General features: G+C 39.0%; 4 protein-coding genes across 4 annotated transcripts in view; 3 read left to right on the top strand and 1 right to left on the bottom strand.

Moving 5' to 3' along the window:
* The first annotated feature begins 10,752 nt into the window (after nucleotides 1-10,752).
* On the top strand, nucleotides 10,753-67,392 carry rbpjb (recombination signal binding protein for immunoglobulin kappa J region b). Its single transcript, XM_053495656.1, has 11 exons — nucleotides 10,753-10,950; nucleotides 37,259-37,297; nucleotides 49,432-49,527; nucleotides 51,968-52,133; nucleotides 54,258-54,432; nucleotides 55,508-55,645; nucleotides 56,509-56,621; nucleotides 59,838-59,978; nucleotides 61,313-61,468; nucleotides 62,170-62,273; nucleotides 63,174-67,392. The coding sequence occupies exons 1-11, from the start codon at nucleotides 10,931-10,933 to the stop codon at nucleotides 63,454-63,456; spliced, it is 1,431 nt and encodes a 476-aa protein (XP_053351631.1). The 5' UTR covers nucleotides 10,753-10,930; the 3' UTR covers nucleotides 63,457-67,392.
* A 3,899-nt stretch (nucleotides 67,393-71,291) lies between these two features.
* Nucleotides 71,292-79,719, bottom strand: cckar (cholecystokinin A receptor). Its single transcript, XM_053498475.1, has 5 exons — nucleotides 79,361-79,719; nucleotides 78,018-78,269; nucleotides 76,292-76,553; nucleotides 75,973-76,100; nucleotides 71,292-73,186 (listed from the first exon to the last, which is right to left on the bottom strand). The coding sequence occupies exons 1-5, from the start codon at nucleotides 79,560-79,562 to the stop codon at nucleotides 72,588-72,590; spliced, it is 1,443 nt and encodes a 480-aa protein (XP_053354450.1). The 5' UTR covers nucleotides 79,563-79,719; the 3' UTR covers nucleotides 71,292-72,587.
* Nucleotides 79,720-88,620: 8,901 nt separating this feature from the next.
* Nucleotides 88,621-117,246, top strand: tbc1d19 (TBC1 domain family, member 19). Its single transcript, XM_053500647.1, has 21 exons — nucleotides 88,621-88,792; nucleotides 88,913-88,985; nucleotides 89,118-89,163; nucleotides 97,567-97,642; nucleotides 97,746-97,820; nucleotides 99,004-99,067; nucleotides 101,357-101,403; nucleotides 101,801-101,911; nucleotides 102,055-102,127; nucleotides 103,029-103,067; nucleotides 103,471-103,583; nucleotides 106,749-106,823; nucleotides 107,635-107,697; nucleotides 109,148-109,232; nucleotides 110,492-110,536; nucleotides 110,712-110,744; nucleotides 112,678-112,787; nucleotides 112,909-113,000; nucleotides 114,427-114,542; nucleotides 114,719-114,789; nucleotides 117,089-117,246. Exons 1-21 carry the CDS (start codon nucleotides 88,697-88,699, stop codon nucleotides 117,161-117,163), a joined length of 1,578 nt encoding a protein of 525 aa, XP_053356622.1. The 5' UTR covers nucleotides 88,621-88,696; the 3' UTR covers nucleotides 117,164-117,246.
* Nucleotides 117,247-126,162: 8,916 nt separating this feature from the next.
* stim2b (stromal interaction molecule 2b) overlaps nucleotides 126,163-129,744 on the top strand; it is a 59,687-nt gene continuing 56,105 nt past the window's right edge. Inside the window, exon 1 of the mRNA XM_053498461.1 lies at nucleotides 126,163-127,435. Coding sequence (XP_053354436.1) covers nucleotides 127,309-127,435 — 127 coding nt within the window. The 5' untranslated portion in view covers nucleotides 126,163-127,308. The remainder of the gene's footprint in view (nucleotides 127,436-129,744) is intronic.

Raw genomic sequence — 129,744 nt, 5'->3', positions numbered from 1 at the left:
CCGAAGAATGCTGTGGTTTTGTGTGTGTGTGTGTGTGTGTGTGTGTGTGTGTGTGTGTGTGTGTGTGTATAATGACTCCATTTGTCATTAATGTGTATGCACTGAACTGACCGCTGACCACGTTCAGATGTACTTTGGAACTGTTACAGTACAAGAGAAGTAAAAAAAAAAAAAGAAAGAAAGTACAAAATGTCTCGTTAGAGAGGAAAGCGTAGTAGTAGGTTGCCTCTGATTTCTAATTTAGATCCCCATGTTGAGCCCCAAATCTGAAGAGGTGTTTTTTTTCTTCTTTTTCTAGACAATTAACATTACTGTGACATGAGCTCAGAGCGAGCGGACGTGCTGAATCGTGCGAGGATTCTTCTTTAGAAGAATAAGTTACCTCTTGTACTTTGGGATTTATTAAGCAACAAATGACACTTGACACAGTGTTCTTTAAAACAGGAACTAGAGAGTGTGTTTGTAACAGTCGAACTCCAGTTCGCAGTTTGTTATTAGGTTGTTGAGGTCTCAGAACTTTAAAAAGGTTAAAAAATGAACATCTATCATACGGTTTTTGGTTGTGTTCATTTACTTTCGTGATGTCATACTTTATGATGTGTTGATATTATTCCATAATCTATTAAATATAATAAATTTATCATTAACTTGAACAAAAAACTTTTGTCTATCTATCTATCTATCTATCTATCTATCTATCTATCTATCTATCTATCTATCTATCTATGGCTTTAATGGTCTGAAGTAGCATCTTGTTTAATATGTGTAAAAAGACACAAATCACCCCACCCCACCCCATCCCCCCCTCCTTAAAAAAAAACCCAAGCCCATAGCAATACTAAGCCTTCACACGTCAAGCTGCCGGGATGTTGACTCACGCTTTTGTGGTGTGCCTAAGGCTACTATAATCCACTTTTTTTTTTTTTTTTTTTTTAATCTAGAAAGATAATCAATCACTTTACAGCGGCTGGTGGAAAATACTGCAACCACAAATAGAAACCGTTTGCTATCAGTATCAGTTTTGGCATCGCTGCACACCCTGTAATTTCACACTGATTTAAAACTGAGTTAAAATTCAACCGTATAAACCTGCCAGTAGAGCGGAGAACAGATAGCAGGATGTAAATCATCAAATCATGACCTAATGAGGTTTCAGGTGTTAAAACCCTTCCAGCTGGTTCTATCTGGTCAGATGTTCTCTGTGTCTACATGTTACTATCTAGTGTGTGTGTTTGAGTATTTTTTTTTTTTTTTATGTGAACACGTCCAGGCGTGATTATCTGTTATGTGATCTGTTACCAGTCTGAAATTGCTACACATTCTGAATTGCCTTCTTCCTCTTCTAATAGCAGAAATTTCCTAATGAATACCTTTTTATTCTTATTTATTAAAGGACAACACGTCATACATTTGAATTAATTTTACAGTAGGTACATTTGGTGACATTTGGTGTAGTGGTTAACACTTTCACTTTCCACCTCCAGGGTCCGGGTCGGACTTCCTCCTTGAGGTCTGTTGGCGTGGAGTTTGTACTGTATGTTCTCCATGTGCTTGGTGGGTTTACTCCAACTGCTCTAGTTTCCTCCTACAGTCCAAATACATGTGGATTACACTCATTGGTGTTCCCAAATTGCTGGTAGTGTGTAAATGTTACCACGTTATTGCTACCACGATCGCGAAAATGGCAATTCAATTCAATTCAATTTTAGCGCTTTTAACAGTTGTCATTGGCGCAAAGCAGCTTTATACAATCAAAAGAATTATTTAAGTCTGTATGGAATGTGAGTGTGTATGAATTAAAATGAGCAGATTGTCCCTGGAATGAATACAGTGGGCCCTATTGACCTTCATGCTCCCTAGTAGTAATGGAAAGTTTGGATCATTTTAGTGACTCGGTTCTTTGAATCTCGTTTATCAAAATAAACAAATCTTTTTTGAGTCATTTAGTTCATTTTGTTCTTTTGATCAAAAATAAAATGTTACATTTACTATAAACAGACTGTCTATAGTTCCAGTAATAAAAAGATTACAATGCAGCTAAAGGCATATTATAATGAACAGAATGAATAGCTCACCTCTCATATCTTCTGGTCTGAGTCATTCCTTCTTTTGAATCTATTGCACTGCATAGCGTCTATGGGAGTCACGTGACAAAAGAACGAACGACTCGGACCGAAAAGATTCGAAGGTAACTACTTATTCCTGTTCCCTGTACAAAACCTACAGAGGTTTGCGATGCAAAAAGTGGAAAATGAACAAATGACTCCTTGAGACTACTCGTTCTTCTGAGTCATGTTAAAGACTCGTTCAGAAAGAACGAATCGTTCATGAGCGACCCATCACGAGTCCCTAGTTGGACTACAGAGGCTCCTAAATGGATGGATGGATGGAGTTACCATTAATGTTGTAAAATATCCATAAAACAAGACAGCCCCAGTAAGTGCTTACATTATAGAAGGTGTAAACTGTCTTTGGTATTTTACGGGGCCTTTTTTCTGGAACAAAAAAAAAAGACAGAATCATTAAAACAACAAAACTCAATACCGTCTGTCCTGATGACTCTCTCTTCTTCTTTTTTCTTTGTTTCTTGGCTGTTCCTATTCAGGCGTGGCCACAGCGAATCATCTGCATCCAGCCCAGCCTATCCTCCGCATCCTCTTCTCTCACACCAACCAACTTCATGTCCTCTCTTACTGCATCCACAAATCTCCTCCTTGGTCTTCCTCTAGACCTCCTGCCTGGCAGTTCCAACCTCAGCATTCTTCACCATCTCTCCTCTGAACATGTCCAAGCCACCTCAATCTGGCCTCTTTGACTTTATCTCCAAAACATCTCACATGGGTTGTCCCTCTGAAGGATTCTTTACTCTATCCATCCTTGTCTCTACCAAAGAGAACCTTAACATCTTCCTGTCTGGATGATTCAGTCTCTCATGGTAGAAACTTTAAAGCAACAGAATTACCTCTGACTCCATGCATAACATTTAAATAAATATATTCTTGCAAACAGTGTCACTTAATCATATAGTAGCATTCATTCTGCTATTTTCTATACTGTTTTACCCTGTACAGGGCTGTGGGGACCTGCAGCCTATCCCAGGGTATTTTGGTTCACCCTAGACAAGATGCCAATCCATTGCAGGACATACACATAAACAATAAACGGGCAATTTGGGATCACCAGTTAGCCTAATCTGCATGTCTTTAAACTGTGGGAGGAAACTGGAGTACCCAGAGAAAAAACCTACAGACCACAAGGTGAGAATTAAACCCTCCAGCCTGGGGGTGCACGGCCACAGTACTAACCTCTACACCACGGTGTTGCCCGCACATCCTGGTGAACATGCTGTTATAGAATAAGGTCTATGCAGAAATCAGCTTCACAGACACTAATTCGCTCACGAGCTGATTAATCACTGTGCACCCACACGCACACTCACACTCACACAGGAACAATATTGAACTCTCAGTACTACATTCATGCTGCAAAGTATATGCTGTCCATAGTCTACATCTAGGCTTATTATTAATATCATCAGTGATATGCTGGTTTATGATCTTTGATTTCTCCTGGCTTTGATTCTCGCCTCGCCCCGTTCGGTTCGCCTCGCTGGCCGATCACCTGACCATAGTCTGTTTAACGATTCTCATTTCTGCCTCATGTGTTTTATTTGATTGCTGGACAAAATAAAGTTGATTGCATTTGCATCCTCCACTCCTTATTGCTCCCGACAAGGAGAAATAATAATGTGTTAGAGCATCATTCTAACCCTGTGAGTGGAATTCCAACCAGCACTATTGTCAGAGCTGCATTTATACAAAATTAATGTCTTCTGGCCTACCCGAATCAAGATTTACATATCAGTGTTTTTTTTTTCTTAAACAACGAAAACAGGGCTTATGAATGATCCTGCCTTGTTTAAACAATAACCGTTTTGGACCCTCACTTCTTATTAAATCTATTTTTTGGCATTAGTGTCATGATCATACTGTGTATAAGAATAAAATTATAGCTTTATAATTCTGAAATGTTCTGATACCATTTTCGCTAACTGTTAAAAGCATATCACTATATTTCACTAAAAAACCATCAACCACTGCTGCCTTCTCTTCCTAACCAAGCACTGAATATCAGACTGCGGATCTTTTATGTATCTCTGCTTTGCCACATTATTTCGGGGCATTTCATGTTGAAGTGCTGCTTTTTGCATCAGCTGCCCAGGGTTTGGGTTGAACTGTCGGATGTGTTGCAGTAGAGAGAGAGTGAGAGAGAGAGAGAGAGAGAGAGAGAGAGACGCCCAGACCACACTCATATTTTTATTCAGCTGTTTTCCTCATAGAAAGCTGCAGACCACTGTCTCCAAAAGGAACTATGATTAAAACCTCTGTGCATGAATTTGGTTTCATCCTCTTTAAGCAGCAGCAGCAGCAGGAGGAGGAGGAGGAGGAGGAGAAACCCACCACTTTGGATTGAAAACGAGGAAAGTTATTTTCACATGACTGATTCACTGGGTTATTTGTACATGTTTATATTTCATTCCGAGGCAATTTGAGCATATTTTCAACAAGCACTGTTTTTATATGCCGTGTTAACGATGAAAATGGGATCCCACAGTAAGAACAGGACGGAATCCAGAAGTCGACACAGTTCCACTTTTACATATAGCTACTAAAGACTCACAGATGCTGATGGATCAGGATAGGCTTTGATGTCTGGGAACACAGACTTATTATTATTTAAAAACAAACAAACAAACAAACAAATAAAAATCACTAATTAACTGAATTATCACTCCGCAGTAACATTATTTTAAATCAGACATTAAACCATTACAGTTACAGAACACCTGTGTGCACGGGCACACACAAGCACACACACTTACCCACTGAAAAGTCCACTAACTTCATGCTGACAAAATGTCATTGGTTCTTGTGTTGCCAGGCCTGACTGATCGTAGATTAAAAGTATGATATTAGGGTCCGTGTTTGTACCAGGGTTGTCTTAAAAAAATGATTGACAGACAGACAAAAAGACCGACCGTGTCTTACAGACTTATATTTTTAAGAATTGCAGCTTTGTTGTGTTTATTGTTAGTTCAGCTTGTGTGATAGTTATGCAATATAGATAGTTATAAAATATAACTTCATTTATAATCATCCAAATAAAAACCAGGACTTTATTTGTTCTAGCAAATATCATTAAGAAAGGTTGGGCGGTTTGAGCCCTAGCTCTGCCAGGTTAGCACTGTTGGGCCCCTGGGCAAGGCCCCTAACCCTGTCTGCTCCAGGGCCGCTGTAGAAGGGCTGACCCTAGAAGCTTTAATATGCAAAGAATGAAGACTTTCCTTGTGCAGTAATGTATATGTGACGAATAAAGGCTGAACTTTACTTAAACTTAAACTATAACTGATAGTTTACACACCTTTTAATGTCCTGTATTTTCAGACAGGAACAGGTGGCAACTCTACCGTATACACATTCTAGATTAGTGTATTACATTATAAAACTTCATTCAAATACCGTCGACATTAACGAGTGGTTTTTAATGTTTTTGCAGCCAGGGACCGTAAAAATAAATCCCACAGACTTTAACAGAACAGTTTAATTTTATGAACATAATCTGACTATATAAATATTAGGTTTGTACTCATCATTTGGATGTGTATAATAAAAGGATGACGATTTGGTGTATCCAGCCTCAATTTGTGTTTAGTTCCTGAACTTTTCACCAAAAGAACCCATTAAATCCAAGTAAAGTTTTTGAGTCATTAAGGTTTCAGTTAAAACTTGATTAATTCAGGGAACTTGTCAAATAGGCCAATAGCTATAAGAAATATAAATACAAGAGGCCAGGCTTCTTTAAAATCCGATCCCGGCCGAGGTGGCTCGGAGCCCACTGCAGTCGCTCCCATGAACATTTAGCAAGTAGAAAGCTTGATTCGTGAGAATCAACAGATAACTTGTCACCAACTTGTAGAAGAGACTCATCTGTCTGTATGACCTGTACACAGAATTATTCACAAACACAACTTGCACATACAGAAATTCTACTGGGAGTTATTGCAACATCCCCATACAGTCCTGAGCTCACTCCAACATATTTCCACATTTGGGGCATTAATGGAGTTCCTGGGAGGCCAGAGTTTTAGACATGACTCTGGCATACTGAGAAAACTTTTTACCTTAGTGGTATGCAAGCACTAGTGAAAGTGCACTAGTATAACAGGGGACTATCATTCATTCGCTCACTTATCTTCTATACTGCTTTATCCTGTATCCAGTGTCGCGGGGGGCCTGAAGCCTATCCCAGGAGGCTTAGGGCATGAGGCGGGGTACACCCAGGACAGTGTGCCAACCCATCGCAGGGCACACACACACACACTTACTTATGCACACACTCATTCACACATCATGGGCAATTTGGGAACGCCAATTAGCCTAATCTGCATATCTTTGGACTGTGGGAGGAAACCGGAGTACCCGGAGGAAACCCAACAAGCACGGGGAGAACATGCAAACTCCATGCACACAGAGTGTTCTGTTATTCTGTGTAATCACGAGTCCTAGTTTGACTTGAACGCCCTCCGTATGTGTAATACTGTTGACAATGTCAGGATGTGATTTACACCATTGTGGAAAAAGAAAATTTTAAAGTTTTTAAAGCCTTTGGTGTCCCTCGCTTCACTTTGAGAAACACTGACATAAACCATACACTTTGAGCAGGATGTAATCATATTTTCCATGATCTTTTTTTTTTTTTTTTTGCACTTGAGAGAGAGAATGTCTGCAGATTAAAAAAAAAAAATGACTTGGAACATTTCCAGTGCACAGCCCCCACTATAATACTACAGTATATCTCTCATCCTTCTCTCTGCAGTAAAGAGAAAGTTCCTAAATGACTATATTATTCTCTTGGGAAGTGCTTGTTTTTCCTCACTCCTCCTGACTATCCAGGGGCCTGTTTACATTCTGTTTAATATGCAATAAATGAAGTGAACATGGTTATTAAAGGTTATGATTGGCAGCTAGAATACGATAAGTGATATAACTCATAGCGCAGTGCCCATATTAAAGAGGGTCAGAGAGACAAAAATCACATCTGGTTGGACTGCCGTATCATAACTTTTGAAAATCAAACCCAGTCTTTTCTTTGGCTGGGACACATAAGGAGTAGTCGGCAGTGGATTTACAGGCGGCACACTCAAGGGTTAGGCGTGATTGCTTGAATTGGCTGTGCATGTTGCGTTTATGGAGCTCCTGAGATGGGTCCCTTCCATGAAAAACAGTTTTATGCCAGAGCGATGGACAAGTGTATATGGGAAAGAGGGAGAGAGACAGAGGATAAATATATGTTTGCCAAATATGATATACTCAGAGAGTGACTTTAAAAAAAAAAAAAAAAAAGAGGTCACTTTAAGTAAAATACGTCAAAATTACTTTCATTATGGCATTACCAGTAACTGTTGTTCTTCAGATGGGTGTCTGGCTAAACCAGCAAATACACATTTTTCAATATGGCTTAAAATCTAGATGTCCTTTAGAGGTAATGTTAAATTGTGTCTTGTAAATAAATATATGAAGTAATATTTAATACTTCAAAAAGTTTTTCAAAGACTAAAGTCTAAACTGCACATATGCAAATGCTGCAGTATTTAAGATTCCTTTCGGGGGTGGCTGTATAGTAAATGCACTCCAATTCTCTTTTACTGGTTTCATCTGTGAAAATTTTATGTTTCCTATAAAACTGCAAGAGACTGGAGGTCTTCCTCGGATTGTAATAAAACGGAGAGAAAACGAGTGGAAAAAAATGTCTCAGTGGGTTGAGGTTCTCTTCTTCCAGACTTTGGGGTCTCAGAACCTCCATCCAGTTCCAGTTTCTCTTCACTTCTCTATCATTCATTATCTTTTCCTCTAGCACTCACTTTCACTCTCTATCACTCCAACCTATATCCCTGTCAACTTCTCCTCCCCTCTCCCTCCATTCCTAGCTGTGCCAGACTTTCAGAGAAGTAATAAAAAATGAATAATGCAGCTCCAGATCAGAGACGTGAGGATTTATGTCTGATGCGCCTGGTCGTGTCCCATCTGTATTGGAGTCCTGTGGATATCTATCAGGAACGGCGTTTTGAAATCAGCAGTCAGGCTGCCAGTAAATTTTCCAAAACTGGATCATAGCACCAAACAAACACAGCAGAGCTTAGTCGCAGTGACAGCTGCACAATCAAGCATGTTTGGAGAAGATTATGACATTTTTTACATGGGAGTTTTTTTGAATTAATAGATCGTTTCGAATCTGTAGCTTAGTTCGTCATTTTTATATCTGAGTGCAAAAAACGCGCATACTTCTTATACTTTTTTATTATACTTATTATACTATTATACATTATACTTCTAATAATGTATTTGTGTTTACTCATTTCTAAACACAGTTTAGAAATGAACATTTGTTTATGCGATTTTTCACATATTATATCAAGTAATTTATTATTAATTCATTATTAAGTCATTCAAGGGTGGGACTGTGGCTCAGTTGTTAGCAAACTTGTCTCGCATCTCCAGAGCTGGGGTTCAGGTCTCACCTCCAGCTTGTGTATGTGCAATTTGCATGTTCACCCCATGCTTTGTGAGCTTTCTCCTATAGTCCAAAACATATGTTGTAAACTGATTGATGTGTACGAATAAATGCGAGATCGTACCTTGTGATGGGATGGTACCCCAACCTTGGTGTCCTCTGCTTCGTGCCCTGTTTCCCTGGTTTAGGTACCATACACCTCACAATCTTACACATGATAAGGATAATAGACAATTTAAAAAATCTAATATATTTATATGTTTTTACAGCCCTACAGGGTCCCCGGTTTAATCCTAAGCGAGAGGTGCTGTCTGCGTGTTCTTTTTTCATGTCCGTGTTGGCTTCCTTTATATTTTCTGGGTGAGTATGCTAAATTTTAAACACTTTCAAACAGAACTTGTGCTAGAAAGACAATAAGAAGACCCCCATTCCACCCGTTTCTGGTAATTCCCACAGAACCCACAAATTCAGTCACACTGTGTGCTGAGGTGCTTTTGCTAGCATTTACATCACTCACCAAATGCAGTGCTCTGTTTAGACTTTCCATTAATATAATGCTTAATTACTCCAAATGCTTGGTGCCTTTAACTGGTCCAGTTTTTCATGCACTGGGACTGTGTCCTGTGTCATGCTTTAACCATGATAAACAAAACCAATTTTTTAACCAATCATGTTGGATAAGGGAGAAATAGTTTAAAAAAATGTATCTCTACCTTCTACTGCTAGAATGAGCTCAGTGCTGTTGCATCCCTTAAATACATTAAATTTAATTATAAAAATGACTGGCATTGCTAATCAGTTTCAATCTTGGCTCGTTCTTAACTTCATGTTTTTTTATGCACTACAGCTTTAGCACTATTTCAGTGCTATGGGTGTGTCTAATCTACTCTGTATCAAGCTGATAACGGTTTACTGTTGTTTAAACATATCGGTGGCAGGCCGCACACATTACAAATCTTAAAACGTCAGGTCCCTGGTCCGCAATGACGGGGCTCTCCCTTACACACAGATTTTGTCTCTTGCCCCATCACTACCTCTCTCTGCTCACGGCTTAAAAGTGATTTAATAATGACCCTCAGTTTCGCCTGTGTGCCTCTCACACAAAACAACTCCTTGCAATGGCTGTGTAAAAGTGGCTCCTTAATCTGCACAAATGTGAAGACACATTGAGACCAGAAATCCATAGAAACCATAGAAAACAAGAAATTAAACCATAAAACATTGACCTTTCACAAATCCAAAGCAAAGAATGAAGAAGCCTTTACAGACAATTTTAATAGAGTAAAAATATATAGAATTGTTTCCATGGTATTCAACACAATATTGATTTACACTAACAAACCTGCAATGACATTGTATCCTAATACATATACTTCAATATGGAGTTGGTCCCCCTTTTTGCTGAAGGAGTGTTCCTGTGGGAATTCGTACCTAGTCATTCTGTAGAGCATTTTTGAGCTCAGGCACTGATTTTGGACAAGAAAGCCTGGCTCGCCATCTCTATTCCAGTTCATCCCAAAGGTGCTTGATGGGGTTAAGGTCAAGGCTTTTATGTGGGCCAGTCAAGTTCTTCCATGCTGAACTCATCAAACCATGTCTTTATAGTCATGTTATAGTCATGTTATAGTCACGTTATAGTCTATTAGTAGCTTTGTGCAGTGGGACACAGTCATGTTGGAATAGAAAAGGGCCTTCCCCAAACTGTTACCACAAAGTTGGAAACTTAGCATTGTCCAAGATGTCGTAGTATGCTGAATCATTAGGATTGCCTTTCACTGGGGATAAGGGGCCTGATTTCAACACCTGAATTCAAGAAGTAACAGGTTTGTCCAAATAGTGTATGTAAGCAACTTGTATTAAAATGTTGTAGTTAATGACACTGTGTGAATGAGTTGATCATGATTATAAAACTGTCTTTTTATCATTATTATTATTATAACTTCTCACGAGTGATCACACTGAAGTGATTGTGGTGCCTCATTGTGCTAGCTTCACTTCCACAGCCTGGTGTAACCCAAACCACCCAGACAAGGCGCGCGGTGTGGCGGCTCTCGCGATAACTCGAGCTCGGGTCCACGCTGCTCTATTGTGAGAGTTTTCTAACTCTCGCGAGAAGTGAGAAGTTTCCCACGCCTGTTGTTGTGTTGCGTCTGCCCTTTTCTCTCTCTCTCTTTCTGTTCCTCCCCCTCTCCTCTCCTCCACCTCCTTCTCCTTCCTCCGTCCCACCTCGCCGCCCGCCCCTTTCTCTCTGTCTCCCTCGTCCCTTCATCTCCAGTCCGCTTGTGTTTGTCTCGGCGGCTGGTCGGTGTGGGAGAGCGGATCTCGCGAGTGTTGGAGTTTTGGTGAGAGTTTGTGGAAGATGGCGCCTGTTGTGACAGGGTAAGTCCGAGATTCAGTGCAGCCTGGTGCTCAGACCGGAGCCAAACTGTCTCATTAAGTAGCTTCATTTGAGACCGAACCACACGGCACACCTGAGCTGAGTCGTGTTTCGCACGGTTATTCCGTTTCATACTTTAAAACCGTTGGCTTTATAAAGCGCGTGCTTGTCTCCCTGTGTGGTGTGCGTGTTTTTTCTCCTCTGTCCCGTGTCTGTAGTGACTGTTGCTACCCTGTGCTCTATTATTATGGGCTGTATATTTGTATTGGACCAGCGCTGTAACCAGCTAACAGTTAGCCGTTAAAAAAAAGAAAGATGGTTTATAGTGGAAAACATAATTGTGTGGAACAGAAATATAGTGAATGAGTGTGAGGAGCTTTGTATTTTTTTTTAGGTAAAAAGGATTTCACCATCCTCTGTCTGTGTGTGTGTGTGTGTGCAGCTCGGGGGCTTTGTTTGTCTCGGCTCCGGTTGCGCCCTCGCCTCGGACTGGCGGTATTTTTTATATTTTTTTAGCTTTGTATGTGATGGTGGAAGTTACTTCTTCAATAGATATGCGTGTGTGAGGGAAACCTGGTGTGTGTGTGTGTGTGTGTGTGTGCGCGCACTCTCTCTCGGCTTGAGCGTTGTTTACCAAACAGCCCGCTGCTGCTGCTCCTCTCAGTGTGTGTGTGTGTGTGTGTGTGTGAGAGACTCGAGGTCGAGTGCAGCTGAGGACATTAAACAGCAACAAACCCCGAACCTAAAGCCTTCAATGTCTGTGTAATAACAGCCAATTATTATATCCAACACCGTTAAAGTCGCACAGTGTGTTGTGTACGAGGTTTGGAGATGAGATGCATCAGTTTCTTCTCCCAACTCTCACCACACATACACACACACACTTCATCATCATCCTCATATCATAACCTCTTTCCATTTATAGTCCTAGGACACAATTTGCACATTTCTTCCCTTATTACATTAAAGTCACATTAAGAAACCAGAATGAATTCCGTTTTGTGTTTACAGAAACATTCTCCACACTTCGTCTGCCTTTTCACCCCAGTATAACTTCTGCAGTGAACACTTTATACATCTATAATGCTCACGTTATTAAATAACATGCGCGCAGGTTTGGTTCCTGAATAACGTTTGAAACATCTGGAGCTGCAGATACGACCTACGATAAAATCTGTTCATCTGAAATAGTCAAATTTATCACTTAGTTTGAGGTTAAAAATAATATCACCCTGCTTAATTTGATTCAGATTTTGTAATAATAATAATAAAAAAATTTTATATTTGATGTGATGCTTGATGAAATGTTAATGTAATTTTTTTTATCTTTCTAGCTGTAGATCATCTGCTCTCACTTTTTTTGAGCCAGCCAACGTTATACAGCATATAAAGTGTTATCCCTTGTTTACTACCGATATATAGACAGATGAGTCATATTTCATATTATTTTATATCATATGTATAAAGAAGATGAATTAAAGCACATACTGTACTTTACATCTATAATCATCATCTTATGCATTTTTTTAAGTACAGATACGTTATAGCACTATTTGGTATTTTAGTGCATCCCATAAGACTGTAAGTTATTTGGGGATGGAAGAAGCCGAGATCACGTCACATTTAATGCATCAGACGTAAAGTCTCTCTTTATTTTCTGCACAGCATTCGTTTAAATAAGCTCTTTGCTTCCCTTTATAATCCTTTAGGCAGCTCAGTAGGTGACCGACTCTCTCTCTCTCTCTCTCTCTCTCTCTCTCTCTGTGTAAAGCAGTATAGAGGGGGCCAGCACTACGGGGGCTTTCCAGCACAGCAGACCTGAACTGCCTCTGTTTGCTCAGAGAAGCCAGCAACTGGCTAAACGGCCACCTGTCTGTCTGATTTTATCCACCGAGGCCTGTCTCTGAACACGAGTAAAAGGCGAAGGGTCATATAAGGATTTTTTTTTCCTTTTTGAAAGCCGGTGGGGTGAAGACATAAGTGTAATTAAAGGCCCATAAGGAGGTTTATTAGCATGAGACAGGATATTGATGTGTAAACGGTTGGAGATGTGGGTGTTCGGCTGCCCATTGAGGCGATTTTTTTTTTCCACTCTTTTTTTGTGTTGGGGTTTTTTTGTGTTTGTGTTAATATAACCGAGGGGTCGGTTCTTCCACCTGTTCCCCTGGTTGCGAAAGCTCAGGGGAGACGAAGTGTGCCACAATAGTGACTCTTTTGTTGTTGTTGTTTTGTTTTAGGAGGGGGAGGGGTTAGTTTGAGGAAGGGGTGGGGGGGCAATGTTGTGGGGATGGTTTTGTGTAATATTGTATGAACAGTTTCTGTCTACATCGCCGTGCTGGTTTGTGGTTTTGTTCAGCTGTTTTATAACACACATGTTTGTTATAATGATATCCAACGTGGGTTTATTCTTTGAGCTGTGTTAAGCATTAGTGCAAGTGTTCCTGTTCTGTGGAAAGAGTTCTTGGTGATCTTTTGTCATAGCCCTAGACACCTATTGTGTAATTCGATATTTACACAATAGTGAAAGTTGATCCGTTTTGGAGAGTAATCTCCGCATCATGCACAATCCTGAAAGTGTTAATTACCTGTTCCAGCACGACGTGGCCCGAGGGAATGGGATTTGACTTAACGATTTGATTTGATTTAACATGCTCGTCTTTGTAGTTATTTTTGTTTCCAGGGTGTGCTGTTCGCTGCAAGTTTATCCCTTCTGTAGCGTGTTTATGTGCATGCGTTGTGTAGATAAGGTGAGGTGTGTTTAAAAGAGAATTGCTCCCAAGGGACCTCTATCTTTCCTTTTTAAGGGTGAAAGTTTGACTCAGAGAGACCCAGAAAGAAACTGAAACTGGCAAAAAGAGAGACAGAAAAGGACACGGGGTGAGACAGACGGATAGACAGACAGACAGACAGAGAGAGAGAGAGAGAGAGATGCAGAAAAGAAGGTAATTAAGTAATTCAATTTTTTTTTTGCTGTCTTTGTAACAGTTAAACAGTTTGTATGTGAGTGACAGAGTGAAGGCAGGCCTAAGTGTGACCTTTACCCTCCCCCATCTACCTTGTTACCTGAGAATAGGTAAGTGATGTAAGGTTAGAGGATCAGAGACAAATTTGTTTTTCACTTTGTTTGACATGTCACTTTGTTTGGCCACTTTGTTTGTCAGCAGTGACAAAGTTGTTGATGTTAGAGGGGGGGGAAAGGAAACCGTGTAATAAAGCTGTTAGTTGCATCAGCTACGTCTCGTTTCAGTTCAACGGAAGCCACGCTGCGTGTACAGGCAGAGTTCATAAGAGGCTTTGAAAACTTCTTAGTTAGTCTTAATATGAGAATTTGAAAAGGAAAGTCTTCAGTCATCAGGTCAGGGACGATTTGAAATACAGGATGTAAGGAGCATGCCTTGCGGTCGTATAGCTTGGCCTCTTGCTGTACGACCGTCATGCTTTTTTTCTTCTTCTCTCCTCTTGTGTATTCACGCAGGACCTCTAGCGCTCACAGCTGTGATGATGGACGTTTGCGCGTCCAATTCAACTGTGAGAAACGTGTCCAGCTACTGCTGCCGGTGTCTGATTGATTCGCTTCTCGGCGTATTGATGTTCGACTGACGTCTGCGTGAAGTAGCCAATGTCCGTGCCAAATCCGAGGCCTCGGTTCGCCACGCCAAGCAAGACGAGGCGCTGTGTTTACTTGGGCGAGCTTGGTATGTTTGGAATAGCGTTAGCTTTATCGTAGAGGATCAAAATGTATTTATCGAAGGCAGCCAAAAGCAGACTCAAGACCAGGAAAGTGCAGTTTTATGAAACACCGGGGCGACTGGACAGAAATCCCAGTTCCTCCAATGTGTTTGCTTTGGCTCCGATTGCGGATAAGAAGAAGAAAAAAAAATACACACACACACACACACTTTGGAGAAGAGCGCTGTTTACAGTGCCTTTTTACTTTTTGAGTTTCCTGATGCTCTCTTCAGCCTGTTGGTTAGGTTTACAGCCCGGCGAAGGGAACAACTTTACTTTCTTCGTCGTCAGCAGTTCTAGGCTTTTAACCATCCAGGATGTTTCATTCAAAAAACATGAAGTGATTTCCCTCAATCTGATTTACTTTTTAAAAAAAATTTTCTGCCTTACTTTCATCTGTCAATGATTTTTAGACATTAGGAACATTAGGCTTTTTACACTGTTTTATATAAACATCGTAATCAAATCCCTTCTCATCAGATCAGAAATTGGTGTTTTGGATTACTGACAGTTCGCTCATTAGACGAGCGCGGGCGTACGCGAGGGCCTCCCAAGCGGAGCGCGCTATGACTGAGACAGAGTGCAGAGCGGAGACATGCTCATTGTGTGATTGTGTGGGACAGCAAACATCTCTCACTGATGAGTTGTTTGTGTTGGCTGGAGACGAAGGCCTCGGCGCCGCGGCGTGACTGAGCGACGGCGGACGCTCCCTGGCGCTGGAGGACGCAACGGGGTTTTCTTCTGCAGATCTGTTTATACGAGTTTGCCTAGTAACTGGAAACAGTGACATTTACTTAAGCGCCGTGACAGACGGGCGCAGGGAGAAGCTAAGCTCTAGTGGCACATCGCGTAGGACGCTAGTTACACTAGCGGACATAACAACCGCCACATGTTCCAGCTTTCGTTTCGATCCGTGCGGCCGATGAACCGTCACTGAAGTGCGTTCATATTCACCATAAATACGTAACTTATTGAACTTGATGTGAAGTTTGGAATGTTTTTGTGAATACTGTATTTCGTTCTCGCGAACAAATCTCCATCCAGACCTCGCATTGCTCTCCCGCAGGTATTAGAGAAATAAATATTCAAGTAGCAGCGCGGTGTCAGGAAGAGTTTAACATGGTTGATCATCTCCTCAGAGGCTTTATACACCGAGGTCTGGGTGACCTGCTTTCTTTCTGGCTTTCACGGTTCATGGTCATAATAAAAAAGGACATCTCTCTCTCTCTCTCTCTCTCTCCCTGTTTACAAACCTTCACGACGATCTCTTTTTTTTCTTATCAGTTTTTAAACATTTTTTTTAGTTTATTGTTCCAGTTTCTTAAAAGGTCACCACAACTTTAAAATCAGGTGACGTCTTAAAAAAAAGTTTTTTTTTAAACCTGAGTCTGTTGAAGAGGCCCGAAAACCCTTTTACAGTCAGGAACCTAATCAATTGTTCCTGGGCGTTGTACAAATCAATCATGCATAATAGGGGCTGGGAATCGCTGGTCACCACCCGTTACGATATCATCACTATTAACAAAATGAGTGAGGCCTCCGAGTGGTGTAGTGGTAAAGTGCTCGCCCTGTCATCTGGAGATCGTGAGTTCAAATGATGCTGTAACCCCTCACAGCCGGAGGTCTAGGGAGAGCTGATTGGCCGAGCTCTCTCAGAGGGGAGGGATGAGAGGTACTCAGTCCTCCCACACTAATCACGGCTCTACAGCCAATCGGAGGCGTCTGTGAGGTCACACAAGCGGAAGGCTGCGGATAGTGCTGTCCTCCGAGTGTGTTATGCCGCCACCAACGGTGCTTGAATGAGCAGTTCGAAAAGATGCGGTCGGCTGGCGTCATGTGGTTCAGAGGAAAACACGTGATGGTCTTCGATAGTAGTAGAAACTCTGATGATTCATCGAGTTAAATGCTCAAAAAGACTGGCGTTAGTGTGTGTAATGAGTCGGTTTTGAGAAGGCAGATCGAAGGCTTTTAACACGTGCGATTTCTGATAACGTGATGCAATAAGATGCGTTTCTGTTGCGCCATGCAAAAGCTTCAGATTAAAGATTTAATATCTTGGTTGGTTCAGTTCTATATGTCATTAAAAGTGCAAGGCAAAGTGGTTCATCTTACAGTAAAGCATTTCGTCTCCTGAAATATAACAGAAGACAAACATATTTTCTTTAGCACCTATGAGGTCACGCCAGACTTTCTGTCTTTTCTGATAAATCCCGCCTTCTGCTGTACAAAAGTCAGTCTTGTCTGTGAGTGGTTCGTTGCTTTACTGTGTATGAAATGACAAATAATGTCCTGAGTCAGAGACTCAGCGGATAAGAGTAAAGAAAGGTGTAAAGACAGACGGGAGAGTTTTGTTGGTATGGAATTTACAGATCACGACTGCAAGCAAAATTTCCCACACGTTATGTTACATTAGGTGGTGTGAACACGTGCAGAAAGAGCGACTGTTTACTTTTTTTTTTTTAGCTATAAAACTGATTATAAAAGATTCACGCTAATTTATTTCCGATCAGGCCGGATCTGGTCAGATTGAGGTGTTTACGCAATGGTTTTATTCCGATTATTTCAGGATATTCGTCTCAGTCTAAATTCACCTAATGTGTCTATAATCTTATTGTTTCCTGACAACACTTCTGATTTTCACTTGTATTATAAGTATTTTTTTTTCCCCCTTCCCAGTAGAGCTGTGAATTAAAACGAAGAAATGAGCGTGGTTTGGGTCTGATATTGGGGAAGAGATCTGGGTTATGTTGCGTCATGTGTTCAGGCAGTAGGCTGAGCTAGCCATGAAGTAGGAAAGGGAGTTTCTGTAAGAAGCATCAAAGAGAGCTGGGACTCTCCCCTCGCGGCGTCCCTCGTCATCTTAGAACTCTGAACCGAGAGCGAGGCACAGATAAAGACGATGAAGGAACTGCAGAGAGAGAGCGCGCATGTTTTTGTTGTCGCCTCGTTTACCGCAGCATGTAGTAAAGCAGATGGCGAATGAGGATGCGACACAGACAGTGTATCACTAACACCTCCTGTCTCTCACTTCTACCCTCCCCTCCGCTTCGTCTCTACTGGCCTAAAGGTCAGGGGAGACTTATTTTAAAATTCTTCTTCTTCGCCACTAAGAAACTGATTTATGGGATTTAAATTTCATGGTATTCTACATAGAGGCTGTGGAATAGTAATTTAAGCGTGTGTGTAAGGGAGAGGAAGAAGTGTTGTTATTAGTCGTGATTTGATGCTGTAGCAAATCTGAGCAGGTGCACCCGGTCACGGACCTCGCCGCACCCTTTTTTTTTATCTCTAGTTTGCATAACTCAACTTTTTGCCGTCCACACGAGTGTATAATTCTCCTCCACACTGAATACTGCAGTGTGTCAAGATTCAGAACGAACATGCTAAGTGAAAAGCGCTGTCTCAGCTGTTATACGATAAGGCCAAATAAGTGGGAGAGGAATAAACATGAAAGCAGTACACCATAAAAAGCCAAATAATAAAAGAAACCACAATAAAATGTGACTAATAAAACTGTACGATAACTCGGAAATTTTGGCCGCCGAAAAAGGTTTTTTGGGAAGGAAATGAACTGCTGAAAGCGATGACTAGAAAGTGGCCCAGTTCTCCTTTTTTTGTGATTTAATACAAAACATTACACTTCAGAATAACAAATCAGCCTGCGGATTAGACATGGCGGCCAAAGCGCTGCTTCTTTTGCTGTCTTGCATTGATTCCAGATATTCGGCAGGAACGCCCGAGACTGAGATTGTGCCGCACGATCGGCCTGCTTTTAATAACCATGGAAAAATAATATAAAACGCTGATACGGCATCACGTGTCAGGGCTTCTTGGAAACACAGCATCCAATCTGGCAACCCAGAACTGGGACACAAGTCACCACTGATCTGTGGGTCACGTTTTCACACAATTGATAGTAATAACCAAAATCAACTAAGAGTGCGAGAGTGCGCGTGCGAGAGTGTGTATGTGTGTGTGAGAGAGTGTGTATGTGTGTATGTGTGTGTGAGAGAGAGAGTGAGTGTGTGTAAGAGAGTATGTTTTTTTTTTTTTTCTTCTGTTAATCCTTTTGTATTTTTTTGTTTCTCGAATGTTAACTAGAGAAAAAAATCAGTAATTATGCTTAAATAATGTGATGTTGTAAACATTGGTGTTTTTTCTTCTTTTTCTTTTTTCTTCAAACTATTGCCTGAGTCACAGTGTTTTGCACGTGTCGGTCAGCTCCACTGAACCCAGGAAAAGCTTAATGTGTACAGGACGTCCTAAAAGTCGACCGGAAATGATTTAAAAGTAGAAATTAGAGCCAATGCTGAAACCCACGGGTCTCTGACTTCATGGCACTTGAGTGTAAACTCTTAATACAGGTACGTCGGGCATTCTTTTGTGTATCAGCACAGATTACTGTTGATGTAAGGAGATATCGTTCGCCTTTGGTGCAGTGGATTGACTTTAAATTACCCCAAAGAAAAAGTCGAGAGGTGCTGGATCTGGTTTGTGATTTTCTGCTGTTGTTCGATTTGAAGCCTTCTTGGGTCTAAAAAGAAAAATAAGTTCATATAAGGGAAAGTGCGAATGCGTCCAGGAGATTGGGTCAGACTGTATACACTGTGTAGCTCTACAGAAAGCTTCACATCCTGTAGGAGAAAAAGTAGTGTGTTATGTGTGTGTGTGTTATTTTTTTTTTTTTTATTGTAGCACAAGGCAAACTAGTGAAAAGGCTGCCAGACACCGAAAGGAATGTTTCCTTTTTCGTCTAGAACAGCCTGAGCGTGAACACATTTAGGTGTGTGCGTGCGTGCGTGTGTGCGCGTGCGTGCCCGTGTGTGTGCGCGTGTGTGTGTCTACGCGTGTGTGTGCCCGTGTATGTTCGCGTGTGTGTGTGTGCGCGCATGTACATGTGTGTGCATGCATGATTGTTTCAGGCGAGCAGCCAACAGCAAAACGGCTCTCCAGAAAGACCCATATGGAACATTGTGCGCGCTGCTTGATGTTGGAAGTGGTGCGAGTGTGTGAGAGCGAGAGTTTTCTTTGCCTCTTCCCTGTCATTAAAATGTCCTCTTGACAACGAGGAGCCGGTGCTGTGGGCTCGACCATATGCGCCTAGCCCGAGGCGACCCGGCGTGACCGAGCCAGAGCAGAACCAGGCATGCCGAGCCTCGCTTCTCCCGATGCGCTCCACCCTCGTGTCATTAGTCAGGGTTTTTAAAGGCAGAAATTAGTGCCTGATCTCAGTAATCCCGTTGCTCCTCAAAACAGGGCACTTTATGCCTCCTGCTCGCTTGAGGGTGTGGTACGGTATGGAAATGGAGGCAGCTAGAGAAATCAGCCCGAAAGTTCAGTACGCTTGCTTGATAAAATGGTTTGATTGCCGTGATATGATGATTCTGTGCTGTTGAGTCTTCTTTAGAGACAGGAAGACAGTGAGGACACACTGAAGTGCTTGACTGGTTGAAACAACTGCTAGCATCTAAGTTACACCACACACCCCTGACAAACAAACCTAAACAAACTTTTCAAACAGTATCTTAACAAACTGTAGAAATATGGAGAACGGCAACTTTTTTTTTTTTTTTTTTTAATCTGTTACTCATTTCTGCTTTCTCAGGCACATACTGACTAACCAAGCTTTTATAAAGTATAAATAAACAATATCACACAGGAGCGAGTGCTCTGCTGCTGGATTTAGCGCGGCTGCAATGCGGTTGTAGGTGTCACAGCCGCGCTATATCCAGCACATCTACACGACATCGAGTGTGATATTGCTTTGGTACAACAGTTCCACAAACAGCATTTATTATTAACAAATTAGGATTTGTTTTATTTATTTATTTATAAGTATATAAGTATAGTATACTTTATATAAGTAGTGCCCTTGTTTAGAGCTTGCACAGTGATTTAGAATACAGCTTTTACAGAATTTACAGGAGATAAAGTGGTGTTTGAGATGCCGTAAAGTTATCAAATGTGTTTTCTGGCCCAAAGTGTTTTTGGCAGGCAGCTGCTCTCTCCTCAGTACTGCCGGCCGTACAAACCTACACTCATCCATGACACTGACTGATTAACACACAGATAAACACCTGGGATTCAAAATGAAGCATATAGTTAAATATCCCAGTGCTGTTACTGTCTATTATTGTCAGTACTACTAGTGGAATGCATGTTGTGCGGTAGTGGAGCGGTAGGCAGCTAAGCTAAACCTGGCTCAGTTAGGATGCCAAAATCTTGACGTTCTAAACATGTGACTGTAATTTACAACAAGGAATTACGATTCCGCAACAAATGTCTTTTTGCACCTGCGTGTAAAGGGGAAAACCCGTCCAACCTAATGAAACATTTGGGGACCAATGTTGGGGGACGTTAAAGTAACTAATTACATTACAAAATTACTGTCATTATAAAGTATTCATGTAACATTACAGCATTACTTTCTGATAAAAAACAAAACAAAACTACAAGGCCTGTGGGCGGGGCTTATAGGGTGACTTTTATACGCACACACACACACTAACGGAATTACTGCTGTCTGGCTCACAGATTACATAAATTGTCTAAAAAACGGTTTACATTTTTAAAAGTATAACTAAATAACTAAGTACTTAAATGGCGGACCTAACGCGTTAAATCACTCGTTACATCAAAAAAGTAACTCAAGTAATCTTGGTTACACCCAACACTGCTGAGGACACATGGGAAATTGAAAGCAGAGGGATGCACTGTGTTTGCAGACATTATCTAACTGTGTGTGTGTGTGTCTGGCCCCGGTCGGACCTAGCAAGTCAGGAATGGTGTGGTATTTTGCTCGATCAGGCAAATGTCAGGTGGTCATGTTTCTGCTAAAGAATTGCTGAAATTTGAAGCTGGTTTTAATTAAGCAGCATCGGTTTTAATTCAGAATCACTCTAGTTATGACGGCGGTTTTGGATGATCTGATTTGTTCTTCCGTGACGTTCAGCCGCAAAGACGAGCCGTAGTCGAGCCGTGTTCCTAGAGTGGCTGATGGCACAAAGTGACCCGGGCTTTAAAATCATCAAAAAACAAACGAGGCGAGTCTGTCCTTAAAAGCCCTTTCCACATGAGCGTGTCCTGAGCCCGGGAAAAAAGAATACGCCGCATTTTGGCTTAGACACCCGGTGCGGGGAAGAAGTAGTTCACCCTAATTGTGCCTCGAGTTCCTTTACTCGCTCGTACATCTTCCACATCCTCGCTCTCGGAGATCGTCTCTCTCTTGTGCTCTACGGATTCCTCCGGAGGAAGTCGAACAGGGGCACGCTGGAAAGCACGGCTCACCCTTTAGCACTGACGCGTTGGCTCCGTCAGCGCGTTGGCACGGTGTCGTGGTGCTTGCACGCACCAACGAGTCTCTTTCCTGCAGGGATTCACCACATGAGATATGTGGAGTTGGTCCAGTGTACTGTTTGGATTATTGAATAATAAGAGAACTTAATAGGACACAGTTTTGTTAGAATAATTCAGTGACTTCATGAGTGTCTTGGCTTTTGCTTTGCCAGCTGTCATGTAGTGTCCAAGTGTTGGTTTTGCTGGATCATCAGACCGTCTTTAAATTTCAAAAGCAGGATTTAAAAATTATTAGGACCTTGAACAAATAAAAAAAATACAGATAAAAAGTAATATTTTGAGCTGAACACCCTTTACAGCAACGTTCTACTTGAACCGAGTCTCCAATGTTGGAGAGACACGTGTATCGCAGGATCCTGGTCTGCTCCTCCATGCAGAATCTCATTCATATTCCAGAAGACCTGAGAGCTGATCATTATGACACGCCGTGACCGACCTGAGCCTACTCCCAAGTTTGAAGCAGAAACTTTCCCGGTAACGCAGTTGATCTTCAAAGAGTCCCATAACCACCACAAAGCATTGCTAAGCCATCTCGAGATTTGTTTAGTGGCTCTAAGGTGCTTTTTCCTACGTGCGGTCTCCTTTTATGTGACGGAAAGCTGTCGATGCTGTTCACGACCTAAAACGTTTGATTGTAGACCCATCTCGCCCTGACGCACAACGTCAATTAGAGTCCTGATCACGCTCAGTGAAGTTCAGATGTCATGTTTCTCCATGGAAGAGCTTCTTAAGTTAGTGGTATTTAAAGGATGAAACTGAAAAACTATAGTTGTAGTTCTGAGAGAAACCTTCACTGTGTCGGGAACATGTGTGTTCATGTGTCCAATTTTTAACTTGTGAAACATTTCTTGTCTGAAAGTTTCTCAACGTAAGTGGAGTGGTCAACCTATCGCTGGCATACGTAAGGTTTGATATCAGACTTTTATGTTCAAAATCAGGGCCTTAAGTTTTTATGGCTTTCCTTTTTTTCCCTCCAGACGGAATTAGGCCGAAGTGCAGCAACTTTTCACCGGCATGCGTTTGTCTTGGTCAGTTTCTGAGTAAACCACTCGTCACTGACAAACAGCTGAAAAATATCTGGGTAGGTTGTTGGGCAGATTCTGATCAGACAGCTGCAGTCCAGCTTTTGTTACAGTAAACGGGAAGTGTTCAAATTCTGCCTTTGACTGAGACTTTTAAAAATTTTTTTTTTATCTGGCTCTGACTTCAGCCTGGCCGCCATCGACATCATCCTCACTGCATGTTAAATTATCTGTCTCCGATATCGTCATATTCACAGTAGAGATGGTGAAAAACTGTTTATGTATCGTGATTCTTTAGATTTTTTTTTTTATTGAATCGGGATGTTTATAAAATCATAATAAATACACAAATGGGATCAGCACCCAGGTATGATGATGGTATCGTATCCCTGGTGATTCTCATCTGCAATTCACTATCACTGATATCACTGGTGTCACAAGAATTACTGACACATTTTTCCATCTTTAAAACCTCCTCAGCTTCAAAACATTTTCAACTCTAAATCATCAACAAAAATATCAAATAACAAGCACTTTACAGTAATTATTAGGTGTAGCATTAACATGGCAGTTTACGGTAATTTTGCTTAACTGCAGTATTCAGTCTTGTGAGAATTAACACAGGACTAACAGAATCTGCCTCAGAGGTCATTGTCCTGTGGACTTGGACAAAGGATGGAATTTCAAAATGTGTTGCAATACTGGACAAATAACCACACAGGATTCATATTTTTATTTCTTTAAGCAATTTACATGATTTGTGCAAGACAACAAGGTTTTTTTTTTTTTCTTTTTTACTCCCATGGAATAAATATATACACCATATTGTTAATGATGTTGGCTCTGCCCACTTTGCAGCTATAACAGCTCCAACTCTTCTCTGAAGAAGATTTAGAAGAGTGTGTTTGTGGGAATTTTTGCCACGTAGCTTTCACTCCAGTTCATCCCAAAGGTGGACTATCAGGCCGAGGTCAGGATTCTGCGCAGGCCAGTCAGGTTCTTCCACACCAAACTCGCTCACCCGTGTCTTTATGGACCCTGCTTTATGCACTGGTGTGCAGTCATGTTGGAACAGGAAGGGGCCATCGCCAAGCTGTTTTTGCAAAGCATGGAATTGTCTAAAATGTCTTGGTATGCTAAAGCATTAAAAGTTCCTTTCACTGGAGGTAAGGGGCCAACCCCGGATAAACTAAAAAACAACCCTGCGCCAGTTCCAACATGACAGCGCACAAGTGCACAAAGCAAAGTCTATACTGATGGGCCAACATCATATTTAACCCTGTGGCTTAGGAATCAGGTGCTACTCAAGTTCATGTGCATGTGATGCTGCAGGCGGGCAAATACTTTTGGCAAAATAGTGTGTGTTTGTGTGTGTGTATATATATATATATATATATATATATATATATATATATATATGCACGCCCTCCCCTCGTACTTGTGCTCTACGCAGTTCTGGAGTTGTTGCACGGTGAGAACAAGTTTCACAAGGTGTCAGATTTGGCGAATCTAAATATATAATATGTTTGAGGGAGAACACTATCGTTCAAAACTTTTTTTTTTTTTTTTTTTTTTAAATCAGATTACTTTTCTATAACAAAGGCACATTGTTTTTTCTCTTGTTTAAGTAGATAATGTTTTGTTTCGTTTTGACTGTTTCGTCTTTTTATGCAATTTATAATTTCATAAATGCTGCTTATAATCCCAGAGGTAACTGTAACTTTCTGCTGTTTTTTTTTTATTAAATTTTTTTATTATGCACTAAAGATTATGCCACAATTAACTGGTTATACTAACTCCCTGTGAATAAACGTTGTGTCCTACGCAAAGCACACAATGTCCTAGACATCATCGTACAATATTATCTATAATTGTGTGGTGGTCTGGAATCCTTTTTTAACAAAAATATGTAATATTGTAATCGAGTCACAAAGTTTTGTGGAGGTTTTCAGTTCAAGCTCTAGGTGCGGCGTGTGTGTATGGCTGACGTGCTGAACGGCTTCTGGCGGCAGGTTGAGCTCGTATCGCTGAGTGACATCAGGAAGATGGTATTTCTCAATGAGCCACTGCTGAAAATGTAGTCACAGCGGTTAGCTCTTAGAAATTTATCTTTCTGCCTGCAGGCACCTGACAGGCAGGATATGCTTCTAATTTACTGCCCACCACCACAGTGTAATTCACACTTTGACACCAAAGACACACACACACACATACATGCAGAATCAGCTACATTTTCTTTGCCCATGCTGACTTTTCTCTCTCTCTTTCTCTCTCTCTTTTCTTTTAACCCTCACACTACATACTCCCATCATGCAGCAGTGGTAATGACAGTTGTGTAAGTAGTGAGGAGAAAATACCCGAGGCCCTGAAACGCTATCCCTACTTTAACTCCACTCTGTCTGTGTTTGATAATGCTGCTGATTTAATTCCCAGGGCAAGCTGAACAGACTGGTGCGCAAATAGCCATGTTGAAAGACGAGTAAATGTGCACGTGAGAGGGTGCAGATGTTTTCCTTCATATCCACTGTACATTATTATTATTTTTTATTTTTTTAATGGTAGCGGGTGTGGGTGAAAGCAGGACACGGGGAGCGAGACATGTGCTAGCTTTTAAAGCTGATGTTAAAATGTACTTTTTGAAATATTTTCCGTCTACTTTACATGCATTCTCAGTGTAGAGTTCAAATTTAAGAGAGGGTTTTGTGTGCGTGTGTATATATATATATATATATATATTAATTAAGGAAGAAGTTGTATCTTTTCTCTCACGCCAACTTCCGAAAGGCTGCAGTGAGTATATCTGAAATGTAATCGTATACTTCCACAGGCTGTTATGTGATGAAGCGATGGAGCAGACGAATCGAGAGAGAATGCCAGGTTAGATCGGTTTACGTGATAACACGGTCAACATTCTTTACTCGATCCTTCGGCTTTAGCGTTTCTCAGAAATGTGTCTCAAGCTGTGTCTGAGTATCGCTGTTAAAACACAAGCCTAGAGTTTTAATGGGCTGTTTTATGTATCATGCATGTGTGTGTGTGTGTGTGTGTGTGTGTGTATATATGCTTGTCTCACTGAGTTTTCAACACCCCTCCGCTTGCAGATTTCAGTTGGTCAAGTTTTTTCAGTTCCCCTTTTTTTGCCAGTGTTTAGTTTGACAAGCAATAATAATAACAATAATAAAAAAAGAAAAGGTCAGTGTTGTCTGGGTGAAAAAGTTTGTTTTTTTTAAAACATTTGATTGTGCAAACCTTCGTTAGTGAGTGAATCAGCTTTAAAAAAGATTAGCAATGATGTATGGATTTGGTACAGATTTAATACAGAATTATAAAGGCAGTAAGTCTCATCGCCTTTCATTTTCTAAGACACATTTAAAAGCACAGTTATTGGCCCTTTGCCTGGAATTGACGTTTTACAGTCAGTCAGTCAATAGATTAATAAATATATATTTAAAAATCAGCGTTAAACATTATGGTCACATTAGGCCTCAGTTTTCCGTCAGTGGCCTCTGTGTCCTTTACCATCGAAACCTCGTGTAATCTTCCTGTTTTGAATCAGGTCTAGTGCATTTCTGAGTCGCTTAGATGACAGATTTAATTTACCATTCTAAGCTGTAGTTGAGGCTGACATGAGTCATAGATAAGTATTGGAATATATAGAGCGCATTAAATCATTATTTAGTGTTTATTCATTATAGCTGGGTTAGTTTTTTAATCGTCGGGTTGGTCTTTTCGAAAATCAGAATGAGTTCATACTATTTTTTAATTCATGACAGTTAACTTACAGATGCTAAATGGTCTAATGGAGATTACAAATGATCCATAGCTTCTGCAGAAAATACACCCTGCTTCCGTCTCAGTTTAATTTCAGTTCGGTTTTATTTATAAAGCGTAACGGAATCAAAAGAAAAATGCAAGCAACGATGAGCGGGCCCAAGCACCCTGCGACAGTGGGCGCAGTGGGACATACTAATACCATTATGACCAGATTTTGGAATAGAGAAAATTTTAAGTCTAGACCTCCAAAAAGCCCCAGATGCTAGAAAAAAAAGCATCACTGACATCACAGTGTGATGTTACGTGATATGATGATGCTCAAAATTATCTCACACAATGATGATTATGTCAGACTGGAAGTTATTAGCCGCTTTTTGGCACAAGTTTAAGGCCCATTTGAGATATCAAAGATCTCTCCAATTTTACATCCTCAATTTCTTGATCACATAGGCCCATTTTAGTGGCAATGATATAAATCCCCCTTGGTGCGTTTTGCAAACAACCCCAAAAATAACCGTCTTCCAGTTGAGTAGAGCCCGTGACGTGCACCGTGAAAGTTATTCAGCTCAGTGAGCTCTTAATGTGTATTGAGTTTTGCGTACATTTGTGGAATTTGAAATGTGTGAGGGACATGCGTGTATACATCCCCATTATAAGATCGTCCCCGATGTGAGCAAGCCGACAGAGATAGTGGCCAGGAAAAACTCCTTGAGATGACAATATGAAGAAACCTTGAGAGGAACCAGACTCGACAGGGAACCCATCCTCATTTGGGTGAGAACAGATAGCTGGGACTAGTATCTCGTGTTTTGAAAGAGTATCACTGCTTCTTCTTTTGACTTTATGCACGGTTGGTGCGATACCACTCGGCTGCTTGAGACAAATCATACAGTAAACCTCACAATGCCTTAGCTGTCATTCTTAGCTGCAGTGTTTACATACTGTTCTATTGAACAGTAGATATAGTGTTAGAGCTAATGTCGCCATCTTTTTCCATCTATATTGATGTGTAATAATTAGTCGATTATATGCTGTTTGCGACTCTTAATTTGTCTGCAGTTTCACACTTTATATCAGAGCTCTCCTAAGTTCTTGAATCTGATTGGTGGATTAGTTTGATATAGTAGTAGCTGGGCAACTGTATACAAACGCTAGTTTTATATTCTTGGTTGTAGTGTTTTAGTAACAGCGAATGCACAGAGTTACATGGCTCGTATAATACACACCTAATAATAAACAAAAAGGTGTAGGTGTTAAACAGTTCTGCAAACTGCACTCACACACCTGGTGCTTCCTGTGAGGAGAAGTTTTTAACCATTTTTTTTTTATATTTAATAATAGAAGAGGCGGAAATGTGAGGTTGGTGAAACCAACTTGTCTTATAGATACCTTGTAGGGTTGTGTGTTGCTCAATTTAATTACAATTTTTAAATAGAAAAAATTGCAAATTACTGTCTTGTGATAGGAATTAACAGGACATGTTTTATTTGGTGCTTGTTCAATGCATTGTGTTTTATAAAGTTTCTCTAGATGTCTGTACATCAGAGACTTTGACTATCTTTAAACGACGACTCAAGACTCATCTGTTTCTCCAGTACTTGGACTAACCTCCCCCCCCCCCCCCCCCCGGGGGGGGGGGGGGGGGGGGGAACCTCTTCTTAGTTGGACTAATGGCACTTAGTTATTAACCTAGTTAAACCAGTGTAAGTATGTATCCAATTATGTAAACATTAAAGCACTTTTTCTAAGTCGCTCTGGATAAGAGCGTCTGCCAAATGCCTAAATGTAAATGTAAATAAAGTAAAGATGTAAGACGTCCATTGCAACTGGCGTTACTGTGTTGGAAGTGTGTTGGAAATTCTGCACTCACACACATGGGCATGAAGTGTGTTTAAACTAAGTTTCTACACTGATGTTGAAGCCTGTAGATTGCAATCCTGTAGTTGTCGTCCTGCAAAATACACTTAAAAAAATTTTATTTATTAAAAAATATTATTTTTGGGCAAAATGGTTTTTGAAGTGAGATTTAAAGCAGTATTCTGTATAACTTCAGCAGACCTGTAATCTCAGTAGGCACCCAATGTTCAGTAGAGCTGTGTGTGTGTAATGTGAATCTCAAACGGTCGATTCGTTTCGATCGTGACTTTCAGTTCTGTAGCAGTAAGGTTTATGGTCTTATTTGTCTCGAGCAGCTTTATTGTATTAGTAAACACTACTAACAGTGATTATTAAACATATAGAATGCTGTGTTTACATGACATGTTTTGTCGTGCACAAAACAGTAAACTTTAAGCTTCTGCTCCGGTCCAGTAGGGTGTGGTATTGCACCAACCGTTGCTCATTAAACTCAAAAGAAGACGAGCTAAGAGCTCTTAAATTTAGGGGATTTGCAGAAGATGTTCCAACGGTTTGTACTTTCTGGAAAAGTTGTAAATACTTTTTTTTTTTTTTTTTTTTTTCCCTAACTTAGTCGTGGCCAATTCCTCCTCGTCACTAGGGGGCTCCCACATTAAGGCTACTACAACCACTCAGCCAGGAAGGCCAAAGACTATCTCGTGTTCCTCCGAACCGCGTGACGCCAGCCGAGCGCATCTTTTCTAACTGCTTGCTCACGCACCGTTAGGGGCAGAGTAACACACTCGGAGGACAGCGCTAATTGCTCCTTCCGCGTGTGCGAGCTCACAGACGCCCCTAATTGGCTGTAGAGCCGTGATTAATGTGAGAGCACAAAGTACCTCTCATCCCTCCCCCCTGAGACAGCTCGGCCAATCTCCTCTCTCTAGACCTCCGGCTGTGAACAGCATCACTTTTCAAAGTGTACCTAAACAATTGAAGTGTAAATTGACAAAAAAAAAAAAAAAAATGCAGCCTATCAATTTAATGATTTTAATTGCCCAACAGAAGGCTGAATAAATCTTGCAATGAATTAAATAGCATGGCTCTAGTGTTCAGCCAAAAAATGGACAGAACACGTACTGTACACTACCAGTCAAAAGTTTAGACACGCCTGCTAATTCCATGGTCTTTGCTGATTCGTATTTATTTCTACAAAACAATGCTGAAGGCGTCCAGAATTTTGCAAATGCACTTGACAGTACTGTTCTTGCAAGAACATCTCTCCAGAACAGCTGACTTTCTTATCCTAAAATAACACTTGTCTGTTGGTGGTGGTGATGATGGTGGTGGTGTTGTTGTGATTGTTACTAAGCTACCTAATTGCATAAGTGTTATTTCGTAGTTAAAAAAAAAATCCAGTATTCTCCAAGAATGTAGAAAAATAAATCCAAACGTGTGTGCAAACTTTTTACTGGTACTATAACACATCATCTCAAACAGCGCTGTTATAAATTAGTCATGACAAGGTTGCAGTTGTTCGAAAATCTGTCCAAAAGATTACAACATGGAGCTAACTGGACACTCACTGTGAAGTGTTGCGATCACATCACACATGAATTCCAATAAAATCTTTTTGAGGACTCTCTTGGAAATTGATGTAATTATTTCCGCTTGTAATTATTCAGCTCTGTAATTTTCCAGTCACGAGATTCAGCCGAGAATCGATTTCCGATGTCATGTGCTCTCAGTGCCGATATAGGAAATGCTCATCCTGTCAGAGTTTTGGCTTGTGATGGCATTACATCACTCTGGCTTCCTTCTGGAAAAGATGGAGGGAAACCCCTATTAACACATAACGCCATGACGGCTCTAAAGTTCAGGTTGGCGTAATGACCTCGGCTCGTATGTTCTCTTACCTCCAGGAAGTGGATACGGGTTACATCAAATAGAGTCGGACACGGTTATTCTCCTGTTGCGGATGTGATTATTTTCTAAGATGGAAACATCGCAAAATGTGTACATGTCCAAAACCTAAGCAGGGACATCTTGAACAATGTCCACTTAAAACAGCAGTTCTCAACTTTCAAATAAAGGAACATTTAATGGATGTTGAAAATCACAGTAGAGGTTTATTTCATGGATGTAGAATTTTTAATAAGTCAGGTTTAAAATAATATTTTGTAGGTATGGGAATCGCCATAGACGACCCGAAACTATTACGATACCAAGATTTGGTTCACGTTGCGATTTTGTAAGTAGAGTAACTTTCCGACTTACAAACGAGTTTCATTCTGGGAGCCTGTTCATAAGTCGGATTCATTTATAAGAGAGTCCTACCCTCCTTTTGATTTCGCATTATACTCTTGCGAATCGCGAGGAGAAATTCCGGTGACAGAAATTCCGGGGTCAGGTGACCTTGCTTAAAGAGAAAGACGTCCGCGGGAGGATAACGCTACATGGTGAACGGACGCCATTTTAAACTGTTTCAGACTGTGAACGTTGAGGATTTTCCGAAATTAGAATTACTCATCATCGGGAGTTTTTTAAGATTTGGTTTCAATCTTAAACAAAATTTGTTTAAATAATTTGCTCCGAACTTACAGGATGCTGTGCTGTGTGAATACTCTAGAGAACGCCACTTTTATTATTATAGTCGAACAGCAACATTTTACCACCTCATCTGCAAATATCTGAATTTTGATTAAAAAAAAAAATTCAAAAATCACCCTGAATCGGTTTAACTCTAATACTTTTGTTATTTATGGTTTGTCCATTGTCGAGGCATTCACTAATTATCGTTTATTGCCTTGTAATTCATTAAATTTGTCCTTAGTTAAAATGTCTTATAGGCTTACTTGAAGGAGTTTCTAAGGTTCGGATTCGTGAGATTAAACCGATTTAATTTCAGTGATCAATCAAGTCTGTTCATATCTGCATGAAATCAATAATAAATATAGCAGCTTTAACTTAAAGTTTTTTTTAACCAGTCACACAGGGTAAAAACAAGTCACTACATCCTTATTAAGTTGTCTCGGCTCTAGCAGAGACCGACTGTGTGACTGGGATTTTTACCTCTCAGCGCTGTGGGATAAAGTAGGACCGGAGGGAAGGAAGCAAAAAAATTGATAATGTGCAGAAAAACAGATTAAAACACAATTCCGACAGAACTTCCTTTTCCTCTATTGAGCTCGTCTCATAAGTGTTCACCGGGGGAAATGTCGCCAGCTGCCATTCATCTTGCCTTATGTTTTGTTTTCCCTTTTCTCCCCCTTTCCCTCTCAACTTTCCTTGCAGTTACATTCATTACCGCCGTGGCCTTTGTGCCGAGAGAGTGTGTGACTGAATTCTCCCTGGTGTTCCCTCCTGAGATGTGAGATCTTTAGGAACGCCATGTGCTGGCTGCTTTCTCCTTGATATCTGCGCTAAGAATTAACTTTCCTGCAGGATAATTGTGAGGGCTTATTTATACATTTTTTCCTCATAGAAAATATGTGCGAGGAGGACACAGACAGGACCGCTCCACCATATGATCTCGCTCAACTAACAGGAAATGGCCCCGGCTGCCATCGTTTCACTTTTTTTTTTTTTTTGTGACACTTTCTAATCTGTATGTGTGTGTGTGTGGACTGGAGAGGAAAAGACCGTTTGGCACTGTGAGCGCAAATGTACCAGTAAACAATTTCTCTAAATACAAGTGAAAATCTCACTAGAAGAAGAAAAGGAAACATATTTTTCTTTCCCTCTCTGACATTTTCCTGTTTTTAAGATCTTTCATGGTGGTCATTGTGGTAACAGGAGCGCACACCTAACATGCAGTAGTCCTACAGCAGTAATTACAATTTAGCTCAGCTCAGTCGCTCTGCTTTTCTTGTGTGTGTGTGTGTGTGTGTGTGTGTGTGTGTGTCTTTTTGGTTTAAGCACAGCTCCTAATGTAAAATCTCAGAAGACTATTTTTTTTCTTTTCTTTAACCAGTCTGTTAAGATTCCTCATTACTGTAGCAGATCATGGTAGCTGCATTTTTCCAAATGAGTGTTCGATAATGATTGTGTGTGCAAAAATATGGGTCCCCCTCATTTCTTTATATTCTGCTTCTAAAGAGCAAGACCTTTTTTTCCATTTTTTTATGTAGTCTTGAGGAAATGTTTTCTAGAACAACTTTTTTGCTCTCATTTTTTGACAAGCTTTCCTGTCCTGTCCCTGACCAGTTTCAGAGGAATATTTTTGCTTGTTAAATCACACAGTTACCTATGTATACATATATATGTATGTATGTGTGTGTGTGTGTGTGTGTGTGTGTATGTATGTGTGTGTATATATATATATATATATATATATATATATATATATATATATATATATATACACATACATACATACATACTGTGTGTTTATATACAGTTTGTATATACAGTGTATACACACATACATATGTTTGTATGTGTATTTATATACTGTATATATTTCTATTTCTAAAACTTGCTAAACTGGGATCTGTATTTTTCATTAACCCCCTTGCCAGAAGAAAGAGCAACAACAACAACATCATCGTAGTTAATGTATTACTGTCACTGGACCCAAACCCCGTATTTGTCGCTCAGATTAACTTCCCTGTGATATCCTGAGGAATCTGATTTATCGATGTTGGGTTCAATGTTGTGAACAGGAATCTTTTTCTTAACATATTTATGCAAAAAATAAATTGTGCTCTTCTTTTCCATCTGCAGTAACTCAGTTTAAACACGAACACAATGGAGCTTAATATAATCGAGTATAAATTTTTACTATTTGTATACATGTGACTGTTGTTATTTTTTCAGATGTTGGACACACTTGTGTGTTGCGCACGTCTCACTTTGGGCCGTTTTTGGTTTTGTTTCGTCTCTGTGTTACAATTCAGAGGGCTGAATGCGGGCATCAGCGTTTGTCTGGAACAGGCTGGAATCCATTATCCACTCAAACATCAGTGTTTCACTGTGGGAACCGTATCGATCTCTGGCTCTATAATTATTCTACTTACACACCATCTAACACACATTGTCCTTCCTCCGTCTCCCTCTTACTCCCTCGTCCTACCCTCTCTCACAATCTCCTTCTGTGTAGCTCTTTGCTCTCAGTCTGGCCTCGTTCTCTTCTGCTTTTTTTCCCTTTAATTGCCTCTTTTTTTCCCCTCCTCTCTTATCTCCCTCTTCTTCTCCTCCACGCATGCCCGATCCTCCCTCCTACTCCAGTGCCTTTGTCCCTCTCTTTTACAGCTTCTCATCATGACCCTCAGACTGTCTGTCTGAGTCCCTGCAGCCCGGGAAGATTCAGCCATTGATTTCTTTCCCCCTCTCTTTTCTATTTTAAATCCTCCAGAGTCTCCTTCTGTCTTACAGACACACCACCTCTCACTAGTCACGGTTGCTCTTGGTACGTCCTCACAGGTCCAGGTTACAGCGTCACCACTGGACCTGATTGTGCGTGTTGGGTGATGTAACCAGCACCACATACCGTCATACAGATGTTCAGTAGTTATACCATTAATAAAGTATGAATAGCATGACATTATAATAATTACTCAGGATATTAGTTATAACTCTTCAGTACACATGAGTTTCACAAAAAAATGAACCGCTCGTGCAGACGGAAGTGTGACGGATAGCACGGCTCTCAGCGCGGGTTTTTGTAAAATGCTATACGGCGCGAGCACGTATGTGTAAGAGGTTTTACAAGAAATTTTAAATTCAGCTAAGAGACAAACCTCACAAATCTACTTTTTTTTTTTTTCTTCAAACAGGTGATGTCATACGTGGGCTGATTGCAATATGACTACGGTTATGACAGTGTTTCCTATAAATTACTTTACTTTGATAATCTGTACCTTCAGGATTTAGTCATGTCAAGGTACTGTATATCTGGGCCAAGGTTTTGCCATTATGAAATATTACAGTCGTGCTGAGGTAAAGGGGTTTCGCTGTCTGGGGATTTCCGCTGCTGCTTTTCACACATCCACATGTTGGACTGTTGTAGTGTGCAAATCCAGCGCGGTTAGACTGTGCAGCTTACACTTGTAGCAGTGTAACTGTCTCGGGCGTTTTCAGTACAGTGGATTTATATAGTGGTGCAAATCTGTTTTAATGGGGGTTAATAAAATATGATAATATTTTTAAGCATATGCTGTGGTGATGGCGCTGTTTCTTTTTAAAATTTTTTCAATTTGTTGTACAACTCGGCGAACGATTCGTAAATGAGTAGCGTGACGATCATGACCTAAAGTACCACTGCAACAGAAGGCAACCCCAATCAGAATTTTTTCTCCTCATCAGATCAATAAACAAATCATCAGAAATAAACAAAGTGAAACCCCCCCCCCCTTCCCTTTTTTTTGTGATTATATATTCTATATTTCAGATTTACTCTAAAAACACTGACTATACAGTTTGCTGTTTGGAGAAGAAAATGTACACCACATGATCAGTTGGCTAAATAGCATGGACACATGGACGTCTGGTCTCCCATAAGACATGTTGAAGTCAGGAATGACATAATTTGGCTGAAATCATAATGGAACTAGAGCTGAAACGATTCCTCGAGTAACTTGATTACAAAAAATGATCGAGGCAAAATCTTCTGCCTCGAAGCTTCTTTTAATTAATTTTAAAAGCTTGCGTCATGTTTTTGCGAAGAAGAAGGTCTTGCGTCACCCACAAAGCGAAAGGAGACGCAAACAGTTGGCTGTGTATTGATTTGAGGGAGCAGTCTGTTGCGGGCTGCAAAATGAAAGGGAGCGATAAAATTATATTATATAAAAATCGCTTATATATTTTACATTGCTGTTTAATTTAGCAAAAGTACATTTTATACGATTAAATTTTTTGTATAATACTTGACTACTAAAATATTCGATAGCTACAGGCCTAAATGGAACGCTAAAGTGTATTTGAACTAGAATAGAATAATTGACTTTGCTAACCTGAAAAAATTCCATATCTCCGAAGTGATTTAAATATTTTTTTAGATATCGGAAGACTACTAGCTATCCGCTCCTTCCGCTTGCGTGAGCTCACAGACACCCCTGATTGGGTGTAGAGCTGTGATTTATGTGGGAGCACTAAGTACCTCTCATACCTCCCTTCTGAGAGAGCTCGGCCAATCAGCTCTTTCTAGACCTCCGGCTGTGAGAGGTAACAGCATCACCAGGGAATTGAACCAGCGATCTCCGGATGATAGGGCAAGCACTTTTAATCTGAATAAAGTGGATTAATAGAGAGAATCAGCCAGGACTCGTTAAAGCTGGACCGAATTCACTTGGATCATAACACGCACTGAACCAAATGAATTCCGTTACACACTTGAGTATTATTAGTGGAAATCTTGCTGGTTGAAGAAATAAATGCTTTGTTCAAACAATGCAACCATTTTATTTTTTTTTTTTCAGATTTTCATTACCTCTTTATTATAATAATTTTTTTCTCCTCCTCTCCCAACTGTCCAGATTCAGGCACTGACCGTAACCTCAGATTCCTGTTCTTGGCTGATCGGAGCTCGGTGCGGTTTTGAGCCTTTTCAGTGCTTCTGCTTCGAGACGTCCCTGATTGCGCTCGGCGAGTCTTTCCTTTTTAACATACAGTAGTTGTAAAGATGGGTATTACCATTACCATACCCTTCCTCTCGGTTTACACACTGTTGTGTGTGTGTGTGTGTGTGTGTGTGTGTGTGATTAATCCAAGGATTTGGGAATTGCTCAGAGTCACAGAGATCACGTTTCCCACCATACGTCCTTTTTGATGTTTGATATGAATAGAAGTGCTCGAGCTGCATCTCTATGATTGCACGCTTGGTGCTGCCGCCACCTGATTGGCTGATTTTATACACTAGGTGTACAGGTGTTCATGGCCTGCGTGTGTGTGTTGCGTTTTTCGAATTGGCAGATTGTTCAGATGTCCGAAATAAGCAATACGGTTGAGGAGGAAAGAAAAGATGACTTTATGAATTAACTGGAGTCAGATTTGTTTCTTTATTCAGGAAAAAAACGTTTCCTGTTCCCAGGTCAGACTTGTCCAAACTTGGATCCTTCTCCAGCATTTGAGATTCTCCACGTAGGAGCTGCTTATCGTCACAAATTGTCATAAATCTCCCTCGCGTGTCCGAACCCCACACCATGTTTTATGATGTCACTTCCTAATGCGAGAAGAAGCTCAAAGCGAAGCAGCAGCAGCCATATTGAGATGCGAGATTTGGCACGACCCGCTTGGCGAGCGGACGATTGCTTGGCAGCGCCGCCGTCTGTGCGACAGCAATGAGAGGATTGAGCAGTCAGAGCCACCTGTTAGTGTTTATACACAGTCACGTGACCAGATGGTCCTAAGGTCATTAAAACAGCTGTAGCCTGTGTGTGTGTACGCCAGTCACGATCAGGATTGTTTAAGATTATGCGTCCGTCGGTTATATTTGTTTGTAATGCGTGCGAATGTTCTCCAGGACTCGAGCGGTTTCTCAGGTGTTTTCCTCACAACGGAATATTGTTGTTTGTTTGTGTTTTGTTTATTCTGCGGTTTAGGTATCACTTTTGGGTGTCTCTCACGCTTTCTATCTCTTGTCCTCTCGTTACAGGAAGTTCGGGGAGCGCCCTCAACCACAGCGCCTGACGAGGTAAAGCAAACCAGCACCACCTGATACACACACACACACACACACACACACACACACACACAAACAGAATGCAGTCTGTCTGACACGTGCACTCGGGTTGCACAGTAAGCGTGCTCACGCTCAGAGGGGACTAATGACCCCAGAAAGGTCACAGGTCTGTGTGACACGTGATGCTCCGAGGCAAATTGTGTGTATTTCCTCCGGGGGACGGCGACGAGCACGTCTCACAGTCACGTCTCTGCAGTTTAGGCTAGTCCGAAAATAAATGCGCTCGTAATTTAGCCAGTGCGGTGCTGTCTTTTTTCGCGCATTTCTTTCTCTCTTATGAGAAGAAATGAAAGATTTAGCAAAGAACCAGTTTTTAGACACATCATTATAAATTCAGTCTAGAATCGAGTTTGGGATCTGGAACGTACATGTGTACAAATGTGTATTTTCGGGAATGAGGCGGAAATACACCCCGGATCGGATCTCAGTGCATCTCAGGATTACTCTAGGATTGGTCCAGATATCGACATGTTTTTGGGAGAAATGAGAAAACCAGAGATCCTTAAAGAGAAACCTGGACAGATACAGAGAGAGAGTGAGAGAGAGTGAGAGAGAGTGAGAGAGAGTGAGAGAGAGTGAGAGAGAGTGAGAGAGAGTGAGAGAACATTCTCCACACAGACAGTAAGTGGAGTTTACGATCAGATTAGAAACTCTGGAGCTGTGATGTGCCAGCTGTACCCGCTGCACTGCTGTGCCACCCTGAGATGTACAGTGATGGTGTGTATATAAAAAAAAAAGAAGAAGAGAAGAGGAATCAAGAGCAGGCTGAAGATCTTAAGCAGCTGATTCAAAGCTCAGAACGCACGGCTGAAAAGGCAGAAGCAGAGCGCACACACACCGTTTCTTCCTGTTTAATTACTTCTCAAGGAGCTCACTTTGTGCCTTAAGGCCACCAGCCGCAGAGCACGCACACACACGCCCGCACACACACGCCCACACACACGCGCACTTCGTCCTAATTACTGTCCTGTAGGGATTCCGTGTGATTCGAGCACTATTGCGGATAGAAGTCGATTATTTTTTTCTGTGTTTATTTTCGACCTGAAATAACTGTTGAGTTTGCATAACAAGATGCACAGAGCAGATGGTTTACTGTATTTTGGCAAACAGATAAAACTTTAAAAAACAAAAAAAAGGAGTCGTCATTCACGTCACGTTCACGTCATCTTCACGTCGTCATGCGGCTTTGAACTGAAGGGGAGGACTTGGAGCAGATGACGGGTGTCAGCAACATGACTAGCAGTGATGAGAGGAGAAGTGAAAAGCGCTACGTTAAAATTAAGAGGTGTTGGCTGATTTAGCAGGTTGACGCGTACCAACCGCTTACGTGACTCCATGGCCAAATTCTTAAATCCTACGTGCGTCATATAGGCTTCAGAAATTTAAAATGAAGCCAGAAAGCTGTTGCATACATGTGCTCATGCAGTGAGGTTTTTTACTCTCTGTAAGCAGAAAACGTGGGTGATTTTGATTATTCAGAACTTGTTAGAGACTATTGCTGTATTTTACCTGAATGATTAAATGACTATTTAATTCAGGTAAAGTGGATTTCACAAGGAATGGAAAACTCTGAACCGACCTGTTTAATTATATATGTGTATCGGTATTTCTTCTGAAATGAAAAGTAGTGTTTAAAATCTTAGTGTTTAAAATTTCTGTTGTAGTAGGTGATTAGATATATTGACGATCAATCAATAATTAGTTAATTGGCATTAAAACGTTAATCGACTAAAAAGGTTTTAATCGTAGAGGTTTGTTTTTCGTGTAGCGGTAACCTCCAAAACCCAGCTGTACTCTGACGTAATTTTAAAGGGTCACAGGTTCGATTCCCACCTCAGATCCGTCTACATGGAATTGGCATGTTCTGCTCCGTACGTGGTGGGGTTCCTCCAGGTGCTCCGGTTTCCTCCCACAGTGATAAAACGCTGTTCTTTTATAACACTGCTGTCACTACCTCAACTGGTCACCTCATTACCACAGAGTATTGTAATGTCATGTTCGTCGCTCTAGTTTGCACATTTGCACCTGCACTTTATTTAAAAACATAGATATTTCCCTATTAACTTAAAATGTCAATCTGTCTTGTCCCAGCTAGCCCGCTATTCGTATAAGTTAGCTAGTTAGTTTTCTGTTAATTGCAAAATCTTCTGCCTCGAAGCTTCTTTTAATTAATTTTAAAAGCTTGTGTTATGTTTTTGCGCAATTGTTTGTTTGGCGTGACACAGCGCACTTCTGGATGCAAGCCGCCAGTAAACACAGACGAAGAAGAAGCGCTTACGATAGAAATATCAATGAGCCAAGAGAAGAGAACTTTTAGTTCTAAAAGATAAGTTGCACAACTTGGTGTTTTTGTTTAATTATTTATTTTAATGTGTGCCTTAGTTTTTTTTGATACTTAGTCATTTGAAATACCTTTTTTTTTTTTTTTGCATCTGAGAAAAGGCTTTAAAATAAGAATGTATATGATAAATAATGCACTTAATGCATCTCCGTCAACTTTAAGCTATTCCTTGTATTGTGGATAATGACGATGTTTATTTTTGATAAAATGTTGTATGCATTTAAAAAATAAAAGTAGATTTTTCTAAAAAGAAAAGCAATTAATCTTTGTTTCTCTTAAATATTTTGCATTGCTGTTTAATAAAGCAAAAGTACATTTTATCCGATTAATCGATTAAATTTTTGGTAGAATACTCGATTACTAAAATATTTAATAGCTACAGCCCTAGTTGTATGTAGCACCTTTGGTCCTGGAGGATTGTTGTTTCGTTTTACTGTGTACCAACTGTATATGGTTAAAGTGACAATAAAAGCTTGACTTGACTTACAGGTGGCGTCTTCTAAACTGCTCACAAGGCAAGTTATTGGCTACGTTCGCTTAGAATTGTAACAAAATCTTAAAATATCGGATATATTTTAATAAGATTGTGAGTGATAACTTGTGCAATCGCAATACAAGTTGAATAGTCACCCAGGTATCGTGATATTGTATCGGATGGTCCCTGGTGATTCCCACCCCTAATGACTAACCTGAATTTAAAAAGTTGGCTTTACGCAGTCCCCCTCGTCAACAACAGGTTGAGTCGGCCCGCTTACGATCCACCTCCTCTGGTTTGTCCTGCTAGAGTTGCGTAAATAAAACTTGACCCGTGGTGCAAATGTGCATCTGCTGTGACGTTCAGTTTAACCAGTTGTTGATGATTAGTAATGAGTTTGAGTATTGTTTAGGAAAACAATGCCTGGCGCGAATAATTTTCATTCGCTGCCTAAAATAACACCAAAACCTTTTATGTTTTTTTTATATTGCTCAGGTTTGTTTCACCATATGAGGGTAAACTGCACATTTTTTTATTTATTTATTTATTTATTTATTTTATTATGCTTGTATATACGTGTTGTAAACCGTTATACGTATATTACATAGAACAAGAAACAGGATGATGAGGTCACCCTCAGTACTGTACACCTTAGACCATTATAACACCAGTTAGGATTTTCCCTCTGATTTCACTTTGTGGCTGGTTCCCTTGAGTTTCAGCCAGTGTTGCTTTATGTAGATATATATCTTTATTTTTTGCTTTATTTTACTCAGAGCTTTAAATATTAGTCATGCTTGAAGCAAAAAAGGGAAACATGTATTAGTAATGAACTAGCGGGGAGTCTGTATGTTGTGAATAGGGAACCTGTGTTATCTCGTACCACAGCCGCACTAATTGCTCAATTTTAACCGGACAGAAAGGGTTGATGCGTTATCGAAAGCTGCGCCTCTGACTGAATCACAGGAGAATGTCGATGCCTATTGTTCCCGCGTGTTATTTCTTTTATAACTTGCGTGGCTGACACTAGACATAATAGACTGGCTGTTATGCAGAGAGGGCGCGCCATCGTGATGATTATCAGCAAGGCATCAACATCCCCAGATTATGGTTTGTTTCTTTATTGAACCAGTTAGCGATCGACTGTTAATGTAGTTAACAGGTGGTGAAAATTGCTTTAAATCATTACCTGTACTATGTATACAAAAAGTGAGAAGAATAAAACATGGAGGTGGTGGACAGTCCTGTAAGTTTCTCTGTACATTCCCACTTCAGTTAAATTCAATAATTTTTATTTATATAGCACTTTTAACAATGAACTGCCTGCCACCTCACAGAGTATGAATGCAGATCAATTCCTGCTTTCTGTTTCACTCAAATGAGGATGGGTTCCCTGTTGAGTCTGGTTCCTCTCAAGGTTTCTTCCTATTGCCATCTCGGGGAGTTTTTCCTTGCCACTGTCGCTCTCGACTTGCTCTTTAGGGACTATCTGACCATTTTAATTCATACACATTCACATTCCATACAAACTTAAATAATTCTTTTGTTTGTGTAAAGCTGCTTTGCGACAATGACAATTGTTAAAAGCGCTATACAAATAAAATTGAATTAAACAATCTTCATTGTATCAAAGCAGCTTCACAAAATTGAAACTGTAATCGAACTATAAAAAAAATAAGAACTGGAAACACACGTTTCTATAGATCTAAAAATATTCACGTTCTCCTTAACCAGTCACATCAGATCTTCAATTGTCCATCCAGAACACGAGCCATAGAGAATGTTTTAATAACGTAAGATAAGGTTAAAATCATTTTAATGTACATACCCTCATCTTTTTCCTGTTCTGGAAGAAGGATCTCAATTTATGAAAGTGTTAAATTCTTGCCCGTTTCCACACTAGCATCGTAGTTTAGAGGACGAAACCTCTTAGCTTCACCCGTATCTGCTATTAATCCAGACATGTTTTGGACTTCAGAATATCAGCTCCGTTAACTTCCGGATTCTTAACTTCCGGGTAAATCCCAAGTAGGGTTAAATGGAAAGCTAGTGCACTTTTATGTACTGTAGACTGTACAGTGTCTGGTCCCACACACCAAGATTCAACCTATAGATTTATAGATAGTCGTAAAATAGTTGAAATTATCACGAATCACAAATAGTTGATTTAAATCTGAAAGACTTGGAAGCAGTTATTAAGGAGATTTGATGTTGTTTAAGGTGACAAGATTATCAGAAGTAACATTATTATCAGCACTTGTTTTAGGGGAATGTGTTCACACTGTTTTTAATAAATACAAGATGTAAATATTTGACACAAAAAAAACACTGTTGTGTGTCAGAAATCAAAAATGGCATATGCGATCCATGACTGGATCTCACCGGATCATTTGTTTCAAGACGCCTACATCATAAATAATAAAGGTTATAAGCAAAGAAACAGGAACATGTGAAGCAGTTAGTAACTGAAACAGATCTGTACTTTTAATTAATAAATATAGAAAGATGTGCTTGAGCTGTGTGAGTGCTGAGTGTTTCCATGCATGTATGACATTTTAGTTATGAGTCAGTAGCCATGTGTTGTTTGTTGGGGATTAGACATACTGTACATACGGTTTTCCCCTGGTTAAATGCATGCATGTGCTGTTGCATGTTTAGGGGATGTATGTCACACAGTCTTCCTGGGGAACTGCCCATGTCTGTCATATCCTTTCTGAAAACTTATGACTCACTAAGGACCCTTATAACACTTTCTTTTCCTTTTTTTCTTTGGTGTGCATATGCACTTCTGTCTTCTCTGAGTTTTTTTTTATTGTATTTATCTGTTGCTTTTACTTGTTGTTCTTCTATTTATCTCTGCATTTGGTGAAATCAAAACAGACGGTTTCTTGTATGTGGGTGCAGGTTTGCCCTCGTCCTTATTCCGTTAGGGAGGCCTTAGCCGAGCCCAATGTGTGTGGGTTTTTGTCTGCAGTCACGTGCAGCCGCCGCCGCGGCTTTCCCTTTGCGTGCAAGCAGCACTCGCATATGTACAGGGCACAAGCCGCAAGAACCGAACCGAACCGAAGAAGTCGTGACGCATCATTTTTAATAGTCCATGTGGCATTTTGCTCTAGCTTTAATTAATGGCGAGATTTATGAGAGGATACAGCAATGGTAATGACCACATCAGCTCCAGCAGTCTTTAGTGATCTGCTGCGTCCATCCGACTGCCCCGGCGCTTCCTTCTGAGTCTCGCGTGCAGCAGCGTGGTTTGGCCATGATCTCTGACCATATGGAGCAACAATTATGCAGCTGGGCAATACGAGTGCTCTATAAACAGCAACGTAAGTGACTGATCCAGTGATTAATTTAATCCAAGCTTTGGCTCGTGCAGCTTGTGTAGTTCACATTTCACTGGTAGGCCGTTTTTTTTTTTTTTTTTTTGAGTCAAACGTATAGCAGCGTGTGAAAAAACAAAGCCTCGGGTTACAGAGAGGGAAACTAAACTAAAATGACTATTTTCTGATGGATTGCACCTGTACATACAGTACACACATTATTATATAGAGTGCAATCTGAATACGAATGTGTTACACTTGCTTGTGTGTGTGTGTGATAGCTTTGACTTTGATCTTCTCTACTGACCTAAAATAATAAAGCTAAGTTTATGCAGCAGTGTTTAACTTGTTTTTTATGTTGCAGACAAAAATCAAACATTTGTCCAATAATTCTTTAATCATGAGCTTACATCTGGGGTCAATCAAATTGAAATTTTCTGGCCAAAAGTATGCAGACACTAACTATTGCACTTGTGCACATCTCTTCCTTAAGCCATCAGTTTCTTTGGCCAGAACAGATTTGCACTTCACGACTTTTCACATTCGTAATTTAAATAAGTGAATTTTGAAAAAATGACTCTAACGTGGACGTGTTAGTCCTTTGAAACAACACATGTACACGCATCAAAACGCATCATGCCACCGCTCATTGCTCATTGTGTTGTGAACGAAGTTTTTTTCGGCTGCTCCCCTCAAGGGGTCGCCACAGCGGACAATTTGATCCGCACACAACTTGGCACAGGTTTTTACGCCGGATACCCTTCGTGGCACAATCCTACTATTTTTCTGACCCGGCTGGAGACCAGTATTGGCTAGTATGGGGTGTGGCAACCACCAGCGGCGGGGTTCGGACCCTCTGATCCTCAGGTCCCCAAATCAGCAACATACAGCCTTAGCTGCCCGAGCCAACACTCACTTTAATGTGGACGTAGCCTAGAAAGCCCAAACCTGTATGTACAAAGCAAGCTCCATGAAGTCATGGTTTGTCAGGATTGGAATGAAAAAACTTGGCCCAACTGAATGTCTTTTACGCTAAGCCTTTATTCGTCACATCTGCATAATGAAATTCTTTATTCTTTAAAAATCCAAGCTTTTGTTAGGAGGCAGGGGACAGAACAGGGATTTTATGTGTGTGTGTGTGTGTGTGTGTGTGTGTGTGTGTGTGTCAATATATAGATGCACTATATTGCCAAAAGGGGCATTGATGGTTCAGTGGTAGATCTCTCACCTGCCATGGGAAAGGCACAGGTTCAGTTTCCAGACCATGTGTATGTAAACTTTATGATCAGACACCCACAAACCTTTTCCCATATACGGTATGTATTTGAATAAAGTACACTAGTGTTACTATTGATACATTGCTTATGCAAACAACGAAGAAAATAACAAGTGCATGTTCATGTACCAACTTGCTCACATTTGAGTAGAATAACGTTACACACTGAGATGCTCAGCACGTCATACGGCGAGCTCCCACTCGTGCGTAATATTCTTTTTATCCAAAGCAAAATGATTAAGGCCGTCTATTCCACGGTGTCCGCTTTTACCCAGCTTTAAACTACACTTCTTTGTGTTTTTGAAATGAGGTTTTCTCCAGGCATAACATAACTGAGCGTGCTGATTGACGAATCATTTTCCTGAATCGCAGATCTATTGTTAGAGGATCTTCTGTATATAATGAAGAATTTGTATGAGATTTTGTCGGGATCATCTTGTACAGTGTGGCAATCAACCGGTCTTAAACTGGCTTTAGTGTCTGTGCGGGTTTATTACCGCACGGCTGATCGTCGCCTTTTACTCACCCTGCCTTAGCGTCCCTTTGAGAACTGATTGTGAGGAATCGTGCTAGATTTTGAGAAGCGCGATTGCATTTCCAACACGATAAACCTTCAGGAAATCAACTTCAGAGCCACGAGGATTAGAATTACCCACAATGCACCTGTACCGAGCCTTGTCTCTGTGTCTTCCAGCAAAATGCGCAGTCTGGTTTGATCTTTACTTCAGGATACCAGTCCTGTTACGTCTGCTCTCTGTATAAGGCTGCCAGAGATACACAATAAAGAATTCAGAGTATTTTTTTTGTTCCATGTGAAAGCTATTAGCAGCAGTAGACTTTTTTTTTGCTCTCTCACCCACACACCTTTCATGCACGCGGGTCACGCACAGGTCAGACACCGTATCAGAGCTATTGGATGACATGGGCTGCTGCGGGACGACACAACCGCTTTACTTGGTGAATCAGTTCGAGCCCTTTCTTTTCTCGCGCGAGGCAGGGTGGCGATCCTCAGGGCTCAGGATTCGCTCCATTACACCACAAGTTATGTCTCATTTAAGGGAGTGAGAAAATCGTGTTATATAAATAACGCAGTTAATATTTCAGAGCTGTGGGGTTTTTCACATTGAATAGCAAGACCACTCGAAATAGAAGAATGTTTTGGTAGACGAGAGATGGCTCGGATATATCCTGCAGTAGGGTGTTTTAATTAAATTGTCTTTTATTTTATTTTTGTGTTTGGTTGTTGCCCAACACAGGTCCAGTAAGGGTTACTGTAGTGATGTGTGCGTGTGTATATGTGTGTGTGCGTGTGTATATGTGTGTGTGCGTGTGTATATGCGTATGTGTGTGCGTGCGTGTTACTGTAGTGATGTGATCCTGTGTGTGTGTGTGTGTGTATATGTATTTTTTGTTGACCCAAATTCATTGACGACCTTTTTTCCCTGTGACTAAGACAAGACGGTGTTACCACTTGTTAAGATAATTATGTTGTGATGTATTTTATTTCATTTTATTTTATTTTTTAGTTAAATCGTTGCCAAACACATTAAGCTAATGGGTTAGCAAATGCTTGTGATCCATATGAGCTACAGTATCCCTACAACACTCCAAGTGTAAATAAAAAAAAAAGTTTAAAAACACTGTATCGTCCTGCTCCTATTGTTTTTTAGTTTAAAAAAACACATGGGCATGCAGCAGTTGTTGTGATGTCTAAAAATAAATATAATTAGCTGAAAACCTTAGATGAACAGATACATATTAAATGTTAGGATAGTTAATTTGTGATAAAATGGTTCTGGCTCGACTAGATTGACTGTAGGGTTAAAATGTTATGTTTTTATTTACTAAAACTTGACTAAAATGTCCAGACTTTTAGTCGACTAGAACTTGACTAAACAAAAATGGGTTAAGATTGGCTAAATCTTAACAGCGACATTTATCCTGGGCCTAAGACTAAAATGTGTGTACGTGTTGTCCAACAACCCCCCTCCCCCAACATTATTACTTTGCCCCTGTGTGTCCTCTGTGTGTCTCTGGCGTGTCAGGTGTCACCAACATCTGTGCAAACCGAGCGTTGTAGGCGTTTCATAGTCCAGTGCATTTTAACATCACACATGCAGCTTTAAAGCGGCGGAAATATTTCCCCGTGATGGAATAAAGCGGGCCATGTTGTGGTGTAAAATGTTTTAAACGTGCATGTCCAGGGGCTGTGTGTTACGAGAGATTATTAGCGTGCTTGTGTGGGACTGTTTTCGCTCGGTTAGCTGAAGTAATTGGAAATCGGAATTCTTCAGTCATGAGGTTTGATATTCGTCTTTTCTTTCCAGTCTTCCCTTCTTCATGTCTCCCCCCACCTTCCTTATTCTTTCCACTCACACTCGCAGTGGAACTTTCGTTTGTCCTTTTGCCCTGTTCATTACCCCCCCTCAAACATGCACACACATCTTTTTCACCCCTCTTTCATAAAGACCCCCCGGCTGTGAAGGTTGAGGTTTTTGGCCATGCAGCTCGTATGCTCTCAGCAAGCAACACATATTTGTGCTCACCAGAGAATTGGCTAATCAAAGTTGAGCTTGTGTTTCCAGTCAAGCTCTTGAGGTTTGGGCTCATAAAGCACATGCGACCTTTCTTCAGACTTTCTCTTTAAATATATACACGCGCTCACACACACACACACACAGTTTCAGAACAACAGAAGAAACATGACACATATTATACGTGGTTGTGCAGATGAATGCTGGTAATTGGCATGAATTTGATGGGAGTTTTCTATTTTTTTTTTTTTTTTTTAAGGGAAATGTTCCTTTATGGAACGAGGAAATGATAACAGGGTTAGTCAGGGATGTGTTTAACAGCAAATACTGAATGTATGTTGTCTTGATATATATATTAAAAAAAAAAGCTCTTTGCTGTAACAGGAGCTGGAGTTCTTGGTGAAAGGTGGGGAAGTCCAGAAACATCAACTGATCCTTGTTTTGTACTTTAAAGGAAAGAAAGAAAGAAAAAACACCTTGAATGACTTGCGTTTTAACTTGAACATAATCTTCGGTGATGTCAGATTTATTAAGTGCGTTTTTCATTTAATAAGTTAAAAAGAGTTTGTGCTTATAAGTTATCACATGTTTTAAAGGTCGCGTATCATACCCCTTTTAAACTACGTAACGCTCGGGTCTCACAGCTCCCCAAGATGTGTGTGTTGACTTCGCCTCACGTGTCCTGGAGTGCCTGAAAATTTCCTCGGTTTCACTTCTAATGTCAATGAGGACGTTTGCGTGCATGATGTTACACTAGCATGGCTGGAGAATCTATTTATTTCCTCAAAGTATGTCTGATAATAGATGCCTGTTTCAGCTTGTTAGGATTGTATTCTTCCGTGACCTAATACGTCACACAACCAAACAATAGACAAACAAGCTAGTAGTGATGGGTCGTTCATGAATGATTTGTTCTTTTTGTCTTTAATGTGACTCTATAACGAGTCATCTCAGAGAGTGATTCGTTTATCAAAGCATCACAAAACCTCCATACATTATGTACAGGACGCAGAAATGAGTGGTTACCTTTTGAGTCTTTTTTTCGGTCCTAGGCATTCGTACTTTTGTCACGTGACTCCCATAGACGCTATGCAGTGCAATAGATTCAAAAGAACGTACGACTCGGACCAGAAGATATGATGTCTTTAGCTGCATTGTAAAATTTCTATTACTGAAACTAAAATTATTAAAATACTAGCCAAAATTTTTGTATGTAGACGTATTGGTGGGTCTGTTTATTGAAAATGTAACATTTTATATTTTATATCTGATCAAAAGAACAAAATGATCTAAATGACTCAAAAAAAGATTATTTTTATGAACGGGATTCAAAGAATCGAGTCACGAAAATAATTCAAACTTTCCATCACTACAAGCTAGCTAGCGGCAAACTTGGTGGTGAAGATATAGAACTTTACAGCACTATACATTTCGACCATGCTTTATTTTTTTGTACAAATGAGATGCTAGTAGATTGCTAGCGGCGTCCTTCAACTTGATGCATTTGTGTTTGACTTCTGGTTCAAAGTCTGAGCCGTGAACTGTAGAGCGTCCACAGACCGCCCAGGATGGTTCCTGTGTCCGATTGAGTTATACGCTCTGGAGTAACTCGACTTCCAGTCTGACATTGAGAAGGTTTGGTTTAGTACCATTTCAGCCAGACTAACGTGTTTACAATTTTAGTAAACAGTAAAGTGGAATTGAGATACCGCCTCCTACTGTAGGCCTCTTGACACATGCGTCATGTGACGTTTGCTTTGCGCTGTTCTAATGAGGCTGGCAACTTGGGTGGTGTTTCCAGGTTCTCACCTAGTACTCTAACAGTAGGAGGGTGTTTGCAAATTACTCCTTTTTCCTTTTTATGACCTTTTTTATGACTGCGTTCGTCAGGCGCAGGTTTCTATACAGATGGGAAAAAAAGCGAAGGAATGCTCTTTTCTTCTTGTCTGTGTATGTAGACAAACTTGAAAGCCATGCAAACGTCCAAAAATATCAAGAAGTGAGGTTAGGTTGATACAGTAGATGACCTTTAATGTATGATTTCACTGGAAACATAAACAGTGTGTTTTATTTCTGTTGTTCTTACATTCTGTGGAATCCCCTGTGTTCTCTCTCTCTCTCTCTCTCTCTCTCTCTACAGAGAAGCTATGAGAAACTATCTAAAGGAGCGAGGAGACCAGACTGTCCTGATCCTTCATGCTAAAGTTGCACAGAAATCCTACGGCAATGAAAAAAGGTAAACCACAGACTGCATTTTAGCGAGGATGTTTTGTCGTCATGCCTTTTGACCTTCCCCAGCCCCGTCTCGAACATGAAGCCATAAAGGAAGCGAGGTTTTCCTTTGTCTGCTGCAAATTTTATAGAAAAGGAAGAGAAGAGAGCCGAGTGAGGAAACGTAGAGGAGAAAATAAGAGGAGGAAACGCGGTGAGGTAGAAAGGTGCGGACAGATTGATCATAGCGGAGAAGAGTCGGCGTCTTGGGAGCTTCTGTCGTGGTTAGATCTTGGCTCGCTTCACTTGGCCGGGAAAGCGTTTCCCTTGTGATCACACCAGAAGTGCCTGACTGTTAATCCAAAATTCACAGCCAGACCAAGAAACAGCTGAGCGATAGAGAGAACAGAAAAGTAGACGGAGCAAACTCTTTAAACCTGCCTGTGAAACATTATCCAGTAAATTAGTTACACACCGAGGGACCGAGCGTGACCGGGGAGCTAGCTGGATGTTAATTGAAAGTGTGTATGCTCTGGCTTGATTTTAGTTATGGTACTTCTAGTTTCATTTAAACTTTTGACCCCTTTTGTTTGACAGGAAAGGATGGCTTACAGAAGACCCATGGAAATAGACGAGGGAAGCGCGAGAGTGTGTGTGTGTGTGATCATGTGACTTTCTCTCAGCGTGTTTTTCGAAACTACGAAACTCGGTTCGCAGTCAGGTTTTGAACACACACACACACACACTCATCTTCAGCGTCATGAGTCTTTTGGAGTGTGACACACTATCAGGATGTGAAAGCAGACACTAGTACCCCTTAGGAGGAACACGCGCGAGTGTGGTAGACAGGCAAATGTCTCTTTCGGCAAAAAAAGTCTGATCGATATGAAGACGAGAATCTCTTTTTGACCCAGACGCTCATGACTCACCGATGATCTGTTTGTCTCTTCTTTATTTCTTGTATAAGCACGGTTTCATATTGACTAAAACTCTGTGGGGGTTTATTTAGATTTACAGCAGTGTTTCCCCCTTTTTTTGGCACAGTCACAGTAAGTGATTAAAAAAAATATATTTTTAGTAACTCTGTGCTGAGTGCAAAGACGGGTTAATGCTTCCAGTTCAATCAGCTTCCAGTCATGTGACGCAGCGCACTTGGTCATTCTCTGTCCCGCTCGTACTGTCCAGTGCTGCCTGGAGCATGTCCCCTATTTCAGGGAGCAGCCGGAAGGGGAAACCCCACCAAGCCAGGTGGGGGAACACGCACACAGACCCGAGGCGGGGATCGGACCCTCGACCACAGTGCTAACCTCTACACCACCACGCCTCCAACACACAATTTTATGTACAAAATAGCACTTTCGGTTCAACCCGTTATATTTATATACAATCATTAAACAACTTGATTCAAACACTATATTAATACTGATTACATTTGCTCTAAAAAGAAAAGCTTCAGTTATTTACTGCAGATTTTTCAGGTGCACAATAGTCACTGAACAACATTAAACTCATTGTCATGGTCATGACATCATGGTCACCAACAACATAGTCTTTGGCACTCATTAACGGTCCCAAATTAGCAACATTTCCCACACCGTCACACCACCTCCACCAGCCTAAACTGAGAATTTATAATATAGTCTTCAGCTGTCCAGTTTTGGTGATCTCTGCTCCCTGCAGCTTCAGCTTTCTGTCCTTGGCTGACGGAAGTGAAGCATGACGTGGTTTTCTCCCGTTCTGAGCGAATCCGCCTTGAGGTTCGAGTTGCCGTTCTGCTCATCACCGTTGTACAGAGTGGCCGTTCAGTCAGCTCGAACCAGTCTGGCTTGTCTTTCTCATCAACAAGGCGTTTCCTTTCACAGAACTGACGCTCACTTGGATGCTTTTAATTAATTTCCACCTTTCCAAGTAAGCTTAAGAGACTGTTTTGTTTCCGCTTGATGTCAAAATTCCCTGAAGCCTCTGTCCTGTATATGGACGATTTTTTTTGTATCTTGATTTTATGCACTGCTGCATATGAGTGGGTGTACAGAGGTTCATCATACTGTACATTCAGGAGAATTTGCTAATGGCTGACAGACTCTGCATCGGTTGAGTCTTGAGGTTGAGTCAGGGATCCTCTGTAAAATACCTTTAGAATAGTGTAATATAAAGGTATATACTTTTTGTTTAAAAACTTTACATTCAGTATTATTATGTTATAATGAGTTATAATCTGCAAGCATTAGTTTTTTTATCGTCCCATATTACTTGCTGAAGGTGTGAGACCCTCTGCTTTGCTGAGACTTTGTTTATTTTTTATTTTTTTACAATTGAACATAAGTTTTTTTTTTTTTTTTTTACCTCAAGGACAAACTCTTGTACGTTCAGCCCATGTGATCTGATAAATGTTAGGATATCAGGTTGTGTGCCGCCATCTACTGGAGGTTCGATTAATAGCATTCCGTGATGATTCTTCTGTGCAGATTCTTCTGTCCTCCTCCATGTGTGTATCTGATGGGCTGTGGCTGGAAGAAGAAGAGGGAACAGATGGAGAGAGACGGCTGCTCGGAGCAGGAGTCTCAGCCATGCGCCTTCATCGGCATCGGGAACAGCGACCAGGAGATGCAGCAGCTCAACCTGGAGGGGAAGGTACGGAGCAGATTGCACACAAATCAACCAGCAGAGTGTCAACCAGGAAGTCTGCATGTATGTCTGCACGTAGAACGGAAATGATAAAAAAACATGCAGCACAAAATAAATCCAGAAATACTCAAACCATTACGAATTTCAATTTGTGCCAATTTTGGCAATTGCTGAAAAAAAGAACTCATGACGTCTTTCTGTGTAAACCCACCGCAACATTAAGTCATTTCCCCGACTGCCTGACATGAGACCGAATGACGTTCGAGTTACAGGGATTTCATCATTTGCTTAACACAGATAACGGTGTCAAAGTGATGGGATGGGGTAACCGTGCGAGGGTGGGTCAAAAATTATCCGCACTCCGGCTGTCGAATTGAGTTAACGTTTAGAAAAGACAAGTGATACCCTTCACAGATTACAAACCAATTTAAAATGAATTCATCTAAAATAAATGGCAACCAGAATGGGACCAACGCTTAAATAATAAACTACTGTATATGAAATAATCCCCGGTGTTGGAATAAGACGTACATTTCCTTTTAAAAATCGTTGGGATCAAGTGACTTATACAAGGTGGAGGATAGGACACTCAAAGGCTACACACACATTTTTACTGTCGAGAGAAAATCCACCACAATGTTTATCATGCAGAACCCTTCTGTCCATCAAACATATTTTATTTGATTGTAACTCTTTTACTCTTTTAAGGAACTTGTTTTATTCTGTTGACACTTTAAAAAAAAAAGTTTTAAACCAGTAAATCCAAATGTAATTTTAAAGTTCTTCGAATTTTTTTATACTTCTTATCTAGTTTTAATATTGAATAATGGAAACGACTCTCGCCATGAATATAGCCATAGAAACTGGCATGGCGTTAAAAAGAAAGAAAAGACAAATGCATAATTTATGTGACATCAATTTCTTTGCTTTACAATACATTGTGTCCAGCAACAAGCTTTCATAATCCATCTTTTAAAAAATGTTTTAGGCTAAGCTGTGATCTACGAATACACTGTTGTCTTTAATTTTTCATCAGAAGTGAATCTTTGTCCTCGTAGGTCCTCTGCTTTCAGGGTACCAAACACGTGAAAGTCTAATGGAGTGAGATCAGGACTACAGGGAGAATGCTTTAACACCGCAAAACTCAAAAGTTTTTGCAGAGTGGTGACAGAAGTGTTCAGACCTGCATCGTCACACGAGATTACAACAGCTTTAGATAGCGATCCTTTGTGTTTTAATTGGAAGTTTAGGCTTCAGCTCTTTAGTAAGCATCTTACTCTAGCAAGCACTGTTGATAGTTGAACAGGTTTGCTTATAGAGTTTCATTACTGACCCTTGAGAATCCCAGAGAACTGTTAAGCATTAATTCTCCACCTGATGATCGATGGGTCTCGATGGTTCTCGGTCGGCGATTGATTTTACTCACAGGCGACTCATAGTGATAAATCCATGTCTCATATCACCAGTACTAGTTCTCGTTGATAAACTCTCACCTTCTTTAGAGTATCCGTCCAAATTTTACTTTGCAGATATCCAATCTGAGTTGTCTCGGCACCAGGTACACAGTCAGATCACGAAATAAGGAATCACTGCACGCTGCTCTTCTTTCATCCAAATCACAAGTGGAGTTGATTTTTTTCCTCTCAATGCAAATGAACCGATGTAACACGTTCACACCTGCACAGCAGTGACTGTGGAGACGATGGCGCTGATGAGACAAACGAAGGTCACACTTAATTCTTTGTGCGGTTAATTTTTGACTTACCCTCGTACATACTCTACAGATGCAGGGGATAATGCTGAGCTCGAAATATGATAGAGTGGTTTGAGTCTCTCAGCCAAAACATGTCTAATGGCCTGGGCAAGCAGGGATTTATTATTATAATAAATATATATATATATTTTAATGAAAAACTGTAAAGCGTAAGTGCTGTCACTAAGCAGATTTTATAGCAGGCATTACACCTCCAGGGCATCACTCGTCACAGAAGACTTAATGCAGCTTCAGTGCTGTTGTAATATGACGTTTTATCACACATCCTTAATGTGCTATATTTATTTCTTTAATATATATTTAACACATTTCTAACACTCTCTCTCTTTTTTCTTCTCCCCCCCCCTCCTTTTCAGAATTACTGCACAGCCAAAACGTTATACATCTCGGACTCAGACAAGCGCAAGCACTTCATGTTGTCGGTGCGCATGCTGTACGGCAACAGCGCCAACATCGGCGTCTTCCTCAGCAAGCGCATCAAGGTCATCTCCAAGCCTTCCAAAAAGAAGCAGTCGCTCAAGAACGCTGACCGTGAGTGTCAAAACTAAACCAGCACCATGCACTCGGCTTTGACGAGCATCGGCACGTCACAAGTTCCAGGGGGTACTGGGTTTGATCCTGTGCTCTGAGTAATGTTATCATGTTCTTCTAGAGCTCTGAGTAATGTTATCATGTTCTCCCAGTCTTCTGTCTGGGTTTCTACAGAGATCTCTGGTTTCCAATTAAAAACATGTAGAAGGTGGATTTTAAGGCCAGTGGTGGCTCACACATTCAAGGCTATGGATCACTGAACGGAAGGTTGAGGGTTCAAGCCCCAGCACCGGCCTGCTGCCTCTGTTGAGCCCTAAACCCTTTCAGCACCAGAGGGAGCTATATCCTAGCTGACCCTGCACTCCGACCCCAGCCTACTAACTGGGATATAGAAAAAAAAGTTCCTTTCAGTGTGTTGTGAGGTATATGTGACCAAATTACTAAGTCTTAGGCCATGTCCACACATAGCTGGGTAATTTTAAAATCTTTCAGGGAGATTTTCCGATACAAACAAAGCTGACGTCAAATCAAGGAGACTAGCATACAGAAAGTGACATCGCCGCAGATAAAAATCCCCAGCTACGCGTGGACATGGCCCTAACCTTAAGGTGGTTTCAGGAGAGAGTGTGTGACTATGGTTGTCCCTGAGGCGTTCTATCTAGAGTGTCTTTCCACCTCTCAGTCTGCAATGTTCCCACTACCCAGGACAAGATAAAGTCTTTTTAAGACTGGAAGAAAATCAATGCACAACCTTAAACTCATAGTCTGTCAGAGAGAGTTGTGGAGTTGCTTTGTTTAGGTTTTTCCACTGTGGGGAGCCAGATCCAAGATTTTTCAACCTCCTGCTTTATAGATTAACTCGATCCTAACATCAAACCCTTGAGCAGTGTGGTGTCTGCCGCGGTGCTCCTTCCTCTCCCAAACACTGTATAAACTCTGTTTTATAGTTGCCTCTTTAAACTCTTTAAATATTTGATGAAGTCTGAAATGCTGCTCTAACCATTTATGACTTCCTTGCTTCTCCCTGACTCCTCTCTCTCTCTCTCTCTCTCTCTCTGTGTTTGGGTGTGTATAGTGTGTATAGCGTCTGGAACAAAAGTAGCACTGTTTAACAGACTGCGTTCTCAGACAGTCAGTACACGCTACCTTCATGTGGAGGGTGGGAACTTTCATGCCAGCTCACAACAGTGGGGAGCCTTCTATATTCATCTCTGTAAGTCACACACACACACACACACACATGCAGGCACACACACACACACACCCACACAAAGAGAGAAATATGATCAGAGTACTTTTCTACTTCTGACTGGTGGATCGAGCTTCATTTTCTGTGTAGGATCCTCTTACAGTGTTCTTAAAAAAATAAAATAAAAAAAGGATGAAATGTCACCAACTTAGAAAAGCAAACAATAAATACTTAGTTTTATGTGCATTTCAATATTTTGGCAGTATATTGAGTATTACAGTGAATTTAAATAAATACCCACTGAGAAGAGACACTAATATACTGATTATTTAAGCTGCTTGTCCTCACGTCCTCTCAGTACCGTGCAGTCATGCAGATCATTTTAGATTTTAAATTCTGTACACACGGCTAATAGTTTTTAAGTTAAGCATCACTTTTCTGCAGGACAAACAGGGTTTCTTTCGATCCAACCTACATTTCTGCAGTTCTCACTTCAGGTAGACGTAATTAATACGGTGTTCCTGATGAGGTGACGCCCAGCAGCACTCAGCTCTCCGTCACTCTGTTCCACGCAGCAGCTTTTATATCTTAAGTTGCCAAGAGCAAAACACGTATAGAAAAGGTCTAGCAAGAACATGGGCTCCATTTTACTACCACATAAATAAAACCTTAATCATAGAGACAGACGCAGAGACACACACACAACCATTAACATCTTCAACATACAGCTGACATAGTCAGAGAAACAAGAAAGATGTGAACTGTTAAGGAATGCACTAACTGATTCCCTCTGCTCTCTCTCTCCGTCTCTCTGTGTGTGTGTGTGTGTGTGTGTGTGTGTGTGTGTGTGTGTGTGTGTGTGTGTGTGTGTGTGTGTGCGCGTGCAGTGGATGATGAGGAATCCGAGGGAGAGGAATTCACCGTGCGTGATGGTTACATTCACTACGGCCAAACTGTCAAACTTGTCTGCTCAGTCACAGGGATGGCCCTGCCGAGACTGGTAATGTCTCTCTCTCTGTCTCTCTGTCTCTCTGTCTCTCTGTCTGTCTCGCTCTCTCTCTGTCTGTCTGTCTGTCTCGCTCTCTCTGTCCACCTGTGTCTCTCTCTTTCCCTCTCTCTTTCTCTGTCTGTCTCAGTTTCTTTAACGAGTCTGTTTGTCTCTGTCTGTCTTTCTGTGTGTCTTTTTCTCTCTCTTTCTCTGTTTGTCTCTGTCTGTCATTCGGTGGCTGTTTCTCTCTCTCTCGTTCAGTTTTTCTCTCTCTCTTTCTCTTTCTATGTCTGTTTCAGTTTCTCTGTCTGTCTTTCGGTACCTCTCCCCATGTCTCTCTCTCCCCCTCTCTCGTTCTCGGTCTGTCTCAGTTTCTCTCAGAGGTCTGTTTGACTCTGTCTGTCTTTCAGTGTTTGTCTTTATATCTCTCTGTTTTATATATCTGTCTGTTTTTCTGTGTTTCTCTGTGCCACTGTTTCTTTGACTGTCTCTGTCCCTCTGTCTCCATGTCCGTCTGTCTCTCCATTATTTGTAATAATTGTTGAGTCTAGAAATGTTCTCTCTCTGCTGATAACGCAGTGACAACACTTACTCTTTAACATTTCCTTCTTAAAATGTGATTATGTATTTATTTTGATGAGAAAACTCGACCAAAATTTGGAAAACTGAACCGTCAGTTGCCCGAAGAAGAAAGGACACAGGAAGCCTCGGTCTCACGAGTCTGTACGAGGGGGCCTGGGGTGTTTTTGGTCGATAAACAAAATTATAGAGCTGCTTCTTATTGAGTTGCGACACACCAGACTTTTTTACTTGCTGTTTTCTTACTGTTGCTAGGTGCACATCTGGAGGAAAAAAATAGCCATCCAGTCCACCAAGATAAATTAGGCTTTTTGTGGTATTTTCTTTTCTGTCAATGTCTCTACTTACTAGGATTTTCTTAATAGCACAGTTGGTACTTATGGATAATGAACATCCTGTAATAATAATAATATTAATAAAATATTCCAGGACTTTAGAAGTTAAAGCATTCTCTGCTTGTCTGCCTTTCTAATAAGCCATTAAATCTCTGTGTGTCTTAATGAATCTTCCAATGTTTTTCAGCCGCTCTTTTGTAATGATCAGTACCAGCACAGACGATTATTTTGAGGTGTTTCTGTGTACGAGCAAAAAGAACATAAAAGCCTGTTTACTTAAAGCCGTCTCATTAATGGGCGTTTAAGCACAGTTGTAAAGTGCTTTCGTGAATTGTTCAGCCAAAGGATATTTGTGCATTAGGCTGCCTTTAGGCATAGGGCTTGTGTGTGTGTGTGTGTGTGTGTGTGTGTGGTGGGGCTTTAACCAACAAAGGTAACTTTACTCAGAGTAAAAAGGAAGCTATGGAAATCACAGTTAAATATTGATTATCGTGCTAAAATACATTAAAACTGTGTTATGTTATCAGTCTTCGTCAAGATCGAAGCTCAATTTATTTTTCTAGTGTTTCGCGGAGTTTCGCTTCAGTAAGACTCGACCGGATCTCCTGTTACACGTATCACTTTACCCTGAGTATACATACAGTAGTGGCCAAAAGTTTTGAGAATTACATAAATATTGGAAATTGGAAAAGTTGCTGCTTAAGTTTTTATAATAGCAATTTGCATATACTCCAGAATGTTATGAAGAGTGATCAGATAAATTGCATAGTCCTTCTTTGCCATGAAAATTAACTTAATCTCAAAAAAAACCTTTCCACTGCATTTTATTGCTGTCATTAAAGGACCTGCTGAGATCATTTCAGTAATCGTCTTGTTAACTCAGGTGAGAATGTTGACGAGCACAAGGCTGGAGATCATTACGTCAGGCTGATTGGGTTAGAATTGCAGACTTGACATGTTAAAAGGAGGGTGATGCTTGAAATCATTGTTCTTCCATTGTTAACCATGGTGACCTGCAAAGAAACGTGTGCAGCCATCATTGTGTTGCATAAAAATGGCTTAACGGGCAAGGTTATTGTGGCTACTAAGATTGCACCTAAATCAACAATTTGTAGGATCATCAAGAACCTCAAGGAAAGAGGTTCAATTCTTGTTAAGTAGGCTTCAGGGCATCCAAGAAAGTCCAACAAGCGCCAGGATCGTCTCCTAAAGAGGATTCAGCTGCGGGATCGGAGTGCCACCAGTGCAGAGCTTGCTCAGGAATGGCAGCAGGCAGGTGTGAGCGCATCTGCACGCACAGTGAGGCAAAGACTTTTGGAAGATGGCCTGGTGTCAAGAAGGGCAGCAAAGAAGCCACTTCTCTCCAAAAAAGGAACATCAGGGACAGATTGATCTTCTGCAGAAAGTATGGTGAATGGACTGCTGAGGACTGGGGCAAAGTCATATTCTCTGATGAAGCCTCTGATTGTTTGGGGCATCTGGAAAAAGGCTTGTCCAGAGAAGAAAAAGTGGGCGCTACCATCAGTCCTGTGTCATGCCAACAGTAAAACATCCTGAGGCCCTTCATGTGTGGTGTTGCTTCTCATCCAAGGGAGTGGGCTTACTCACAATTTTGCCCAGAAACACAGCCATGAATAAAGAATGGTACCAAAACACCCTCCAACAGCAACTTCTTCCAACAACAATTTGGTGAAGAACAATGCATTTTCCAGCATGATGGAGCACCGTGCCATTAGGCAAAAGTGATAACTAAGTGGCTCGGGGACCAAAGCGTTAAAACTTTGGGTCTATGGTCTGGAAACTCCCCAGATCTTAATCCCATTGAGAACTTGTGGTCAATCCTCAAGAGGCGGGTGGACAAACAAAAACCCACGAATTCTGACAAACTCCAAGTACTGATTATGAAAGAATGGGTTGCTATCAGTCAGGATTTGGCCCAGAAGTTGATTGAGAGCATGCCCAGTCGAATTGCAGAGGTCCTGAAAAAGAAGGGCCAACACTGCAAATACTGTCTCTTTGCATAAATGTCATGTAATTGTCGATAAAAGCCTTTGAAACGTATGAAGTGCTTGTAATTATATTTCAGTATATCACTGAAACAACTGAAACAAAGATCTAAAAGCAGTTTAGCAGCAAACTTTGTGAAAACTAATATTTGTTCTCAAAACTTTTGGCCACGACTGTACATTCTTAGTAGACTTGTTTGTCCAGATGTGTGAGATGTGCAGAGATTAACTAATAAAACCCTGCATTATTTTTATATTAATATAATTTTATGAATCTCTGTCTTTTTTGTGAACTCATTGACGTACAGATCATCCGTAAGGTGGATAAGCAGACGGCCTTGTTGGACGCAGACGACCCCGTGTCTCAGCTGCATAAGTGTGCCTTCTATCTAAAGGATACAGAGAGGATGTACCTGTGCCTTTCCCAAGAGAGGATCATCCAGTTTCAAGTATGAACACGAGTCATGTAGTAAACACAGTCGAAATATAATCAAAATTCCATTATGATTAGTACATCTGGAATAACAGTGCACGAAATATGTTTTTATTAAAGAATGCACTGATGTGATGCACGGTTTTGTTGTCTCTGGTTTATACCAGTTTAAAATGACTGACTGGGTATGAGATTCTGATTGAAATTGGCTTTGGGGGGAAGAAATGTTGAGAATGTTTCAGACTTGGAGACTCCAGACTTGTTGTCTCTTTGTTAGGATAGAGTTTATTAAGATTTAGTAGTGTGGGGCTAGATTACATATGAAAGCTTAGCTGCTGATAGTGTCAGCTTTCAGCATCTGTATCAGAAAAGAATAATACAGTCGACCTCAGAAAGTCGCGGTCTCAGTCGTTCGCGGATTTTTCTTAGCGTTTTAATGCTAAACTATTCAGAACAATATAATTTCCTGATTTTATAACATAAATATTAACATAAGTTTCTCTAAACTTCCATATAAAATATAATACAGTATACATTTTTAGTACTGTAGACAGAACACAAATCAACCGTGGAGGAAAACGTGGCCTGGGATGGTGAATTATTAGCGCATTTACTCTACAGTACTTGTACCACAGACACCGTGCTTGTATGATTTACAGTACATACAGAGGTAACGTCAGAGATTGCCTCTTGGACAATCATCAGCACAGATAAAGAAGAATACACATTCTATGAGGGAATGGGTCCAGTCCACTCTTCTGTCACCCCTGTGCCTGTATAGTATACGTGGTTACCTTTACATTAATGTATTAAGCTGAGTTTGGAATAAAATTAAGTGTAAACAATAGAAATAGGCATTTATTGGCATTTTTTTGTCCACATCCAAAATCCAGTTATTTATTTATTTTTTTTTAATTCAATTACGGTTGCTCTTGTGATGTTCGGGGGTCGATTGTACCATTTGTAGTTTTTATACACATTGTTAATTGGGTGTGTGTATCCTAATAGGCTTTATAGTACAAGGTCCTGTGTAGTGCACTATACGTCCAATAAACCACTCATAAAAGTTTAGCTAAAGAAAAAGGAGAAAAAAAGTTAATCGGTGCACATGAACTTGCAGGCATCTAGAGAATGCAGTTTGCTTAATTTCAGTGTAATGCAATGTTTTTAGATCATAAATTATTTTGTAAATTGAATGTCTTGGGTTGTCTTGTCTTTTAGCACTAGACTATCCGATAGACATAATTGTTCCTTTAATAATATATGCGCCCATTTGCTGCATTATCTTTGTGTGTGTGTGTGTGTGTGTGTGTGTGTGTGTGTGTGTGTGTGTGTGTGTGTGTCTTTCAGGCCACTCCATGCCCAAAAGAACCAAATAAAGAGATGATCAATGACGGTGCCTCTTGGACAATCATCAGCACAGATAAAGCAGAATACACTTTCTATGAGGGAATGGGTCCAGTCCACTCTTCTGTCACCCCTGTGCCTGTGGTCGAAAGCTTACAGGTATATATGTGGACACGCGCGCGCTCACGCCCGCATGCACACACACGCCTTATGTGATGTAATGTGAGGAGTGTGTTTTCTAGGCACATTTTGATGCTGTTGATAGCATAAATTTCGCCCTTACATGTCACTGTCTATTTAAATATCGTTGCTGATCATGTGCATCCTTTCGGGCCCACAATTTCCCCTCTGAATTGATCTCTTCTCAGTCACCATACCTTAATCCAGTACAAACTGGGAGAACGGGATACGTACAGTATTCAAGATTCGAATAATTTTTAATAATCCCTGAGGGAAAATGCTTATACTTGGTTACAGTTGCTTACAGTCATTTACAGGAGGAAAGGAAAAGAGTAATAAATAAATAAAAATACATAAAAGTGCAGCTAAAAACTCTGATGGAATGGTGCACTGAAAATTAAAACGTGTATCGTGTTTCTAACAAGTTTAAAAGAGTTCTGTAAAGACAGATGCAATAAATTGTATTATATTACAATTTAGGGGAATTTATTTCGCCACACAGTGTTCCAGATTTTATCTTTCTATACTCGTCATTAACTTTGCCGGTCACACAGAGCTCTCTGCTGAAATGGAGAGGCTGCAGCCAGGAGAAATCTAGCAGCCGTGCATCACTGCACCCTCATTCCTTTACCCAGACTAATGGTCTGCCTGTGTGTGTGTGTGTGTGTGTGTGTGTGCAGCTAAACGGAGGAGGAGACGTAGCGATGCTGGAGCTAACAGGGCAGAACTTTGCTCCAAACCTGCGCGTGTGGTTCGGGGACGTGGAAGCTGAGACCATGTACAGGTAGGATTTTTTTATATTGGTGTCATTAAAATTCATACACACAATTATTTCACATAAAATTTGAATAGATGATGATGTTTGTAAACTGTATTTTGTGCAGGTGAGAGTGAAATGTTGCAATGCCTGCTGGATACAAATGATAATAAAGCTGCCATGATGTTTCGTTTTTATTATAAAGTCTTTAACATAAATGTGTCTACATTCAGCTCAAGAATTATTGGCACCTTTGGTAAAGGAAATCTGGAGCAGTGACACACACTGTTAATGACATCAACACTAGTCTGTTGAGGCATCTCATTTTATTCATATGTAAACTCTTATTACACTAAGACACGAAGGCAAACACTCTTCCACCCAGATACAGGTAGTCTTCAACTTACAAACATTTCAAAATACGAACAGTCCAGGATTTTACTTTACTTAAGTGAATCAGTCTGGAAGCACAATGATAGAAAATGGCTGTCCAGTAAAGCTGTCCTAATGTTGAATAATCCTAATTTCAGAAAATCCTCAACAAAACACATCATGGAAAACAGCTCTGAGACAAAATGACGTTCGGAATTCCCCTCGCAATGTTAAGGCACAGAGACAGCACGGTTATATCTGACATTTGAGATTCATTTTCTTAGGTGTGCGATTGTGGTTTTTGGCCACATGATGGCAGTGTGTGCAAAGGTTTAGTCAGATTTAAAACTGATTTAAGTGGATCGGTATACCTTACATGGTATATTCGTGTAAAAAGCGTGTAAGACTCACTTTGTTGGACTTAAGGACAAATCGGACTTACGAACGTGCTTCTGAAATGGAACGCTTCGTAGGTCAGGGACTTTACTGTATTATGACTTGTGTGTGCAGTTTGTAATAAAGTAATCACAGTAACGAATCCTGTTTGTGTTTAAGGTGTGGAGAAAGCATGCTGTGCGTCGTACCGGACATTTCAGCGTTCCGCGAGGGTTGGCGCTGGGTGAGACAGCCAGTACAGGTCCCTGTAACGCTGGTGCGGAACGACGGCATCATCTACTCCACCACTCTGACGTTCACGTACACGCCGGAGCCCGGCCCGAGGCCTCACTGCAGCGCAGCCGGAGCCATCCTGCGCTCAGCCAATAACACCCCCAACACTGACACACCAAATTCAGTCACGGCAAATTCCTCCAACGCCACAGCCGCCCTGGTCTCGTAACCCACGTGGTGGCACGCAAGAACTAAGTTACGTGGGTGGGGGGGGAATCTACAGGTACATTTCAACAAAGTGCTGCATACAGATTTCAAAACGGAACGCTTTATTTGGGCAACATAAACACAAAGTCAAGGAACACAGAGAGTGAAAGTGAACAGAGGGGGAAAAGCAAAGCTGTGTGGAGGCGATGAGATGCCCGGCGATGGACGTGGCCGAGATGCCTGAGAACACCCGCACGTGTCGAGATGCAGAAGACCTGAACATCTGACCGTTGAATCATGAAATCTTCTCTTCACCTTTTATTCAATGTCCCTCTTCCCCTACACACACTCTCCTGATTTGTGTTTGCGTGAAGGAGTAAAAAGGCTCATCACCTGTGGCTCGGTCTGGACTTACGAGACGAGTGTCACATTAAATTTGTAAATGAAACGTAGTTTTTATGGACCAAGGTTATTGTATAAGCTTTAGTAAAGGTACATTTTCCTTCGTACATTTTTTTTTTTTGTATCTAAACATATAGTATGCTTTTGTTACCAAATAGATTCAGTTTCTACTCTGAGTTTTTACACAGTTTTGGTTATTTTCTTTTGTTTTTTTTGTTTTTCTATTAGAGATGTGGACATAGCAGGGTGCTGTGGCCTTCTCTTGACTTTTTTGTATATAGCTTATCTTCTTCCTTTCATCTCTATACGTATAGATATCTGTGTACGTATATTCTTTTCACATTCGCTCAGACTTCGTTTTTTGATACTTCTCACTTTTTTATATGGAACTCTTTCTTCTTCTTCTTTCTTTTTTTTAAGTTGAAGTTGTTTTGCTTTGGGAAGAAACTCAGAGGGTCTATTTTTATTATTGACTTTTACAAAATTCTCTGAAAAGAACAAAAAAGCTTTAAGCATCGCCTCTGCCTTGTCTGCAATATGACGTGTATATGCTTCCTTTAAGGATTTTATAACAGTGTGTGTTTAGGTATCGCAGGAGAAGCAGCAGTGACTCTCTCTCTCTCTCTCTCTCTTCCTCTTCTCTCTTTCTTTCTTTCTCTCTCTCCTGTTTCAAACAGCGAAACCAGAAAGCACCAGGTGCGAAACAGAGGCCGCGGGACAAGTGTAACCGCTAAACCGTAGCCATTCAAAGTACCAATCGTTTTTAGCGCACACGAAGGTCTGAAGCAGCGCTGCTGTTTTGGGATGCTGTTACTCTCAGAGTGTCATAAGTCTGGACTGGACGGACTTCCATTTCATTTGTGCTCAGAAATCAAAGCGCGTTTGAAATTCCTTTTGTCTTCCTAAATTTTCATTTTGCTCATTTAATTTTTTTTGTTACAAAACGACTGGATTATTTGAATAATATTCTTCCATTAGACGTGGCCTTACTGTAGCAACACGTTTAGTTCAAGTGCAGTTCAGGCCTTAAGACCGTGGCCTGTGACTGTAACCTCTTGAGCTCAGCCTTGTGTTGTTGATTTTTTTTTATTTTTGTTCCCTTTTCTCTTTTTTTTTCTTCTTGATAGTCATAAGCGTGGCTGTTTTTAAAGTTCAGACTTGACACCCTGCATGAAGTGAACCCCTTTAGATTCTCTGACATTAACGTACCCAAAGATGTCGTGGAATTCTTAGAGAGTGTGTTGGCAGCCGTGGCCTCTCGTACACCAAAAGTAGAGCTTTACTTCATCACTTACTGATCCGTTCCTTGTGGCCTTGCTAACACACTAATGTATATGAAGATTATTAATGCCAGCTAGGAGAAACTAACAAATCAGCCTGCTGTAGTAGTTTTGTACAGTAGATTAACTTATGAGGAGCGTCGCTATGCTTACTTTTGCTAGAAAAAAAATGTAAAAACGGGAAAAAAATGTTTGTATTTCTGCGATTGCGCCTAATAGCCTAGCGACTGCGGTAGCCGGCGTGTGCTGACAAGAGACTAGAGAAGTTCGTCCGATAGATGTTGAATGCCCTTTAGGTGTGTGTTTGCTGTTCAAAGATATTATCAATAGAGCAATATTGTATAGGTTGTGTGTCTCGGTCTGTGTGTAATAACCGCTGATGTTCACCAGCCTGATCCTCTCACAGTGGTTATGACCGACATCTTCACTCGGACATCGCTTCACGATGATTTTTACAATTACACACACACACACACACACACACCTTCGCTGATCAATCAAGATTAGAGAACAGCTGAAGGGGCGGTCCTGAGCCTAAACCAATAGAGACGTTTTTAAAGATTTGTGTTTAGTCCGAACTGCGTTTCATTTAGTAGTAAAGAAATGCTAGACAGTCGTGCTGTTTGTCCTTTCCTGACTGGAACTTTAAGTTAAAACATATTTACTAAAGCATTCTTTAGCATACCCCCCCCCCCCCACTTTTTTTTTACTAATATAAAAATTAGCTTTAAAGTCTAATATTGTATTTTTTTTTTAATAAGTTATTGATGAAATCGCCTCCTCTTGTAGTGTGGCGTCACCATCGAAGTGCTTTAAGGCCAGCTTGCTTCCAAGTGAAAAAAAAAAAAAAAAGGAAAGAAATATTAATCCCATTAGTATTTGACTTTAACTAAGAAATGAGAAGCGGATGTGGAACCCGATCGTTTTTCAGCTGTTTGAGGACGTTCGAAGCGGTTCATCCTGTCTCGCGTGTTCTCCAATGTCTCGATTTGCAACAGCAGCAAGTTTCCTTATATATGACAATCCTAGCTGCTTTTTTAATTAATTTTTTTGAGCTGTTTACATTGCCTTCATTTTGCCGGTGTTCAGTTTTGCTGCGGAGCTTTAGAATGAAGGAATTTTCTAAAGATTTCAACTGAACTGCGGGTGCTTTCCATTACCTATCGAATAAAAGAAGGAAGAATCTGACAAAGCATCCTTTACTTATATTCATTAAGTAACGTCTTGTCAAGTCATTGAGAGTTCAGACGTACAGGCATACACGCGTCCGGTGACGATGTTGTGTATCATCATCATCATCACTGCAATGAAATGGTACAGCCCATTTCATTACCCCAGATACTTTCAGAGCTGTAACCAAAATAACAGATCATTTCTGTCTGAGACATCACGTGTAGTCCGGTGGTAACTCACACCTCACTTCACTTTGTTTTCTGTGTTTATCTGGCTCTGACAGATGTGCGTACGTGCATGCGTGCGTGTGGACGTCCTTTAATATGCCAAATGATTATTATAATTTTTTATGCACTGCCCAAGAAAATAGCACCAGGGGCAGATTTGAAAAAATACAGGGAAAAAAAAAAAGCTGTGTGTTAAAAGATGAGTTGTAATAGATTAACGAGTCGCGTTACGATTTCAAAAACGATAAACAACATGCAAGGTCTCTCTGTCTTTCTCTCCCTCTTTCTCGAGCTACTTCCAGTCGGACTAGACAAGACTGCACATTTCGGTTACCTTCATCTCTTTGTGGGTTTGCTCTGTGATACTTTTGCACTTATTTCCTCGTACCTACAAAGAATCTCCTTTCTCTCGTTCCTTCTTACTGACTGTGGTGTGTCCAAACTCTACAGTTGTGTGTGTGTATGTATGTATGTGTGTGTGTGTGTGTGTTTGTTTGTGTGCGCGCGACAGCATAGCTTGCGTCTTACATGAGTTCAAGCCCCGTCTCTCCCAGTGTATTGTTCTAGTGATGAGGAGACGAGGTGTCGGTATGGTAGTGGTATCAGTCCTGCCAGTAGGATCCTGTACCGTCTGTGATATTTTAGCAATAACATGAATCATGGGGGCAGGTTTTTTTTTGTTGTTGTTGTTGTTGTTTTTTATTCTTATTTTATTATTTTAATTTTGTATGTAGAACATTAGTTTCAGTTGTCTGTTTTGTTTTTGTTTTTTGTGCATATTGCACCTGCTCAGTTTCATATGTCATTAACGGAATAAAACAAACTTGCAATATTGGCATAAAAATCAAGAAATAAAAAAAACTGAGAAATATTGTATTTTCTTTGCTTCGTGAAAATCGCTATATTTTTTTTTAATTTATTTTGGTTTAACCCAAACGGTTCTGAGTTCTGTATTTATAGTTCTGGTTACGGTTCTTAACCATATGGGATGTCTAATGAAATTCCCACATTGCAGTTTTAATCCACATCTGTTTAGAGGGTTTGCTAGTCACTCAGCATACTAACCGCGGTGCACTGACTCATGGGTAATGTCCCTGGTGCCTTGTCAGAGTGCCATCCTAATCCGTTACTCTTGCGTCCTCTCCGCTAATGCTGTTAAAAGCCATATTTTGCTCCTTTTGATTACTGCAGTGCAAAGGAAAGTATTCCACACAAGCACATGAGCGGCGTTAAGCGTTCCGCAGACACCCAGAGACGTTTCCATTTAGCTGCCCAAACATTTTATTGGGTTGCTGTGTGTATGTGTGTGTCTGAGCGCACATGTGCATGTGTGTATACACAAGAGCGCTTAAAAGCTTTATTTAATCCTTCGCCCTTCAGAAGGTGGCCATTTCACTTTCCAACATGTACTGTTAATAGACAGAAGAGGAAAAATATCTGACTGACAATTTTACAGGTTATACACTTGATGCTGAAAATATTGGAACGGCAAGGACAATTGTTGTTTTTGCTATAATGGAAATATAAAATCAGAATTTCAGCTTAAATCTTCAGTAAAAAAAAACAAAAAAAACACTTAGTTTATGTAATATATGTCTTAAATGCAATAGTTGCATCAAGCTGGTGTCCCAGTGACATCACTGAACTGATTTTTCCCAGGTTTTCAGTTCAGTCTGCTCTGCGGGAGGTGAAACTCATGCTTAATTGCGCAAAAGTCTGGTGATTAACTTGACCAGTTTATAACATTCCACTTAGTACCCTGTCTGATGTTTGGGTCACGTTTCAGGGGCGTCCAAGACAAATCTACATAATACTCTGCTACACTAATGCACTTATCCCAGGGTTTTTCATAGTGCTTGAAACCATCAAGGTACAATGGAGCCCGTGTTCGACTTCCTGCTTCATGTCTGAAACTCTAGCCCTCCAGGAACTCCTTTATTAATAGCCCAAAAATGGAAATCACTTGTGAGTATACGAGGTATGTGGAAATACCTTCCAGCCTGTAATTGCAGTTCCTGTAATGTGCCAGTGCTGTTTGTGTTCCACTCGCTGAATGTTCTCGGGAATGACTTCATTAGTTCAAATCAAACCAGGACTTGTGATGAAATTGCTTGCAAATGAAGGCATAAAACTGATTGACATTTATAGAAGCACAGTACGGTAATGATTCCCAAAACTGCAGGCTTCTGTAAATGTCAATCGGTTTTTACGTCTTTATTCTTGAGAAATGAAGGTTTATTATGGGTCCCGGTTTGACTTGAACTTCAGTTTTTGTTTTAGCTTTGCACAATGTTTTGCATTGGCTCTGATAAATTTGTCCACTTTCCTTGGCGTTAGATGACTTGATTTTCCTCCTATAGACATCTCGCTGGGGTTTATGATGGTTTATTAATTTTTAACTATAAATGCAGCCTTTGCGGGCAAAAGCCAGGATTTAAATTAAGAGTTTATATATTTTAAAGCTATGTGTTGTTTTAACAAATTAAAATACAGTAAGAAGACCCAGCTGGGTAACACCTGTCTGTCAGTAACATTTACCAATATTTCTGACCACTTAAAAGATAAAAGGGTTCAAATATAAGGTGCCATGTTTTTAGTGATTTAACACATCTAGACGGAAGTAGCAGGAAATAAAAGGGCTCAGGAAATGAATTGTAATCTTTTGCATTATTCATATTTTGGTTTCTCAAAGGCTTGGTTTCTCAAACTTTCTACAGGGACTGAATTTCCTTTTTGAGTCTGTCAGTGTGGTGAATGTACATGTTTGAATATTTAGGCTCAGTTTCAAAGACAGCAGAGGTTTTAGGTGTAATCAAGCTTTTATTATGTTCAGTGTTACCACCACAAAGCATATACGAGCAATTATACCAATTTAAGTGCATGAAGATATTGTAGTACATTTCAAACAGTTTACATACAGTTTAACAAAAAAAAAAAAAAAAAAACAGAAATATAAAGTGTTTCACTAAGTAATGCAAGTCGTACAAAAATGCTAACACTTTTCTTTCGGGAGGAAAAAGGTCCAGGTGCGAGTAACAGGCCTTGGCTTGATGCTTTGCATGTTGCTCACAGGTGAGAAAAGTCTCATGGGAAGATAAGAAAAAAAGCGGCGGATCAAATAAAATGTACAATCTGTACAGGTTCAAAGAACATTCAGTATTTAGATAAAGAGTCTACTGTGTACCTTTGGGAGGGGGGACAAAAAAAAACTTAATGCAGTGCTGTGCTGAGCTGACATACCCCATGAACACAGTAGCCGTACAAAGAGCCTCAGCGAGGAAACCGACCAAAGCTGTATTTACACAATTCTACATATTTGTGTGGCAATGACAATAGATTGTAACTACGGAGGTATGCAGGCTTGCCGGTGCGATTCAGTGTATTTACATATCAACAGATGCAGACACCAAGATGTTTTGTTTTTGTTTTTTTGTTTTTATAATCTGAAAAATGACCAAAGACGTATTGTTATTATTAAATGTGGCTTATAGTACATACACAGAACTTCAGACTGACTTCTGGGTATGTGCGCTTGGCATCATTCTGAAGGACTACACACAGATTTGGCTACGCTGGAGGTCTGTACAGTCTCTAAAAGCCTTAGCTGTGTGTTTTCTCCGAGCATCTGGACATTCTTAGTCCCTTGTAGCCAATGTGTGCCACAAACTGTAAAAACATATCTAGTGAAGGACAATTTTGTCTTGCAATACTTATTCTCGAAATCCAAAATCTGATAAAAAAATAAAAATCAGTATTTTTTTTTTTTGGTCTGTGCAGTTTGAAAAATTATCCAAGAAAAAGATAGCTAGTACACTGACTGGCCACAAAAAAAAGTCACGCACTGTTGATATTTTGATGTACTGCAGTTAGCTTTGATTGAGGAGCACATTCGCCACTGCGTTGTTTTGACAACCTTATGCAACATTTATTTAAACCCACAGTTGCATTACTTTTTATTCTAGATCTTGTTTTGATAGAGAGAGAATTGAATTGCTCCATAAAATCTTCTCATGTACATTACAAAGACTTTCAATGGGTTTAGGTCAGGACGTGGTGGTGGCCACTTTACGTATAAAGATGGTTCCTCATCATTCCAAAACCACTGGTTACAATTTGAGTCCTGTATGAGCTATCCTGATCTTCCAGTACATTCAGGTCATATGCTGACTGCATTTTATTGCCACATAACATTGCTGAGTCTAGACCTGTTCAACTGAAGCAACCTAATATTTGTTTTCTTCTTTGAAATATCCTCAATCTTTAAGCCTGAAAGTAACAAATTCTTAATTTTTTAAGAGGTCTGATTGTTGGTCAGACTGAAGAGACAAATACTGTAGCTCGGAATCTTGAAAAAACTTTTTCTACTTCCAACAGTAATATATACTGGCTGCCGAAAAACGTTGCCATTTTAAAAGCTTTAAATGATTAGGATGCGTCAAGCAAAGAAATCAACTAAGTGGATTTTAAATGTCTGGAACTGGGTTAAAACCCCTTTAACACATTATCAGCATTTGGACGGAGAGTGCTGAACCGTCAACTTAGTGGAAGAAATGTGGCCAAAAAAAAAAATCATGAAGGGAGATCACTTAAAGTTGCATGGTAAAAAGAAATCAACAGTAAAAACCACTATATTTAATAAAAGTAAAAAAGCAGGGGCATTTCCATACACACACAATGTGATGAGAACTTACAGGACTGGGATTAAACAGCTGTGTAAGGGATAAGAAGACCACTTGTTAATGAGACTAATCAGACAACAAGTTGCTTACGAACATAAAGATTAGCATTATAAGCAATGGAAAAAGTCATGTGGTCTTCATATGTGAGTTCAGCTTAACCCTGTTCTATAGTGATGTCATCATCAGGGTGAGTAAGGAAGTGCATGAAGCGATATATCCTGTAAGCCTCCGGAGGCAGTATTATGATCTGGGGTTGCTGCGGTCAGGTCTAGGATCAGGAACATTACGTGGCAATAAAATGAAGTCAGCTGATGACCTGACTGTACTGAATGACCAGGTCTTTTCTTCCCTGGTGGCACAGCCATATTCCAGGACTTACATTATGAAAGAATTGGTCTGGGAGCACGAGAAAGCAATCTGAGCAATCTAGCAATCCATGCCAAAGTTGATTAAATTAAATATATGAGAGTGTGCTTTTTTTTGGACAGGCAGTGTATTTCTATTGAAAAAAAAAATATATATATTTTTTTTAAATGACAACATGTCTTTGCCTAGTCTACCTGGACCTTCTAAAAAATGTTTTTATGCTGTTCGAAGAGAGAGTATGTCAAAACATTAAGCTCTCATTCTATGAGTAGGTGAGTGTAACTACAGAAAATCCAACAAGGTATTACATTATTATATAATATATTTGTAGATAAACCTTACTTGGTCAAAAATGCAACAAAAATGAGTTGCATGCAATTTATCATAAAACTGCGAGTGTGTTTTTACATCTTGTGTGTTTGTGTGCACAGGGCATAAAACCATATTGATAAACAGATATGTTTTCAACTCTTTAATGAGCTTCCTTTCTTCTCTCTCTGCACGTAATTGAAGAAGGGCCAGGATCAATCCATTAACTCCTGTGTGTTTCATAAAAGGCTCGTGCACGAGTCAGTGCCCTAATGCAGACTAGAGCGACTCTCAAGCCATGCACAGTCATGCTCCATTTGATGTGTCTGTTTACTTACCAGTGACATGAATTCAAATTTAAACACTCGATCTCAAACATCGGTCTCTCAGTGTTGTCTCCCACCAGTGCATGTAGACTTAATGTCTCATATATCAGTGAGTGAGTTTAGTTCTTAGCTAATGCTCTGCTTTTTCCACGTTATAGAAAAAGTTTTATCAGAACACTGCCATCGAGCTGCCTGGATTGAAAGTAATACAACGAAAGAGGCTCCTTTTTTGAAATGGCTTACAAATACAGTATGTATACTGTACGTATTTCCTTACATACCAATCTTTCTAAGAGAACATCACAGAGCAGATGATCATCAAAAGATTTTAGCTGTCTGAAAGTTCTCAGATTGAAACTCTTGAGCACAAACCTCCCTCCTTCCCTCTGTGTTATGCTTGTGCTGAGCCACGGACGCTGCTGTACGTCAGCCTGGTGAGCGTCCCGCTGGACTGTGTGTTCTCCTTCCCTCCCCCTCCAGCACATCCCAGAGTTCCAAGAGTACCCCCTCCTCCTCCTCCAGCACTGAGGCGCCCGCTGCCTCGCCCCTCTCTGTCTGCGTGCCTTGTGCGGCAGGAGAAGGTGGCTAGCATACCTTGACGGAAGCGCTTGTTCATGAAGCAGTAGATGATGGGGTTGACGCATGCCGAGGTGTACGAAAGCAGGTGGATGAAGGAGATGGGTGCTCCAGAGAGGAGCCGGTCGGCCGAGCGCTTGTCGAACGCCCGCCAAGCGTTCGCCGCAAACACAGGCGTCCAGCAGAGGAAGAAGAGCACCACGATGACCAACAGCATGCGGATCACGCGCTTCTTGGCCATCAGGTTGGCTGTGGGGCTGCTGCTGCATACGCGGCTCAGCTTGGGCTTGCTGTTGGAAGCTAGAAGTGCTGACTGCTGATTGGTGGACGCATCTGAGCGCTTCTTCTTGGAGGGCTGAAGATAACAGCCGTCGCATTCGCTGGGCTTGAGGCTTCCTGTGCTGCTCTGTCTCTCTGAGAAACATAGAGGAGATGTACAAGAAATGCTTACGTCATCCTACAAAAAACACATCCTACAAAAAAACTAAAGGAATTTAAATAGATCGAATGAAATAATTTTGTTAATTCTGTAAATTGAATTTTTATTCAATATTTTATTCTGTATTATTTTCTATAGACATATACAATGAAAAACCTATGTAAGCCATGGACAGGGTGTGGAATTTAAAAGGAGTGAGATTTTTGTTAAATATTCCAAAGTGTACTTTCATTCTAAATTTCAATGTATTTTAAAAGGTTTGGACTTCCTGCTTTTTAATTAAAACTATAAACTTCACCTTGAATATTCCTTAGTGCCCTTGATCTTTGTTTACTGTGTTGTTATTAGCACAATGTTTGCACGGTGTCCCACATTGTTGGAATAAGGGAGTGATAATACATAATGATAATAATAATTTAAGTGTAATGTTGACTGTGAACAGAAAACCCTCAAATTCACATTGATGGTTAAACTAAAATTTGTCTTTCAGTGTATGAAAATGGTATAGTTAATGTTAAAGCCATGTGAATCGCATGCAGTATTTCAAACATCTGGAAAATTGAATTGGAATTTAATTTATTTAAAACTTAAAGGTTTATGAAAATCTATAATCTACAGTGTTTTATGGTCTTTAGACATAGGGTAAAAAAGTGTTAATTCCCCTAGGTATGTAAAATTTTGATAAGCCCAAAATGATATATACTGTAGGACACTGTTAGGAGTCTGAAAATTCTTAATATTCACGTCCTTTTTAAAAAAAAAAATTAATAAAACATGATTGCACCGGTAAGGCTTATCGTCAGCACCTCTAAATAATGTTGATATTTTAAATTGTTGTCCCAAGAGCTTTTACCACTTTCATGACTTTAACTTTTGCCTTAATCTTTAATTTTTAAGCTTTTTTTATTCAGAACACTTATTCAGTGTTCACAATCACTCGTCATGAACATAAATGTCATGGCGATAATGCGCTTTAAATGATTTCTTTAAACTGGTGTTTTTCTTGGACAGATTGATTATATAACATATACTGTACGTGCATCTTCTTAGAAGAATAATTTGGAGCACAATGTTTAGTTTATTTTGCGATTACTGATATCAACACAGGATCAAGATTATACATACATGCAGAGGCAAAAATATACAAACACATATTTTGATGATTAATTCAGTGGTGCTGAAAGTCCCGAAAAGTCTTTTACTTTGCCAAGCCCAAGCAAGCAAGTGACCAAGCAAGGTCACTTAACTTCCTGTTAGTGATGATAGAGTACAGCTGGTGGCTTCCCTGTGCAACATGAAAGGGTTTTGTTAGACAGCACTCCAACACACAGCAATGCACTGACCAACATGCAATAAATGGGAGCTCAGTACAGAGCTGAGGAAGAGGATGGTAGATTTACACAAGTAAGAAATGTCGCTTGGAGCAATTTTCTATTCAAGATCAATGAGAAAATCCAAGAACGAATAAATAGGTAAAAAGTTACTTTTTGTGCAGCAACATCATTTTTCTATGACTGGTGCAATAGGGTTGCTTGACTTTTTACAGAGGGCTCTCTAAAATGTAGATATTACCATTCATGTGCTGGCCGCCAGTTTTTTACTTCTACTGCAACTCCCCTTTACAGCCTCGGAGTATCCTCTCCACAGCTGTTACTAGGTGAGATTTTCAACTTGAATTCACAAGGCCAGTCAGCCTAAACAAACCACTAAGTCGAACATTTCAAATGTGTATGCTGCAGCCAGGGCTTACACACAAGCAGCAAGTAACAGACACAGGTTTGTGCACATTGCAGCCTCAGATTCAGTCCATGCTGCCAGTTAGCATCACCACTCAACTTTATTCCATCCCACAGACCTAGGGTTATATAAAGATGACTGACATAGGAAGCAATTACTACAAGACATCTTCCTTACAAAACAACGTGACTTTGTTTTTGAGTATGAAGGCATCAATGGTTTTAATGACAGTAAGATCAACAGATTAATGTCCCCTACCCATGGGCTGAATCAGATCACCTCTGTTGATTTAAGGTTTACTATATAATAAATGTTTTTTTTATGAATGTATCTGTTCACTTTTTAAAAGATGAATTGAAAAAATTTAAACAAGCCACGGAATTATCAAATAAACCTGTGCAAAAATGTATTGCAGACTCAATATTGCTATGACATGTTGAGCGGTTATAAACTTCTGACCACATCTGTTCAAGGGTTGTATCAAAAGTAATGGAAAAGTGGGCATAATATTTTTTTAATAATTAATATAAATCAAAAATTTCCTTAATATTGTTAAAGGAATTCTTCCTCAACATAGTCTCCATCATAACAGGTACCTGTTTCGCCATCATTGAACCCAACTGTCAAATCCTCTTTAAAAAAAAAACATTTAATGCTGGTTTCCACTCTTTAAGCTTCTTCATCCATCTGTGCACATTGCTCTTGTCAGTGGTGTCATTGTAGCGCGCTGGGAGACCTTTAACTGCGACTTTCAAAGAGAATCCGAGAAAGGCAAAATGCGTTTCCTGCTATAAAGTCTATGTTAATTAGTTCCATTGTATAGAGAAAGAATTACTCTAGCAACATGTGAAATTTGAACATCTTATGTTGGTTCATAAAAAAAGGTAATGCCCATTTTTACATTTATTACAGGCCCTCATGTATTTGTTTATAGGTTAATCTGCTTTGTCAAACGTTAAAAATAATATGTAGAAAAGAGGCTTGTATATAAAAGAGTATTTGTGTGTATTAAAAAGATGTCTACCTCGGCTTGCCTTTCTGTTAGCCATTTCGAACTTAATTCCTCTGTACAGCTCGACAGAGATTAATCCATATGCTGTCATCATCACAATTCCTGGCACCAGGATGAGGATCAATAACAGGAACACGTACCTGAGAAAAAAGGAAAGTTGCACAGCACAGTGAATCAATACTTTCCAGTACGCTTTCAGTTTCTACAGGATATTGTTCCTAATGTTACAGTACTGTACGTCTGAAACACAAAGATTATATGCAAGCAGGGCAGTCTCTGCTTAAAGGCTGTGACTTGCATATCATGGCTGAGGGTGTCATGTTAATGTTACCATGACTGCTGGATGATGTCGCTGGGCCAGATGTGGCGGCACATGTTGCCCGTACTGTTGTTGGTGCGGCGGTAGGGCACGAGCGTGCTGGAGATCGGGTACGGCACCATGAGCAGGAAGGAGATCAGCCATGTGGCGCTGATCACCTTGGCAGCATGGGATTTGGTCTGCCATGTGCGCGATGTCAGTGGATTGCAGATGGCGCTGTAGCGCTCCAGAGAGATGGCCACGAGGTTGAAGGTGGACACGCTGACTGAGATACCTGAGAGAAATGGTACTGTCATTTTGCGCCTGCTGCATTTCACATTCGGTGAGTAAGCACGGAATTACTAAGGCATATTAACCAGCATAGTTATTACACTGCTAAATAAATCAAAACAAGGAGAAAAATTATTGCAGAATTGCTGATATGCTGCTGCTGCACTCTGTGAACTTTCTCTAAGAGAGGAAGGGCAAGAATACGGTTTGAGGGGCTGCCCTATTGAGAGAGTTGTTTACTCTAAAATCCACTTAAATACCCAAGATTGATCAGATTTTACACCTAACATGTATAGTACAGAGCAGTTTCCTGCAAGTTATAATGACCGTATGAGCTAATGTTAAAAGTATGCCGTACTCGGTATGTTAAGAGCCACTGATGTTTGACATTACTTATTTCAGCACTGACCAGACTCTGATCTAACGTGCTGTTCTTATAAATGATCAACAAAATGATCTGTTAACTCTCACCCATGACAGAACCCTATGGTAAGAACAATGTTGCTGGTAAATCCAGGCTGCTGTATCATGACCTGATGTCATACTTTAGAGAATTATAAACATGTAAAGCATCATGGCAGCTGGTACATATACAGTGGTGGCCAAAAGTATTGAGACTAAAGTGAAATTCTGAAATAATGGTAATCAAGATAATTAGTATAATTTAAGAAAAAAAATTGTATTCAGTATGAAGTCCTTAATTCTTTAAAACCTGCTAGATCTGGCTGGGCATAGAGTCCAAAAAGACATCTGCAGTACTCTGGTGTCACTTGCTCAATCCATGCCTGCTTGGTTGCTTCCTGAAGATCATGTACAGAAATTTGTCACAAACGTTCAGACATTTATTTTTTTGACAGCAGGTTTCAGCAAGTAAAAGTCTGCCACATATACAGTATGTTCCAATTAGTGAAATTATCTATTTGTTGCACAGGCATTATAATACATGGCATACTGTATGTTGTGTTAATACTTTTGGCCCCCACTGTACACATAGTTCAGAAGTACTGTACAACACAAGTTCCACCTGCAAAACTGGAAGTGCACTGTGTTCACAAATCACCAATACACCTATGTACATTCTAAATATGTCTGGTCTTCAATCACATTCTTTATCAGTAGCTCCAAACAAATGCAAACGACCACACAGGTTTCTACAAGTGCTGACAAAGAAGACAACTTTGTTAAAACTTCAATATGACCCCTGAGTATCATCTCAAATTCTGCTCGCTGGGCCAGCAAACATTATGAGACATTACATCAACCGTGTAAAGATCTTTGTCAAAAACTTTGTGTACAGCAGATTTCCTCTCTTCTGCAAGCTCCTTCACTTACACACTCCTTTGAGTTATGCATCCTGTCAAACTGCGGTATTCCCAGAGCTACAGCTGTAACTCTACACTGCAATTACTCCCGGGATACAGAATATTTTATTACACCGGTTTTCAATACGCCCACGAGCGCTACGCACCCATGAAGTAGGTGGCCACTTTACAGATGCCGCTGCCGAAGACGAAGTTCTTCATCAGGTTAGGAATGAGAGTGAAAGGCATGCAGAACACGCACAGCATCAGGTCGCTGACAGCCAGGGAGAGCAGGAAGAGGTTGGTGACGGTTCGCATACGCCGGTTCCTCACCAGCACTGCGATGATGAGGCTGTTCCCCAGAACACTCAGCAGGAAAATCACGCAGTAGAGGACGATCCGTACTGTCTGGTTTATATCTGCCGTTCCAGATGGAGGGGGGGACAAATATGAACGTTGATGAAATATGCATTTTCAAGCTTCTACCTTATAAAGGTTTATGTGTTTATTATAAAGTAGACAAGGTGTAATGGATTCTAAATGTAATAAATCTGATATATTATTTTAAAAAATCAATCAGATACATTTACATTTAGGCATTTGGCAGACGCTCTTATCCAGAGCAACTTACAAAAAGTGCTATAAAGTTTACATCACTGGATACATACTTACACTAGATAAATGAAAAAGACTCATACTAAAGGGACCATCGGGTGGCCATATGCTAAAGATATAATTGCTTATGACAAATGGTCGAATTATTATTTTATCTGAGCAATAAGGAAAAATTTCTTTAAAGTTTCATTCATTCTCTCATCTTTCTGTCTGTCTGCTTAATGGGTTTTTACTTGAATCCCTCAACATATATTGTACTTATGACACATTACTCATCAAATGTGATTATTATTATTATTATTATTAAGAAATTAATTTCCTGATGGCTTCTTCCTATAGTTAAGTTTTTTCTCTCTCTTTCTCTGTCTGAGAAAACTGTACAGAATTATGAGACTTCCAGCAAGGAAACCAGAGAACGCTCAAAGGTTCTAATGATAGATAGTTATTAAATAAACACTGAAATCATTTTCTAGTCTAAACACATAACTCGGTTTTAGATTTACAATTATTGCACATATTGCAATTATTAACATTTGGAAGAAATGTATTTATTTATTTATCCATTCAATTATGCATTTTATGATTTTTTTTTTTCAGTTCTTCTAGAACTTTCCCGATTTTGCCTATTTTGAATATTTGAATACACACACATTCATATTTCCATTTTATTTAAACGAAAGTGTTTAAAAGTTTTGGAGGTTTGTGCGTAATCCTTTTCCACAGCAGGGAATTGACTGAGTGTCAGAAACAGGGAGTAACATGATGTGAAAGCTCACAACACAATGTAGCTCCAGTACAGTAGAGAGTGTATACAGTAGAGTATATACTGTGTGTGTGTGTATATATATATATATATATATATATATATATATATATCTCTACACCTCTGTGTTACCTTTAGGCTCGGGTGCCACTCCGGGTTCGCTGGCGTTCTCACACTCGGACATGTTCCTGAGGGCGAACTCACACAGTATCCTGTAAATGTCCGTGCTGTTAAAGAGCATGTCATGAAGGGTGTATGTCTCCATGATTCGTTTCTCTCCAGATATCAACGCAAAACAAACAAACAAACAAACAAACAAACTTTCTCCCTTCATTGAGTGGAAAACTGAAATAAACGGTCGTTCTGACGCTCCATCATTTCTCCATCTGTCCTGTGACACGTCATAATTTATTTCTTTAAAAAAACAGGAAAGAAGCAGTGATATCTCCAGAGAAGTGGAACGTGCGTGTGTTTTAGTGTGTGTGTGTGTGTGTGTGTGTGAGCTGAAAGGTGGCGGGAAGTGAAAGTGGCGTCTCTTCAGCAGCGCGCGCGCAGGCAGGCAGGCAGGCAGGCAGGACGCCACACCAGACACAAACCCCGCCTTCCTGAAGAAATCCTCTCAGGGCTGCTGCTCATCTCCCTCCACTTCCACTGCCTCATGTTCCACACTGCAATCAATGACAAGACAACATCCAAAGCAGTCTTGGCTCAAAACAAGAAGGAGAGGTACATCAAACTGGTGCACCAAATAGTGAATACTGGTGGGAAGGAAACAGTTCTGCAATACAAAAGAGTAGGGCATTTAGACAGTTATAACCATTTATATATTAATAAGGAAACTTCAAAACGATCACTCATCCTCTATACCACAGGGCCGCAGGGGGTCTGGAGCCTATCTCAGGAGACTTAGGGCATGAGGCAGGGTGCAGGATGCACACACACACACACACACACACACTATGGGAACGCCAATTAGCCTAATCTGCATGTCTATGGACACAGACCCCGAGGCCGGACTAGAACCCAGAACCCTGAGGTGCATGGCAACAGTGTTGACGGTGCGACAACTTAAAAAAACTGATCAGAATTATTACTGGACAATCTAATCTAATAGTCAAATTAATTAATCACCTTAACCAGTTTATAGTTTCTAGCAGCTTTTGGTAAATCAGACTAAGATGGACTGGATCACAACAGGGATCATATTGTAAATACACACAAGGTTGAAACGTAAAACTTTTTGCAGTATTTTTCTTTTGTTGCTTTGTTTATCAGCATTTCAAAACACCTTCATAGCCACTTTATCACCTTTTACATTTGTTAATGTAGGTGGAGTGCCTACATGACTGTCTGTGACCTTAAAAAGGAAAGATGAAATGAAATAAGAAAAAGCAAATTGAACTAGGAAAAATAAGGTAAAATATAAAATATAATCTGCACATCTTTGCTTCTGTATGTGGGAGGAAACCGGGGTACCCAGAGAAGAACCACTGAAGACAGGGAGAGCATGGACACAGATCCCAAGGCAGGACTCGAACCCAAAACCTGGAGGTACAGGGTGATAGTGCTAACCACTAAGCCACCGTGTCGACAACTTGAAAAAACTGATCAGAACTATTAATGGTCTATCACCTTAACCAGTTTATGTTTTTTTTTGCAGCTTTTAGTAACTCAGACTAAGATGGACTTCACAGCAAGGATAATAATGTAAATGCACACAAAAAAAGGTTTAAATGTAAAACTTTTTACCACAGTTTTTTTGGCTTGTTTATCAGCATTTCAAAACACCCTTATAGCCACTTTTTCACCTTTAACATTTGTATAGGTTGAATACATGACTTCTGTCATTAAACACCACACCATACAATACCCTTTCAAATTCAAATACATATTTTTTATTTGTCACATACACAACCATGCACAGTACGATAAGCAGTGAAATGCTTACATGGCAAGACCTTAAAAAGAAAAGTTAAATGGAATGAGAAGGTAAGAAAAGGCAAATTGCACTAGGAAAAAGAATGTAAAATATAAAATCTACAAATATACAGTATACAATATAAAATAGAGATATATACAACGTAAATGTAAAAGTATAAACTGTATAAATTATATGGAATGTGCAAAGGGAAAGATATGGCATGTTGGTATGACATCAGCAGTATGGGTGGCCATGGATTGTGAAATGAGGTGAACTATGTGTGACAGCAGTGGTATTGTCCATGTTAGTCCTCATTTTGTGCATAGATAGACCTCATTTATGGATAAATAAGAACCAGCAATGTGCAACATATGTGTAATGTGCAAATGTGTAGCGTGATTAATAGTATAGTGTGCTCCAACACTGGTGTGAAGGAAACAAAGCAATCAATCAATCCAATCAGTCAGGGCATGTTTGGATTCTTAGCACAGCCTGTTATGCTGGTATGACTGCTTAATGGATTTTAAGCACTGACACTGTATTAGGAATAGTCCAGTGTTACCAATAGTGGTGATACTATTGTGGTTCTTTTCTACTGAGAGATGGGGTATATCGAAACATGAAAAAATATATGGCCAGAAACTCTTATAATAATGTATAGCAAATGAGCGAGAAAAACTTAATATACACCCCGTCCAGAAAAGGGTTGCTTAAATGTTTTTTTTTTCCTAAGGTATGGCATCCTATGTAGAACTGAATGGAAACCATGTTGCATGGGTGCTGTGTTTTAACCTTTAAAGGTTCTCCCAGGTGATAAAGACATTTTTCTAAGAATGCATCAAATATGATTGTAGATCATTCAGTTTTGTGTAGCTTTACATCCTTTTACTGAGTAAATCATCCAAATGTATCTCTCTAAAAGCCTGCCTCTCTAAAAGTTTCCTTTATCCTTTTTCTAGGCGGTGCTAATGATTTGTGAAAACAGCCAAGGCAATTTTTTAATGCATGGGAATGGGTTGAAAATTAAATTTCATTCTGTGTTGCAAAACACTTAATCATAAAAAAATTGTATACACCCTTTAAGCTTGCAGTAACGTTAGTATGCAGCTCTGTTATGAGAGCCAAGGCAACAAAGCGGGAAAAGAGAAGCAGATAATTGACAGGTGGAAAATGGAACAAAAATGCTTCCAGCTTGTAAGTGCCAAGCATACAGTAGATTACATAAATTATTCCAGGAAGAGTCCTCTTAAAGGAAAAGACACAAGTTTGCATCTAAAAAAGCCTATGAATGACAAATAAAAGTACAGCTTTGTTAGATTTTTGAGCCAATTACAGAATACCTTAATTATTTTAGCGGTTATGTAATGTATCTAACGTACAATATTACAATATTCATATAATACATTCATCAAATTTCAAGACTATGCATTTAAGAAAGAAAATTATATAATATGATCCAGACCATGCATTTTTCCCCACACAATTTTGTAATTACCTGAATGACTTTATTTAAAATTATATAAACACATTTGTTAACTTTATGGCAAATAGGTCAAACTGGTCTAATCCATCAAGCACTTAAATAAAATATCTATAGCAAAAACACATGCAGTATTTATTTTCCATTTTCTCCATCACAGTTCCAGGAACATTAATAATTAGCTGGTAGAGCTTGATTATTTTTATGCAATGTTAAAAAGCAAGAAATAATCATTGATATCAATATGACATTATTATCATTATTATTTTCATAGTGGCACTAATTTTGAATACTTATATAATAAAGCTTTTTATTACCATTAGAATAACTTTTAGACTAGAACAGATGAACAGAATGTTTTTGACTCTTGTTTTATTTGAGGTTTTTTAAATTTTGAGGCAGTTTAAGTTAGCTCAGACAATGATTCTGATATGTAAATCATGAATTCATCTCACTACAGTTAATAATATCTGATTCCAGCTAATATGTGTCAATGTTTGTTTTTCTGTCATTTAGCGCCTTAGCACCACTGTACCCAGAAACATTCTTTTACAGTTTAAGTCCTGCAATATATCTGTACCCAATCATTCCGCACATTTAGATCATCAGTTGACTTCATTTTACATAACATTCCTGAGCCTAGACCTGACCAACTGAAGCAACCCCAGACCATAACACTGTCTCCATAGGCTTGTACAGCGGCCACTATTTATGATGTGTGCATCGCCTTATGCACTTCCCCTCTTATCCTTATGCACCCATCACCCTGGGATAGGGTCAGTCTGAGCTTATCAGACCACAATTCAATCTTTATGCTCCCTAGCAAATTGAGTTTTTTTTTTTCTTCTAAAAAAGTGCATGTTACACGCCGCATGTTTAGCTGTTTAGTCCAAATTCTGCAAGTTTATCACATTGCGTGGAAACTATTGTGCATTACTTTTACTGGTAAACTAGCTGTGATCATGATTATTTTTTTTCACCAAGCATTTCAGTGACCTTTGGCTTGGTTGCTAATGATTTCTTTCGAAAGGTTTATGGTTTAGCACTATCCTTCAAGGTTTTAATAATTAATTGGATTTTTTTAAACCTAATTCCAGCAATTTAAAGGTTTTCCTTGATTGATTTAGGCTGATAATTTGACCTTTCTGAAACAGAACCATCTCTTTCTTGTTAGTCTTGTAAATGCTATAGGCTACTCAATATATTGTATTGACAGCTGATAGCTTATCTTTTGCACATTTTTATTACTTGTCCTCTATGTGTTTATTAGATACTTCTGAGCATTTCTATAAATATTTAAGTCGATTTTATATATTGTTGTGAGTTATGATTTGTGTTTTCAGTTAGCCACTGATGCTTAGAAATTAAACTTCATGTTTTTTTTATTTTTTTTTTTTTTTATTTAAGGAAATGTAAACATGTGTCAAACAACAATTATATTTTATAAGGTTTCTTTGCTGGCTGATTGCATTTTACTTCTCAATGAAATTTTATTTCAGCATTAAATTAAACAAATACTTAAAATATGGTTATTTAAAATTCATGGTAATGGTATGAAATCACCTAATTATTTTTAAATTAATAATTTAATGTAGTCTATTTTTGATTAATATGATTGTAGTACTTTAAAAGTAACCTTTAAAGTTGCTTTAACAATATAATTGAAAACAAAAATAAAATAATGACCAATTAGTTTTATTCTTCCAATCATCTTCAGGAATTTGGATCCAAATTTCTGATGAAAGTATGGTTTATGGTTTTAAATATTCCTGGGGTGAATGCATTCTGGTAACAGGATTAAGTAAAAGTTGTGGGATATTTTTCATAACCTATAATGGAAACAAAATAATTTTTTCTTATGGCACGTTAAATGAGTGCACACATAGATGCGAAAATGCAAATGTTTTTGAAGCAATATACTGTAATATTTCAAGGTAATGTGAAAATGTAGGCAAAATTATGTTACCTAATGCATGTACATATAGTATGTTTTCTAAAAGATGTTTGTCTTAAAGATTTATATAGGTCAGTGTTGTTTACTTTTACCTCGTTTGATCTACATATTTATATATCTAATATCAGTGAAACACAAATGGCACTCCCAATCACATCAGTGCCACTACAATATCACTAGTTTGTCAGCACTAGTGCTAAGAATGATATATTCAAATAATATCAGCAGTAATCAGATTGTGGTTTATAAACACAGAAGGATTCGAGAATACAGTAGATGGGCTGCAGCCAGTAATCATATATTTACTTGAAGTTTCTATATAGTAGTTTTATATTTAAAATGGCTTATGTGTGCAGCTACATAGAGGATAAAGCTAATTCCTAAATAACCACAGAGTGGACATGCAGAAGAAGACCAGGATTCACTATGGTGTCCGGTTTCTCTCAAGGTTTCTTTATCAGGGAGATTTTCCTTTCTATTGGCACCTCTGTCTTGCTCATTAGGAGTCAAAATCTATAGTACCGTACAAAACCCTTAAGGCACTGGTAATTAGTTCAAATTAAATGGAATGGAATTAAATTGAACAATGTAGATTACATTAAAGAAATAAGGAGAAAAGATTTACTGTGACAGGCTGCAAAGTGCCTAAAGATACAATTTAAAAATAAGTTGTTTATGTAACAACCTCAGCAGCAACCTCATTTCCCCTCTCGACTGTTCCAACCACTCAGCATTCAGCATTAAGAATAAACTAATTATTGAAATCATCTGCACCTGTTTCTTACTGGTTCATACCTTAAGTTAGATGTTTTTTTTATGCTTGAATGGTTCCTAGGTGTCTTAAGAAGCAATAAACATTCCTGTGAAACTGGTCAGGTACAGGGACGGAACTGAAAATGAGAGCCAAAAACCTGCCTAAAAAGAGCCAGAAAAGGGCTTCAGGAAGGCAGGAGAATTATTCCTTAAAACTCCATTAAAATGCAAGAAAGTCTGACTCGTTGGAAGCAAAATATGAAGAAATGAATGGCAGCTCAAGACTTTTGCAGAGTAGTGTGCTTCAAGATTTCTGAAAAGCTGCTTCATAACAAAACCCTTTCTTTGTCATTTGTCAAATATCACTTACAACCAATGGAACTATAGCATGCATCTTATTGATAAAACTGTTACAGCAAGCCTGTAAAAGTAGAAAAGTGGGGAGGTCTGAACCAGTCAAAAGTTTGGACACACCTTCTAAGTCCTTCCATGGTCTTTCCTGTTTTTTTTTCTTTCTTTCTTTCTACTTAACAATACTGAAAGCATTCAAAAATATGCAATAATCTTTAATGAAAAATGTATATTGAGACATGTCTGCTACTCAGGCTCTGTAAAGCCTTAATTCACTAATTTCATGTGTGCATTTGGACTGAACTAACATCTCCGTGTTTATTACGGAGGTAGGAGTGTCTGTGTTTTACATGTGGGTTTTGCGTAAGACCACATGTCCAGAATCTACATCCATTATTGGTGCTCAAACTTGAATACCGGTGCCCTAGAGATAGTACAGTAGTACTATCTACTATCACATTGACCAAAACACACAAAAAAAGGGGTTTTGGAAAAAACATTTTGGGCATTCACAGACATTCGCATTCAGACGGGATTAGATTTCTTAGAGGACCGCCGAGTTTGCTGAAAAACAATAGATAATTTGCTCTGGAATTTTTACAGAGGTCGTGTTAGAGAAAGACAGACATGGCAGATTCAGACGGGATTAAAATCACAAAGTACATCTGTGAAACAGAAATTTCTCTAACGACCCCCTGTAAAACTAGTCCCATCTGAATAGGGCTTTAAGCATGAGTCGGGGTACACCATGGATGGGGTGCCATCCATCACAGGGGACACACAAACTCATTTACAAATTATGGCCAATTTGGAAGTGCCAATTAGCCTAATCTGCATATGATTGAACCAGGGAAGGAAAACCACCAAGTCACCAGGTGACCCCAGGCAGAATTTGAACCCCGAACCTGGACGTCCAAGACAACAGTGCCACAGTGCTGCCTATTATATTCACTAATCCTCTATACATCCTCACTTATTCTGTATACCTCCTCACTTATCCTGTATACCTCCTCACTTATCCTCTATACCTCCTCACTTATCCTCTATACCTCCTCACTCATCCTATATACATCTTCGCCTATCCTCTATACATCCTCACTTATCCTGTATACATCCTCACTTATCCTCTATACATCCTGACTCATCCTCTATACATCCTCACTTATCCTCTATACATCCTCACTCATCCTCTATACCTTCTCACTCATCCTCTATACATCTTCACCTATCCTCTATACCTCCTCACTCATCCTCTATACCTCCTCACTCATCCTCTATACCTCCTCACTTATCCTGTATACATTCTCACGCATCCTCTATACATCTTCACCTATCCCCTATACATCCTCATCTATCCTCTATACCTCCTCACTCATCCTCTATACCTCCTCACTCATCCTTTATGCATCTTCACCTATCCTCTATACATCCTCACTTATTCTTTATACCTCCTCACTTATCCTGTATACCTCCTCACTTATCCTCTATACATCTTCACCTATCCCCTCTACATCCTCACTTATCCTTTATACCTCCTCACTCATCCTCTATACATCTTCACCTATCCTATATACCTACTCACTCATCATCTATACATCCTCACTTATCCTCTATACCTCCTCACTCATTCTCTATACCTCCTCACTTATCTTGTATACATTCTCACTTATCCTCTATACATCTTCATCTATCCACTATACATCCCCACCTATCCTCTATACCTCCTTACTCATCCTCTATACATCTTCCCTTATCCTCTATACATCTTCACCTATCCTTTATACATCATCACTTATCCTCTATACATCTTCACCTATCCTTTATACATCATCACTTATCCTCTATACATCCTCACTTATCCTCTATACATCCTCACTCATCCTCTATACCTTCTCACTCATCCTCTATACATCTTCACTCATCCTCTATACCTCCTCACTTATCCTGTATACCTCCTCACTTATCCTCTATACATTCTCACGCATCCTCTATACATTTTCACCTATCCCCTATACATCCTCACCTATCCTCTATACCTCCTTACTCATCCTCTATACCTCCTCACTCATCCTTTATACATCTTCACCTATCCTCCATACATCCTCACTTATTCTTTATACCTCCTCACTTATCCTGTATACCTCCTCACTTATCCTCTATACATCTTCACCTATCCCCTCTACATCCTCACCTATCCTTTATACCTCCTCACTCATCCTCTATACATCTTCACCTATCCTCTATACATCATCACTTATTCTCTATACATCCTGACTTATCCTCTATACCTCCTCACTCATCATCTATACATCCTCACTTATCCTCTATACCTCCTCAATCATTCTCTATACCTCCTCACTTATCTTGTATACATTCTCACTTATCCTCTATACATCTTCATCTATCCACTATACATCCTCACCTATCCTCTATACCTCCTTACTCATCCTCTATACATCCTCACTTATCCTTTATACATCCTCACTTATCCTGTATACGGAGTCGCAAGTCCCAGGAGACTTAGGGCACCATGGACAGGGTACCAATCCATTTCAGGGCACACACAGACACACTCACATGCTCATTCACACACCACAGACAATTTGGGAACATTTAAATATTTATAATTAAATTGAATTATTATTTTGAATGAAATTGAATGGATTCAATTGGTTTGAGGATAATGCGATGACTCAGGTATTAATACCAAGTAATATTGATAATATGTTTTAACAAGCTGACAAATATTAGTTCGAGTTTGTATCTCATAGGAAGGAAATGTGTTATAATTAATGAGTTTGTGAATAAAACATGATAAATAAACGTGATATTTCCGAATGTGTTTAGGAAACACGCCGAGGGTAGGAACTGTGTTTCGGTGTCCTTGTTTCCCCTCGCGTGCGCACGCCGGTTGCTAAGAGACGGCGCTTTGACATCCTTAAATGCTGCGCTAGTAAATGAGGCTAAAATTATCCACTCGGGTTTCTGATTCATTCATATATTATTCAGATGGACGACGGAACCGAGATTTCGGTCACTATCGCTCAGGTTGTGCAGCGGCTCAGAGGAACACATTTACACTCCCAGCTGGAGAAACAAGCCAAAGTGAGTAACCTGCATTAGCCTGGCTATTATCCTGTTCAGCTGACACTAAGACACGTATTATTGTCCGATAGTTATCAGAGGCCATGATGTAGATAAAACTACTCATTTATTGTATTGTAGGAATGTTTACAGAGGCCGGAGATAAGACTAGAGTCTTTGAAAGAGGACGTGCGGAATTTCCTAAAAGCCTCAGGTGCAGTACGCAGTGTGTGTGTGTGTGTGTGTGTGTTTCATCATCCGGGTACTGCAGAGACTCTCAGTACAGTAATAATAAATAAGAAGAACTGTAGGAAGCTGATCATGCATTTCTCCCTGTCTGTGTTAGGTTGGGAGAGGAAGCTGCAAAATGCAGTGTACAGAGAATTGCACATGTAAGTTCAGATTTTTCCTTATTGTGTCTATTCATCTTTATTAGTTAATCTGTCAGAAATAAAGCTCACAGCTCCAGGGATTAGGAAGAGTAGAATGCAACGTTGAAAATGTTTTAGCATGAGGACTCACTGATCAGGGTGGAAATATGTATGTAATACAGTATGTATGTAATATTAAATGTTTTATTTTATATATATTTTTTTTCATGAGGAAGACTGGACTGGAGAGTCAGCTTTAAAGGACAGGGAAGCTGAGGTAGAGTGAGATCTATAGGTGGCGGTGATGCAATTCACAGAACTTTAACTTAAGGAGCAGAACAATAATAAGATGGAACATGGAGAGCAGATAGAGTTTGTGGAAGTGCTGAATAAAAGCAGTTACATACAGTAACAGGACAGGACGAGATTGGGGATGGAAGCGTTTTGAAGGAAGGTTTGGCTTTAAGAGACCAGAAAGATGAGGAGGAGAATACAACCTACTAGATTTAAATGTCATTTTATTTATATACGGTTTTTAATAATATTCATTGCCGCAATGAGGCAGTGGGAGCTCAGAGGGCTAAAGCACTGAGTTACAGATCGGAAGGTCAGCAGTTCAAGCCCCAGCTCACTAGTTTGCCCCTTAACTTTATCTGTTGTATCATATCTGACCCCGCGCTCTGAACCCAGTTCCACTGGGACATCCGAGGAAATAATTTCACTGTGTAGTAATGTATATGTGACCAATAAAAGCTTAACTTAACTTAAAAGCATCTTTACAGTATTAAAAGAAGATTAGGGAAATTAGTATGAAATGTGTGAGAAAATATGAATAAATCAGAATGATCAGTTTGTCACTGATGAGCAAGTTGAGTGTGACGGTAGCAAGGAAAAACTCCATGAGATGGCAATAGGAAGAAACCTTGAGAGGAACCAGACTTGACCGGGAACTCATTCTCATTTGGTTATACCAGATAGCAGGGATTGTTTTGCAGTCAGGCTGCTGGAAGTTCAATATAATTTTTCCAATAACTGTTAAAAACCACATAAAGAAAAATAAAGATCCTAAACTTCTTGCTAGGGTGGAACTGTTTAGGGTGCATCGCTGATTACATGCATGATATGTGTGTTGTACCTGTAAAATATACATGTGGTGTAGTGTTTAAAGCAAGGCCTCTTAATGCCCCCAGACCTCCTCGTTTAATAGCATCAATGTCTAACTACAACATATAGGAAAATGCCTTTGCAGGAGAGTCAATGTTATTTAAAAAGCAAAGGGGGACAAAAATGGAACTAATCTGAAATAGGATTTATAACCCACACATGGTGCATGATGGTAAAATGTGCTACTAACGACATTCAAACACAGATCATAACAAGGTAAAACTAAAAACATCACTCAAAAACTGAAAACAGTAAAATATGCTGAACATATGATCACATGTGAATCAGGAGTAATAAAACGTAATAAAAATGTGATACTTGTACAGGGTAGTGGCCTTCTGGAACTGGAGCTAAGAACCCATTACTGTATATATTAAATGCAATGGTTTATTTTCCGTATTATATTATCATAATACCTAGGTGCTCATTTGTTTAGAATTAGAGTTCTGTAAGTATTATGATTTTATATACATTCTGATATTACATTTTTCATGCTGCCTGGCAAATAGGGGAACAGTTTAAAGCGCACCATCTGTAGTGTTATAGGTATCACAACAAGCCACAACACCTGAAATGCAAATATATAAATATATAAAAAAGTAAGTAAGAAAAAAAAACATGAATAAATGATACATTAATTGCTACACAAAAGTATCGCAATAAGTAACCGGAAGACTTTACACCCACTCTCACTCATTCTCTACCCTGATACAGCTGATCCGGTAAAAGGACAGGTCTGAAGCCTATCCCAGGGGACTTGGGCACTAGGTGGGCTACCCAAGGATGGGGTGCCAATCCATTGCAGGGCAAAAGCACACACACCTGCATTATGGGCAATTTGCTAAACTAAATTAGCCTAACTAAGCATGGAGAGAACATGCAAACTCTACACGCACAGACCCGACGTCAGGGATTAAACCACTACATCACTGTGCAGCAGAGACATTATAGAATTTACATTTTTCCCTTTTTACACGTATTTCATTAGTGAATCGACATCATTGCTTGATTTAAAAAAAGACTTGATGATAAAAACAGAAAAGAGATGGATAAAAACATATGCATCGATTCTGTGTTTCATTTAAAAAAAAGGGATGATGTTGTCTAATCAGATGTTCTCTTTGGTAAGAGGTGGTAGCTTTAAAGCAAACCATAACCAAACTGATATTTATATTGATAATCTATCTTTTGGTTAAAAGTTGAAAGGTGACATGCATTCATATAAATTGATAACAGGACCTTTGCCAAATTTAATTGCCTACATCTGGGCTGTAAAATCAACAACTCACAGCAGAAAATTGGTTCCAACCCCAGAGTAGACATTAAACATGCACAGCAACACTGCTTTGTTGGGGGATACAAATTTTTGCACTTGACTTCACAGGTCTTTCTAGCTCTACTCCTGCATCTTTTTTTTCTCTGTGTCTCCTTCAGCGAATAACGTTATTATCTTTCCATGAGCAGAATCAGGAGTAATGAAAACTAATAAAAATGTGATACTTGTGCAGGGTAGTGGCCTTCTGAACCTGGAGCTAAGAACCCATTATATATAAAATGCAATGGTTTATTTCCTGCTGTTATTAACAGCCAGAACCATCTAGCCAGTAGTGTGTAGTGTTCATGACTTTATGAAGAGAGGACAGTTCTTGGAAAGGTTCGGTTATACCCACACAGTGTGAAATCGTTGTGTTCTCTTTGTGTAGCTAATTCATGGCTGTTTAAACTTCTGCACTCTCTGTGAGGGTTTACTGTGAGCTTCATCAGATTAAAGACTTTAAAAAAACAAAACAAGGACACACATTTAAGATTTTTTTCACTTATTTTTAAAATACCTAAAACAAAAGTATTATTATTATTATTATTATTATTATTATTAAGCTAAATGTAATTTGATTTTATTTAATTACATTACATTATATTGTAGATGTAGATCTCTAGATCCCTGTTGTCTTCTAACTAACAGAATATGCATGATCGTAATCATTAGAGGTTTATACTTTGAGCTTTTAATGCCAATGCTGTTTTGCATAAGAATTGAATCATTTACACTATCTGACCAAAATTTTATGCACACCTGATCGTCACACCCATATACACAAGTTATGAATAACATTAAAGGTTTTGGGTTCCCCTTGTGCTGCTTAGGTGGCTCTCGCTTTTCGGCACAGGACCTCTGGGAGCGTGCCGTGGTGTCTTAGACCGGGCTATTAGCGGCGGATCCTTTTGGTGCTGTGGGTTGCCGGCCTCAAATGTAGCGAGCTGTGGTGCGCTAAGTGATTTTTAATACCTTTCTATCGTGGCTACCGTTGAATTTACTCAGCAGTTTGTGCCTTGTTGGCTTTTCTGTGCGATTGCACCGGGTTGGCTCGCCTTTGTTCCTTGCGTGACCATGATCCTGTCACCATTTTACTGGTATATAATTGATGATCAGTATTATTCAGTTGACTTACCCGTTATGACTGATCACTGTTTCCCAAACTGCTGCCACAAAGTTCCAGACACACAGTTCTTGACAGTTCCGTATGCTGTTTATTTTAAACTGAACATCGTCTCGTAGAATCTAAATGTTTCATTTCTGTCGATCAAAATCTGGAGGCACATTGAGTAACATTGCCTACCCCATTATAGAGTGATTTCTCACTAATCATTATGACACATGCTCTAGGCAGTTGGTCCTGTGACACACAGCCCGATACAAACCAGATTAGAATATTGAATACCCAGTCTAATAATATGAGGTTGAATCATCAGTGTGTCAATGAGCCGATTGACACTAAGTGGTGAGTAAGAGAGGCACAATTCTGTACATTTTGCAGTATTTTGTATGCAAGTTGTTTGAGGGTCGCTCTAAATCACATGACCTGAGATATAAGAGAAGAGGCGATATCCTGCAAAAGAGACAGTGAGTTATTTGCATTTAAGATCATATTTCATACCAAATCCTGTGTGATAGTGGAGTTTACAGGAGAAATAATCTTCAGTGAGCTGCTGCTGTTCAGTCACTGAACGTGATAGATACTGTAGATAGAGCGAAAGTAACCATGTCATGTTTCCTGAACTTGTAAAGAAGCTTCATGATGGTTTATACTCCAGGTTTCTCTGCTTATTATCAGGTTTGTTCAGATGTTACATTTTAGGTAACAGATGTGTTTTTTTGTATCTTATCTGATACAATATGATTTGGTAGAATATAGTTGAAGATTTATTAAAGAGTCTGACTAGAAAGAGTAAATGAACTATTGTGATGGTATTCAGTTTTCTTGTAAATTGGACTTTAAACTATTCTGTAAAGTTTCATCTGTCCTTCCGTCCATCCGTCCATCTGTCCATCAATCCAACAATCATTTACTTCCGGGGCTATTCAGAGTGCCTTGAACTCCTACAGAACTCCATAAAGTTGACACTCAACATGCAGAAGTTGCATGCCAATCCAAATATCACAACAGTGGAATAACATGTAACGCCATGCTACTGTTGCTTCTGTGTCATGTGAAAAGAATTGATCTTGGGGCAAAAAGCAATCAGGTATTGCAAGAATGTGTTGATGAATTTTTATAGAGCTGAAAGATTTGATTTATAAATTCACATTGAGATAATGTTGACACATATTGTGATTGCGATTTAAGAAAACAATATTTAACTCTTAAGTACACAGTTTAGTTTTAAAACTTGTTTAGATAGACTAAGAGCAAAGATTGGCACTAAAAGTAGAGTAGTTGCATGCTATATTTTATTTTATGCGTTTATTCATTTCTGAAATCCCTCTTTCACAACATTGCCACCAAGACATTCATGAAAGCATCTGTCATTCTTTAGTCTCTAATTCTCTTTTGTAATGATTTTGGCAAGTGCTTCATTTATATTTTTTATATCACTATTCAAAAGCGCCAAATTAGTCATTCTTGGTCACCAAAACCATACACACACCACCAGTTTGAAGCAAACAATGCAATGATGAATGAGTAGTATGAAATGAAGTATTTTCAGTATACTTCAAACGCCACACACATTACTGCCTATGCATACATTACTTGTAATAAATTGCATCTTTTTGTGATTAGGTAATTGCATGGGTTAATATTGTGATGTCAATTTCTATGTGATTAGTTGTTTTTAACAATGAGCTTTATATTAATTAATTCTAATACACTATAAGGCCAGAGTACTTGGGCATCACACCCATATGTGGTCTTTCATGGGTACAAGTAAAAATATGTGCAACATGAATGGGACCTCAGTCCATCATAGGATTAAAATTATAATACAGTTATTAAAAAGATGTTTCCAGTTAATAATGTGTAAATCTCTATAATATCTAGAACTAGCGCAAGTCCTGAAAAGAGTTTGTATAAATAATTAAAAGGTTAACGTTAAAAAAAAGCTGATCAGCTTTAAATATAATCAGTGATCTCATTATTTCAGGTTGAAGCCAACATATTTTGGCATTTCTTTTTACAGTAGAACTCTCTGCCTAACTTATTAATACAAAGAAATAAAAGTTTGTAAGGTTGAGCATCTTACAGCTTATTTAAGTGTACTTCTTTCTTCATCAGCCAAATACACTCCCTGTTCAGTATGGCGAGTGAATCACAGATGAGAAATCGATAAAGAAGATCGTTTAAGTGTAGTTTTAAAACAACTCCAGTGTGTTAAAATGTACTTATACCACTTCAGTGCTGTTATTTCAGTGGGGAAGATGTTAAGTAATTCCAGTAAAAAATTTTTGTTCAGCTTTTCTAATTATATACTGTATTACAAATTAATATCTATTGGTGCAGGTGGTTGTTTAAATTGAGCAAGGAGCTTATTAATAGCTTACTTCAATGAAGATTATTATATCCAGCACATTACTGTTCATAACATTGTAACATAACATTTATTACTCAACATTTTGATTTCATTTATGATGCAGGTTAAACTTCAGGCAGATATACAAGTACTGCAAATGTTTATAAAATTCTGTTCAGGGTTGATTTAAGACACACCCACAGTTTGATGTATGTACAGTACACTGTCAAAACTTGGGGTTTCTTACCTGGCACATAACTGCTCTTAACCTCACTTTCAATTAACGTTTTGATTTATTTTATGGCGCAGGTTTAACTTCAGGCAAATACCAAAGTAATGCTTAAGTAAAGTGTCATTAAACTCTGTTTTTTTTTTTTTTTTTTTTTTTTAAATGTGATGCTGTGACAAGATCAGGCTGGACAGACATACAGTACAGACTATTTTCTGAGACTGGTTTCGGGTCTCCGAATGTATGAAATGTAAAGATATTATTGAAAGAGTGAGTTCTGACCAATGCACAGACAAAACCTTTCTTTTTTATATAATATGTACAGTAGATATATTTTGAAAACCTTGGTTTTAGAACCAAGGTTTAAAACCATATACTTGATCTATATTTAGATGTGTATGGGTATGTGTGTATCTGGGTGCAGTCAGAAAGGGAGTGTGTGTATTCTTTTGTTAACTATACTTGTTCTCTAGGATATCTTTTCCCAGTTGACGTGTATGCTTATTTTCCTGTGGCTCTGCAATGTGCGGCTTCACTATTTACTCCAGTGAAGCGTGACGAGCAGGGAATCTTGGCAGCCGCTTTGTTTATTTCCTGACAGGTGGTAGTAAATTAGGCTACATAAATCTAATAGGGTGACCACACAAAAGTTCCTCAAATCACTGATTTACTAATCCTGTTTTCCGACTACTCATATGGAAATAAACAATCAGGCTTACAGGTTTCAAGTGTAGCTTACAGGAGAAAATGGATGGGTTCTATCTGTATAAGCGTGGTTCTACAAATGTGCGGAGGACATGACTGAACTTATTTTATATTTTCCATGATGCTGTGACAAAATCTGGCTGGACAGACATGTAGACATACAGACAAACCTACAAACAGACAGAAAATCTTGGGAGGTTTCGGCTCCTTCTATGTATGTACAACGGATATTAAAAGTCTACAAATGTCTTTTAAAATAAAAGGATCACATAAAGGATGATTTACAGTAACAACCAACAAAATACAAGCAAAAAACAAACGGAACAGTATATTTTAGGGGGAAAAATAACCTGGTTGTGCATTCCTTAACTAAAGCAATGTTAGCTTCTTCTGAAGCTGTTCCTTTGTTGACTTGGATTTGTGCTTTGTGTTGTTATCATCATTTCTTCATGTTCTTGTTCTTTGGTAAATTATGGAAGGTCGTAGTATTTTTTTGGGATGGATGTCCACTGCGGTGTCCAATTTTCTTCACTTGCTGATGATGGACTTCACAGGGTTTTTTATGGTACATATAATAATCTGGAAATTCTTTTGTATCCCAGTCATGTTTGATACCTTTACACAGTGAGTTCTGGTACATGTTTTGTGGCTCTAGCAGTCAGATGAAACGAAGAAGAAAATCCTACAGAAACAGCTGATCTGTATTTGGGGTTAATTCTTGGTTTTATTGGTTATTTTTGGTTTTATTACAAAAATTTGCAATAATAGGGGTGTGTAGAATTTTTAAATCCACTGTATGCATATTCTCTCCATGAAAAGCATGTACAAAATATTTAATGTTCAACAGTTTTTCATATTAATCACTATATATGATACATGCATAATCCATATACACTCAGCCAAAACACAGTATTGGTGCTGATTTTATTATTCTTTTATGTTATACATATAGTGCAGTAAATGTGCGAGCCAGTTCTAAAGATTATGCAACATGGAAGTGACCAGTCTTGCTTTACAAAAACAAATTCAAGTTGCTTACATCAGCCGTTGTGGAGAGATGATTTTATGTTTGCCCCCAAAATGGCCATTTTTTAGCGTTACACTGTCTCTCTTTAAACAATAATAATTTGTTATAATAATGTATTTTGGTAAAAGCTTAAAAAGCAAAAAATATCTGTAGTGTAACCATGTCAAATTCAATATTGCAATATCTTCACAAATTTGTTTTCATGTGAGATCTAAATTGGCCAAGTTCATTAAAATCAACTGAAGAACTTAAATTCGAAAAACGTTATTGACGCTACATAAAAGGGCATGAAACTGTATTTAGCATTTGTATGCATATTTACAAAACATGAGGCAAGGATCAGGAGATAAGAAGCATTAATTATTATGAAAAATGGTGTTACATGATCCTACCTAAAAATTCACCTTTTCACCCAAGTTCACTGCTCTTTTTAGCACCAATTCCATGTTTTGGCTGAGTAGCTACCTATAACACTTGGCTTGAGTTGTGTGTGTGTGTATGTGTTGTACAGTTTGCCTCCACCCGCTCACCCTGCAGCTACCCCTGAGCACATGAAAGAGCCGCTGGAATACATGCGCAAAGCCCAGGTACAATTCTTCTTCCTCAGTCTCCACATTCACACTAGTTCAAACCCTTCTGTGCTCCCCACACATCTGCACCACTGTCTGTGTATGGCTGTGTTTTTCACAGGCATGCTGGGAGAAGAGGATCCTGAAGAGTTTGAACAGCATGTGTACTGAGTTGGGAGTCCCACTGGCTCGAAAGGTACTCAAAAAAATACACCATGTGCGAATTGAATGCTAGAACGCTGGTTTATTTCCCACTGAACTAAAGCTGTTTCATAAAACAGAACCACTAACTTCCCATAGAACCATATTTAACCCTTAAAACTGAAGCGGCACGGATCTACATCTACATCTACATCTAAGCATTTGGCAGACGCCCTTATCCAGAGCGACTTACATTTTTTAAATTTTTTATCTCATTACACATCTGAGCAGTTGAGGGTTAAGGGCCGTGCTCAAGGGCCCAACAGTGGCAACTTGGTGGTTGTGGGGTTTGAACCTGGGATCTTCCAAACCGTAGTCCAATGCCTTAACCATGCCAGCAGCACACCAATTTAAAAACAACACCAACTGCTTATATGTTTTCAGATATGTTCGATAGAACCAAAGTTATCATTACTTTTAAAATGCAAAAAATTTACTACTTCCGGAAAATGGGAATGATGTAGCTAAAATGTCACATTTACCAAATAGTGCATATCATTATATATGACATATTATTGTTTTTGGAAAAACATGTAATTATATGTATCCGTGCTATTTCATCATTATTATTATTTTTTTTGCTCAGTAATGTTTGTATAGTTAATAAAATAAAATCTCATCGTATTGCCTACTGTAGGTTGTGCTGAATAAAAAAGGATACCATGTTGCACAATCCTGAGCCCTATGTATGTTTATTAAAACATAGCAATGCAAAAAGTGACTAAAAACTTTGGGTTTTAAAGCCTACTTTCTTATAGAACCAGTCTTTAACTTCTCATAGACCTAAAGCTCAAATCCAAATGTTTAATCCACAAAATCAAATGTATAAGTTCTAACTTGATATAGAACAATATGTTTAACTTTTCAAAATCAATAAATAAAAAACCCTTTGATTTTTTCATCAAGCCCAAAGTTCTACCATATTACAAAACCAAAGAATTAACTGCTTATATAAACAAACGTTTTAATTTCTAATTGGACTTTATAATTTATTATGTAAAATTTAATTGCTCAAACATGGCAAGTTTCTACAGAGCCTGTAAAAAAAAATAAGAAAAAGCTGAGATGGAAAGATTTGATTTCCTCATAGGGTGAAGAACATCAGTTTTAACTCCTTATAGAACTGAAGATATAAAATGTCCATAATATATTTTTTCTTGATAACATTTATTCCACAGCGACCTGTCGCAGAACAGAGACAGTTAACGAACAAATGGAATGAGATGGGCACAGATGAACCAGGTAACACATGCATATCATCTCATTTTAATCTTTTTAAAGATGTGACTCCTTTATATTGCTCATGTTTTTTTTTTTTTTTTTTTTTTTTGCTGTGGTATTCAGAAGTGACACTAAATGTACAGTATGTGATAAAACATACAGACATCAAATACACCGTCAACTTTGAGCATCTTCTCATGTCTGCCTCGTCTGTTTCTTGTTGCCGCTACAGGGTCCAGAGTCTATAAAAGCTCTATGAAAGCGACATAACAAAGTTCAACGTTCTGTAGTGTATTCGGCTATTGTGCATTGTGACATTGAGATTTCTCTTCAATTTGCTGGTGATGTGAGAAGAGTAAAGTGAGTTTTCCATGTTCCGGTTGTAAAAGAGTTTGGAAACTTTAGAAATGTAATGCCTGAATTAAACAAAAAGCATAAGAGACAAAGCCTGCAGGCAACCGCACATATTCTCTCTTCCCTTGTAAAGAAAGTACTGTGCCTGAATTTCTTCTAGCAAATAATTTGCTACTGTCACACAAGACGCAGTATCAATAGTTTAGAGCATGCCATCAAATTCAAACATACACTACCAGTCAAAAGTTTGGACACACCTTCTAACTCTACATATTTTTGTTTTTTTCCCCCCTATATTGTAAAACAAGGCATCTAAAATATGCAATAATCTCCTTTAAACAGTTAATATTGAGGTGTTTCTGCTACTTACAGTGCATCCGGAAAGTATTCACATTGTTTCGGTTTTTCCATATTTCGTTATGGTACAGCCTTATACTTTCCGGATGCACTGTATGCCCTGTAAAACCCTTATAACTGTGCTGTTAGTTGGTACGTTTTGAGGCTGGTAACTCTAAATGAACTTCTGGTTCTGGATCTTGCTTTCCTGGGATGGTCTTCATGAGAGCCAGTTTCATCATGGTGCTTGACTGGTTTTCGGAATGCACTTCACAATACTGTTCTTGCAAGAACTATTCAACAACAGCTGACCTCTGTGTCTAAAAATAACAACTGACTGTTAATTACTCAGTGCCATACTGTATGTTTTATTTAATTTTTACAATAAAAAATTCAGTAATGTTCTATAATAGATTTTGGACTCAGTGTAACGGTACATAAATTGCCACACGAAAGCATCACTAAATCAATTTTCCATCTCTACTGTTTCTACTCTAGTGCTTTTTTCCCTAAATGCATGCTGTCTGTGTTTACAACTGTACTCAGGGTGCACTGAGATAAAATTATTAACAGAAAGTATAGATAAAATGTATTAATGTGCTAAAAATATAATCAATAAAAGTCCAAAAATGTAAATAAATTAAATAAATAAATAAAAGTAGCTTTTTACTTGAAAACATAACTCACATATGCATGACATTATTTAATAACGAATTCATCAGAAGTAAAATATTCTGTAAATAAGGAATATTTGCCATGTACTAGGATTTGATTTCAAGACAAACATGATTTGGTTCAAGCCTTTCATAAGCTATATTATTTTTTCTTTTAAAAATTAAGAAACAAAATGTATTAATTGTCTTATCGCTGTGACCGTCAATCCACAATGCAGAATAAAGTGCTACTGGAATAACATAAGTTTGAATATTTGCAATAAGTATAACAAGGACATCAATGATTGAAACGGAGGTGAATGCACAGAAGGGAAAACCCTTTTTTGATTTCATGTTTAGAACTAGGGACGATTTATGTCTCTTACAAACCAGTCAAACTATAATTCTTTTATTTTATACTGTACATACTAAACGTTTCCACACCAAAGTGATTGTGTGTTTTTTTGCTCTGGCACTGTGCAAAGCGTGCAGTAGTAGCCAATGACCGACGCCTTCACAATCCTTTTACACATTAGCTTTGCTTTCTCCCCGTGTTTGTATGACTGTTACCCTTTGTGTTTATTTTTCACCTTTAGCATGTTTACAGTGCTCTTGTGGAATATAACAGTTCCATAACAGTGTTATCGCTCCACAGCGTATACGATAACATTTGCAGCTGTCCGCTGGACGCTGGCATAAACAGCTTAGCTTGTGAAACCGGAGCATGTCCAGACTGTTGGAATGAGTCCCGATAGCAGAGCTCACCTCCCAAAACTCTCTCTCTCTCTCTCTCTCTCTCTCTCTTTCATCATGTAGAACATGCAGATAGCATATGAGTTATTTAATTCGTATTGTATTAAATGTAATGTTACATGCAAAATGTATTGTTTAAACATCCTGTTCCTATACAAACCTGCTTCAAGAATGCGAAAGCTGTTTCTGTCTAATTATTAGTTTTTATTTCTAGATTTAAGCAAGTTCAGACCTGTGTATGCACCCAAAGATTTCCTTGAGGTGAGTTTCTCAGTTTGACTGAGAACATCCGCTACTGTTAAAGAGATTCAGGTACCTGGGATTGAAATGGCTGATTGGATTTCAGGGGAAAATGTTTCTATAAATAACTCCGAAATGGTTTAAGAGATGCTGTCTGCGATTGACAGGCACAAATACATGCTTCCTGATCACAGGATGTTTTCTTTGAGCAAAGCCAGTTTTCTTATGATTATCTATAATAGATGTACATACACACTGTTTATATGGTCTATGGAGTATACTGTTCTGCAGGTGGGAATGAGGAAACTTTTTAAAGTATGCGACTGTTAACATTACAGCACATGCTAATGACAATATGTGGAGCATCTTGTGAAACATATTACGTGATATAATATGGCCATTTCTGCTACTTCTGAAGGTGTTGATTAGTCTGAAGAACCCCAACCATGAATGTAGTGAGGGACTTACAGCCAGGAGCCACTGGGGACTTATTCAGATCTCCCTCAACGTCCGTGATGTCCCACAGATGGTGACGTTTTTAATCACATGTATTTCTTTTTTTGAATTCTAACTTTAATATTCAGTGATCAGAGTAAATCTTGAACTGTGCTTGCTAGCATTGATGGAGTATAAGTACAGAACAGCAGACTCATGTCCTGCATCTGTTTTTAGAGAGAAGCTTATCCAGAACTCGGCCTGAATCACGGCCAACTTGGAATAGACGATCACGCGCACATCCCCCCAGGTATTCCATTATGTTGTCCATCCATCTGTGAATGGCATGTTATCTCACTTCCTCTCACTCAAATCCATCCAATTCTTTGTTTCATATAGTGCCATCTTAAAGCAAGGAAAAAAAAAGGCACAGCATTATTGCTTGATGTAAATACAGCCTGCGTTAGTTTGTCAATTTCAGTCTGGTTCACAATCTTAATAAACTTAGATCTAGTCATTTGCTAAATTATTGAGTAAATCAATAGAGTTCGTAAACAAAAAAATACAATTCTAGTGATTGCTCATTAATTGTGTACGTTCCCTGATTGTTATATAACAGCATACCAAATGAATTACATTAAATAACCAGTACAGGACACAGGATAAAAACTTGGTTGGCAAATTATTTCCAGTATGCACATACAATTGTACATAATAAACCTGCATTTAAAAAAAATCTGCAATATATCTTCTTTTTTTTTTATATGCAAGGTATTGGCAAAGCACAAAAATGCTTACCTGCAAAACATAATCCATACTGTAAAACATATATATAAAAAATAGAACAAATTGCACAAAACAGCAGCTGCTGTGAATGAACTAAATGTATTTAATGGATTTTTGGCCAAAAAAAGACTGTACAGTATAGAGAAATAAAGGAACTCTTTTAATCTCATAACTGTATTCTGCTATTCTGTAAAATAAAAGTCCATGTTTTTTTCCTGATACCCTTGTGATTCAAAGAAACAATGTACAAAATATTGTTTATTAGCTTGTTATAATTTTCGCATCTTTTGCATTGAAACCCACCTATATTGGGTCATAATAATCATAATTCACCGAATTGACAGCACTGCATATGAAGTAACCAGATGAAAGTGACTACAGTCTTTCATTGCTTACTGCTCTTTCTTTTAATCATCCTTACACAGATTTTTTTGAAAGTGAACACCTTCGTATTGGAAAGAAAGGTAAAAAAAAAAATTGTATGTAATTCCAAAGGTTCTTTCTGTTTAATAGTTGTTGGATGTCAATATTTTGCAGAGAGTATTTGTATAATGTCTGTTATCCCAGTTTTAACTGTACATGACACACCTGGTATTGGGAAAAGAGAGCAAATAGAGTTGCTTTTTTACAGTTCCCTTTAGACGTACTGTACACATGTTTAGTACATCACACTCATCTCTCTCTCTCTCTCTCTCTCTCTCTCTCTCTCTCTCTCTCTCTTCGAATTTTAATGGTGGTTCATCCTGTTGTTTATACAGTCAGTGAAAGTGAAGTGTATAGATTAACTTTATAGCTGTCTTGTACCTTTTGAAAGTGTGTACAATGAGTGTGTGTTTGCGTGTGCGTGCGTGTGTGTGTGTGTGTTAGTGTTGAGTGAGCAGGACAGTGCAGCTGCTCAGCAGTATAGCAGACAGGGATGCCCCAATGGTCTCAGAGCTCAGTTATGGGCTCTAATTCTCAATGCCACTAATGATCCAGAGGTAACCCATACATTTGTCACTGCTTTCTACATGTTTCCCTGTCTGAGTAAACATATGGTTAATAACCTACTGTAAGTAAATGTAACAAGAAATAAAATACAGAGAGTGCCTATAGTAAGGTGATCTATGTAGTGAAATATAGAGGTACATACACTGGCATTCCAAAGCTTTTGTAGAGTTGGGATTCACCAGTGACTACCCGATAAATTATTATCACAATATTCAGGCACCGATTTGATTAATATTGCGACTTTGGGCATTTGAACAAATATTATACCTTATCTTTACTCAACAGCTTTATAACGGAACTGAATTTAACTTAAAATGAAAAGCTACAGATTTACTGAGCACATATCTCTGTCATCCATCATCATAATTATTTTTAAACGAACCTAGGAAATAATCTTACCACATAGGATGCCAGTGTGGGAATAGTTTAGAGTGTGCCACCTGCAATTCTAAAGAAACTGTAATGTTTTACCGCCTGATATGCATCCAAAGGTTTCAATAGTGTGGAGCTTTTAACAGATGTTTCAAGACTAATTAGCACACATGGTGTTTTTAAGACTGGTGGAAGAGTTCTGGGTTTTGAGACTAGTTGGAGGCTTTTTAAAGCACACAACTTTTGATAATGTAACGCCATAAACATGCGTTTCTGTTGAAGCACTCTCATTTACTCTGCACAGAATCGGTTAAATCACACATGATCGATCACGGCTGATCAAACTGGTAAACTGCCAGATCTGTTCAACTGGTGCATCTCTATTATAAAATGTAAAAAATCAATTCAATCAATGTGGCGACATGTGTCAATCAATGTGGAAGAATCAACACAGCAGAATCACAATTCATAATTAAATTGATTTCCCCCATCTCTTCTATTTTGTATTATTGTTGTTTAAATAACCTCATTTTATTCACTACAAAAATAAATCTGCCTAGGAAACAGTTGTAAGGCCATCAAGAAATGTTTTTTAAGTGTTTAGTGATGAAACCGTTAATAAATGACTTTGGAACTGCCTAGATTCTAGATAAAAGTGAAAATCCATATCACTTTTTTTTTTTATTCATGTTTAAATTTTAATAAAATGGCTGTCTATGAATTTTTATATGTAGGTTCACTGGGCTTCACAAGTGTGCCAGCTTTTCATTAGGCACTAATTTAGAGTCCCATTAGGACTCTATCTGAGAAGGACCAGTTAATTCCACAAAGATTTAAGTTTCATTTAATTCCTATTCCGTATCATTTAATTTGTTCTGTGGCAGTAATAGCGTTCAAGACTGTAATAAAACAAAATTTGGGATTCAGCAAAACTATGGGAAAAGTTCTCAGATCTGAACGTTTCCCAGGTTTAGTACAAAGCACTATGCTTTGTAGAGATGAGATACCCATACTAATACTTTGATTCCACATTAACTGCTATGATTAAAGAAGGTGTTTTTTTCTATCCACTAAAGAACTTCATGGTTAAACTATTTCACACATAAATCAGTAACAAACATTATCAAGTGTAATGACATATAAATCCCCTCTTCTGGCTGCTCCCCTTCAGGGTCAGCACAGTGGATCACCGGGTCTACATATTTGATTTGGAACTTATTTTCTGCCTGATGCCCTTCCTGACCCTGTCCCATTTATCTGTGCTTTGGACCGGCACTAAGGGTGCACTGACTTGTGCAACCTTGTGAAAGTAATAAATAATAAAGTCTGTAGAATAAACATAAAATAAGTCATAAAAAAGGAGAATAATGATTTAGAAATATATCTCCTGGCCCAAAAATAAATTCTTTCATCCAAATTTGATTACAGTTTTTAGATTAAAAAAAAAAAAAACATTCGTCCGATATCCAGTCCTTTTCTCTGCTTTTTCAGATTTTTGCTTGTATTGTCCAAGTACTGATACTGGCCATTAGATTTGATATGATTTCATCTCTGGTGGAAACTCGTCACTGCTTATGACCAGGAGAACACCACTCCCACAATAAAGCATGGTGGTGGAAGCAACATGTTTTGTGGATGATTTTCAAAAGTTTAGGATGTTTTTCTCTTGATAGAGATAGAGATATATCCCGTACATCTCACTGTTGTAATTGTAGGCATAGGTGGTTCTGTCAAGTTATAACCCAGGGGGTGAATACTTATGCAACCAAAATACAGCATCTCTGCTTTTTTAATAAATCATAGTGTCTGGATCTTTCAAAAGTGGAAACAGTGACTTCAGTTATAACTAATAAATGATTTAATGATTCACATATAGAGTATGCCCAAGTTAGCTTTACTGTAAATGTACATACTGTAAATGTACAAAGTGAATTACCTTTACGCTTAGGGAAAAAAAAATCTAGTATCTTAAAATATTTGAGTTTTACACTCTTAATCCAGACCTATCTATCCTTATATTCAAGTGTTTAGTGACCTGACACATTTTCCTTTAATTATAGGAACGTTTAGCCATGTTTGACATGCTCTGGCTGGTTTCCTTTTACACTGTTTCCTATCAGATGACAAGACCTGTATTTGAGAAAACTTGTAAAAGCATTAACTACTTTCAAGTCAGGATTTTGTTTCTTAGGTGAATTGCGGTTATGACATTCTGAAATAAAGCAGACACCTGATGGCTGTAATTTATAGTTCTGGATATAGTTTTCCACATCTCTGCTTTTTCATAACCATCCTTCATTTGCTGCCAAAGAAGAACAGGAAATGTTCTTTGTTACTTCCTGTCCCCGGCTTGGTCGAGATAATAGATAATCAGTAATTCTCTTGAAGTCAAAAGAATTTTGAGTCTGCTAATATCTGAATAATAATATGATGGCACTTTGAAAAATTAATGATGATCATAACATTGGACTCCATATCTACAGTATTATAGAGCCTTGTGCATTCTAAATATACTATATATAATGGCAAGGTTGACAAATTATGTTCAACTATTAATTCAATAATGTTTCCTGGTTGTTTATTGTACTTTTAATTGCTTTTAAGAAAAGAAAAGTTGGTAATGTTTATCAGAGAAGTGTAGCTCATGCTGTCAGCCACTTTGGTTTCTGACTTAACAGTTCTTTCAAAAAAAAAAAAAAAAGCATCATCTTCATGTGCAGTTTTATGGTATTCCATCATTCAGTTTAGATTCAATTACCTGCCTTTTTCTTTCTTTTTGCTAGAACATCATGCATTATGAGCAACTGAAGGCTGCAGTCATCCACCATGACCTACTGGTGGATAATCTAATATATAAGGTACACTCATACACGTTTGCGAATGTTTAGAAGGTGCAGTTTTTTCAAAAAAAGATAGATTTTGTGTCTGAGTGATTTATATGACGTTTTAGGTGAATTATATATTTTCTGCCCTTCTTTAAAATACTCTTTTTACATTTTCTTGATTAGGTTCAAACCAATCTCTGGAGTCATGTGTTGTTCCAAGGTCTTGTTTTCTTGAAATGGACAAAAGAAATATGATAGAAACTATAAACCCATTTCTGTAAAAGATGGCATGTTTTCTAAAATGCAATAAAAAGCAAAAATCCACAAATTAAATCTTTTATTTAACTGACAAAAGTGCAAAGAACTAGCTCTTGATGTCTTGGCTGACCAGGTTAATTGTATTTCCTATATGCTGTGTTATACTGTACGCATAAATTTAATAAAATAACGATATTATAGAATTAGTATTCTTAGTTCCCAATTGAAAAGTGTAATTAAAATAAATTGGAATCATATTTATTATTTTACATTTACAAAATGCATTAAAGTTAAATGTTGAAAGCATGTCTTTTCATTAGTTTCTTTGTTAACAATAATAACAAATTACATGTAAATGTTCCTTATTGCCTTAATATATTTCCCACCTTGTTTGTATTAGTAAAATCACTTTATTAGAATTAAACCCCACTTTTTTGACTTGAATATTAGCATGCTTCCAAGTGGTTGTTAGTCATATTTGATTTCGATTAGATTAGTTGGGCAATTATCATATTCTGACTAACAAATAGCCTAATTATTGAGTGAATACGTAATTCAATTCTGTTTCTTTTTCCACTGACCTTAGGATGTAAAGCTGACTGCAAGTAATGACGACTATTACTTTGTGTTTGAAGACTTTCTGTATCAGGTGAGTGTTCTAGCCAACCTCACACCATATGACCTTTCCCAACACCTTTTTTGTATAGTGTTACATTTCTTACTCGTGGCACATGTTTATCTCACCAGCATTGTGAGGACCTTCCATTCGACATAATTATTTGTCAGTGGAAGGTCCTCACATAGCAACTACGTGATTCTATTTTTATACCTAACCTTAACCCCAGTAGCCTAAAGGAAGCCTTTTGTTTCTTTTTAAATAATTAAGGAAAAAAAACCTGTCTGGGGACCAGACAGATGTCCCTACAAGGTCAAAACTGTCAGACATTTCTATCCCGCCTCCCACCAAACACACAACCACACAACCTGGTTAATGTATTTCACTTCATATTTTATTCTGTATACTAATTTTACATTGTTTCATTAAACCAGTTTATACCATTTCTGCATGTATTTTGTCATGCCATTTTTCACATTTCTTTTCAAAGCCCTTCTTTTTACAGAAAGATAATATTGCATTATCAGAACTGTGGAACGCACACAGCATTATAAACTAAACTTTTCAAGTACATCATCTATTCAAGCCCGCATTTCTTCCGTCATGATAATACCCAGAATATGCAGGCCTGCACACTGCCAAAAATATCCCCGAACCTTTTCAATCATAGATAACGACTTACGTATTACACTTTGCGTGGATTGTTTCACTTACAGTTAAACTCATTTTATTTTTAGGTTCCTTAAATACAGTACATCTGACCCACATTTAACTCGATGTAATTACTTTTTTCAGCAACGAAGGCAGCTGTAGTTAACATCCTGATAGCATTTATTGTGCAAGAACCAACTCAAAGGTGCTAAGGTGTAGTGAAATGTTGCAAGAGCAAGTTCTCTGTCCCAGGCCACAGGTGTGAAATGATTAACAGCAGCATGGCCGAACATAAATATTGGTTTTTTTCCTCGAAGTTTCCGAGCAGATAAAACTGTGTTGTCTTTTGATATGTTTTGTAATAGCAAGACTGTTTGCAGAGTGCTGCAGTTTAGTTATAGAAAGGATCGATATTAGAAATGCACACTTGTCTCTGGAATATAATTCATTATATTATCTTTTATTTATTTAATGCAAGCATTTTTAATAATGTGAGGTTTTCTGTTCATTAAAGCAATTGATTAGTAAAAAAAACACTAAAATGACCAGAAATGCATTAACTGTAACTAAATGATTTCTGTTCCTTTTGTTACTATTATTAGAATTTTTGGAGTGTGATGATTGACATGTGATATTTAAGTACTGTGCTCTTCAAATTGCACCTGATCAATTTAACATAGATGTAAAAGAAATCACATTTTCTGCAGTCAGGTGACTTTACTCTCTCTCTTTCTCTGTGTGTATATGTGTGTGTGTTTTGGGGCAGGTTTTTGAGGACACAGTGTACCCATAATGATAGTAATTCATGACAATTTGTGTTTTTTTTAAACAGGTTCTCTTGTGTTTTTCTCGAGACACTGCTGTTCTAGAGCACTTTAACTATAATAGTGCCACTCCTCCCAAATCCTACATCCAGGGTAATGTCCTTATAAGTGCATGTCTCTCAATTTTACTGCATGTTTGAATCTGCATTAGAAAGTGCATTACTGTTTTGTTATCTGTTGCATGCAACACAGTGTGTTAGTCAGTTATACAGAATTATATTCGATTATCAGGTTAGTTAATTCTAACAAAAATGAATGTGTTAAATAAGGAATAAAACATAACTAAGTACATTTTGGTGTTTGGCAGTTTTTCCAGAGCAACTTACATTTTTATATCATTATACATCAGTTGAGGGTTAAGGCCCTTGCTTAAGGACCCAACAGTTGCAACTTGGTAGTTGTGGGGCTTCTTCCGAACCGTAGTTTAATGCCTTAACCACTGAGTTGACCCTAAATTTACTCTTAAAGAAGAACAATCCCTAAATTTACTTTTATAAAAAGAATAATCTCTGATGTTCCAATCCCAGGAGACTTAAGGCAGGTGGCAGGGTACACCACACATTTAGGATATGATTTTGCTTAATATACTAATTAATGATCATGCCTTTCAATTGTTTGTATATTTTTATTTAAAAAAATGATTATGTCTTGTACTGCCTGGCCTAAACATATTCAAATCATTCAATAATTTATTGGCCTGTTTCAAGCAAAAAAAACATGACTATGACTGGAACCGTGTTAAGAACTAACCAGCACATATTAAAACTGGAAAAGATAGTGATGAACCATCAACTTTGTGGAAGAAATATAAGTCGCAGAAAAAAATAATAAATTATGTAAGTTGCGTAGTTGCAAAAACATATGAAGTTTTTTATATGCTCCAGAGCATATGGATAGGGCTGTTGCACAATAGAAAAAGGTCATGAGGTCTGATGAGTTCAGATTGACAATAATCCAGAGTAATGGATGTGTCAGGAGACTCATCATGCATAGTGCCCGCTGTACAAGCCTCCGGGAACAGTGTTATGATCTGGGGTTGCTTCGGTTGGTCAGGTCTAGACTCAGCAACATTATCTAGCAATATATTTCCAGTCAGCTGATGATCTGAATGTACTGAATGGCCAGATTTTCTCATCAATAGGTTTTTACCTCCCTGATACACAGGCATATTCTGGAACTCAATTTGTGAAAGAGTGGTTCTTGGAGTCTACTGTAGCTCTTAAAATAATGAAATCATCACTACCCTCTGACCAATGAGAATTTAACAGCATTGTGATTTAGCTGGTGTTGTGTTTCTTTGTTTTTGTACCATTTATTGTTCTAATCAATAAAACCTTTTAAATTTTTTTTAGGCAAGACTGGTGCAGAGGAGTTTGCTGTGGTGTATCCTCCAAATGGTACCTATTCCCCACTTCCCTAAATATTTATGTGACCTGTAATGGGACTCTTCGTAATCGTAATACTGTAATAATACTGTACTACTCATCGCTGTTGATAACCATTTTAATGATGGTACCAAACAGGCACAGCTCTCTCACTGGATGACATGTTTCTTTTTTTTTTTTTTTTTAGGTGTTATCCCTTTTCATGGCTTTTCGATGTATGGTGAGTGTGAGGACATTTATTTGCGGTTTAAACATTTATCATATTAATGGGAATCCCAGTACCTGTGCTCATTTGTGCACTCGGTTATTTGGACAATCATGTGCTCAATCCTGTCTATGCTCTAAATTGAGAGCTTATCAAAAGGTCATAAATACAATCCATACATATAATAAAGCTGTAATGTTGGCATGTCTGTGCATTGAAAAGATAAGGAATAGAGCACATAAAAATGTTTTTGGGAATTTTGATCTGTCTGTTTGTGCATGCATCACAAGCTTTGGCCAAGCTTGAGGTGAAATATAGACTTTGCTTCAGTGTAATCAGTCCACGGAAAGAGAAGATACATTGAAATTTAGAAACTTGGAAACATTGAAAACCTTGGAAAACTCATTAGTTCTTCTCAAAATTCAACAGATGGCGCTTTCCATTGTTTAATCTGCGCTTATGTGTGTGCAATAAAATTCCATGCCAACAAAGTCATGGGCACATCTACTTCTAAATATTAAGGAATTTGGTAGGACAGAAGATTGTCGTACAAAACTAATGATAAACATCTTTTTCACAGATAAAAAATACAAATTAGTTTTCTTTTATCGGAGTTTGTTTCTTTTTTTAAATTAAACAGTCCCCTATATTGTCCACAATGAAGTACGGAGAGGTTTTGTATGCCTTCGTTTACTCCTGTCTCTACTCTTAAAACTTTGAGTGCCATTCGTCTGCGGTGTCATTCAATCTATCACACAACATAGCTACTGTACTGATAATTACAGTTATATGACAAGGTCAGATAGTCCTGCTTTGGCATATCTGTATCTTGATCTATATAGTTCTACAGTCTAGTTATTAAATATGACCAAGTTATTTAACCTCTGTTTTTTAGTTTAGCACTCAAAACAATGACACCAATCCAGGCAAACTTTAAACATTCTTATTACAATTATGAATTGGAGAATTACTATGCAACTATTGGTGTTTTCTTAAAGAACTTGGTATGAATCCCGATCAGGGAACCAGACGCAGTAACTGAGGTGTTGCACGGTGCCAGTCCCAAGGCTGAATAAGTTGGAAAGGGTTGTGTCAGGAAGGTCATAAGGTGTAAAAAGTCGAAAAAGAAATCTTTATAACCAGCACCTTATGATTGGAATGAGTTGACCCAGTGCAACTTATGGGCAAGACTTCCTATAGGGGGTTTAAACAATGCATCAGTTAATATTTTGTTAATAAAATTTGGATATATTTTTAAAAAACTGTTCTTGTTGTTTTATGCTAAATAGGCTGTATACCACTTTATTGATCTTTCATGGAGTTGTACACAAAAAATGCTCTTAAAGAGACATTCGCTCTAAATTATGTTAAACTGGAGAGTTGGTTTTAAACAGAGCAGGTGAAATGTTTCCCGTGTTCAGTTTCAGAGTTTCTGTAATGCTTTGCTGGCTGTCATTTTACATTCCTCTTCTTGGCTGACGGATTCGACATGAGTTGCATTCTGAAATGCTTTTCTGCTCACGATGTTGTACAATGTATTAGTTTGCGTTGTCGTAGCCTTCCTGTCAGATTAAACCAATCTGGCCTTTCCTCTCTGATCTCTTTTCTCATCAACAAGACATTCGTTTCTTTTTACAGAAGTCCTGATCTATTTTTGGTGTTACCTCTAGAGGCTTCTGTGCAGGAAAATGAAAGGATTTGTACTGAAATACTTAAACTATGCTGTTTGTACCAACAATCATGTAAAAGTCACAGAGGAGACATTTTTTGCCCTCACTTAGATGTTTGACGTAGACTGATGGTCTTTTATCTGCACGTTTTTATTCATTGCACTGCTGCAACATGATTGTCTAATTGTCCAACAGCATAAATGAGCAAAGGGACAGGTATTAAACAGGTGTCTAAGTCACCACTGATGATATACTATGTGTGTGTGCATGTGATGCAGTGGCTCCCCTGTGTTTCCTTTACAACGAGCCATCCAAGCTGTATAGCGTATTCAGAGAGATGTATGTGCGCTACTTCTTCAGACTGCACTCCATCTCCTCCTCCCCCTCTGTAAGCACTTATTACAGAATGTCTCACTATGCGTCTGGTAGGTGCATGTTTCATGGTCTGTAAATGTTCTGTGTGTGTGTGTGTGTGTGTGTGTCTGTGTGTGGATGTGGGTTTTATACAGGGTATAGTTTCTCTTTGTCTGCAGTTTGAGAGGTTACTTCAAACTCATCTCCCCCAGCTCTTCTATCATTTACAAGAGATTGGGGCCCAGCCGTAAGTCTGAAGCACATTGCATCCTCCTTATGTCATGTGTAATATTACATTTATATGCAGTCAGTTTATATAAGTCAGGCTTTATAAGTCAAGCGCATTGATAGTTGACGTAGATTTAAATTTGCTTTAGACACCATTTTGTAGACACCTTTTGTAAGTAATGGTACTGTCTTATGTCTATAAACATTGATCAGCCATAACATTATGACCATCTGCCTAATATTGAGTAGGTTCCCCTTTTGCCACTAAAACAGCCCCGACATGTTGAGGTATAAACTCCACTAAACCACTGATGGTAAGTCCTGCAAGTTGCTCGCTGCAGCCTTCATGGATCAGACATTTCCTTAATTGGATTAAAATCTGGGGAATTTTGAGGTCGAGTCAACACTTCAAACTCATTGTTGTGTTCCATAAACCATTCTTGAACCATTTTTACATGGTGGCAGGGCGTATTATCCTGCTGAAAGACGCCACTGCTATTAGGGAATACCGTTCCCCTGAAGGGATGTACTGTGGTACACGTCAGAGTGATATCCACATTAATGGCAGGACCCAAGGTTTTTCCCAGCAGAATAGCTTGGGTCAGCATGGGCATCCTGATCATCAGCTATGCGACAAACCTAGATGCTTTGTGTATTCCGACACCATTCTCTCTGAACCAGCATTCACCTTTTCAGCAATTTGAGCCACACTGGCTCTTCTATTTGATTGGGCTACACGGGGCCACCCTGTTGGTAGGTCCTGACCACTGCAGACCAGGAACATTCCACAAAAGCTGCATTTGCTCTGATCCACTCGTCCAACTACTTGCTTCCTATTGAATCCCAGTTTCTGCTTCCAAGACATCAATTTCTCCGACAAAGTATTCTGTAATATATGCTCTGTGATATATCCACGTCCAGGTGCCACTGTAATGATATAAGCAAGGTTATTCACCCCACCGGTCAGTAGTCAGAATGTTATGACTGATTGGTGTATGTTTCTTTACGTTTATTTTTATTATTATGTGATATGGGAAGATTGATATTTAATATTTCATCCTATCCAAACTAGTAAGAAACAATTAGAAGAAAACCAGAAGAAAAAGACCTTTAAGAATATCTTCTTGGATTCAATATTTAAATGGCGCCATCTAGTGCTTATAATATGCACATGCAAGTCTACCCATATAAAATACTGATAAGAAAAAAAAAAGGCATTTGTTTGTTTGTTGGGTTCATTATTTACTTATCAGTATCCTACAGGATTAAGAGTAGCATGGGACACGAAGGAAGAACCCACAACCTTTGGTCAATACTACAAACACTTACCATCAAGCTAGTTGGGCTTAGACCTTTTTTTTTTTTTTTAAGTCTTTAAAGAGACTTTAAAGTTAAAAAAGTTTAAAAGTTTTCATTTTGGTAATAAATAACATTTCCCAACTCAGATTGCGTATCGCCTTTAAGTGGATGGTTCGGGCTTTCTCCGGATACCTATCCACTGACCAACTCTTGTTGCTATGGGACCGCATCCTTGGCTATGAGTCCTTGGAGATAGTAGCAGGTGGGTCAGTCCTGATAGACTCTGAACAAATAAATCAATTTTATAGATGACATTTTTGTTGTTGTTTGTTTTGTGAAATCTCAGTCTGCCGCACTTTTTATAAATGAAGCAAATAATTAATACCTGTCTCGTGGACGCTTACATTTGATCGGCTGTCCTTCTCATTTCCTCTGTAGTCCTGGCGGCTGCCGTCTTCACGTTCCGGGCTGAAAATCTGATGGAGGTGACATCATTGGCCTCAGCTGAGGTGAGCGTGTGTGCATGAGAGAGGGCAAAAGGTACTGAAATAGCGTGTTGACTTACAGCCAGCACCAGTAACCCAGCCTCCCTGAGGCACGTCTTAGAATCGCTGGCCTGGACATTTTTAAATTCAGACCGTGCGCCCTCCCTCCAGGGCCCGTAAATGTCCAGACCCAAATGCATTATGTGTTGCGAACAAGCAGTTTTGTGTGTTTTTCTTTACAGAGATTGAGCATCTTTTAATGCATTACCTCTAAGGCTTTTAATTTTATTAGTGTTACACTTAATGTGCTCCTCATGTAGATTACACATGTGGTTATGGATGGATTGTGTGTTGGTTCTCCCTGAGTGTAAAACAGATTCCTAACATGTCTTTTAATTAGAAACACTTTAATATAGAGGACGGTCACATGAATAGCTAGCATTTTAAGAGCAGCATCATTTGATGCTGTCTCAGGCGACAGTTGGATTGACAGCTGTAGTAAAATTTCATCTGAGTCGTTGGCGGCGGCCCCTGGCTGTAACACACTGACGCACGGACCTGAGGCGAGGAAGGGAAGATGCTGCTGCACTCTATCTGCTTGCTCATGTAGCACCTAGCCCTACTAAAGAACGTACCATAACATACAATATTTTTAGCACCCCGGGCCCGGGGTATGAAACTGTAGACACCCGCAAACATGATAGGAGCCTCTAAATTTACTTACCACCGAGCCTAAAAGGCCAGAGCTTGAGAATGCTAATGTAGAATGCACAACCCATTCTGAAGTTCTGGCCTTTTAGGCTTTATGGCAAGTAAATTAGTTGATTCCTTTTCTACAACTCCCCCACTTGCTCAGCATCTTGGCCTACAGAGCCTGGCTCTAGTTTTAGTGACTACTCACTTTTGCCCTCTTAGGGTGGCTGCTGGACACCATTTTTTGAAGCATAAACAACGCCAAGGGTTTTAAGTGATCAAGTAAGAAATTAAACATGAGGTTAGGACAACAATCAAGAACAGGATGGGCCAACACGGTCACCCCATGCTAATTTATTAGTTTCCAATAACGCCATGTACCAAGGTGGTTTATTCATCTTACACCAAATAAATCTGCCTGTTTTTATTCATGCCAAGGTTAACCTTACCATGGGGGAAAAGTAAGCATAACTCATAAGGTTCCTAACAAACCATACTGATATACTAGGCATGGGTATATTACTGTACATCTGCCTATATTATACTTTTATTTTTGTAAATTAAACAGTTTAATGCTGAGCATCAAAATGCACAAATCGGACCAAAAATGATGAGACCTACAAAGAAAAAAAAGAGGGAAAAGTAAGAGGGAAAAGGACCAGTGAACAAGTCAGCATTAGTTAGCGTTAGTTTGTTGTACAATTACTGTTTCAAATGTTTGATGTTAGTAAAGGGCTGATTCAGACACATCACATCCATACTCTGAAAAATGCTACATCTGTATCACCAGTTTATACGTAATAATTTATTCCAACATTTAAATCTTCACTTTTTGTGCTTATTCATTTCAGTGTGATGCTCTAGTTGGCACGCTCTTTGAAAAGTTAGTCTGTGTAATGTCGCATCCATAACACTGATAAAATGCTAGATATTTGTGTACAGGATGTAAATGAATTTTGTTGATTTGTTTGTTTTTAGCTGAAAATATTACAGTATAAGTTATGCAAGTTAATTTACTGATACCAAACAATCCAGAAGTCTTTGGAATCTAATTATTGCAAAGCACTGACACTGGAGACTCATTCCATAAATGTTTCCTAATTACTCTGAACTTGGCTAAAGCTTTTATTTGGTATACAGTGATATTTAATAATTATAATAATACTAATAATTTGTATTATTTTTATTATCAGTAGTCAGAGTGTGAAGCATTTGTCATAAATGTCCCTCCCTACAGTCTGTTACTATAAACCGCCAATGTGTTAGAAGCAGGTACATTCAGAACTGTTGGCAGAGCTTGCTGTTATAAAGAATGACTCAGCACAGTACAGTGATAGAACAATATTTAACAGACGGTACAGGTTTGTGGTTTGTCTCACACCCATCAACATGTTGTAGTAATAATCGTTAACAATAGTTTGAATTAAACTATTATAGCAATTTAATTCCTAATACATCCCATGTCGATGTTTTTTTATTATAATAATACATCAGATTTCTTTTTTTTCCTGATACAACTTGGAATTATGTGACTCCATCATGACCTACAGCAACCTTTTATTCAAATGTTGAATTGAAAGTGGTGTTAAACATCTCATTTCATTATTTATCGTATCCCTTTTTCTAACAGGCTGTCCTTGCTGACCTATCAACGCTTAAGGTCATGCCTCTCCTGCAGATCTTCCTCTTTGCTACAGCTATCTGAGGAGCGTGTTATGTGGATGTGTGTCATCTAGAAGCGATCAGCCGCATCCATCTCAACCACGTCAATTGTCGAAACTGATGGTGTAGATACAGTAGAAGTAAAAAAAAAATAAATAACAAGAAGAGAAAATTTCCTGTTAAAGTTTGGCTGCATGTTCCAGCAGGTCTTTAATGGAATATACTGCTTTAAAACATTTAATACTGACATTCTCCAGATGGTTCATTGTGTCTGATCTATTACGAGTATAAAATGACCTGTGAAAAATGTACAGTACTCTGCAAAGTCTTGAACCACGCATTATTTCTTCTTATTGAATTAAATGGAATTATATAGATAAAGATAAATGAAAGATATTGGAACAAATGTTTGACTGATTTGATTGACGATTTTAAAATTGGATCTTTTATATAACAATCTCAGCAGCAACCTCATTTCCCCTCTCATCTGTTCCAATCACTCAGCAATCAGCATCAGCAGCATACTAATCCTCAGTCTGATCATCTGTCATCATCTGTACCTGTTTCTCACTGGTTCCTGTCTAAAGTTAGATGTTTTTTTTTATGCTTAAATGATTTCTAGGTCACCATGTGACTTAACAAACAAACAAAAAAAATTCTCTGAAACTGGTCAGGGACAGGACAGAGCCAAAAACTTCCTTCAGGAGACCTGTAGAACTATTCCTCAAGAATACATTACAAAATCAAGTACAAGAAAGTCTGGCTCTTTGGAAATAAAATATGAAAATATGAAAGACTTTTGCACAGCACTGCATTACTAATCATTTCTTTTAAAAAAAAAAAGCTTAATTAATATATACGGAAAGAAAATAACCATGTTCCCTAATGCCGTTTCAATCTATTTTTTTTCTCCGTCTTTGACCCCCTGATATAGTATAGTACCTGATATAACTAATCAGCTAATTAACAGCCTTTTCTGAACTAGTAAGTACTGTATAAGAATACCAGGTAAACACCTAAATGTACAGGGCAGTAGGACCTGAGGAGCAGGATTGGCAACCTGATATAATGATTTGGAGAGTATTACAGGGATGAGACTACATCCCATTCAGGGTTTTCCTGGCTCCAATACAGGTAATCAATAAAAATAATTTTAAAAAAGCTATTTAAAACAAAATAAGAAAATAACAGGTTAATTAAACTTATTGCTATGTGTTTGAGTGGAAAATACCCTAATTAAAAAACAAATCAGATAGACAATTTAAGGGAATTTTTTGTCTTTCTATATTAGATTTCTCATTCATTTTCTTCATTTCTATAAAGGGTTTTTTATTACCAATAACAAGCTTATAACAGACCTATAAATAACAATCAGCATAAAAAGTGCATTGTTGCCATAATTTTTATTTATTTTTTCTAAATGTGGAAGGAAAAATTCCTAGAGAAGATTAGTAAATGAGTCATTCTAGAAATTGGGGTACATTTCACATTAGTTAAAAAAAGGACGGTAAACAATGTTCTTTCTCAACAGAACAAATAGTAGTTCAGGTTAGTACATTCCTTTAGCGTAACACATCTGCTAGTTGCAGAGCTTAAATATTAAGTTGATGGTAACATATTTGGCATTTTCCTTATTTTGACCCATAATTTCAGGTCAATGATTTGAAATTATTTATGCCAATAAGACTAATTTGTATGTCTTTGGAATGTGGGAGGAAAGTGGAGGACTCGGAGGAACGCAAACTCCACATACACTGACCTGAGGCGCGAATCAAATCCTTGACCCTGGAGGTGTAAGGCCACCATGCTAACCACTCTGCCACTAATAATGCCATTATTTAAATGATAAAACCAATGTAAATATATATTTTTTTGTATTTACCCTAACACTCTAATGATATTTATTTGAAACCAAGAAACTCACAAATGCAAAAACAGACATGGCAAAAATAGTAAATTTGGAAACATTATGAAAATTTTCAAGCTACATGAAGCATACCTTACACATAGTGTTTGTGTGATATTATAACATGCTTTGCCTAGGAAAGAAATAAATCAAATAGGATATGATATGATGATAAAAAAAATTATTGAGACGAAATATGGACAATGAATGTACAGACATGGAACAGACCCCAAATTATAGAATGACAAACATAAGCTTTGGGAAGTGAAGCTGTAATTATTAATTATAGCCATGAACACAACTATGATATGTTGTACCAGGAATTTTAAAGGAATACATTAATAAAATATGTGCCTCGAATGAATCAAATGAAACAAGCCTTTTACTAAATGTGTTAGTATCTACATAGTTACTCTTTTATGTGCAATATTTTTTTTTTATTGTGTTCATTGTTTTATCATGTATTCTGGCCTTTTTTAAATAAGATTTGTTATGCGCATTATGTAAGCAGAAATGGTATGCTTGAAAAACGGTTGCATTTTTCTAAGAATTATGGGCAGGTTATTATGTGAAAGATGAATTCGCCTGAAGCACATAATGCCAATTTGTCTTGCCAAGAGGAGTTACATAACTATTTTGTTGTATGTTGTATAGCTGCAGGATGTCAATATGTTCAACATGCCAGTATTAACATTTCAGGTGTAACACTACTCATTTTTCATTTTTCTCCAAGCTTTAACATATTATATTATATTATAACATATTATAACATATATATATAATTAAATGTAAAGCATGATGGGGTGTGCTGTTCTAGGAAATAATCAATGATAAGATGGCGTTATGCGGTGTTACAAAGTGTATTCTTTTTAGTTAAAATCCGGCCCAGTGTTACTACTTTTATTGGTGATCAAAAAAATAAAGTGTTTAGGAATGACAAGTTGTATGCATTTATTTTTTATTTTTATTTTTTAAATGTTGTGAAACATCTGCTAAACAAGTTTGTTCCTGATATCACTTCATCATAGCAACTATAAAACCCTGTTCCCTTTTTACTCTCTTTACTTTTATTTACCGTTTATTAAAAATCCACAAATCAATCTTTTTATTTATTTGTTTATGTGTCTACTAAATAAACACCCATGAATTTGCTGTTAATTTTTTAAACGATAATATATTTAATATATTGTAACATTTATATACACATGTGATTTACTCTGCAGCTGGAGCTATGGACAGAGTCGCAGTTATGAAAAATTAATCACATCTTCTTACCCATTAAGAATTTGGTTTTGAAAAATGAACAAATAAATAAATATATAAACAAACAAACAACAAATAAATAATTTAAAATGTGGGATGTTTGTTTAGACCCATCATAATTTATTATTTATTGCATCATATATTTATCAATGTTGATCCAAATTTTGATTTTAAAATCATTTGTTTATTTACCCACCTCATGGGAATGTCCAAAATTATTATAGTCATCTAAATGAAAACCTTTTAGCAAAAATGTATTAATAAATGTGCTACCATGAACGTCAACAGTTCATTCACGACATAGCTATGATCATGGTCTAACTATTTAATTTGTACATTTGTGGGTCTTGACATAGCTGATGTTTGCATCATTAACTTAGCAGAAAGACACCATGTCTTACAGTAAAGCCCTCCCTTAACTCCTTTGCCATGTGCTTAGCCTGTCCATATCCCCCTGCAAGTTGCTTGGCTGTCTGCCTTCTTCTCTCCCGCCTGTGTGCTCATATCAAATTATGCCTCTCTTCAATTTTTCTGAGCTGCTTCTCTCTCTCCCTGTGCCTCACAAATACACACACACACACACACACATAGATACACACTGGCACTGCAAGGTAGCCTTTCTGGGCCCATCTGCCACCTGTTTGCATAACTTCCCACGACCATGACCTGCTTATTGCTAAAGAATCTCTACTTGCTTTTTTCCCCTCCAAAGCTCTGTTATTCTTGTATCTAACTTCACTTAGCGTTGCCTAGAAGGTTGGATATTTTTTAGCCCACTAAACAAAATCCTCTCGAAGACAGTAACTTTGACTCACACATATTATTTTTTACCAATTAAAATTCAGAAGTTAACTATACCAGTTAACTAAAATAACAATCTCTAAAATGAAATTAGATTCATTTACAATTCTTCTGTGTTTCTCGTATTTTTCATTTTCGTTTCCTTTTTTAAGAACCAACAAGCAAAACTGTTGAAAAACAAGTCTGGTGAGTGTGATAAGCTCTTTCATCTGACATGAATAAAATGTCAATGAAGCATATGATGCAGATTTGTCTTGTCATGGTTCGTTACATGAATATTTTGTAGTATGTTGTATGGCTGCAGAATGTCAATTATTGCTCTAATGCTCAAACAGACTTATGAGGTACAGAAAGACGTCAGCTTAAGAGTTAAGCCATACATCACAGTGTTATTAAACTGTACTGTGTTAATACAGCGATACTTTTAAACGCACTGGATTGTGAGAAAATCAAATGAACATTCCACTGACTGTGTATATGAGTGGTGGTGATTTCTTTCATATTCTCAGGGTGCAGTTTTAAAGCCTGGTTTGGTCCCATTTAGCATCACTATCTTGTCTGAATGCACACAGTAGCTCGGTAGATAAGGCGGTGTGTCACGTACTGTATACTACCAGTCCAAAATCTGGACTTACCTTCTAATTCTTCTAATAATTGAAAAATTTTATTTCTTTCTACATTGGAAAACAATCACTTGCAGAATAGTGGCTAGGTCACTACATGATCCTGGTGAAGAAAACCGTTTCCTGACTCGCTCCTCCAAAACACCCCAAAGTAGCTCAATAATGTTTAGATCAGGTGACTGTGCAGGCCATGGGAGATGTTCAACTTCACTTTCATGTTCATCAAACCACTCTGTCAATCATCCTGATACCTGGCACTGCCTTCAGGATACAATGTTTAACCCATTGGGTGCACATGGTCCTCCAAAATGGTTTGGTAGGCTTTGGCAGTGACGCGCCCATCTAGTACAAGTATTGGGCCTAAGGAATGCCATGATATTGCAGCCCAAACCATCACTGATCCACCTCCATGCTTTACTCTGGGCATGCAACAGTCTGGGTGGTACGCTTTTTTGGGGCTTCACCTTTTTTGGGGCTTCACTGTAACTCTCCCGGATGTGGGAAAGACAGTGAAGGTGGACTCATCAGTAAACAATACATGTTTCACATTGTCCACAGCCCAAGATTTTTGCTGCTGGCACCACTGAAACTGATATTTATCATTGGCACGAGTCACCAAAGGTTTGGCTATAGCAGCCTGGCCATGTACATTAATTCTGTGGAGCTCCCGATCAACCGGTTTTGGTGGAAATGAAAGTTGAGGTGCTCATTTAATTCTGCAGTGAGTTGGGCAACTGTAGTTTTATGTTTTTTGGATACAATCCGAGTTGGCACCCGGGACGCTTTCAGACAGCTTCCTCTTGCGTCCACAGTTATTCCTGTTAAATGTGGTTCGTCCTTCTTGGTGGTATGCTGACATTACCCTGGATGCCGTCACAGATGTGCCAGCGAGACGCACACCAACAATTTGTCCTCTTTTTTTGTCACCCATAATGTTGTGTGCATTGCAATATTTTAAGCAAAACTGTACTATTACTCTGTTAAGTAAACCTTCTGAAATTTCAGAGCAGTATAGACGATGAGTGAGTGAGTACATAAAGCTAGGTTAGTGGGTACTGCTAACAATTAAGCTAGTCTTCTTTAGCTCCTAGTTAGTATTTTAACTTTTAGATCGCTAAACACTCTGGATGTCATCATTAACCAAAACATATTTCCCCCAGAATGGATAATTTCAGTTAAAAACCTAACACACTTTTTCCTAAAGTTATGCTTTTCTTCCATTCTCTAACAGGAATGGGTGGGAATAAACACTAAAACAGGAAATAAATATTGTTCCATTAACCAATCACTAATCACCATTGTTCCCAATGTCCAAACACTTTAAAGCTTTCGCCCCATTCATCACTGTTGATTTTACACCTCTGAATGTTTTTTGTTTTAAATTATTTTCTTTGCAAATTTTACAAGCAAAAAGTGAGGTATTCTATCTCATCCTATTTTCTTCATTTCCTAGTTATATATTACCACTATTTTTTTGTCTGTTTTATTTTTTCATGCACTCCAGACATGAATTAACTTGCACAAAAGTTTTACATTTATGTAAATCAATCAGCCATAACATCAAAACCACCTGGGGAATAATGTGTAGTTCCTGATTGCACAACCAAAACAGCTTTGACCTCACAAGCCCTCAGAAGGTGTGCTATAGTATCTGGCACCATGACGTTACCAACAGATCCTTCAAGTTCTGTAAGTTGTGAGGTGTGGCCTCCATGGATCACACTTGTTAGTCCAGCACATTCCACAGATGATAGATCATATTGAGATCTGTGGAATTTGGAGGCAAACTCAACATTTTAAACTCTTTATCATTTTTCTTATACCATACCTGAACAGCGTGGCAGGGTAGATTTTCCTGCTGAAAGAGGCCAAAGTAATATTCATATAAATGCCAGGGCCCAAGATTATCTAAAACCACACACTGCCGTGTTACTTTCTTTCCACAGTACATCCTAAAGTCATCTTATCTTACCCCAGGTAAGTGCTACACACATGCACCTTGCCATTCACATAACCAGCCACCTTCTTGGCTAGTTTTCAGGTGTCCATTGTACATGCTTTTAGTGATAAAAAAAAATAAATTAAAACTACCTGATCTGCACTCATACAATTCTTCTCCTAAGAGTGTTAGGAGGCTATAAGTTCAGCATAACAAGAGAAGTGTTATGTTAATATAAAGTCTATTTTCATTTTTGATGGCTCGTGTTTAACTGTTTGTAGTAATTCTTGTCCTGAACTATTGAGCAACTGCAGTTACAAGTCATCAGTGAACAGCTGTCTACGTCAGACCATCTTCATAAACGAGTGGAACCGTTCCCAGTCACAACACGAATCCCAAGCAGACCACACTGGGCCTCTGTGCAACAAGATCTCCAACCAAAAGCGGGAAAATCAGACAGGTTCGGAAGGTACAGGGGGTCTGGATTACCGGGGGCTCAGGAGTGCCATGTGTAGCTTGACAGAGAGAGACAGATTGAGAATAAATAAATAAGTAACCGTTTCTTTGACTCAATTTTGTAAATATGACAACAGTTAGCTTGTGTTGCCATGAGACATCACTAAGTTATTATCAATTTATTACTATTCTGATAAACAGGCATCGGTGGAGGGCTGCACGGTGGCGTAGTGGTTAGCACTGTCACCTTGCAGAGGGTGCAGGTTTGATTCCGCCTTAGGTCTGTGTGCATAGAGATTGCATGTTTTTTCTGTGCTTAGTGGGTAGTAACATTTCCTCTCACAGTCCAAAGACATGCAGATTAGGCTAAATGCCATTCCCAAATTGCTCATAGTGTGTGAATAAGCATTGTTGTTCTGTACTTTTCTACCCATTCTGAGGCATCTGGAGATTGTACCAGCTTCAGTAGACAAAGGCCAACCCTGCGAGGATCCTGAGGCATCCAGAGAAGGACCAGCTCCAGCTGGATTCTGCTTTATGATGGTTGGAGCTACACATCCTGCTCCTATGCTCCCAGTGATCCAGACCCCATCTGCATAACACACATGATGTTATATTATCTCTATCTGTTATCACCCAAATGAGGATGGGTTCCCTGTTGTCTGGTTCCTCTCAGGGTTTCTTCCTATTGCCATCTCAGGGAGTTTTTCCTTGCCAATGTCGTTGTCACCCTTGGCTTGCTCATCAGAGACATTTCATTCATTCATCTCATTATTATTTAGACACATTTTTCTCACACATACACAATGTATTATTATTATTATTATTATTAATTTTTTTATTCTATTTATTTATTTATTTTTAAAAATACATTTCTTTCGTTTTTGTGAAGCTGCTTTGAGACAATGACCATTGTTAAAAGCGCTATATAAATAAAATTGAATTGAATTGAAGTTGTTGGTCTTTCGACTGCTCCGGGCAAGGGGTTGCCACAGCAGACCATCCATTTTGCACATACAAGCTTGGCACAGGTTTTACGCCGGATGCTCTTCCTGACGCAACCCTCCCATTTTATCCTGGTTCGGGACCAGCACTGCATCCAGAGGCTGGGGTTTGGGCACTGGCTGGGAATGAGTGTGTACCCTACGATGGATCAGGATCGATTCCCAGCTCATGAACAAACCCTAGGCACTGGATGCAGTACCGGGCCCAAACCGGGATATAATGGCAGGGTTGCGTCAGGAAGGGTATTCGACATAAAACCTGTGACAAGTTGTTGTGCGGGTCAGATTGTCTGCTTTGGCGACCCCCTCATCTCAATGAGAGCACCCGAAAAACTAACAACAACTATTCTGATATAGCTCCATTTTATTCAATTCTATTTTTACTATCTACTCTATGTGTAACACTTTCCAATACATATCAATACAATCACTGGATGACGTCATATGGTAACTTCTAGAGACTGGTACAGTATTTTCCCCTGAAAAGTTAAGACTACACCCCTGTCTCGACGTCCCTCCCCTCAGTTTTGAAGCTAGAAATAATGTATAATTTGAAACAGTATCCAATAGATAAATTATATATAGCAACATTACATAAATACGGGAATAAATAACCGTGCTAACACTGGTAGCGCGTTATCATTGGCGCGTTCTGTATTTCGAACGCGGCACGTGCGTCTCCCAACAGCAGCCAATCAGATCCTGCCATGTTGGGACACTCTGACCAATCATATCTCACCTAACGGAGGCAAAAACTTGTCTGATTTGCTAGGCGGCGCGGCATTGTGTTGGTGCTGAGGCGAAGTTGGCATTCATTTTCATTCATTTGAGTCCTTTACCTCAAACATGACCTTAACGAACATGTAACATGCGGCATGTTTTGCCGGCAAGAGCAGTAAAATAAAAAAAAAAAAAAAAAAAAAAAAAGCAGGAAGTGTGGGACAATAGAGCGACGAGGCGTGTTTCCGCGTTTGCGCGTCAGTCAGTGTGCAGGGGGGAGGAGGAGGAGGAGGAGCAGGGTTCCCACACAAGCACAACTTCTGTTCTGGCGCGTTCTCTCTTTCACATTCCCACACTGTCATGCTTCACCTCATTCTAATGCATATGCGCTAGTTTGTCGAGCGGGTGCTGGTGCTGGGAGGGAATCATTAGGCAGGAGCCCGCAGCCGTGAATATGAGCTGAGGTATTAAAGTCGATCCCCCTCCTGATCGCGGCGTCACAGCTGCTCGTGTTGTGAAGCGATTTGCATAAGGACTTCCGCCCCTGCCTTGTACTTCTGCATCGACTGGGAAGCTGCTGAAACGATGCCACACGCTGACACCACACATCCCGGCACATAAAGCCTTCCTGATCCGTGCGCAGGATGTCGGCGATTATTTGGATAACTTAAATATCTCGATGTGACAGTGTAACAACTGGTGGAGGCGGATCTTCTTGACACCGAGTGTGTGTGTGTGTCTATGTGTGTGTGTATACACTGAAGGGACTACACATGATGATGATGATGATGATGATGTTCGCCTGCTCTGTGTGGAACTATAAAGATTATTATTCGCTTTGATCCCAGGCGTCTGGATACATTGTAACCCGCCTGTTCTTTTTCTTTTGATCAAGGATTGTAGCCAGTGCACCTGATTGTTCCCAAACTGGAAATTCTTCCTCGTCTGTGTACACACTTTTTTTTTTTTTTTTGTCTTTGGGACTTAGGAAGTAACCGAGGTGTTGGAGAAGAGAGCCGGCTCTTCACACACACACACACACACACACACGTATACACACACTACCCGATAGACCTCTCTTTTTCTCTCAACAGGCTGGTCGTGTTAATGTGATGAAGACTCAGCCTGGCGCAGTATGAGTCATTTTGGACTGAGTTTGGTTATTTCGACGTTCGATCCAGACTTCTAAGAAACACAGATACGACATGACAAGCGGTTTAGCTGTTTTTCCAGCTCCTACACTGCGCCCTAGCCTCTGTCTCTCTCTGTCTCTGTGCGATGGGATTCTGATCACTCCTCTGTCTGGCCTTGCTTTCATGTGATTTAAGGCTGGACTTTTTTTTTTTTTTTTTTTTACCAGACACTTGAAAATTCACTAAGTGTATATATATCTATATATATATATATATATATACACACACACATATATGTGTGTCCTCTTCTGCCGTGGGAGGAACTGAAATCTTTTCGTCCATCATGTCTCACTTGTCTGGCTTAGTGCTCGCTTTGCTACGTGGACTCTTCTTCTGTGCGCTTGTGGGATTAGAACTGAGCTCCTCAGGAGCCCTGGCTACTCCACACACCACCATTGTGCCAACTCCAGGTAAGTCAAAACCTCAAAAATGCTATATTATTATTATTATTATTATTATTGTTAATATTATTGTTATTATTTTTATTTTCTTTTTAAATAAAACTATTAGACACATCCTTGCTAATCATAATGCCAGACATGGTGCTGCAAATGGTTTTGATGCAGAGAAAAGGAGATTCCCTTACTGTATCCCTTTGCAGTACTCCATCATTTCATTGCTGTGTTTAATCACTGATTCATTTCTGTGCGAATGGGGCTAACACTACCAGGCAGAGTGAAAAGGTAAACCCCAGCCTTCCCTCAGGACTCCCATCACAGTGCAGGGGATTCCTTTCTCTCTCTCTCTCTCTCTCTGTTCCTCACATACACATACACAGTCTACTCTCTGTCTGATATATTGTTATGCTGCAAACCATCCAACATCTGATCCTGAGCTGTTCTGTCATCCTCACTCAGTGAACCACATATTCTTGGTGGATCCGGATTCTGTCCTAGAAACGATTGGGCAACTCATTGTGGATGCACCATGCACACGATATTTACATATTCTTTTAGACCTAGGGGAGAACTATTGAGAGCGGACAGGCTTGAAACCCTTGGTTCATATACATACATACATTTATTTTCCATATCACGGGTTGGAGTCAGGGGGCGGCCTAAAACCGGAGCAATGGGTACAAAGCAGAGGACATCCTAAATGGTGTGCCAGTGCATCATAGGGCAAAGGTGCACGAACGCACTAACATCCGCACATCTAGTTCTACACTAGGGGCAATTTGGATATTGGGCAGCTTACAACACTAGCCTTCAACCCTACAGGTGTGATGCAAAAGTGTTAAAGATTGTAGAAGAGAACATCATAAAATATTGTTGTCTGTGTTTACATGCACACTAGTAATTATCATTAATAATAATAATAATTAAAGTGCTCTGTAATGGATTGGCACCCTGTCCACCGTGTACCCCGATCCAGGCCCTAGTGACCCTGTATACAGGATAAGCGGTATAGACGATGATAAAGATAATAATAATAACATTATTTGAATTTACAACTGTAGTGTCACGTATCAGATTAAACATTCATCAAATCCGCCTGAATATGATCCTATAACAGTCTCAAATACATATGCACACTTAAAGCGATAAAGGTACTTCATTAAAAAACAAACAAACCACTAAGTAATTCAGTAAACAACTACAACAGTACACACATCACATCACATTTTATTAAGTCATGTAGGCTCAAATGCTATCACAATAATTAAACAGATGTCATTAAAAACTGGCATAATTCTGCTTATGCAAACATACTAATGGTGTCTATTACTGTGGGCTTCACAAGACTTCATAAGGTATACAGTAATACCCAAATCCAGGAAAGCCTCCAGGTCAAACAGACTGATCTCATAACGTTCAGTAAATTAACTTTACAATGCAGCATTGGACACATCTCTGAGGTTTAAAATTTTTAAAAGCAAAAGCCTCACTCTTATTTGAAATGAATGTGTTTTTTAAAATACAGGCTAGATTACTGGGCGCTTGTGGAACAGGATCAGATGAAACAAGGTTAGAGAGGGTTCCAGGTTTAAAACTTGTTTAGGTCTGGGATATAGACTATGGCGTAAAATGGCCAATGTTCCTGTTCCGATCTCCGCTATAACATACAGCACCTACACACTTAAGCCCAAGTTTGTCTTGAGGTGCTGCAACACGACACTGCTGTCACTGAGTTCCAGGAGCTTGTAAGTGAGAATAGGAACTCGGTACACATTCCCGAAATAAAAACGAAAAGAAATCAGTCATGAAGCCAGATCATTTTAAATGCGGTAATGATAAGACCCTTGCTGCTTTTTACATAATTCAAGTAAAGCACATGCAGGTATCATTTAAATAGGGACGGCAACTACAGAACGATATTTTTCGCACGAAACCCACTGTGTATTGAGGGTTACGCCATGCTGAAAGTGTGTGAATGGGCTATAGGATAGTGAGGTTCATGGCTAACATGGCTGAACATATGTGGCACAGGTTCAGCTGGGCAGTCTTGGCTAGATCTGTCACTCACAGCTGTTTTCTCAATCCCGGGCCAGGGTTTAATGACAGTGTATCGTTTCAGCCGTCTGGCCCGGATCAGGCTGACCTGACAGATTGCTGTCTCTCCAGCTGGAACCCCCTCTAGCCTGCCAAGTGCACACTTTAGATAGGTGGTTATATCTAAATCCTGATTATCAAAACTGTTAGATTTGCATGGTAATGGATCTCTGGGCACATTGTCTATATGTCTAGCACAGTCTGTCCCTACAACCCAGACTGCTCTG

This window comes from Clarias gariepinus, chromosome 1, assembly GCF_024256425.1.
Source record: "Clarias gariepinus isolate MV-2021 ecotype Netherlands chromosome 1, CGAR_prim_01v2, whole genome shotgun sequence".
Lineage (NCBI taxonomy): Eukaryota > Metazoa > Chordata > Actinopteri > Siluriformes > Clariidae > Clarias > Clarias gariepinus.
Note: the sequence above shows the minus strand (reverse complement) of the source record. Positions and strands in the feature narration are given on the sequence as shown.

Excerpts from the sequence above, each read along its gene's own strand:
- rbpjb (XM_053495656.1), top strand. The coding sequence starts at position 10,931 with ATGGCGCCTGTTGTGACAGG. Across the intron at positions 55,646-56,508 it reads AGCCTTCTATATTCATCTCT|TGGATGATGAGGAATCCGAG; the intron begins GTAAGTCACACA and ends GTGCGCGTGCAG. Across the intron at positions 59,979-61,312 it reads AGAGGATCATCCAGTTTCAA|GCCACTCCATGCCCAAAAGA; the intron begins GTATGAACACGA and ends TGTGTCTTTCAG.
- cckar (XM_053498475.1), bottom strand. The coding sequence starts at position 79,562 with ATGAAGGGAGAAAGTTTGTTTGTTTGTTTGTTTGTTTGTTTTGCGTTG. Across the intron at positions 78,270-79,360 it reads AGTGGCACCCGAGCCTAAAG|ATATAAACCAGACAGTACGG; the intron begins GTAACACAGAGG and ends CTGGAACGGCAG. Across the intron at positions 76,101-76,291 it reads GACATCATCCAGCAGTCATG|GTACGTGTTCCTGTTATTGA; the intron begins GTAACATTAACA and ends CTTTTTTCTCAG.
- tbc1d19 (XM_053500647.1), top strand. The coding sequence starts at position 88,697 with ATGGACGACGGAACCGAGATTTCGGTCACTATCGCTCAGGTTGTGCAG. Across the intron at positions 88,793-88,912 it reads AGCTGGAGAAACAAGCCAAA|GAATGTTTACAGAGGCCGGA; the intron begins GTGAGTAACCTG and ends ATTGTATTGTAG. Across the intron at positions 110,745-112,677 it reads TCATGGCTTTTCGATGTATG|TGGCTCCCCTGTGTTTCCTT; the intron begins GTGAGTGTGAGG and ends CATGTGATGCAG.